Source organism: Cygnus olor, chromosome 9, assembly GCF_009769625.2.
Source record: "Cygnus olor isolate bCygOlo1 chromosome 9, bCygOlo1.pri.v2, whole genome shotgun sequence".
Lineage (NCBI taxonomy): Eukaryota > Metazoa > Chordata > Aves > Anseriformes > Anatidae > Cygnus > Cygnus olor.
This window is the reverse complement of record NC_049177.1, coordinates 4,715,457-4,825,160: the sequence shown is the minus strand read 5'-3', so window position 1 is coordinate 4,825,160 and position 109,704 is coordinate 4,715,457. Positions and strand designations below refer to the sequence as shown.

Below are 109,704 nucleotides of genomic sequence, written 5' to 3'. Positions count from 1 at the left end.
ACTTCTTTTGGCCGCATAGCAATGCAGCTGAAAAAATTGTCACAGAGTTCAACAAAGGGAAAGTGAGAGCCAGGGCTGAGTCATTGCCTGCATGAGAGCTGGGAGGAGAAGGAATTGGACTGTACTGACAAAGATTCAGAAAATGCTGAGGAAGAATCTATCCCAGAGGACGCTGGCAAGCTATCAAGAAACAGAACAAGAAACAAAATAAACCACAGCTCCACAAAGGGATGGAAACCACCCCCCACAAAGTCAGCCAAAGAACTTTCCATCACAACATCAGTCCCGCTCTCTCCCGTTTTCCCAAGATGAGGCAACCACAGCATTGAAACTCGGAGCAGATCCTCTAAAATACTGATCCAGCAGGTATTTAACATTGGGCCGTTTGCATGAGCTGCTACACAGATGCTGTTCACACCGCAGGGGACCAGGGGTGGCAGTGCGGCAAGCGAGCAGCCACCTCTGCAGCAAGGTTCCGGCCCCAGGGGACTATTTCTGCGCACCCTGTCAGTTCTGGTGCTCAGGAGCCGGTCCACGGCTGTCAGCGGGATCTGTGTTAGTCAGAAAACAGGACATGAACGATAGAACAGTTCATGGTCTCTTGTTTGTTTGTTTGTGTTTTAACCAAGAGCAGCCACAGGAAGAAATCTCAGCCAGCGTTGCCTGTGGCAACCAGCCGGTCTGCTCGAGGCAGTGCACCTGAGAGGGTTAACTGGGGCAGGCCCTTGCTCCCTACTGTTCTTTTAAAATCCTATTACATCACCTCTCTTAAAATGAGAGGGTAGTAAACATCTTTATTGCCACTTCATTTTCAGAGGCAGTTGACTATAGCTATGCTACATCTCGAGGCATCTGCATGCCTTGTAACCAACAGAAAGGGGTACTCTGCAGCCTTGAGAAATCTGTAACTTTATTCCTGTAACTTCTTCCATAAATTTTCAAGATGGGGTGGCCTTTGGGCCTCCTGCTGTCCTTGTAAGTATTCGTGCTAAAGGTACCTCTTCATGTCTACACACAGAGATGTATAATCACACTTAATTAGCTCCCTGTCTCAAATGGTAGGGACCATGTCAGCGTCTTCAGAGGAAGACGCAATAAATTCTCTAGTACATGGCTTTAATATGATTTTATTTATTGAGCAAGTTCCTTTCTTCTCTGTTACTTTTTTGCACAAAATTTACATTACTTTTAAAAAGACAAAACTCTTTTTATACTTCAGGCTATGTATTTCAAATCGCATGCATGGAATTCAGGTTCATAAACTCATTGATAATTGTCTTGTTTTTACATCCTTTTCACATTTGTGTATGCTGTAATGCATACCACTAGGCTATTCTTGGCTATGTCAGTAGATAACTGATAAAACTGAGCTCCACTCTATCATATCCAGGACAACTAAGATTAAAAATCAATGGAGATGTTAGGAGTCAGGACTTGACAGGATTAGGAGGAATTTCCTTTCTCATAATTATGTACTTCTGGATCAATGCCTGAGAGTCATGTGGAAGACTTTGGCCTCAAATATCAGTGAATTTAATCCAGGTTTCTATTTTATTTATGGTTACTGCTCAGCTGGGGTTGAATTTCTCTTTTCTAATGGATGCATTTTTGGTTCAAGCAGAACAAGAGCAATGTATTAGCAAAGCACATCAGTTTTTATATTTATGCCTCAGGGTGTCTTTAACAAAATAAAGCTTTGAAAAATATCCCTTTATTGGAGTCCAGTGTCAGTCTGCTACACTAAATGTTCCTTTGATTATTATTTTCTCCCCCTTCCTGGTTATTTTTCCCTCAAGGATTATTGCATTCAATTATATATGGCGGTAACTGTTCATTAGCAGCTCCACTAGAGTTGCTTCTTGAGCTGCACCAAGCCAAGCTCATGTATTTTCAGGACAGGGGTCAGAACATCCTCTCCCCTGTGTGCTCCAGAACGAGTTGTTCCAAGAAACGATTCTCTAAAGGTCAAACTTTCTGACATAAGACGAGTTTAGAAGCAAGCAGTGGAAATCCTACATTATAATCTTACTAGGTTTTTGTTGTCCCTTTTATCTCCCTGCCTGTTGCGCTCAATCATGTTCCTTGTAGAGACCACTGGCATGTCACTCTTGGAGGGCTTTGAGGTTTTCTGAAAACTAAATCTATAGATTTCATTGTAGGGTCCTGGCTGCACAAAATTCTGACAAGATTCCCTGAATCTTTGAAGTGTTCCTTATCTCTGTAATCTCCATTATCATTTTGGCTTCCGAAGAGCAGTTTCACAAAGGATAACTACAGCTGAGTGAACAGAAGGGTTCTCTAGTCAGTACGGGGAAAGAGAAGTTTCTTGAGAAGGAAGCTGCATGGTTGAGATGGATTCCTCTAAAAAAGGTGCCTTGTCTCTCTTTTGGATGTAGAGGGAGATGAGTATTTATTTGAAGGGATTCAGATCATTGTAGAAATGCTCTTCTTTGTTACAGTCAGGTTGTGGTTCTTTATGTAATAGTCATCCTGCGGATCTGTTGTTTCACAATGTCTTAAGAGCTCCAAAATATTTTTGTTCCAGCCTCTCCCTTATGGATATCTCAGAGCCATAAGGGAACGTTTTGGGGGTCTCTCAGGAGAGGCAAGGATCCAGAATACTGGAAAAGGACAAGCATGAAAATCTACTTCAAGCACAAGATAAAAAGAAATAGGATGAATTGTCAATTACATAATTTGGATGCCACATTAGAAGGTACAGGTTCTAACACTAGTGAGAAACTCAGTAAGTTTCTTGAGGCTGCATATGTCAATTTTCAGAATTATAATGGACGTAATTGCACTTCGTAGCCTCTCAGTTGCATGCTGAGAACTGAGCATTTGTGAGATGCTTTCCCAGGTACAGGCCAGTGGATAGTAACTATACTTAAGTCCATTACAGTAATTCTCATGATTACATCTTTTAGTGCATCTAAATGATAAAACATGATCTAATTGCCGAACAAAACAGAAACTGCAACTTCCAAGTCATTTAAGTCAATAGTATGCTGTCCTGGATACGTGAATTTTGCTGTTTTTGTTTTTGATTTGGACGACTAAACTTCCCCTGTCCAATTAAGGCTATCTGACAGTTGTTTTGAATTCTGGGGCACCACGTTCATATGCTCCCTGCAAGACGACTTGTTTAGTGAGTAGTGAGCTCCACTTTCCAAAAACTGCACTGAATTACTGTCTTACAGATATATCTAAAATCACCACCAATCTGAAAACACTTTTGCCTGTAATAACAATCCTGTTCCTGAAGGAGCTGATGTTGTCTCTGGTGAGCTTAGGTTGAGCGTCCGCCACTTTGCGCTTCTGTGGTCCCCTGGTGCTACTGGCTCCAGCTCTGAATAGCATCCTCCAAATTAAATAAAGTGGGAAGACAGAGTTGAATTTCTCAGCATGCAGGGAGTTGTTCAGCCCTTCCCTACGCTGTTAAAGGAGGGGGGAACAACAACTGAGTAGCAGTCAGTGATGGCCCTGGAAAGTGCCAATGCATCAGAAGAGCTAGTAAGGAAAAAGGGAATTTGCTCATAACGATGTGCTGAGCCATGAGCTCTCACCTGAGTACTGGCTGACAGATCTGTTCACAATAACACAGACACTGCGTCTGTGCTTATTACTGGGACAAGATCATCCTCTAGTGCAAGCTCTTTGCCATAGTGTTGGTATCTAGATTAATAATTAGCTAGATTTTGAGAGATGTCATGTGACCTTCCCTGTAAATTTTATTTTGCAAGTTATTGTTACCCAGGCTGCCAGCTCCGAGCAGTAATTTTGAGCCCTGTCTCATTCTGTCTTCTGTGGGTGTGAGTGCGTGCGCTGGCATTCACAGGGTGATAAGGGGGATAAGCAGAGTCATGAGATTTCCAGAACTGCACATTGCAAGTCTGAGAGCTGGTCCATTTCTGACCTGCAGCTCCCTGATGTGAGTTTTGTGGTTGTTTGATCTGTCCTTATCCACTGGAATGATCCTTTCAGTTAGCGTTAGTAAGTTTAATATTCAATAGAATTTTCCCCAAAACGGGGGAATAATGCCAAATTCTCTGGCAAGGGAAAAAGAGCTCTCTCTGGAACTTAAGCATTAATGGTGAAGGGAATGGGTCTGAGTGTCCCAATATGAACAGTGTCCATCCACGCTCCGAGCACCCCGAGCAGTCGCTCTGCTAGCCTAGCACTTTTCCAGGTTGGTTGTGTTGGATTAAAAAACTTAGGGAACGTTGGACGTTGGAAGCAGCAGCTAATGGGCTGTCCATGTTTTTATCTCTGTGTCAAGCCTTTTATCTTCAGTTTCACAATGATTTGGTTTCCCATCTGTGCAGCACAGAGACGTAGGCAAGCTGGCAGGAGCCTGGGCTCATTCCCAGTACAAGATAGGCTTCCACGGTAATTGGCTTTTTACAATTGCTAAATGCTTCGGTTTTGATGAATCAGCATTTTCCTATGGAAAAACATTCCTTTGGAGAATTTCCAGTGAGAAAGAAACCAACTTTCAACATACTGCAAAATCCCTCCAGAACAGGATTTATTGTGCAGCTGTACCTATAAGTAACTTTACTCTTTGTTACTATACAAAGAAAGCAGGAAAAAGAAACAAACGCAAATATTATTGCTATAGATATCCTCATTACAAATGCCTATTTTTGCCTCTGGAAAGATTATGCAGGGTATAGATATGTAAATACAGCACCTGGAAAGCAGGTAGAATTCTTCCAGGCTCCTATGTGGTGAAATGGTGAATTTTCAGACCTTATTTTACAGTGGGGCAACAGCAGACGTCATGGAACATAAAATTAGATTAAATAATTCAGTATTTGTTTTGTAATGCCCTTGTAAAACAGACATAGCACATCTGAATGGAAATCATAAATTTGATCAGACGTTTGTGAACATGTGTTTATATTCAGCTCTGTTTGATTTTGACTTCTTGTTTCTTCTGGCCATCTATCCTGGACCAAAACACAGCTAAGGCTGTTGGAAGAAATATAACTATAAATCAGTGTGTATGTGAGCAATGCTCAGAGTGATAAATGCAGCCCTTCTCTCTTGCACCTCTGAGAACACAGTAGATGTGAAGCCAGACATCATTTGGGGCTTGTAACTGTGGGATGGCAGCTAGGTGCTTGTCATGGAAATTCACATCCTTACTTTCACAAGTTGCTCGTTCTCTTAAAATGAGCTATTTCAAGTTTGATCACTTGTGCAATTGGTGTAGTCCCTTTCTCTTTATTGGATTACCCATTTAATGCTTTCGAAAACCTCTTGTTATACCACGTTTACACAGGTTCTTTTCCAGTCCGTGCCAGCTGCCTACCTAGAATTCAGTTAAACCACAGCTAATCGTGTTGCCTTAGGGTGAGGCAGTGAGTTAAGGTGACCCAGCAGAGTTGCACCAATGTGAACGCAGAATGCTTTTGCACTTTCTTAAGCAGCTGAAGTTGCTGCAAGACTGCTGAGTGCATCTTCCAGAGGTATGAGAAGACTTCATTCCCTCTCCAGTCAGCAGTCCCTTGAGACGAGATGTTTGTGGCATGTAAGACTTTATCCCTTCGCACGCTTAGAATAGCTAGTGGCTAAATGCTGTTTTATCCCTGCATATGCCTCCTGCTGGGCCTGCCCTGTCATTTGTGCTGATGTGGAGACAGAAGGGGAAAACTCAAGTTAATTGTAGTGGGATCAGCAACGTGTCCAAAACGAGCAGTAGCAACAGCAAGATAAAATCCCTTTATTTAATATGCCCCAAAAGGGGGGGGGGTGGAAAAAAATATTGCATTATACCTTTTATGGTTCTGAGCTGCGGTAGACAATTACAAACATACCACAGCTACTTGAAATTGTTTGAAGAAGCTGTTTGTTATGCTGCACATAGATCTGGAAAAAACAGCCCCAAGGAACTGTGAAATTTAATTAGTCTTACTTTAATTGGAAGTAAATCTGAGGCATTCATTTCTGATCAGAGCTACCCAAAGTCCAAGCATGCTTAGATTCAGAACGAAGATTCATATATTTCTTTAACTGGAAGGACATTACTTAGAAAATTATATGCTGGGAGAGCTGAAACTGACTTGTAGTGTGGAGTTCATCAAAGAAGCAGACTCAGCTCTGTTTAGTCCTGAGCCTGACAGTCATCTGAAAGTGGAATACGTGACCCTTAGGTGTCTTCTTTAGACTTCTTTAGCCATGCAGTCAATAAAACCTACTAGTAAGCAATGTACTAAAGGTACAGGAAAAGGCTGTGAATGTGAAGCCAAGGGAGTAAGAGAAGAACGTAGGGTCATAAAAACCTGGGATGTCTGAAAGTGCAACTGTTGAAAGGGGCTGTTCCAGTGTGCTGTACTCAACACTCTTTAAAAACACATCAAGTATTTTTGACTTCTTTTTTTCTCTGGGAGCAGAAGAAACCCAATATTACCTGAAATTTTCCAGGGACAGGACCGAGATTATTTTTCTGCTACTTAAAGAAAATGTTCCTTTTCAGTCTCTTTAAGAACATCTTGAGCTGGTCTGTGTGATGCAAGGGTCTTACAAAACCCTCTGATGCAGGGAAGGCCAGTGTGTTATAGGAATGAAGCTTTCCAATGAAGACTTTGGCTTGGAAAATAGATTTAGCATATCCGCTAGGGGCTGTGTAATTTGTAGGACATGTTTTAGTATCCTATAGTGGCATGAAGCATAACACAGCTGGAAGCACACCACTAACTTCTTCTGTAGAGCTTAAAAACGTGGCAGACTTCTTAAAGTGAATACTTTGTAATAAATGGATGTAGTCAGTCAGCTTAATTCTGCATGAATATAGACATTCCTAAAATTAAGCTGCCTAAAGAATCCAAGTCAGGTTCTTTTGATTTTCTGCAGACTGTGAAAACTGCAGGTAGCCCTCCTTTAAGTTAGTATCGTTTCCTGGCATCTGAAAGGAGCCACATTCACCCTAAGCAATTCACCTAAGCAATTGGTCAAATTGCTTTTCTGCAATAACTTTCAGTAAATTTACGTTTTGGTTTTATCCAGTTTCAATTAAACTTTGGCTCATGTTTTGAATGCAGCTGTTTTTATATAAAGCTTCAATGAATGCATTGAACCTGAGTCAGTTGAGTTGCTCTCAGATGATTTAATGCTGACATCTGCTGTTATCAGGATCACAACTTGTAACCAGCCACCAAAGTCTTCCTGTATTTCAGAAAAATTATACTTCGTGGTGGTGGTGGGGAATTAAGTTTATGTTTGGATAGTAGATATCTAAGTAGGGGAGAATGTTGTTTTTTCCCTCTTTCATACATACATACATATATATGAATGCATATATAGGTGTGTGTCTTTTATACATACAAACATTAAATGACTATTTTTTAGAAATTATCTTGGTTTGTGAAGCTAATTAAGCAGTTTATTAATAATAGAAATGGCTTAAAGTAATCCAGCTATTCTAGCAATGCACGCAGAAGGTCTGGAAAATTTTCTACAATTTATTCTTTTTCTGTGGAAAAACAAGCCCTATGAACAAGCTCCTGCATCCAGCACTATTCCAGGCCAAACTATTCTGAATTTGGCCCAAAATCAGCTGTCTTTTTTTGCTTCAGATCAGAATGGGTAAAGAATGAGCTTTGAATAGTAGCTAGAGCTTCTCAGCTGTTTGCGACTGCTTCGGTTTTATGCTTAAATTACTGATGATTAAAACCATTGGTGATTGCTCTTCCATGTGGCTGTTCAAAGTCACAGTGTCGCTGTGTGTGAAATGAGCTGGTCCACAGAGCAGCAAAAAATAATCATAGCCTTAATTCTCTGTTCTGTCCCTGATGCAATGGAAAAACCTAAGGCGAAGGTGAACGTCCTTTTAATACATTTTGCCTGGTTTTAATAATAGATTTGCATTTATAAAGTTAGTTTTCACTAAGAGTATTGACCTACGACCCAAGAAAAGCTATCTGGGTACACAAAGGGTGGTTCTGTAAGTGGAATGCAAATTCTGCTTACAGCGACGATTTGTCCTCATCTCGAACACTGTATCATATTAGCAAAACATTTATAGTGTGAGAGATGCATGAGTCAAAGTATTATACTAATGGTTTAAACTGAAGGCATGCCAGAATTTTTCCATGGTATTCTCTGACATATATATGGCAGAGTGAACAACTAAGAGGAGATTTTGGTGTTGTAAATCAAACTCTTGCTCAACCCACCTTCAGTATTCAGGAGAAAGTTTACACAGCTGCCTAATAATAGTTAGACAGCAGCTGCTAATAATAAATTATATTTCTACCTTCTATATGTCTGATAATGAGTTCTTAACTCTGAGCTGCTTTTTTTTTTTAATATAAAATAAGCAACTTTTTGAAAATCTTGGAATATATAGCCTTGCATGAGATTCATTATATTTTGGCCTGTTTCAACTGGGGAGAGATCTTTGGGGGGGGGGGGGGGGGCCGTGGAATCTGCACAGATGGAAAACTATTCAACCAGCCAAGGAGAACTGCAGATTAAAAAAAAAAAAAAAAAAAAGTCATCTGATTCTTCCACAGCATTGAAAAAGTTGTCACTTAATTGTTTCTAGTTTCCAAAAGGGTCATAACAAGAAGTTTTCATCTTATATCAAGTAAAAATTATATCATGTCATATTCAAGTACATATTTGCAAAATACATTGTTCACATGAGAATCAGTGTTGCTTTCAACTGCAATGCAGAATTCAACCCTTTTTAAGCTTTTAAAGAATCATTGTCACTTCCATGAATTCCCTTCTGTTTGTTGTTTAATCTTGTGTAACATGCAAGTAAATTAATTCATGGCAAGTCTATAATGTTTTTTGTTTGTGTCTATATTTAGCCTGCTTTACTTGTTGAGGGTGATTGTGATTCATTCAGCTACTGGCAAGAAGGCAGATTCCAATGTACTTTTCACAATGTGCTGAAACACTGAAAAGCAGAAAGAAAATCGAATGGTCAGGCTGAAACTGCCCAGGTGCTAACATTTCCACAATGAAGACCACTGACTGTCTTCTGCTCTTCGTTACTGCAAGGATAGAAATCTTGTCCAAACAAAATTTGATGTTGCATCACCCAACCCATGCACAAAGTCTGAAGGCAGCCTTGAAATGAAAATTGGTCTGGTTCTGACTATTTTAAACTTTTTTGGGGTAGAAAAGCCTGGTTTCTTTGGAAGATCACATCTACAAAGTCTCAAGTGAAATAAAACTCAAACCCACAGCTGTTGTCACCCAAGTTAGGCAGAAAAACTGGAAAAAAAAAATCTGAAAGCAGCTTTAAAGGCCGAAATGTCATTGTGGCAGCCTGTGAGTTGCAGTTCTTCCTGTCCCAGTTTTGTCTCCATGGCCAATTGACTTTGGGTTGTCTATCCCAGAATGGATCCTATTTGAGAGATTTGGGGTTCAGGAGTAGGGACTCTGCAAGGTAAGGGAGGTAGAGCTCTGGAGCCATCCCTCAGTGACCTAAGGATGCTCGTCGGACTGCAGGTACTAAATAAAAAGGTCTGTATTCCTGAATATGTGGAACTTTTCATCAACTCCAGAAATTTGTATATGTTTCAGCAGCGGGCTAAAAAACAGGGGGAACCTAGACCCTTTTTATTCTTTAAGGAGCAGGTAGTGGTGGTTATCAAGTCCTTGCTGCCATGTTATAAGTCGCCTGAATTTTGAGGCATCCCTTGGATGCTGGGCATTTCTTAGCAGGACTAGCTGTTGGCTGGTGAGAGTAACACAGGGAGCACGTAACCTGTAGTTTAGGTACCTTATCTCACACCTTCACTTGCTGCTTAACTATACGTAATTTTCCATGTCTCTCTTTTTTTGCTGTTTACCAAAAAATTTGGAGTTGATGCCATCTTCTAAAATTTTTCCACCATCTAAGCTGCTGCTGTACTTTGGTAACATACTTTGATAAATTTTTTCATGTTTCTTGTATGTTCATTTTGTTTCCTCCACTTCTGCCCTTTAGTTCCTCCGTGTCATTTGAGGACTCATCTCTTCCAAACATTTTCAGGGTTGTCTTCAGTTTCGTATCATTTTTCTCCTTCCTCTTATTAAAATGAAAGTTTGGTCTTGGCCCCTCTAAAGTCACTAAACTGCAGGAGTTGTGCAGTTTGGTCATGGTTATAGCTGGGCTGCTGTGGTATTTTCAGTAATTAAGTAATGAAATCACTTGACTGAAGGCTGTCCTTGCCAGAGCCAGATAAAATGCTAAGTCACTCTTCTGTTGAGCTGGAACTAGAACAAGTTATTTGATCTGGTGAATGGAAACAGTTGATTCTGATCATTCTTGACCTCCAGAGCTTTGATTTAGTGATGTGTCATGTGCACATTGAGCATGTATTTCTCCCATCAGCAACCAGATCAATTACTGCTGATTAAAATATAGTGTTGTCTTAGACTTGGCTGAATGTTGGCATGAGAGATTTAACAGTCTATAGTAAAATTGCTTATTTGCATGAATAAAAGGCTTTGCTTCCCTGTCTCCGTTCCTACAGAATGGACAACTGGGATAAGTACCTCATTGTAGCTGTTGGCTCATGACACTGGCTAATGGCCATGTGCCGCCTCTGCGTAACTCTGCCGGTAGGAACAAACAGCTAATCCCTTCTGTGGCAGCCAAAAATGGAATAGTCAGTATGGAAAAAGAAATGAAATTCTACACATTTTTTCTGTAAGTAAAGACAACTTGAAATAAAATCACATTGCACAGTTAGCCATGTTCATGTGCACATCTAGAAAGGGAACTGGGCCATCTGTCATATGGTTCATGCTGAGGATTTGCATAACAGGACTTGCTTTAATAGTGGCTTCCTTTTGAAATTAGGTGCAAGTTGTCTACAGATTAAAAAAAAAAAAGGTGGGTGTTTTTTGTTGTTTTTGTTTTTTAGATACTCATTTTTGGAGAGACGGGGCAAGTTTCTTCAGTTCTCAAAACACTGTATAACTCTGTATAAAACCCATTAGTTGAAAACGGACAACAAAGGTCTTTAGAAGCTCTTGGGAGGGAGCTTTAGCAGTGACTGGATTAATTTCTGTGGGCAAAATACATGCCAGAAACCAATTCATTCTCTAATTCATCCTACCACTTTTTTGCAACAAATAAACTCTCCAGAGGTCAGTCCGTTTAAGTGCTTTCCTGGATTTGTCAGGTTCAAGAGCCCAACCTTGCAAACAGTGAAGCCTCAAGTCTCTGTGCCGTTGAACCCTGTGCACTTACCAATACGAGTAAGTGTTGGTAGAAGGTCAGTGGAAGAGGGGTTTGAGCTGGCCTGTGGCTTGCTGGAGGAGCATGATTTTCTTGTCTGAGAGAGAAATCTCACTCTTTTTGTAGGCAAGTGTGCAGGAAAGCACAATGCCCCAGGAATTATATAAAGGACACAGAGAAGAGACTCTCCCCCTTCCCAGGGGTAACTGGACAGACACCATCCTTTAGAGGGAAAAACAAGAGAAACTGATTAAGCAGCTTTGAGTTCAGCTCCATCACCAAATAGTCTGCTGAAGAGTCCATCAGTCTTCAGCAACTTAGTGATACAAAGCTGCCTTTTGCTAGCGAATCTTTAGGATATATGGAATGTGTTTGGTAGGGGTCACGAAGTGTGTGATGAACAGACTTCAAATGTAGTTAAGGAGATGTGGTAACACACCGCTGAAGTATCCATTCAGAATTCAATTTCTCTTTCTACCCAGACCCAGCCTTACTAATTTCTCCTTGGGGATTTCACTAGCCAAGAATTCATATGAGCCTAATGAGAAACATTAGGCAGCCTTCACCGTGCTGTTGGGAACTTCCCAGCCTCCTGTGAGAACAGTGCCGTTTTCAGAGCAGGGGCATGTTTGTGCTCCTTTTGTTAAAAAAAGGAAGCAGCATTTTTAATTGCACTTGGAGTCTGCTTTCCATTTCCCTCTTTCCTTTGAGTTGCATTAAAAACTTTTAAGGCCCTGTTTGCTGTTTCCTCTGCTGGAAATCACTCAGCAGATCATTGAAGATACGAAACTATTTCCCTGAGAAGATGTGGTTTTGCCTGAAGCTGCTTCACCATTTCTAAACCTTTCCCTGTCCTTAATTGTGGTCGTGAACCTGCCTGGGTTGAGAGATTATCAGTGCTGGCATTATTCTGGTGGTTGTTTTTTTTTTTTTTTTTTTTTTTTTTTTCAATGGTGGTGTTTTTGTTTTAGTTTTCTCTGTTTTTGTTGCACCACTTCAGCTGCGTGACTTCTAGCATTGGGTTCAGAGCGAGTCCCGATATACTTTGCTGGTTTGAATGAAACAGGCAATAATAAAAACATGACACAAACCATTTTATCTAGACTTTATGTGGCAAGAGACACAGAAGACATATCCGAACTATTTCAAACTCAGGCATCAATTCCTGCCAAGATATACCGACCAGTATCAGTCAGGGAGCAGAAATGGCTTTTTGTAGTGACTGTCTCATTCCATTATCACAGAAACTTTTAAATCTCCTCTAAAATTCCCCTTTGACTGAGGATACTGAGGAGATGGACAAGTCTAGAGTTTGTCACCATCGTTCTGGTACAAAAGGAAGAGCAACAAAAAGAGGATAGAATGTAAATATGTGTAGGCTTACACATGTAAATTACTTACATGTAAGTAAATAAACACTTAAATTACTTACATTACTTATAGAATGTCAATGTGTGTAGGCTGTGTAAAGCTATTTTTCCCTTCACTGATAGGTAATTATTGTGTTACGAAAGGTACCATTCCCTCCGATGAGAGGTACATTCTTACTATAACCCTTAAGCTTTGTATTTTTGTCAGTCAAATGAGGTTTTCATCATGGCAAAATACTGTTTTGTTGTTTATGGGGTAGATTTAACCTGTGTCTTCTAGTAAGTGTACAAATACATAAAAATGTATATTTTATGTATAAATTTCCTTAATTTTATTGAGAATCTCATCTGACTAAGCTATTATATTGACTGGATAAAGATTTCAAATGACATCTTTCTTATCAATGACAACGTTCTTATTAATATTTTTAAACTATATTAAAATTATTTTGCTTTGTCTTCATCTTGATCGAATATTCTGGTAACATCTCTCATCTGAAAACTTGTTCTCCCTAAACTTGTGCCTGGTGATTTGGTTTTGTCTTTGGCTCTGCTATTAGTAGCCAACTATTGATGTCCAGCTTGTCTATTAGTAAGCTGTCTGCATACAAAGTTAGCTTTTTCTTTGTCAGGAGGAATGTAATTTAGGCCACCTCTGAACCTTCTCTCTGTCTCAGAGGTTGATTTGACTAATCTTTTACATGTTGTTTTACACATGACTTCATAAATGCAGCTAAACCTGATGCAAGAGTATTCCAGTTATCAGTTTTCTAAGTTATTCCTGCTTAAATTCAAACAGATTCAGAAGACTCAGTATCTGACCAACTGATCTTGCAATCATTTACACTATTACTTTGTCTTTTTTTTTTTGCCTTCAGTGTACAAGTGTTCACCGTGGTGATAACTACCTCCTACAAACATTATTTCTCACATGACAATGGCAAAGTTCCCATCAATCCTCACAGCAATTGTCACTTGATCAGTGCTGTATTTCTCTTATGTATTGCTTCACAAGTAGCTCGTCTTTGTTTCTGCTACAAAGCAGTTGGTTTTTCTCCAAGCGAAAGCTCCACTTCAGAAGCTGTGAGTTAAGTCGAATCCTGACTCAGTAAATTCTTGGAAATTCCTTCCTTGTCAGAGCGTTCTCTGCTTTGCTCTCTGACACAATAGTTTTTAAAGTGTTTTCAATGTGAAAGCACTGCAGCATCTCCTTCAAGTGTTTGGCAAACATCAAGAACTGGGAATCCAACTGCAGCCATGGAGTTGAGCTCTCACAGGAGTTTTCCATGAATTTAAACCCCAGATGATGTGAGATTGGCATTTGGATCCTCTGGAGTTGTGTGAATGATAAAGGTCTTTTCATTAGAAATCATGTCAACTGTCTTCATCTTCTTTGCTGCTTGACTTTATAGATATGAAAACTCTGCTTCAAAAATTATTTAAAGAGCTGAATAGTTTGGTATTTAACAGTAAAATAAAAATTATGATAATAATTAAAAAATCCAGTTTCATGTCTATGATAGCAGTAGTAGCTGATGTGCAAACTGCACTGCTGCTGTGACATTTCACTTCTCCTTTTGCTGGTCTTTGAGAAGATGCTTATGGTGAAGTGGTAACTTAACCAGTCATTCCAATGATCTGCATGCTGCTACTACTGTTCCCATTGATTAAAGTTGGGGTTGTAGAGGCAAGTGCAACTGGAATTCTTTCTCAAGATTGCAGATAACGCGCTGATTTTTACACAGATCCTCTCAGTCAAGACTGCTTGCTTGTTTGCTTTCATCTTCTAGCCAAATCCAGTTATAATAATTATAACTTGCCTATTTAAAACTCTTCTGCTGTTCAATTAGTTGCTATATTTTCCTCATGCTTATTCTTAAAGCGCAACACTGTGATTTCTTCAACAGCTGTCATGCTTCAGTGCAGACTGGCCTCTTTTGCTTAGCGAAGAGTGTGAGTGAGACTTTTCTTTTTCATACATGCTTTTTGTGGCAGCAATCACTTGCAAATTGCTTTAAGTTCTGTGGGAATAAAAGACAATACATAAATCTCTGGTTATGATTATTAGGACTAGGCTAACAAGAGCTGGCTGAGGAACAACGAACTCAGTCTTGCAACAGCCTTTAAGGTTTTGAAATTCCCCGTTGGAACAAGATCAAACCTTCCAGTGTCTGTGAAGCAGAGCTGTTGAGACATCCATTTTCATGTTCCCAAGGTCTGGTCTTTCTTTATTTAGGATTTTTCTCTGAGACTTCAGCTGAGACCTCAGAAACCTACCCTACCTAAATGCAAGATATCTTCACTAAGACTTGCAATTTTGATAACATTCTATTGAACGAAAAAGGTTTAGCCAAAAGCGTTTTGATGGGTGCTAACGTTCATTTCCAGAGTTCCCATATGAGGAGAAAATAACATCGTATATTCTTATGTTCTCCTTGGGTAAATATGAACTTACTGTATTTCTTCACTTTTAGTGCTTTTGAAACAGATTTAGTGTTTTTGAAACATCTCAAGTGGAGATGGAGTTAGTAAGCAGTTGATAAGAGTTTGCATTTTGGGTGTGTTCGTTACGACAGTCGGTACTGGGCCAGTCTGAAAGTTCTGTTCCCTTGGTTCTGTGCATCTTTCTTCAGTTGCTCATGTGACAGTTGCATATGAGACATATCTTCAGTAACCAGAGAAAGCTGCTCCTTAAGTGGTACGGAAAGATATGGTGGTGGTACGGTGATATGCTAAATATGTTGTGTTGTAATGGAATTATTAGGTGACCTCTGGAATAGTGGCGAGTAGATAATTCTCCTGAAAATTGAAATTCCTCACCACAGCCCCTTAAAAAAAAAAAAAAAAAAAAAAGACAATAAAACAGTAGTGAAAGATGCCAAATGTTTTTTAATAATTGGGGCTTTCAAATGTGTTAAGAAAGCAAAGTGTCCGCACAACTGTTACGCTGTCCACAGTGGGGACTTGAAGTGTGGTAAAAATACTGCCAGTGGGACTAGAAACATCAATGAATGCAATTCAGTTAGTTTGTAGGATTTGCAGATCGACTCCCCCCTGGGTTAATCACTCATCAGCCTCAAATAAGTGAACGCTGGTCCCTGAAATGCACTATGAAAACAGTAACAAAAAAGAAAAATATATTAAACCAATCATTATAGGAAGGAAAATAAACATGCATGTATATCATCACAGATTGAGAAACAGTCAACTACAAGGACATGTTTTTTGTTGTTTTTATAGTTCCCACTGAACTAAAAAGGAATTAAAAAGTTACTGATGTTGAAATGAAATTTCAGCTTTCAAAAGAATGTGATTAGAATATTTGTTTATCTCCCTACCTCCAACATGCTGCTTCTCTTGGGGATACAACTATTGCAATCATACCAACAATTTTAATTTACGTGGGAAATGCATCTTCATTTTGCCATGCTTATAATTGCTAGAGGGAGATGAGTCCCGTTGCTAACAAGTACCTTTATGGGAAGCTTCGCTTGATGGATTAGGGGGGAAAACACTTTAGTGTGATCTGTAGGAGATTAAATACACCTCCACTGCCAACAGTGGTGTTATAGCCATGAGGTAAATTCTTACTGCTGTATTCATATATATGATTGAAATCTTTGGAGTTGCTGATGCAAATGAAATGAGTGGGATTCTGTCAGCCTCCAATGTCTGTGATGAAGTGGTAAGTTTAGGGGAAGGTATCACTAACAGTCATCTTAATTGTTTTAATTCTTCATGTGCTCCCATTTAAAAAACTCTAAAACAAAACTTTCAAATCAGAAAAGCACTTGTTAGGAAAAGTCAAATGGAGAAAATAAACTTAGCTGACATGTCATCTTTCTATTTTACTTGATATTCTGTAGAACTAGTAATGAATAAGAATGCAGCTGAGTTCTTTTCTAAATTTTTTTCATTACAAAATATGTGTTCATAAAAAAATATTTTCTATGAAAAATGATAAAAACAAAGGAATGATAGCTAGAATAAGTGAGAGAAGGAATATAAAGATTGAAATGAAGAACCAGAATCAGTTTTTCTCAGGATTCTAGTTTGCTAAATTTTAGTTTGTGACATTTTATTTGGGTTGGCATGGGAATGAATATAATAAAACATCTGTTATAAAATGTTATGATGGGGAAAAATATTCCTGGTCAGCAATAAATCACCACCCCACAAGCACTATAGACCCTATGGGAAGTTGCCTGAGCTCTTCTCAGAACAGGCTGTGTAAATTCAGGACTCTGCCTTTCTGTCTACTCATCTGCTGTAGCGTCAGCCATAGTCCTGCACAGAAAGGTGTCTGCTGAGATGAACAGAGGCCACGCTCCAGAGCTGTCTGAGACTGGGGTGTTGATTCTGGTCTCTGTTTTTTGCAGTGTAGCTCCTCAGTCTATCTTGGTTTCTGGGGGAGTATCTTTGCTGCTTGCTGGTTCTGGGGCTGGTCCATCCTCACTGGTGATGGACCTGCTCTTGGTGTCCATCACCATGCTCATAAACACAGGGAGTGAGCTGCTCCAGAGGGAAGAACTGCGCCAAGGTGCGTCCCTTCCCACAGGGACCGTCCCAGGGCTTGCCATGGCTGGAGCCCAGAGCAGGTGGCCTGGTGGGATGGACGAATGGATATGTATATTGTGTTTATAAGCATACTGAAAGAGAGAATTTATTTGCAATTCTGTTTATTGTCTGTAGGTCTTGGCAGCAACCATTAAAATTTTCCCTTTATTTTTTTTTTAATGAAAGTTTTTGATCAACCTTGGCCTTTGTGTGCATTTTACTATAGGCTGGTCTCTGGCCTTGGCAAATACTTGTTCTCCAAAATCTGCCCTACTTCTGGATAGCAAAAGCCAGTGGTTATATTTCTGCAGTAGAAGTTCAGTTTCACAAAAAGCTGACGTTAGTTAGTATGAGCCACTTGAACAAGCACAAACACACTCGGTCGTCTTTTTTAAAAAGTGTTGGTCGTTTCAAACGATTGTAGCTGTGGAATTTGTGCAAGGGCAGAGCCATAGAGTTCACAGCAGAGTTCTTGTTTTGAATCACACATTTCACAGGCACAGCCTCTTGCCTTCTGCTATTTACAGCAGGGATTTTGCTTGAAATGCAGTTGCAGAACTGTAAAAACTGTTCTGATCCAATTCATGCAGAAATTGAGGGAAAGTCTCCTCAATATCAATGCCTTTTGCATTTGTCTGGTAGAGACCAAAAGAAAAAGCTTTAAGATCTGAATTTCAGTGCAGACAGTTCCCTGAGTGATTCATAGCAGGAACTTATATGATGATGTCTTACTTCTGTTTGATCCAGATCTATATTACCAATTTCTACTAGAAAACAATATAATTGTATCAGTAAACATTGTTCCACAGTGTGCTTGTGAGGGCATGTGAACACTGGGCTTTATACCAGAGAAATCTATATTGACATTTTCATGGTATTAGAATTTTTACGTTTCATCTTGAGGTTTAGATCCACGGAATATGTAGGTGAAAGCTTTGGCAGAGTGTCTGGTTAGTGTATGCATCTGCATTTTGATTGTAAAGACGAGGAGTATTGGCCTAAGCAGGATCTGGTCTTTGTCACTTGCTTTAAAGAACTGCAGAGCTTTACTCTGGCAATGATGCCTGATTCTTTTTCTTACACCTTGCTTGGGTTAATTACTTTGAGACTTTGGGATTTAAATTCTGTGCCAAACTCTAACCAGGTGTGGACAGTGTCAGAGACCACCCATTTAACAAAGCAAATATTGCTTTTTTATGTTCAAGGTGCCTTCTCCTATCAGCTGCGCTCAATTGAGCATCATAATTTTGGTAGTATCAGGAGCATCAGATTGAAATCTAACTTCTCCAGTTTTTCTTTTCCAGTCTTTAAAAAAGATATCTGTAATTGGTGGTGGGGATTCTCTGACTTAATCTTCCTGTTCTTGAGTGGCCTCCTGCACCACAAGTTCTTTCCATGGAGAAGGAAATGGATTTGCTGATGTTGCTAAGTGACATCTAGGAGCCTCTTTCTTGGTCGAGAACAAACAGTGACGCCCTGGGAAACCGGCTGGATTGGGAGGATGGAAACTTTCCGAGTGTCTTAGACTTCCGTTGGGGAACTGGAGTCTGGTGAATTTAGCAGCCAGATCTGCAAGCCTTCAAGCTGAAATCCAGATTATCTCAGCACTGGATAGGGAACCATTTCCCCCATCCATGTCGCATTACATGGCACGCACGCTTACCTGCACCCCACACAAGCGAGGGGTTTGATGCAGAAGCTATCGACGAGCTGTTACGGTGTGTGCTGCTCCACCCTGCATCCCTAGGTTGTGGCCTGCTCTGGAGGTGACAGCAAGGAGACGTAGGAACAGCCTTCTGAGCTGTAGAAGGCTGCTGAAAAGGGAAGGGAATGGACTGTGAGCAGAGTGAGGGATGACAGGCTTAGATGGGCTTAGATGATGTGTGTGGGGGTGACTTAGGTTTGATGTTAAGAAACCTTTCTAGCGGCTGGGTCTAGCAAAGCAAATAGACTGGGGGAGCTGTGACAGCTCTGCCAGGGAAGATTTTTAAGCAACAGTGGTTTAGGCATAGCTCATTCAGCTTTTGAGCAAAAGTATGAGCAAAGTGAGGACTTGGCAGCCCTCAAGAGGAGGTACATCAGCCTTTGTTTTTCCCAAACCAAAATTCCTTATAGAAACTCAATGAGACTTGGGAGATGCTGTCCTGCATCAAGGTGTGTGATCAGTTATTTGCCCATACCATACGGGATGGGACGAGGCTGTCCTGCTAAATGCAAAAGGCAAGAGATACTTCCTAAGATGTTTCCAACATGCTGCATCCTATCCAAGTCCAACCTGTGCCTTCTGTGGCAAACAGATTTGCAACGCTCTGTTATATGGATGCTAAAGGTTATTTTGGGCCCTGTTTTGGATTGTTCTAGTCTTGCAGCTTTCATATCTGTAGGTTGTCGTTGGCTTTTGCTGTGCACATAAAAGCATTACGCTGTTCCCTGCTCAAGAACAAGCTTGTGCTTTCTCTCTAAAGTTCATGAATTTAATTCTGTTCTTTCCTGTTGATGTTGGCAAGTATCTATCAGAGGGAGCACTCTGTGTGTTTTCATTGTGGCCATCTGTCCTGGTATTAGCAAAATGATTGCATAATCCAAACAACAGAATCCTTTGAGAGAGGAGGAGAAAGAAAGATACACACAAGTCATGTGGCTGACATGCACCACAGTGATCCAAATAATCATGGAATCAGAAATAATAATAACGTATTTACTCATTGGAAAACTGCTCGCTCTTCTAAGGAACAATTAAAAACACAATATAAAATAAAAGCACCCAACCGTAATACAAACGAGCGCCTCAGGCTACAGAGCACTTATAAAAACAAAGTCATCTTGGTGCCTCTTTAAACCAAGAAACATAATTAAAACACCCGTCTTGACAGGGAGATGAGCCACTCTTTTCTCACTGGAGTGACTTTCACCTTGTTCGCCTCTCAGCTGAGCACAGGAGAGAGCAGAGAGCTGCTCCAGCCCTGTGCTGGGAGGTCAGGGTGGCGGGCAGCTCCTCGTCCCTGGAATTGCTGCGCTGTGTCAAAGCAGCATCTGTAGGTGCTGGTTTTAAGTGGCCTTTACTTGCAGTGGCACAGATGGGAAATTTGGTTTATTTGTCGTGACTACTGAGCTAATGAGTCATGCATGTTGCTTGGAAAAAGGTAAAGTTTTAATGTGATGGGGAGCCTCAGCAAGCATTGAATCTCATCGATCTGTTGGGAAAGGGTGCAGAGACCTGAAAGCACAAATTCAGCTGCTCAGGGAAAAACTAGTTTAAAGCACAAACTGCAGCCATCCTCTGTTCTGTCGTGATGAGAAATAGACCATACAAGTTATGTCATGGATATTTTCAGGTTGCTTTACTTTCTCACTTCAGCCTAATTTGCACAAGCAAGCATTCTCATTTCTGAGATTGTCCTAGGGCTGGAGCAGGGTACAGCCATGGATGGCTTTGTGGTACTCTGGAAATTAAAACAGGTTTATGCGTTTGAATGGGACAAACACCTGGCAGTGATGTCTGTGACGCATTTTTCATGGTAAGAAAGAGTTGGATTCTCACGGTTTTGTGGTTAAGAAAGCAAAAAGTGCAGGTTTGTTCTAGAAGAATCCCTGCAGCTCAGTGGCTCAGTGCGAGTTGTCCTAGAGAGAGGCAAGCTCACTTCTGACAGCTGGGCCAAAAAAATTGTCTTGAAGTTGGATGATTTCACACTGACTAATATTTTCACATGCATGATAATCTTTTATTGTTTATAAATGAAATTTTGATGACATTCTCTCTGGTTTTGATCAACTGCAGAGGGTGATATAATATTCAAGTTTTTGAGAAATTTAAAAACTTTCATACGGCACGTATCATTTCCTTCAACTCTTTTTAAGCTCTGTTTAAGATTTTATCCCATAATTAGTTATTTTAGTGCCAAAATATTTAGTTATGATACTTATAACAAAGATAATTTATTGTCTTTGGTAGCAAGTGTTTTTCTTTTTTCTTTTTTCTTTTTTTTCCAAATTGTTTGTCTAATTCTGTTTCTTTTAACTCCGTAGTGAATCGGGGGAGATCAGTCTATTGTCAAAGGCAGAGACAGAGAACGGGCAGTTACGATAACTGCCTTCTTTGATGTTCGTGTTCCACGCTCCAAGAAGAGCACACAAAGACTATACCTTTGTGCTTTCAGTAATTTACAATAACCAACATAAGGTTTGGTATGCTGGCCAGCAAAATGTAATTTATTTTATTCGCTTGGGGAAAGACTCTCAGCATCTGATGTGTTATGGTTACTGGATAAGAGGATCAGTGGTTGGTGTGATTTATACGTACCCCACTAACACTTTGCCATTTTTTTCCCGTATATGGGAACTGTGAGGATAAAGAGGGAAGATTTGAAAACTAAAGAATATACTTTTGATCTCCAGGGAAACGTGCTTTCAGATAAAAGACTCTTTGCTGCCCCTTCACCAACACAAGTGAGACTGGCAAAAAGGGCTCCTCCCAAAGAAGATGGATGGATCCAATGGCAGTAAACATTTAGTCTTCAGATGATATGTTGTGCTAGCTTTGGTTCCCTGTGAAACGGCAGGGCAACATGCTCTTTCTTTTCCTTTCTAGGTAGAGCTGGTGCTCAAGACAGAAGTCAGCTCTTGCTGTGAGCACAGTGCTGGTGCGAGGGTCCCGGCGGGGAGCCAACAGCCCCCACACCACCCCAAGATTGGCATTGGGGCGGACAGGACGAGCTCCACGGGACGACGACTAGGTGGCTATTTGCTCTCTGCTTATTTTTCTTTTCGAGGTAGGGAAGTAGGGACAGGAACAGGAACTGTGGTGGGCTTTCTGCACCAGACCTCTTCCCTCTGGTTCAGAGATGGTTTGTCTGCACTGACTTCTTGTAAGCCTCGAGGTTCTGTACTGCACAGCCCTTACTGTTGTAATGACAAGAATAATCCCAGTGGTAAGGAGCCTTTGTGGAATAATAGAAGAGCTCAGTTTCTTCATCTTTTTGGCCATAAAGGCAAGGCAAAATTTCAGCTGTCAGTTGAATCACAGTTAAAATTTCTACTGAGCACACTGGGAGCTGTACCAATGGAGCACATTCAGTGGTCTGCAACGAGATAAATAATCTCTCAAGCCTGTCCAGCTTGACCTTGGATAACTGGAGATCAAAAGGAGATCCACAAAGAGTTGTTAACACTGCACAAGTTTTATTCTCTGAGGTTCTGGAAGTCCTTGTACAAACAAAATTGAGCTACAGCAGAGCAGATTTCAATAAGGAAGAGCTTGTCGTAGGGGTTGTGCCTGGAGCAGGGCTCCACAGCTCTACACAGCACGCTTTATTAACCACCTAGAGTGCAAAGCCAAGCCTTCTGACTTAATGAATGGCTGGTGTCATGGAAGGGTGGCGTGTGTCAGTGCAATGAGGGATGCTGCTGAGAGCACGGCGTGTGTGAAGGCTTGCTCTTCTGCCTCTCCCTTCTCTGCACTTCGTAGTCACTAGGGGCAGAAATGTTAATTATCGTTTTCATGTTATTGAAGAAATGGAAGCAGGCTCTGACTTGAGGCAAATCTTGCACAGGAGACAGAAGGACTGTCTTGTCTTTGCTTAGGTTTACAGATCCAAGAGGATCTCTGAGGACGAGAGCAAGTTGGGGGAGCGCGGTGGGAGACTTGTCCAGTGGTTCCTTGCCTTGAGCATGGCATTGGGCTGTGCTAGACACAAATCCAGAGCTTGATCAGGATAAAGGAAGCTTACAGCATGTCCTGCCTCTAAAACAGGAGCACCACCCTGCTCTCTTATCTCACCCTACCAGCACGGGATCAAAGCTTGCCCATAAATGCAGGGCTATCACAGCTGTATTACACAGCTCTTGTCACTGACACTTCTGCTTTTGCTATTCCACTCTGGCATTTTCACCTGGATGGCTGAGAGAGACAATGTTTTAAGAGCCTACGTTTTTCTTCCCATTGAAGTAATCTTGGAAATAGACTTGCTTTTTAGGCACACCCTTATGGGCACAGACACACGAGGGAGTCTCTCCTGTGTTGTGGTAATTCCTTTGGTGGTTATCTGAACTGCCACTTTGGCTTTATTTGCACAGCACACACTTGTTCCTGGTTTTCAGTAACAAAAATATGGGAAGAAGGATGAGTTCCCTTGATGTTAATGATGAGGGGATGACTCTTACAGTGGTGATTTTTTCTGTATCAGCCTGGGCTGGGGGGGTGAGCCTTTACCCAGAGTAAATGAGTAAATGCAATGATTTCATGGAACACCCTTTCAGCCAAACCCCATGCAGCTCGCTTCTGTAGAATTTACCCTGTCAGGCCCAGTTAAGCGTGTGCTGAAGTGACGGTGACCTGTCAGCTCTATTCACAGCCCCAGAATCACCTGTTCCGGGCACCAGAAAAGAGATGCCAGTCACATTTGGTTGCTGACCTTGTCAGCTCTCTCAGAAGCTGACTGTGAGCTTTAGAGCGATGTTTTACATCCCTTGAAAGCCAAGTGGCTACGAGACGCTTTTAATGTTTTCCTTACATTTCTGAATGTGGATGAAGCCTAAAATTTTGACCTCAGTATCCATGAGAGAATTGAAAATATGAAGGCATAGCACAATGCCTACAAGTATTTAATTTCATATTTTTTTACCTTGGTCTCTTGTATTTTTGGGGAACTGGAATTGATGTGGGACTTTTTTCAATATTAGAGATTGACAACGTGGTATTTTACAGATCACTGCAGTAATAGCCCTGTTCCCTTTTTAGGTCTTTGAGCACTGGAATAGTTGGTGTGGATACTTATTACAGAAGCAGAACTGGACAGTAGTTCATGCGTTATTGCTTCGAGCTCTTTGCCAACTCAGGTAGATGTTACTGCATAGGTTATATCTGACTCACATTTTGAAGGTTACTTTCACGTCCTATGAGCACCAGAGACCTTTCTTCTCATCTGTTTGTTTTATAAAAGGCTTTTAAAAAACTCTCAGGAACTCCAGAGTTGAAATGAGCTAACTTTTATTCTTTCTTTCTTTCCCTAAGGAATCCATCTCTTGTAGATATTTAAAACAATCAAAAAAGCTGATGGAAATAGATAATAAATCTGGTGCCAGACTGAATAAAAACAAGGTAGTATTACACAATGAATCTTGTTTATTAGTCAGAGATCTGTCGATAGCTTAAAAAAAAAAAAGGGGAATTATGGATCAAGGATGTCATGTTCCCTCCTTGGACATACCACAGAATAACCAACTGACATTAAACTCAATCTACAAACCTAACAACAGCCTTTCAACCTGCAGGCTGTGCACTTCGAATCCAGCGCGCTGTCTCTTTTTTCTGGCACTCATTTTTATGGCAGTAAGTGCTCCGCTGCCATCAGCAGAGAGCAAGGTGAAGGGAGGGACAAGCCTTTCAGCAGCAAGACTGTGCTGCTGCCTTCCGTTCCACCACCTCTGGTCTCTTGGCCCCTGTAAGGTGAGCTCTGCTGATGGGCTGAGAATTGCATAAGCTAGTCACTGGCTGATGTTTTCGCGGATCTTGCCCAAGCCACTTGGATACAACTGCTAAACAGGACATCCTGAAGTTAAATCTGTGCATCCACGTGACAGGCGGCAAAAGAGCTACTTGGGTTTGCTGCTGTAGTTATACTTAGGCACTCCGTTAGCACAGATGAAATCAGTAGTAGCACAAACGAGTGCTTGGGACTGAATCATTTCTGTTCTGAGATAAAATGAACTATCCAGAAAAAAAATGCCAGTATGACTTAATCTGTACTTTTTTTTTTTTTTTTAACTGACATAGCTTTGTGTCTGTAGCAAAACACCCAGTAAAGCATCAGACATCAGCAGTCTAGGAAAAGTATTACAACATGCAGAAGAAAAAATGTATGAATCTATATCAGTGAAGAAGGTATATCTTACGCATCAATGAGACCTGGTCATGTGCAGAGGTGCTGGTTACAGACTGCTTTGGTTTGAAATCGGAGGCTGTCTGTTTTGAATATAAATATGAGAACTGTGGAGCATTCCCACAAGTGTATTTTTGAGAGGAAATGACATGGGTGGTGTGTATTGAAAACAAAAACTTGAGCATCTTTTGAAATGTTTACAGGTTTATTTATCTAAAGGGAAACAGAATACATCAGGAAATATCTTAGCTCTCCCTTGTCCTTTTATACTTATTAAAAGAGAAGGAATAGTAATAACAAGAAGATCTGACATGCAGATATTAAAAATAATAAGCGCTCATTAAAGCATTTGGAGCATTTCTAACCAGCTCTGAATGTTTTCCTGGTGGAATGCCTGATGTGCTGACTCCGTCCCTCCCAGGCAGCCGTGCTGTGAATGCTTTGGGTTTTGTCACCCCAGAGCCCACAGCAGCAGTACCTCAGTGCTCTGAGCACCCTGCGTGTGGCAGTGCTGGTGTGCCTCCTGGCACATGCACAGCTCGTCCTTCTTCCTCACCGTCCCTACGAGGGCCAGCAGCTTCAGCTCCTGGTTCCCAATTCGGTCTGGATCCACGTCCTCTCCACTGCTCTCCACATCTGGACCCATCTGTTGCTTGTACGCAGCTGTGCTGTGATACCTGCACCAAAAAGAGCAGAGGTGCTCACCCTATGGGTGCCCTGTGGAGTTGACAAGAGCTGGGACAGGGTTGCAGGGATTTTTCTTTTTTCCACTCATGTTAAGGAGATGTGGCTCTGAACTCGTAGTCACTTGAAACTGTGGCTCTAAATTGCAGGCTACTTGGTAGGTTAGCAGCCATTGCCCTTAGGTTCTTGGTGGTCTCTGTGCATTGCTGTCGACGGATGACAGCAAATGGGACCAGCTTTGTTCTTGCTGCATATTGGAGGGATTGTGAATAGGGTCCCAAGGTGCTGCTCAGCCTGCCCAGAGTCAGGAGCAGGGCTGCAGAGCAGCCAGAAATAGGCTTTTACCTTAGCCAAGGGGAACGGTCCGTAATGCTAGTAGTGTCGTCAGGGTAGCAAAAGAGCTGTGTCCCCAATGTCTGCAGTAATTATCTGAAACTGTCTGGAAGCCCTGCTGGCTGCTGCTGGGGAAGGACAGGATGCATGGGGGGGGGGTTGCAGCTGCTGCGAGGACAATGGGATGGGCGGCAGATCTGGTGCTCAGGTGTCGCCCCATGGGTTTCTGTTCTTCTTCATTCCCTATTGCTCCCTATCTGAGACTTTGGTAAGATTCAGTCTTGCAGGATCACGTTTTTGTGCTCGTAACAGCTGGGGCAAGTACTCACTTGTGTTCTCTCTTGTGGCACTGCGTTTTCTCTGCCCATCATTGCTGGCTATCCTAATTATTGCTGCTTCCAGCAGCCAGCCACAGCCCTGCCCAGCACTTCTTCGTGAGTTATGTCAGGTGAAGAGCCAAACATGAAGCAGTTATGTGTTTAAAAGTTACTGAAATATGGTATCAGTATGGAGGAGAGAATCGTCCACCACTTAAATAGTCTCTTGTCTTTTTAATTCACCCATCAGGGGGAATGATTGGTGTGATTTACACTGGAAGCAAAGGGCTCTAGTGTGGCTGAAAGCCACGACCTCTCTAGCTGTCCATTTTTCAAAGGCCGTCTCCCCTTTCCCTAATGTCTTTGGCATTATGGAGTTCTGCAGTGCTCCACTTGGATGTTTTTCGTGCAGTTACTTACACACACGCTTAAATGATTTAATGAAACGTATACAAAGTTTTATTGAGACAATCTCTGATTTATTGATTACCTACACTGTGCTTGGTAAGATATAAACATGGGGGAGAGCTGGTCTCTTTCCCCGGCGAGCTGTAAGCTGCTTTAGCAGAACACAGCAGACTGAAATGTAGCCTGCAAAAGCTGGAGCTTTGCGAAGCAACAAAATAAAAGATGACAAGCCCCGCTACACTTTGATCTGAAGATCTAATAGAACTTGAAGGATGGAAAATGGAACGTGTCCGGCAGTCAGAGCCAGCTTTTGTTTCCTGGGGCAGGTGTGAGGAGGAGGAGGATCAGTATTGCCTCCCCGGATGTTCCACAGGTGCTCGGGCCCCTTTACTGTGGTTTAACAAATTGCATAAAGAAAACTTCAGTACATGTTCTGTGGGTATGTCCTTAGTTCACAGGAAATACAGGCCATTTTAAGCTTTGGTAAAAGACTTTAAAACGATTGTGTCGAGGTGCTTTTGCTGCAAGTGAAAGCAGGTTCGCAGGCAGCTATGAGGTCTCCGCTGGTTCCTGGTGGTTTCTGATTTATGAATCTGAACTCTGGCCCTCATCTACAGCTCTGCTGGGATCTGCCTCTGCTTAAGGGATTTGCCAGCATAGCTGTACTAACAAAACGGGCCTTGTGTAGACTGTTCTTTTACAGATGAAAAAGTGCCTTTGCTAATGCAGTTTACCAGATTTGTTGAGCGAAATAAGCCAGACCAGCAAAAGAAGTTTGAAACTCTGTGCTCTAGTGCTTTGGCTGCCAGGGTAACGTCAGTTGTATGTAATCAGTTTAACTATACCAGCAAGGGCTGATGCTGGACAGTTAGCCTTATTTTCCTTTAGATTTTTGCAAATGTCCCATATGTCATTGAACCTGTGAATAAAAATGTTAGAGATGGGGACATGCAGAGTGTGTGCACCACGGTCCTGCCATCAACAGCATTTCAGCAAATTAAGCATCCTTCTGTAGTGATTTTTCTACCTGCGAGTAACTCCATTGATTTCAAGGGTATCCCTAACAAAGAGATATCTTCACCAGGTTCAAACCTAAAAGTGGGCTAACATAGCAAGAAAACAGAGGTTAGGGCTCAGGTTTGGCTAAATTTAAGCAAATACCCTCCCTGCACATACATGCAAGAAATGCTGTGGTATAATGTGACTTGTCCATCATATGTGCTGATGACAGGTCAGGGTGCTTAGTCAGAAGCTTGTAAGAAGGTTTAAGAACAGAAACCTCTGTTCTTTAAGATCTGTGGGCTTAGGTTATAGAAATTTAGTCAATTAATTGTTACATACAACTTAGGCGGAGCTAATGCTAACTAGGGATCTCTTTCTCAGATTAATTATTACTCTGATTCTGATTCCCCTGCCTTCATTACCAGTCTGAATGCTGCAGAATCACTCAAAGATGTTGCAAATGCAACAATACAAATAACTTGCTTACAACACATAATGGATTATGAAAAAAGACTGCCCAGGTACAGCTCCAGTTGCTCCTCCAGTTGCCATGAGGATGAAGCAGCATACCCCAGCCTTTTCAGAAACCTGTCATATTCTTGTCTTATAAAGGTTATATGCATTTTACACAGCAAGGTAAAATCTGTCTTTGCTCATACCCAGGTGGCTTTTGCTCACCTTCAGAAGAAGCTGGATTGTGAAATCTGTGTGAGTTTAGAGAAGCGAGAACTGAGCACGCCCAAGGAAGCTCCAGCTTTGCAGCCTGGGGTGTAGGATCCCTTCTGAAGGCAACCCTCAGAATTGTGTTCTAGGAGCAATCCGATTAGATGCTGTTAATGTATTTACAGCTTGGAAAACGTTTGGGAAAGGTTCTCACAAATTCTAAATACTGGTGTGGGTTCAGGTAGAAAGGGATGGCAAGAGCCTGGCATCAGACCCTGCTCTGCCTTTAGCTCTACTGAATGCAAAGTAATTCCTGCCGTGGTGAATTATGTTTTATGTGTTTAAAATATAAATATAGAGAGATATTTATGACTGCATAATATATGTTTAGTATAGATTTACTAACTTAATAGACTAAGATGGAGCACTTATAATAGGGCTGATTTATTTTATTGCTATCATTAACCTTCATATGGAGTTTAAATCTAGTTTGAAAGATGTGGCAACTGGAGTCTGAAGAACACAGAATACATTTCCATGCACTCTGCTCTTCCCCGCATTAGCACATGTGCTTGTGCTGTGACTCGAGGCTGTTGCCTTGTGTGCTATTGCTTGCTGCCTAACTTAAGAGACCAATGGCCTCCTTCCTACAACCTCCTTTCAGGTAGTTACAGAGTGTGTTGAGGTCTACACTCAGTCTATTCTCTAGACTTAGAGCCCCGGTTTCCTCAGCTGCTCCTCTTATGTCTTGTTTTCTAGTTCCTTTACCAGCTTTGTTGCTCTACTCTGAATGCATTCCAGCAACTCAATTTTTCTTGTAGTGTGAGGCCCAAAACTGAATGAAATACTATTCTGGGTAAATAAGCAGAGGAACGTCCTCTCCACAGGGAAAATGTGGCTGCAGAATTTACTAACTAAGCTTTTTAATAACTTCCTCCATAGCACATCAGTGGTGAGATTGCATTCAAGGAATTTCCCCTATAGAAGGGGAAAAAATGCTCTAACAGTCTTTAATGAGGTAAAGGTTTCATCCTGCTTCTGGCACCATTCCATGAAAAGAGTGATGAACCAGGAGAAGTCTATGGATTCTGGAGGCCACTAGAAAATCAGCAGATGGAGCTTTTTCAGCCTTCTGATTTTATAGAGGCCTCTGAAATCAGGAGGCTGGAAAAGCTCCATCTGCTGAGGCAGTGTCTTGGGCAGAATACCCTTATGATCAAAGTAACTCTAAATAAAATCGGAGTAATTTTGCCACACTCTTATTTTAGTTGAAATGGGCTGGAATGGTTGGTGCCTACTCATTCAAGACAGCTGTGCAGTATGAGAGCGAAGGCTGAAATCACTAAATTGGTGGGAGTTTGGGGCTTTGCACAGGGCTTAAGCAAGTATCATTTGCTTCATCAAAAATATTTCATTTAAGCTTGATTTGGCAGCTGTACAGTAAGTTGGATTTTTTTTGTCAATATGCTGGAAGCTGCCTCCCCCACATGCCATCGTGGTCCACAGAGGCAATGAAGACTGTATTCCTCTCTTTAACTCTTACTCTCTTTTCTTTCCACGTATGTTTTCAGTTAAGCAGTGGTCTGGCTTTCAGGCAACTGAACTGAAGGGTTCCCCATGCTGGTTAAATAAAAAGTTCTTTCATAGTCGTAGGATAAAAGGGAAGGGCTGGGAAGAAGTGGGTCACGTCCAGGGACGCACAGACTCTGGAACCCCCATCCCTCAAAGACTCACACTGAGCTTCCCAGCTGAGTGGGGCAGTATGTGGAGCTCTGTTTGTCATTTGTTTGATGTCCTCTTTATTTCCTGTTTGTTAAGCGATCTGAAAGTAAAACAGCCAGCCGAGCAAACAAGAAAAAAGAAAAAATCCTTTCAGAATTGTAAACGGGGCCCAGCTGTGTAAGCTGGGCTGCGCAGACACTGACAGAGGCTGCCAAGGGACCTGTGTGTCTCGCGTCCTTCACTCCACGGGTGCCCAGCCCTTGCAGAGTGCCACCCTCTTCTTCTGAGTGCCTGGATGCTTGGGAGCATTCCTTGGGAGGGACTGAGTTACCCCTGGCACAGCCCGTTCAGCCTCAGGGAGTATCCGGACTAATGGTGCTGGCGATAAGGCCAGGTAGCAGAAGCACGCAATGGGAAGGTCACCTCAATCGTCTGCATGAGTATCCTGTGGGTGGTCAACGGAAAAGGGCTTACAGAAAAGATTAGTGCTGGAGGATAAATGACCTGCAAGGGCGTGAGCTGACTAGTCACAGTATGACTTGCGGCTGGGTACGTAATAGCCATAATGAATAGCACAGCGTGGGTCTGTAGTGGCGAAAAGAAAAATCCCTGATGCTGCAGGAATACAGGTTGTGCAGGGTGCTGTCCTGGGAGCATTTGCTTTGCTTGGGAGCAGAGAAAAAACTAGGGAGAGAAATCCATGCACACTGCTGCGATCAATATAGAAGTTGGACTACATAAAAATAGGTATCTGCAGACCACAGGTGGGTAAATAACTGCCCACCTCAACACTAAGATAAAGGTGATAATACTCAAAGATAAATAGAAGTTATTTTCTGAAGCCTGAGTGTATTGACAATGCTTTGCTTTTTTCCAAGAGACTAAATAGTACTGGGTGAAGGGGGAAAATATCTCAGCGTGTTTGAACATTAATTTTTTTAAAGAAAACAGTAGGAAAAATATTCAGTGAATTAATCTTAGCAAAACTTTATGAAGGTCAGCATGGGTGAGGGAAAAGTATGTTTTGCCTTCTGAAAGAAAAATGTCACCCTGACACCTACCATTCATAATCTCCTAAGTACTTGATTGCTGTGTCTATAGATAGAGGGTTTGAAAACATAGAATCATTTCTAGGCTCTGTTACCAATGTGTTCAGTGACTTCTGTAAAGTCACTTCTTCCTTTGCCATCTGCAGGAGATTTTCTGGTGGAAAACACTATTTAAGAGCTATTTTCTTCATTTACTTGCAGAAGGTGTTCCAGGCAGCAGACAACCAGTTTTCCCTTCCTGACCTGCTCCCCGGCTTGGGGCAGAGCACGTAGGAAGGAGCTCAGACAGGTCCGGCAGCCCCAGCGAGGGCCTGCACCAGCGCTGCGTGGCCTTCTTTCTTGTACAGTTTTTGCCTCCTGCCTCAGCATGCCAGCGGTCATGTCCCACAGGCCCATGGGAGAGAGGAAGGAGGGGGAGAGGAGGACAAATGAGCCTGAAGTGAAACACAAAACATCCCATCCCTGTAAGGAACAATTTCCTGGCCTATGCCAGGTGGGCAGGCGGGAGCAAGGCCACAGCCAGGCTGGCAGCCCGCTGCTGCCTGCCTCACCCACGGCCCTCGGCTGTGTGGAAATGCTGTGGTACTGAGGATCCCGGTGGCAGCACATGAGTAGGCCATCATATTGGCAAACTGGAAGGAGAACACAACTGCAGAACGTTTCGGGACAAGCTTAGTTATGTCCTTCCTGCTCTTTGCAGCTCAGCTCTTGCCCCTCCCCGCGTCTATGCTGGTGGAGAAGGAAAATGTGTCCTATTGAAGCTTACTTTCTGGTCTGAAACATAAATATTTACATGGTGCTCAGTTGTGAGAAGCTGTAAGCTTCTCATACAAGATGGGAAAAAGAATGTTTTTAAAAGCAAGGGGGGTGCAGCAGTTAGTGACTGGATAAATACCAAGGACTGTAGGTGAAAGTGTGGTGATGGATTATTCTTTGCTCCAGAGAGTACATGAAATGGTATATGAGAGTAAGTACAAAATCTGTTGAACTGTATCAAAAATCAAGATTTGAGAAAAAAGCTCCTGAGCTCATTGCAAGACTGAAGTGTATGTGGACTGTTTATAACACTTAAGTGTGGGGGGACTACTTAAAGTAAAGGGTAGGATATTTCTAAGATAACGTATGTCTAAAGCCCCATACCAGTCAGATGACAACTTCCTAATGGTTATCAATAGGTCCTCTTGGCCTTGAGCATCAGCTCCGAAATGCTCATTGCACAAGATCAGTCAGGACTCAGTTCTCTTCCAAGCCTCTCCTGCTATCTGCAGCCAGTGGCATCTATAGTCTGTCCTTTTGCAATTTAAGGCACTGAAGGTGTTTGTAATATTGGCTTTCAGACCAAGTTGCACCAGAAGATGCCCACCATTCTAGGTGGTTTTCAGAAAGCCCCCGCAGCCACCCCTGCCAGCTACTGCCTCCTTGTTTCACCATCACGGCTGGCAATTCCCATAACAACACTGTTTCTGACCCTTATTTGCTGCCTGTGCTCCTTCTTCTAATCTCAGGCCTGCTTGCTTTTGGATTGCAAGCCAGGCGTCTCTGTGTCATTTTGCACCAATGCTTTTTCCACCTCAGCTGCCTGGCCTTCCTCTGCTTTGTCCCCAGGATCTTCTCTCTGCTGACAGGGCCATATCTGTTGCAAATCAAGCTTCAAGTTTCCCTGTTCTTCCTTCCTCTCTCTCCCTCACTCAATCTTTTTAACTAGTTCTCTTGCCAGCTAATCTTTCCCCACCTTTCCTCTACCTTCCAGCTGATGCTTCTCCCATAGGACATCCTTCTTTTCCACCCATCTTTTCTATTAGTCTTACAGTAATAGCTGATGTAGCTGATGTGCTGAGGTATCAGATATGGTTTTCTAACATCACAACACAGTTATTTAAAAACAAGTAAGCAAGCAAAAAAAAAAATAGAAAACCTGTATTTACTGGTCTCTCTACAGAGAAAGTTCACTCCATCATAGTTAGGGAAATGTTAATGTTTTGGCTTTCTGAAAGCTTAGCTCTCTTTGAAGCAGGGATATAAAGCACTAGGTGTTTGTTCTCCCAAGAAGCTTCATAAAAAATAGATTATAGGACATGTTCCCTTTGTATCTAGAAACGTCCATCTTACCTATGCACTGCCAGGCAGAAATAGTCACATAGGGTTCTGGTGTGAAGCGCAGATAGCATGGAAAGTTGATCCATACGTGGTGAGTCTGACAAATCAGTGACTGCTGTAAGCAGTAGGCTTTTGGAGATCACAGGGGGCTGGTGGGTTTTGGTTTAAAGCAGTCTGATTAGGTGATTGCACCCTGCAGCTTTCTCTGCATTTAACTCTGCCAGAAAATAGCTGTTGCCACATGAGGATTTCGTAGGCTCCCTTATAGGTCTTATTCTTGTATAGATGGGCTGGCTGTAGGCAGACCTACATGAACAAAACACTCGATAGAAGAAACTCACTTCAGGGCAAAATACCTGCCCACTTATCCTGAGGAACACACCGGCTAAGTGATGAGATGATATAACAGCCTTGCTGGTCACACTGCAGAGTCACTTGCTCTCCTGCAGGGACAAAAGCAGATGTGGAGAGGACATGGCAGGACGATGTCAGTCACCCCAGAGTGCCTCTCCTTGCTTTCTCCCAGGCTCCCATCTTTTGTGACTTGTGGTCTGCTCCCTGGGCATGCAGTGCCCTCGGACCAGGTCTGAGCACCCATCATGTGCTGGCCCAGATCAATGTGGTAACTGGTTAAGACACGGAGACTCATCCCCGACTGAGCCCGTTCCCTTTCCTTAGTTCCCATAGGGAACTCATTTAATGGCACCGTGGGGTTACTCTTGTTTCATTGCACCAGAAGTTTTCTTTCAGTTTAAAAATGTGCAGTTAACTGTTTCATTTTGTTCACACAGCCTCATTATTAGGAAGTCCATGGGCTTGTTTGTTTGTTTTTAAGGCAGACACTGTATCTGTCTGCAGTCTCAACCTTCACACCTTTTTCTCAGAATCCTTCGAAATAGGGCAGCTCTACCACTGTGTTCGGGGTCTTTCTTGCCATTCTCCCCTGCTTCATCTTTTATTTAAAATATTTAAACTAATTCTGGGAAGTTCAGATGAGATGAAAGCTTTCAGCTCTAATATTCTAGATGCAAATCCTACTAAATTCCAAACCCTACACCAAGCAACACTGAACACTGGGAATAAAACTGAAATGAAGACAATCAATCACTCTCAAGTCAGTCTAGCAATCCATACAGACACACTGTGTGGTCTCATCGCATTCATATTAATGGACAAATATGCCTCTTGCATTATATTCCATACATTACTGTGTAATTAGAAGCTTATTGGAAGCAGTAGGCAGTGTGCCAATATTTGTGGTGTTCAGAAATCACTCAGAAATCACTCAGGACTCTGGTATGTGAGGAAAAAACTGTTTATTTCAGAAAGGCACTTCCAGCTGCCTCCAACAGCAACAAAATGTGGTTCTGGAGGCTCCTTCCCCCACCTTCTGGGAAGTTGAACTACTTGCAGGTGAAATCCTTAGGGTTTAGAGTTATAACAAAATAAATCCTTAGGGGTCACAAATCTAACCACAAAGGTGGTTGTTATTCCCGCACTGCACGTGTGGAGTTATCCTAGCTGCTCTGGTAGGGAGCTTTGTGGAAAGGCTTAGGGATGGCAGCTGGAAAAGACAGCATGAAAGTAAGCACGAGCGTGCCAAGGCTGCAGGTGTCGTGCATGCAGGTATAGGCTGTACAGCAAATCACAGGTAACATTAAATTCTTAAAGTTTGGCTGGAATATCTGAACATGGCATTTAAATATAAATAAAATAGGGAGGGGATTTGAGTCTGCTTTTCACCTATTGGTCAGAAGTTCGTTCCTTCAGAGGGGTAAGCATTCACCAGAGCAGCTGATGGAGAACATTTGCCTCACGTTTAAAGCCACGACAAGCCACTCCTAGCTCTGTCCTCACAGTTCGCCCCATAAAGGAAGGCCTCATCCTAAAATGAAAATATTTTCTCTCCAGATATATTAATGAGTGTGATTCTGAATGTGAGACAGACTCTTCAGAAAACAGAGCCTGGACATTGGTTATGAACTCTATTTCTTTTGCTCCTTTTTCAATTTAGCATACTTTTCATGATCTGAGCCCCTTGTTCTCTGGATATATTTCTACATATTCCTGCCAAAAGCCTTGTGGCTTTATATTCCTGCTTTCATTGATAAGCAATGGTTAATCACCTGCAGTCGTCCCTCATTATTCCCTGTGATATTGTTCCCAATTCTCACGGGAGTTGCAGAAGTGCTATATAGAGTACTTCCCAGCTTCAAAGGCATGAAAACGTTTGAACTGCAGAGATTTCTGTAAAAATGAGATGAGTATTTGTGACTGGCAATTGTTACCGTGCCAGAAATTTGTCTACCAAATTCAATGGTCTTGTTTGGAAATAGGAAGTTCTTATCTTCAACAAGTTTCTAAATAGGTCCATGGCAATGGAGAAGAGTATCCATTCCAGACTGCAAGGCAACCTCCCTCTTCCAAAATGCAAAAAGAGAAGAAAAGAAATGATGTTCTCACTTAAAACTCTTTCAGACATAGGCAAAGACTTGTCCATTTTTCTTTTTAGTCATTGGATACTTTCATTGGCTTAATAAACTTTAAATGTTGGAGTCAATAAAAGTCTAGACTTTGCCATGGGGTCAGTAGTTGAAAAAGACTGTTTTCTCTCCTGACCTCTGACTTTCAATTTTCTCCCTGCTTATGGCCAACTAAGAAAAGCTGCCAAAGTTTATAGGCCAGGTTGGCTCATTTAACCAGAAGCGAATCTCACCCCCACACTAAAGCACTGGGGGTTTCCTCTAATACAGTCAATGTCAGCTATAACAAGTCCCTGTTAATAATTAACTGAATTTCTGTTGGAACTGCCTGAAAATTTCTTTTGCTTCTTGTCAGGTACCATCACTGTGCAGTAGCGTGCTCTAGTCTAATTGGCTGTGTAATGGGCAAGTGCATCTGTCTTGTATGGCTTGACCATTCTTTCACCATTTTCTCTATGGCACAGCATTTCAAAGAAATGCATACAAGGGCAAATTTGTCATGTTGCCTTGATGTAGTAAAGGCTCGGCAATGGGCGTGGCACTGTGTTGTATAGTAAGTATATTTTTTGGTGTGTTCTGGCTAATGCAAGGTGTAACACAATGTAATATCTCTGATCACTTTGCTCTGGTAGCACACCTTATTTCAAATGAGTTTGCTACAGCTCTTGTATTTTTCCTAGGGCTCAGGACTTAGGTCTTTTCTCCCCAGTACAGTCTATCATCCTGACACGGCATATTTAGACCAAACAGACCCCTGCTCCTTGGCTGACTTCTGACTCTCCAGATCGCTCCAGGATACTGTTTATGGCTGTTTTCTAAGCCCATGGCCAGGCATGCGTGGGCTGACAGAGCTACTGAAAAGAACCAAGATGTTCCAAGACTTAGACTTAGCTGGAGGGGTTTTATCAGCATAAACATGGCAAATCCAAACAGAGTCCAGCACTTGTCCCTGTCAGCCCTGCTGGAAATAATAGCGTGTTAGGCTGGTAGTAAGTGGGCTATACAGAGTACATCAGCAAAGGGAATCTTGATGTGACTCATTTCTTACACTTGCTCTTAGTCACAGCTGTACTCCTGAGTCTCGACACTCCTCAGGAAAGACCTAAATCCATACTAGAAGGAGCAGAGGAGGAGAGCATTTCGTTCTCAGATCAGCCATTCTGTTTGCCAACCACTATTTTCTTTTGTACGGAGTTATGCCGGAAATAATAATCTGTTTAAAAAAAATAATACAGAGGGTCATTATTATTATTTAGTTTATTTGTTATATGTCACTAATGTGGAGCAAGATTTATTTTTTGTTTGGGTTCCAAAGGAGAAAGGTCATTTGTTTTGCCTGAAGGCTCAAGATTTAGTCATTGGTGTAGTTATTTTCCTGGTTCCAGCACTGTCCTTTCCAGGATATGTGTCCTGCTATTTTAACTATCCCCTCAGTTGAATAGGCTTAACTCTGTTGGAGTTCATGTCCTGACCTGCACCCAGCAGCACATGAGATTGGATTTTAAAAAACAAAGCCTTGAGGATATGAGCAGCTTTAGTCTCCTGGAAGAGACGAGGAATACATGGGATCTCTGAACTGATAGGCTTTATTCCTAGACCTAACTAGGTTTTGCCTTTTCATTCTAATGTGACAGAAAATAAAGTACGGTCTCAGTATTTCCCAGCTTATGAGGGCTCTCAGCTACTGAAAACCCCATACACTGCACATCGACAGCTCTCCAAAATTCTGTGGAAGCAGACTGTGCCTGGTCTGTAAATGCTGAACCAGGCAGGGCAGCAGGCTGGGACAGGGCTCACACAGACTTTCTTTGCTGAGAAAAGCTGCTAGTTCTTATGAGGTACCTTGGAGAAGCCTTAAGATAGTCTTCTTTCACGTGAGAGCATCCACTGAGCTGACCCCCACTTTGCATTTGTTGGACTGTAAACCTCTTTTACATGGTACAAAATCGGGAGCGTGTTTAAAAAAAAAAAAAAAAAAAAAAAGAGTATGCAGGTATTTTTGCCATCTCGTGTGCCTTTGTATTGTGTGAGTGATTTTAGAAATCTGCTGTTTCAAAACCTAAAATTTTGCCGTGTAGTTGCACAATGCTGAGGTGCTGTCATGGAGCTCGCTTTCCCTTCAGGAATGTGGTATCTCACTGCCACATTTGTGTTCGGAGCTCTGTGCGTTGTTATAATGTCTTTCTAGTTTCAAGCTCAGCTGAAAACTGCCTCTCAACTTTTGCAGTCTCTACTCAAGTTTTGTGAGGAAGAGGGTCTTAAATGGAGATGCAGGCTTTGAACATGGGGTTGTATTCTAGTTCTCACCCTGACTTCCAAGGCAGAGACCTGTTTTAATTGCTTGATATTTTAGTGCTTGGTCAGCATCATAAATTCTCATATTGAAGTGGGTCTTCGACTCTGTTATCAAATGGATCTGCAAATGCAGACCAGCATTTTTAAGGAACAGCACCTGGAGGTGATCCCTGAGGTCTGTATGTGCAGGTGTGTGACTTGTGGTCAGATTTGAAAAAGAAGGGAGCATTTGCACTGTTAGGGCTGTTGAGGTTCTGGATTGGGAGGACTGTGCTACATGATGAACCCTCTTCTTTCCAACAGGCCCTCTTGATAGACCTTGACCCTCTCTGTCCCAGAGCTGAGCATGGCTGTGACCTGTCATTGCTGCTCTGCAATCCCCTGTGAAAGGCAGTACCAAAGGTAACTCCTGCTGCTGGAAGGAAGGACTACTGCAGGACCAACCTATGCTGCTTCCTTTTCCTGAGTGAGAATTGCCCACTTCAGGTATTAATTATTAAAAGCTGATATTCTTCCATTTAGGAAGAATCTGGTGGCCCAAATGGCTCCAAGAATAGCTTCCCTTCATTATTTTTTAATGTGAACATTTCAGTTTATTTCATCATCCACGGATGTTCTTGCTAAAATGATATATGTCGCCCTGCTGGACACAGATGAAGCATTAAACACCCTACACTAGTGTTTTTACCTGAATGTTCACTTGACAGAGAGCGAAAAGTCCTGTCTCTCAAGACCATGTTATCTCTATCTGCCTCTCCAGAGGTATAGATATAGTATGGTGAGATCTTGATATTGTTGTTGCAAACAAGTGGCCTGCAAGCTGTCCTGTGCACTGCATCGGTTACGTGCTTGATGAATGTAAGCCTTCCTGACAGATCTCAGGGAGGCTGTAGCTGCTGCAAGATCTCACTGTACTACAGAGCACTCCCAAACAGCAAGGAGTCTTTTGCTGTGAATGTTTCCTTGAGGTCATTGCAACAATACTCCTATCAATCACACAAGCAAACCTCTGCGGTAGCATCACTTGTCTGTCATGTTTAATTTGAAACACAGCTGCGAGGCAGGCTGTCGGTATAAGGAAGAAACATCAAACTGCTGGGGGAAACTGTCTTTAAACCTGCTGCTTGTTACATCCTCACTACCCCCAAAAACAACACATGTGGAGAGGAACCCTTCCTCACTGTGTTCATTTTTGTTGTTGTCATTGTTGGTTTTGGTTTTTTACAACAGGCTGTATTCTGAGGACAAGTAGCTGGACTCTTTCCTCAGGATAGCCGTTCTATTATTCTTTTTTTTTTTTTCAATCATACTGACGATCCAGCTGGAGCCCAGCCTGAGAGACAGGCATATGAGCAAGTATATAGAAGAGGACTGTTGCTCCATACGCAGTCTCAATACGATGTAGAAAACAGCAGGTGGCTATGACAAGCTGAGCACAAGGTAAGAGTGAGAGAGCTGCAATTGGTGTATGAAGCATTACTCAGAGCAGAGCAGCTCCCGAGCCATTCTGTGCAGCTTGTAAGAAGAGAGGCTGGGGGAAATTTTAATTTTACTTTAAATGAAACTCTGTTAGCCTATCACACAACAAAATCAGGTGGTGGGGACACTGGCAAATATTTATTGGCTGAAATACTATGCCAGTATTTCCTGCCTTTGTTCCTCTCCAGACTACCAAAAATTTGTGCCTAAACTATTAGATGAATAGTTATAATAAAGCTGTAGGTTGCTCTTGGATGCATCAGTTTCCAGTCCCATGTCCCCCCCAGCCCTCCCACCCCTGGGAAATGTGTTTCTCAGTCCATGCTATTTCCCAGTAGGGTAGGTAGGGCACTGCCTGGTGGCTCAGCATGGCAGAAAAATGTTGGCGGTCCAGTGGGGAAGGTGTTTCTCCACCTCTTCCATCTCCACCTTCCCCACGCCAGCCATGTCTCCCCTACTGTTTTGCCTCTGGTTCATTTGGTGCTCGCTTGGACACGTAGGAAGCAATTTAACTAACAGAACAAAAAGCTTCACAAGTTTTCTGGTCAGCTAAATCCAACCAGCTGCTGAGGCTGGTGCCTGGCAGACAGGAAGAGGTCGGGCTGCCCAGCTAGGGGCAGGAACAGGAAGAAGAAGAAACGCACAAGAAGAGGGAGGGTCTTTTGTCTTGGCTGTGAGCAAACGCTGATACCAGTGAAACTACAGGAATGGTCTGAGCAGGGGGGGATCCAGGATAGAGCCTTGGTTCCTGGATGGTTTGGTGATGGTGGAATGCTAGACATCCAAATCCTACTCTTCACAAAGATAACGTGCTGCACGCCATCACAAATCAACCCCAGTTGTCTGAGAACCCTTATTTCTACACAGACAGATTAAAAATGGAAAGTAGTCTCCTCAAGATGTTTTTAGGATTTGCTTATGAACTACCAAGTGTTGCTTGGTTACATCTCCACACATCTGTAGAACAGAAGTTGTATTTACATTTCAGAAGATGGGAAAAATTTCCCTCTGTAATATTTAACGTATTACAATGGCCATGACCATCATTTGTTTGGTTGTCACAGGCCTGTCACTGGACTGGCTGATTTGGTCCACCCACAACGACAGACCTAAGTGAGTTGCATTTAGGTGATGCACATTTTTTATTTTATTTTTTAATATTCTCTAAATACAGGTGTGTTGGAAAAAAATATATTTATTTAGGAAAGTGCCAACTCTGCTCCTAAGTTAGACGTGTAAATGCATAAAGCTCTTATTTTATATGAAGCTGTGAAATATGGAGTTTTGCTGAAATTATAAACAAACAAAAGTCACACATCCGATTAATATTTTTAATTATTATCACTATGGTTATGTTCCTGGTATGGACTGCTTGAACTGTCTCTGATGTGATGAAATTTGCTCACCAATGTGCTTTCCCTTCCTATGATCTGAGACATCAGCCTTTATCTAAGCAGCAGTCTTTGTGGCGTCAGGGGGAATTTTGCCTGCTTTAGAGTATCTTTGTGGAAGCTCTTTGACCCATTTTTCAATGATACAGCTTGCCAGGACTGTGTGAGCGTTCTGATATACCTTCCCATCCATACACACAACTATGACTGCTGTCTTTCAGAGCCACAACTTTTTAAAATGCATTTCTCCAAGCATTCGGTATCTGTCTGCAGACAGAAGTGAAGAGCCAGCAGAATTTAAAACAAACAAACAAAAAACTTAAAGCATTGTTTGTTTTCTTGTTTTTCCTTTTTCCCCAGATGTGTTATAATTGGTTATTCTAGTTCATCCTACCTTCAGAACCTAATGACTGAAAACCTAGGGTAGGAAGAGGCCTGGAGAGATTTGTGAAGCCACTGTTTTCTTTCTGTAAATTACTAAAATCTTACAGGTAGAAGAATGAATTTAACCTTATAGGAACTCACCAGTGCATTTAGCACTGTCTTCCTTGAGGATTTTCAGTTACCAAATAAATCAGTACACACAACAGTAAAAAAGCAAAGTGAAACTTAATCTTTACCTGTTCATTCAAATCACTGGAAGCCTGATGTACTGCTGATGAGCTGCAGCCATGCAGTCACGTCCGCCAAGGCTGTGCAGATAACACATGTTTATTTGATAGCTGAACCACATCTTACTCTCATTAGTTGGGAATGATTCATGAGGTCTGAGAAGGCTTTTCCAACTCTTTTTTTTCTTTTTTTTTTTTAAACTTTGGAGTGACTAAAGTCATGTCTGAAATACATGAGAACCCTGGCCTGATGTAGGAAGCAGCCTTCCTCGTTTCATGCCCTGTGCCTCTTCTTGCTGAAGTTGCATTTGTTATTTTCACCGTCTTTCCCAGCACTGGAAACGGGGAGTCTCTCAACAGGGAGAAATGATAGGAAAGCATCTGGGGACTGTGAGTGACATAGTGCGTCACCTGGGGAACTACTGTGGGTACCAGTGAGGGACAGCAGCAGGAGACTGGGTGGGCAGGAAGATCCCACCAGGGAGAAAAAGTCCCGTCCATGTTCGTAGCCCAGGATCCCCTTCTAGATTCTGTCCTCTAGGGAAGGCTGAGGAAGGAGGGCAGTGATGGAGCTCAGAACTCCCTCGTTGCTGCTGAGGCCAGCAATAAATATTTGGCCAGCAGTAAATAGTTGGCCACCTCGCTGCCCCAGGAGCCTCTGCATCCTTGGTGCACAGCAGGCGAGCTTCAGCAGGAAGGGTGGGCAACATTCGCTCGCCAAAAGCACGTTGTGGGGGTGTCTGTTGGGTCTGTTCTTAGCATTTGGGAAAGAGTTCAGAAAGTCTAAAGTCTTTTAAAGACTTTCTAAACTAATACCTATTTCTTGAGCATTTCTTTAGCTGTAGGAGGTTATTTTCTAGAAAACAACGTGTACTTCTGCTGTGGTCTCTTAAGAATCATATTCCTAGTTTGTTCTGTTTTTTTTTTTTTTTTTTTTTTCCAACAACAAAAACTGCAGAATAGTACAAGAAAAAGTCAAAAGATGAGGATATGTTTTACTGATGAAGAGAATAATTTTAAATTTGCAATCTCTTCTAAATAGGCACAGAATACCAAGGACCTTATAAAATTTCTAATAATTAAGTGCAATTACTGTCCTAAATTTCCAGACGTGAAAATTGAATATGGATTCTGGTTTCTGGAAGCAGTGTGAGATAGCAAGTTATTAAAGCTATGAAGCAGTTTGCAGTGTGTAATAAATACATATAATTACTTGCAGAAAATGGAATTACTGTTGTAAAAAGAAATTGAAAAGCTATTACCATCACCATATGTCACAGTTTGTGTTCTACAGTCAGTCACAATTCTGATAGTTCATTTATAATGCTGGCACGTCAGTAAGGAGAAAACTAAGGCTTATAATAATATTTGCATTTAGTATAGAGGTTTTCATAAGACAGCAACAACTTGAATCTGCTGTTACCTTAACTTTAAATCTCTATTTATCGAGAAAAACCTGTTGAGGAATTGTTCTTTTCTAGCAGTGGAGGCTGAACCAGCACCTTCCACCTCCTGCATTGCTCAAGGCTATACAGGAAGGTGACAAAATTAATTGGGGGCATTGGAAATGGTTGTTGATAGTGCTAGAAGGTTAGGCAGATGTTATTGTGCATTTGTGTTGGAAAAAGACTGGTGAAATGGGTAACTTCAGCAGCACACTATGAAAAATAAACATTCAGATTGGGAGGAAATTATCAAGTTGCAGCAGTAAAACTGTGGATATGACAGACATCAGTTCATAACAGTGTTCAGTTGTGTTAGGCTTGCCATAAAATATCTGTTTCTTGGGGGCTATTGAATGTTTGGAGAGCTGTTTTCCACTGAACCAGCCTGTCTACCCACTAATTTCTTGGAATCAGAACTGCTGGATTGTTACACAGGGTCCAAGGGCAGATTAAAAAAATAATAATAATAATAATAAAAGCATGCCTGCACTGAAATAAGAACTGGTTACCGTCTCTGGAATTCATGGAGAATCTGAATAACACATGAAGCGTTCTGCATAAAAGCAGGTACGGATTTCCTGAGGTTGTATTTCAGTCTGAGCAGATCATCAGCCACAGTTCAGAAGAGCATCATGATTCCTCACCCACTAACGAGCTCTGTGTGTCATCCTGTTTGCTCTCCAGGTGCCTGCGTCCCCTGATTTTCTGCAGGCTGGATGAGGCCTACTTGGCTCCAGGGTGGCTGTGGGGCTGCTCCGGGCTGGGGCTGCGCAGCCCCTGGCAATGCCTCCAGCTTTCCACGAGGAGTGCAGGACCCTCTCCCGGGGGCCAGCAGTGCCCCTAACCCAGCTCATCAACCCATGGCCACAAGTGCCAGGCGTGGGACCCGTCACGGCCTGGTGCTCCTGCACCAGCTGGAGCTGGGGTGCTGTGAAGTGTGTGCTTGGGTTGACCTCTAGTGGCTGTAGGGAAGAGAGGGCCAGACCTTCAGGTGGGCGAAGCATGAATGGCTGTGCTGACCTCTTGGAGCTCCCTCAGCCGGGCTAACCTGCCATGGATATACGCATTACCTTCTGTATGCTGATCCCTGTATGTAAATGAACATTCTGCGCTTGATCTATTTTCCTGTGGGCCTTTCTTCCAGAAAGGATGTGTTCCATATGAAATCCATATGAAAGGTTGCAGCTCTGTGCTAGGGCAGCATACTATGAAGGCCATAATTCACGACTTCACGTCCATGCCCTTCATGAGATAGCTTTTGTGATCTCCTACGATGTGCTTGGTCATTTCACATTCTTGATACACAGTCTTCTACCTCCACGAGCACCTTGAGCAAGACTGCTCAGGAAACCATCTTCACAGGGCAGAATGGGAGCAGGGCATGCCTGAGCTAGGCTTTCATGAGCCATTGTGTTAGAAACAGGGATTTAAAGATCTGTGGGTTGTGTACTTCGGGTATGTACTTCTCTTCCAGTCCAGGCATTGACATTTTGGTTGGGATAGGAAAGATTTCTGGACATTTCAGAAGATTCTGTGAAATAACTCTTTATTTTGCCTTCTCATTGAGAAGCAAGAACCACTTAGTGGTGTTGCTGATGGTACAGGCAAACTGAAAGGATCATTGTGATCCTGTATGGTGGAGGCCCTGAGGCAGCCCTTGGCATCGCATTGCTGGGCTGGAGCTCAGCCCTGTCCTTATGCCTTGCAGGTGGATGGTCAGCCTCACTAGAGTCTGTCTGAGGAAGGCAACATTTATCCCAACTTTATCTCATAACTTAGCTGTAATTGAATCCAGTACTGAAAGCCTTGGTTTGGAAACTGTTGAAAAAAAAAAAAAATCAAAACAACAACAACAACAAAAATCTCACATCTGTAACCAAAATTGGGCATAAATAATTGATAATAGATAAAATTTGCTGAAATATCTCAAGGATGCTACCTGTCTTCTTGCCAGTTTTTATACTGAATAACCAAAAGGTTTTAGTGAAGATAGATGACATATTTAACATCAAGCACTTTGTGCACACTGTTCTCACAGTTGCCTGTAATTTTAAAATTGCACTGGGGACTAAAGGAGACTAGCAATAGGAAAATGAACACCAGGGTAATCAATACAGCACTCCAAAAGGGAAGCAAGTGGAATAACGTGTCTAGCACACATCACGATAATACTGAGGAAGCTTCACCACTTGCCCTCCAGCTGGGACCCTGCTCATGCAGGGTCTGGCAGGGACCTGAAGGCTTCTGTGCTCTGGTGTGTGTCTCGGCTGGGTCTAAGCTTTTCTTGTAGAGAAACTGCAGTGCAAGCATGATTGCTCTTCTGAAGCTCTTCACTGGTCTCAAGACGCTTGAGGCTACAAAATAACTGAACTAGAGATGATATTCCTGATAGCTTTTTTTTTTTTTTTCAGATATATCACCTGGTTTAAATAAAAGATTACTGTTTCTCATACACCTTTCTTGTTAAGAAGAAAAGAGTGTGGTATAGAAGATGATTGCTGTAACCTAGATACAGGTGTGAGTGTGTTGCCTGTTAATATCAGTGAAATGATGAGGCAATTTCTTCCCTTTTTGTCAGTCTTTTCCTGTAATTAGACAGAAGCTAATTAGTAACCTGATTTATATGTTTAGTTTAGGTTTTTGTGAGCTTTAGATGATAGAAATCAAGCAGAGTGCACAAGTTTTAACTTGGTTGCATTGGATCCTGTAAATAAAGACCATAGATTTAGATTTCCTGATCTTCATCTCACTTTTTTAACGTATTTTTGAGTAAACAGCTGAGAGTTTAGGGCTTCTGTTTACTGTCATTAGCATCACTTCTTCTACACATTACCAGCTTCTTCTACTTCCACATTATGCCTGTGAGTTAACACATCAGGTCAGTGGGTGGAATCTCATCTCCTTTGAAATCAGGGGGCAAACCCCCCTTTCACGTGGGCTGGTTAGGAGTTCAGCCTGACTCTGACCGCTGCAGTAACACATTTTGTCATACAGTTAACCTTCCCCGCTCCTCCTGTTAGTCCTCCAAATTGGAAGAGTCGAGTATGTCTGGTAATTGATAAGCAGATTGCTTAAAGGGCCCGAAAGCCTCTGAAGTTAAAAATGGGTATTAGAGGCTGATTGCAAATTCATCCAGCCAAAAAGCACGTCATAGGGATGGGGCTGGTTATGTTTAAGCAGGAGGCCTGCAACTTGCATTTTTTCATTATTGATGGCATAATATTCTTACTGCCTTCTGCTGTAAACAATTTTAGTCTAACAGACATCAGAGTTTGTGTTTACACTCAAAAAAAAAAAAAAAAAAGTAATTTTTATTGTTAAACCTCTTTCTGTGGTCTGTCTTTGGCAGACTGCCTTACTGCTTATATGGTGTGTGTTCAAACCAGAAACCTTGAACAATGTAAAAGTTACCAACTTCTGCTTCCAGTGCTCTTCTTTCTTTAAAGGATGTGCAGTCAAATGAAAACAATAACATAAATTCAGTGCCACAGCAGCTATTTTCAAGAGGAAGGTAAAAGACAGCTGTAGAGAAACCTGTGTTTTCTGCTTATTATTAACAAAGTCGCTGTTCTGGAAAGCTTTGTGAAACTTGTTCTGAATTTAATCTTGCTTCTGAAGGCTGTCTTCCTAGAATATGTAAATATTGAAATCCAAGAAACTGAGGAGGAGGAGGGAATGGAGTGAGTCAAAGTCATTTGTGTTTATTGTTGGAGCCGTATTGTTTGAGGTGCGCTGATCAGAGAAATAGCGTACAGAAATGTCAAGTCATTTGTAAATCAGAGGTGTACATGCACTCATCTCTCCACTGGTGTTTTTCATGACTGGCAATGCGAAGAACAGATTTAACTAGGAGGAAGCTATATATTCATCCCTTTATACGAATTAATATGATTATCGACCACCCTAAGCAATATTATTATGCATTTGGAACTTTCTTTGTGAATACTTATGCCAAAGATCATTATTTCCTAAACTAGGTCCAAATAGCTTTTGGTCTTTCTAGCTGTGGGATATTTGAAGGCTGAACTGAAGTCTCCTCATGTGATGGAAATAATCACTGTGTAGTGGAAAATAAACACTGTCCTTTGTAGTGTCGCTCTTTAGAGCAGGAAAATGGCTGAAAGTATTATGCAAAAGTTTTTATTCTCCTTACTCTCCATTTTGAGGTAACAATCTTAGCACCCCAATCAGTGGCTTTTACTGTGTACCAGTCCTTTGTGCGTTCTTGCTTTCAAGTAGAGCAACTTCCTTAGTCTGTAAAAATTCTTCATACTTACTGAGAGCATCACAAACCGTCTACCGTTCTTGAACTCCCCTGAAAACTCAGCTCTGCTGGTCTCAGCTTGACTTATAGGAGTTTTTATTCTCTCTCTCCCCCTTTTTAATTGTATTATTCTATACCTTCTATCCTTCTGTTGTGGGCAGCTAAAAAATATCTAAGATGGAAAAAGGTGTGCCAAATGACTACTTGATTTGTTAATAAATATATAAATAATCTACCAATTCCTTGCCTGACTTGCTATGTTATGTTAAGCATTCATTTCTGTTCTTCCTTCTCAGTTTTGTGGACAAAGGTTGGAAGAATGCATATATTTTGAGCATGGCACAATGTGCATCAAAAGCAATGTTACCACCCAGTTAAGTGGAAACAGCCAGATGCCTAAATGTCTGCTTGACTGAGGTGGGAATACTGAGGTTGTATTCCTTTCTTTGGAGGTGAAACATTTAGAGACAAATTCAAAATTAAATAGCAAATTTCTCTTGGAGAGACTTGGAGTTTAAAGACCAGACTCTCTTGACAGTAACAAAAGACCCCCCTGCTCCCCCCCCCTCCTTTTTTTTTTTTTTCTTTTGAACAAATTTAATTGGTTCTTTTGCCAGGTAAAGTTCAATTGTAATGAGACATTTTGTTAATGCGGATGTTGTTGTGTGTGTGTTGTATATCCATGTCCTTGAAATGTGGTTGTTATAGCAACAGGCTTAACTATTAAACAGGTTTTTGTCTTATATCTGCTTCATAGCATGTAATGTAATTAGGATTTGCAGCATCTTTAAATATCATGCTAGCTAATCAAGGATACGAATATCACTTACTTTCCTAAGTAAATTAGCTACAAAGTATTGTTTTTCCCCAAAGGCATTATCTCTACAATGTGTGTATTCTTAGTCTGCCTAGTTCCTTCTGCCTTGATGTGAAGAAAAAAAAAAAATGAATCTACATATGCAGAGTTAAAATGTGCCAAAACAGTTAGATTTCTGGAAAATCAGATTCCAAGTGTAGCCTTTCAGCATTTGAAAGTCTTATCCAAACTCTGCATCTGCAGTTCATAATTCACAGTGCAATGCTAGCTATCACTGCGATCGCGTTGCTCCGAGCCTGTTCTGCAGTGTTCCCAGCACAGGATTGGGTTAGACAAGCAGTCTGGTGAAATGGGTACTTTTGAGATGTCATTTTGGATCTGCTTTTCACTTAAAATTTTCTCGAAATTAAACTCTTCTCTGCTGCTTGTGTTTTCAGCTCAAAATTAAACTATTTGCAGAATTACGTGTGTTAGGATCTGACGGTGGGAGTGACCTCTAAAATTCATTTTCCCTCCCAGCCCCTAACCTATAGGGGGGTGAGGGTGGGAAGCGAAGGGAGAAACCTTTAATTTCTATTTGCATCACCAGGTGTGCCCTAGGCAGGAACAACACAGCTGTGGAAAACGTTCTGCAGTCCCCAACCATGGGGAGCTGAGTGCAACAGCACAGCAGTGAAATGCCACCATAAACACCAGAAAACAGGCAATATGAGGTCGCCCACAGATCAGACTGGTGCTGTGGTCATTCTTGCAGGCAGCAGCTCCTCGTGGCCATGGAGCACTTGACATAATGTTGTTCTCCTTCCATCTGAAGTCTGCCTTTTGGAGCCCTTGGCTTTCTTCTGGGCTGTCAGTTTGGGTTGCTTTGTTTTCCTTTGAGACCTCTGAAAAAGGAAAATGCTGCTTAATGTGAAATAATTGCTTGCAGGAAGAACTGAGCTTGCGCTGCAGTTTGTACAGCAGCTTGATGGGTTGAGGGGCCTTTCGAGGCAGCTTTGTTGTCGCTTGCTCTTTACCGCTGAAGTATTTAACTCCCCTGGCTGACAACACGTCTTGTGACTAAGGATTTGTGTCTTGGAGCTTGGATCCAAAGTCTGATGACTGCGATGAGAGAAAGCCTTAAAAGTCCTGAGGAAGGAGGGGGCGGGGAGGTGTACTGTATTTAAAAATAAGCCTGAGGTCTAATCATTACAATGAGTATTTGCACAATCAGGTAAGCGTGCTTAGAGAAAGCAGGTCTGCACTGCAGCCAGGTAGCAACTGGTGCAACAAGAGACTTTTAGCCATTTGTGCATTTTAAGCATCATCTTCGCATATGTCATTGTAGCAAATGAGCATATACAAATGGTTTGAAATTAATTTTTGCACGAACTAAATGCTTCTTTCTGGGACCTCTGGTCGGAAACTTCACACAATATTGATAGTCTTGTTAGTGGGTAGTATTGTTCTGCAAGAAAAAGTGCTACTGATGAATTTTAATTAATTATTTTTAATAAGTGAACTTTTCTTCAGCAAACTTCCTGGGTTTAAAATGAGTAATAGGGGATCTGTTACTCTGAAGGCTGCAGGACTGTATGGTTATTCTTATGGTGTGGAGCCTCCAATACGTTTCAGTAAGTAGGTTTCCAAAATTAGCAGATATGCAGGATTTGCTCATTTGTTGCCATGTGTACAAAACCAAATTTGTCTAGGGTTAACTTGCTAAGCCTCCAGACCAACTTTTAATGGCAAGATGACAAATGGTCTCTGGAGACAGTGCGTTTGGTTTGAGGGAAAGATGAATCTAGGATGAAAGAAACAGCATTTTTGCTCTTTCCATTTTGCTTGTGTTAAAAATAGATGGGAAATCTTAGTCATGCCTTTAATGGCTGTCTTCAAATTGGTACCATAAGTTTGTAAATCGTCTTCTGTCAGCGTAAAAAACAGCTATTGCCAGAACTCATATGATACGCTTGCACAATATGACCTTTTATTTTTAAAAATGCAGTTTTCAACTCAGCCTCCAAACTCTGAAATCCCTGGTTTCAGAAACGTTTAATTTGCTTTGCAAATCTCTCTGCTGTTCTCTCAGTCTGTGCTCTCCCCGTAGCTCATCCTACATGAGGGTGTGGATGTTTCTTCTGGATGCTTCTTCTCCTGCTCATTAATTGATCCCTGGACTGACGCTGGCAGAGGTGTTGGCTCCTGCGGGAGGACAGGCACCGGTGGGAGCAAACCAGCCTGGATTCCCTTCTGGAAACGAAGCAGTGGCAGGACCCACAGAGGGAGAAGTGCTCCCCTGGGGCTGCTGGGACCCAGAAGTTCCTGCCTGAGATGTGCTCCATGGTGTGTAGGAGCATCACCTCTGCCGTAGGCTGGTGGCATGCTGCACAACTTCACAGGACCAGCCTTGAGATATAGCTGGAGGTGCAGGATCCCACCAGCACCAACTCACCCTGCCTCCTTCTGGCACTGCGTATGGATACTGCCAGTCTTCCTACACATCCTGAGGCAGCAAAGAAACATCTACCAGAGGTTGTGACAGGTGATTCAGCAGGAGCTCTGGTGACTCATCTAGCTGCTGAGGAGATTAAAATCAATTCCTGCTTCAGAAAATGACAAACTGCCCTTTGGTGTCACCCATTAATCTACAGCAACTGCTGGGCTGGAAAAAAACAGTCCCTATTTGTTAACATAGCCACGAGAGGGAGCTCATAAATCCCATGACTGCAACAAAGACATGGAAATGGACCAATGTAGAGATTTTAAATTCAATGATTAGAAAACAGCTGGTTGTTTCTTAATTCAAATAAACTTTTTTACACTTTCTGAAAATTTTTTAGAAGCTTTCTTGAAGGTGTTAGTATATTTAGAAGACAAGTTGATGCAACACCATTTAGGTCTTGTTTGTGATTATTCTGTTTGTTGTATTTTGGTTGAAACTTAATCAAATTCTTCTCTTAGTTAAATTATATATATATATATATATATATATATATATATATATATATAAAACTCCTGCTTCTCATGTTCAGCACTATCAGCACAGAAACCTCAGCTACAGACAGTATTATTCCACAGCATTAACTGAGTTTGAATATGCATATAAAATGAGGGCTTCCTTTCCCTAGAATTTAACTTTACGTATGTGTAAAATGAATATATACATATATATATATATATATGTGTGCATGTGTATATGTATATATGGTCAGAGCTGACCAGTGGTCTTTAGAAGAGTGGTGCAGGCTTTTGTGGCTCTACTTCAATTCCTTTAAATTTGTATGAAGTTCCAGAGGAAGGTCAAAAAACAAAGGGGACCCAGAATTTCTGTCTTCAATAGCACTTTGCAAAACAACTGTTTGGAGAGCACGTGAGAGGATGGCACTTTTCAGCAAAACCATCCGCTAACTGATGGACGTTACAGAGGGGCTTTTTGGGCAAGCCAGCAGGCCTTTGTCTTCTTGAGTTGCCCATGGGGAGATGATACACCGTCCTCAGGGGCACATGATAGTGCTGAACATCAGAAGCAGGACAGTGAAGTGTGTCCCATGTTTCATTCCCCAAAGACCTACAGGCTAACATACTTTCCATAAGTTATAGTCAAAAATTTAATCACAAGTTAATCAATTGGAGAAAGAATTCACAAATCTTTCTGAACAGCAGAAACTGTGCAGTTGGTATGCTGAAGGGAATAATATCTGGTAATTAATCATCAGTTTAAAATTTTTCTTCTTTTCTACTTTTTTTCTTTTCTCTGTTTAATGTGCTGGCGATGCAGGTGTTAGCTGGATATTTTTTCAATATCATCTACATTCCTTAGGGTATCTTGGAAAGGAAAAATAGTCTTGAAGCAAAAAGTGCAGTAGTCCTCAACTTTTCATATATCTATGTAACTCTGGAGTAATTTCAAGTTTTCTTTTTTCCACTTTTTTCCACTTAAGTTTCTAAAATGAGTAATCAGCTTCATCTTGAGATTATTCTCATTTATATGTCTGATTTATTTCCCTGACTGGCCCTTTAGCTGCATCCCTGAGTTCATCCCCTCCAGATTCCCACAGTTTCCCCAATCAGATCTGAAGTTTGCATTGGAGGGGACCCTGGATTGTTCTCCTGATGTATAATCCGTAACTCCCATTTGTGTGAACATAGAATGGATGACACAATACAGAGCATCCAGGTGGCTGTCATTTTTTCTTCTTCTTTCAGCGTTGGCTTCTGCTGGTTGATGCCTGAGAAGTTACGTGAACTTTTTTTGCTGAGAAAAATGTGCCATATTGATGGAATTTTCAATCTTATTCAAATGTCAGGCAATCTGCTGGCAGAAATTAACGTTTTCATCTCTTGACTCCTCGACTTTAATAACCAACAGAAATATCAAACCAACCTTTTAAAACTGAGATTACTCATTTAAATCCAATTGGAAAAGATGGTGATGGTAAGGAGACAAATGTCAAGGAATTTGGGCAGCTAAGTTATATTCGTCAGACACAGGCTTTTAAGTCTGGTCATTTCCCTATTGATTACAAGTTTGGGGCTGTTCGTAGAGATCAGTTCATTGGCCTAGACGTTACAGATTGGTGTGAGCTTTTCTATTTCCTTGCAAAATGTGCCACTAGGATGGAACATCTTGTGCTCCTCTGTTTCTTGTTGCTAAGTACCCATTCTTCACAGTTGCACCTTAAGGTATAAATTTAATAATCCTGTGCTGTTTACTCTCTTTCGTACAGAGCCACAAGATTTCCAGTAATATGAAGGAATATATATATATATATTAAGGTCAAATTGTACATTAATCCATCTAAGTTGGATAGAAGCATATTATTGAACTGGTTTCCCAGCTGGTCTAGATTTCTGTGCATGTATTGAAATTAACTGATGTTTGCCAGTTAAGATGTTGGCCTAATATTAATTTGATGCTTTGGAAAGTGCATTTTTTCTGATAAATGATTGGAAAGAAAACGAATGACAGAGAAAGAAAAACAGGATTTCAAATTATAAATCACTATTTTTTCTGGAATATTAGCTTGCTTCTCTGAAGATAGCTTGCCTTGAAGCTTAAGACCTGGGCAAATATCAACATTGTTATGTTGTAACAGTGCAAATAAAACCCAACCAAGCAACAATAAAAAAAAAAAAAAAAAAAAAAAAAGTTATACCATTTCTATTGTGATGAATGTCAGGGATCCATACTTATGGGTCTGTGGAAAGCCTAAAATCCTGACACAATTTATATTCTGTTTCCTTATATTAAGAGCTTTAACAGTGGACCACAGCTGTATTGTTGTGGTGTTTAACACTCTTGCTTTGATAGGGATTTGGTACCTAAGAGCAAAACTTATCTGCCATTTTGACTTCTCAGGTACTTAAAGGGTTATGGAGAATACCTGTGTTGTAGAAAAATGGGAGTGTGTTATATACGGTTCCTATTTGTTGCATGACATCTTTGCCCTGCTGAATAAGTTAAGATGTTGACTTAGACACCTTGCATGTCTAGAGAATTTTAAGAAGTTTGCCTTTCTCTGAACCTTCTTGCCTTGCACTTATTTTTCCAGTGAGTTTAAGCAAGAATCCCACTTTAAAAATATGTTTGAATTCTAGTTATATTCACATCTGGAGCTGGCCAAGAACATTCAGGTTTGGGACCACCTTTCCTTGTTTTCTTGTGAATCAAAAAGGTGCACTGTATTTCTCCACTACATATTTGCAGAAACAGTTATTGCCAGTTCTCCAAATTAAATCAGAGCAAGTCAGCATTTTTTGATTTGCTTCAAAGTATGCTTAACAAAATAGCTCCCTAAAGCACACAACGATTTTTGGTTTTGTTTCTCAAGATGAAATGATGGGAAAAGGGCCATCGTTTGGGATCCACAATGGGACCTTCAATGGCAGAACCACGCATTGTCAGACAATTGTGTTTGATGAGCTGTGCATCTAAACATGACCGTCTCCAAACACATTCAAATACTATGTGAGATATCTGAATTTTAGCAGAGTACTCTTCTTTTTTCCTGTGTGTTTCTTTTTTTGCTCACAGTTTCTCTTTGCTCTTTCAAGAATTGGGGTTTTTTTAGAAAGCTGCCAATGAGTTCCCATTACAGTTTGTTACTGAACACCTCAGAGCTATGGGAAAGTACACAGGAACACTCTGCTCTTTCACTTCAAGTGGGTAATTAACTGCCTAAACTACTTTTGGACTTCTTTCAAATTACAGAATTGTTTAAGATATGAGAGATGACCAGGTATTTTCAGAGAAAGGTTAATAATAACGTAATGTACATCTTCTGGTAGCAATGAAATTTTTATTTTCTGGCTAACTTCATTCCAGAGCAAGGCTGTGGTTTTGCTATCTAAGGAAGGATATTACGGTAGGCATGCTGTGTGCCACCAGCCCTCCATGAAGATGCTATGTTCAACTCAGTATAATTTCTAAGAACCCCTTCTTAGGGAATGCTGTCAAAGTCTTTTGCAGGGCTGTCTCACATCCCATAGGAAAGGAAATTCATGATGTGTTTCCTCTTGCCAAGCAAGTTCTTCAGCCTGGGAAATCTTGGCAATAATTCATGATAGCCTGAGCTGATCACCCACTTTGGGTGATTTGGCGAGGTAGAATAGGTTGGGCACTATCCTCTTGAAGGCTAAGCTTTAGTTGGCAAAGAGGTAATAGTTAAAGTGATCTTTTCCAGTCCAGCAGCCAAAGCACTTTTTTAAAGTGGTCTCTATAAAGCAGTTAAAAGCTTGTAAACACAGCAAGTAGTTAAAAATAACCATTGTTATTTCTTTGTTTTTGTTTTTGTTTTTGTTTTTCTAAATGCCTTGAACTGTACATTCTAATCTAAGAAGATTAAGAAATATCTCCTCATAACCCTTCCCACAAATGTCCTTTATACACTACTGAAAGAACTGTCTACTGCTTTAGCATAATACCCTCACAACTTGCTGTATATTGGCTCATCTCCATTATGACATCCTTAACTGTAATCTGCAGCTGATCTTTTAGGCTTCCCAGTAGGATCAAAGACTATTTCCTAACTATCAAAATGGTTTCCCAAGTGTTTCCTTCCCTTCCTGTGGATTCTGTGCCACCACAGAGTGATTTATTAATTCCTTTACTTACTGTTCTGCCATTCTGGTGTTTGGTTTTGTTTGGTTGGTCTTGTTTTGTTTGGTTCTTTTGTTTTGTTTTGTTCTCCTCAAGGTTATCTATGTAGCTTAACTTAAAGATGCAAATGGCAAGTAGTGTGGACCTGTGCTTTGCTTACTACATCGGTCTGTACCTGGGACGAGAAGCAAATGCGTTAGTCCTCAGGAGCTCATAGGTCTGGACCAAAGGCTGACCTGTAAGTTAAACACATGCTGTCATGGGGAAAATGCATGTTTATGATGGGGAGAAAGGAGAAATATGCCATTTCAGGTGAATAGCTCATTTCTATTTTCTGTGTTTACCTAACTGCTGTGCCAAAAACAGGCAAGGCTATGATCTATTCCTCTATTAAGAGAGATGCACAGAATAAAGACAGGCATCAGGCTGCAAAGAAAAAGCAGAGTGAGTTGGATCAATCCAAAAGCACTTACCCACTCCAAAGAGCAGAAATAAGAACAAAAGGGATAAACAAAGAAACCTAAATCCCACATCAGCAGCCCAATATTAGAAGGATGATTAAGATTATGGGCCTAAGGGAATGTGTACGTTGCAATACTGAACATGGAGTACCTAACTTTTAGGCTACCTAGAAAAGCTGGCAGGCCTGACTGACCTGTGCAGGCTGTGTGTAAGATATTGCATTGGTGAACTGAAGGCGTGGGGATGCTGTGCAGGTAACTGTCTCCAGAAGCCAGTAGGAAATGCATGTAAGCAAGTTACAACTGCAGAGGAAATAAGGTGCTTGGTGTTGAACTTTGTGTGTCTACACTGATACTAGAAGGGAAAAGGAAGCATAGCTCTACTATATGGGGGAAAAATGCCAACGAAATAATTTATGTCATGAGCGTGGATCTCCCTGGCTACATCCTTTCTGTTGTACTACTGGTCTGCATTGAATGGGTGGGTGCTGGAGCCATGTCAAGGTTACTTGGTTCTTCATGTGAGATTTACTGACTGGCAATAATTCTGAAATTATCCTGGACAAGAACAGGAGCTAGCAAAGCATGTCTGTGATGTGTCCATAGTAGTCCTTCTGCTTCTGAGGTGGGTGCTGAGAGCCCCTCTAGGTGTTTTTCCTACTGTGACAACAGCCCTTGGAGCACTGCCCCAGCATAACCTGGCAGAGACACAGTGAGGTGTCCCAGTCCCTCTGATGGACTTCGTTTGTTACGACACACGTCCTCTGCCCTCCAAAGGTTGCTCACTGAAATGCTGAATTGCACAGAGATGAAGTCTACTCAACAGAAGGGTGTTCTTAATGCAATTGTTTTCGATTCTTAATGTTAATTAAATCCTTACTTGATGTTTGTTGCAGCATCTACTGAAACCAGAGAGACAAATTTCTTTAACTGCAGCAGGTCTCAGATTAAGACCTTTAGCAACACAGAAATCATCCCTTATCAGGCCAACACAATAGAGTTCTCACGGGTCCAAAAAATACTGCCATTTCCATTCCTGTGCTGGGCTCTGTTTCCCACCTCCAGCCTAAAACACATTCAAGCTCGATGCTGTTGCAGTGCTGTCCATGCACAAAGCTCCCATTCATACAGGCAGAGGAACTAACCTGTCATTTAATCAGGTGGCTTCTTGTTGTGTTTGGTGGGTGACAGCCCTGCCTCGTGCTCGAGGAAGGGCTGCACGGTGTGGCTGTTGGGCAGGCTGCTCTTCTCTGGTCTGAGTAAAGATTGATGTGTGATGGATGACATGGTGGTGCCCATGCTGTCTGTACACCGTGCGGCATGCAATCAACCATTGGCAGCTCTTTCCTTTGATATGGATGAAGTTCTGTGAAAATATTTTTGACTCCTTTCATATCTTGAAAATCTAGTGTAATGAAACAATGCTGCTTTGCTGGGAAGTGAATTTGGATTTGCGTTTTGACTCTTGGTTGTGCTCTTTGTGGTTAACTTAGCCCTCAAATTAATATGAGTCCGCATGGTGTTTTTTTCAATATTCTACCCTAAATTTGCACAAAAGTTTGCTCTTAACGAACCCGAGCAAATTCCAGTGCCAGTTACTACTCATCAGCCTTTCAGATCCTTTATGCAAATGTGCACATGCCATACCCTGCTGGACTCTATTTATAACTGAATGCTGCTGCTTTGTGCTGAAATGCTTGGTTATGGCAACCAATGCAATCAGCTAATTCATTAATTAGCCAAAGACTTTTTAACTCTGGTGTTGCACTTCAGCCTTACTGTTCAGAAGAGCAACTGAAAGTTGTTTAGATTTCTAATGAGGCTGGAGTAAAGCTGTTCTGGTAATCAACCCACAAGGTTTTTTCCAACATTTACTATACCATTGCATAATGACTTGAGGCATATTTTTCTCAAAAGAGATGAGAAAACAGATAAAATTTTATAAGCTCCCAGTCTGTATTTCTCTTTCTTACAATTGCTTTTAGAATGAAGATATTTTAATGAGTGCTAATTATACCATTAAAATGTCAAGTATTTGTGTCTCTTCTATGAGAAATGCTATAATCTATGCAAACTCACCAGTATCTCTTTGGATCCCAACAACATGTTGGTGGGCAGCTGTGACCCCCACTGAAAGCATGCTTGCAAATCTACCTAAATTAAGGAGAGCAGATGTTAACTAAAGAAAAGAGGATGCAACATGCCCGGCACACTCTCTCTTCCCTCCTTTGATTGACCAGGCATGAGTATGCTCCCTGTGTCAGGTCACGTAGCCTGCACAGGGGCAGCACAGGAACCAAGAGAACATTCCCTGGAAGCCCTGCAGTGTGCTGTGACAGTGAGGTCTCTGTGGTGGCAGAGGGAATGAGTACAGGATAGGGCCATGGCTTGAATGGAGAGACTGGTTTTGCTCTTTCCTTTGTTCTGGATGAAATTCTGCAGACAAATTTCTCATTCCTTGCACCGCCTCTAAAATCTGGTGCAAAATACCATGCCAGTACCATCAGAATTGTGGCATGCGCCTACAAATCTTGAGTGTCTCAGGTAAACCCAGAGATTTGGTATCTGTAACCTAAATGCTGTTAGGTCTTGAATCTGAGACTATTTTCTTGTAGTCCTCTGCTCTTCGGTCTCTGACCTAAGCTTTACTGTTAAGAATTAAAGATTATTTGTCCAGACCTGACAAGTGAAATGAGTCATGAAATAACGCTAGCTAGGTAATTTAACATGGGACTGTAAGATGTTTCAACTATTTTGGTAGCCCATGATTTACAGTCCTGTTTGTGAGACAAATACCCTCTTCGGTTCCTGATTTTCTTGTTTCTTATAAAACTGCCCTGTTCTTACTGTATTTGCAAATACGGTATCCCTTATTTGTGTAGGTGGAAACACATGTGCAATGAGACTACTCGAAGATATCACCGTCACAAGCCTGGAAGACTATTGGAATTGAGCAGATGGACCCAGATGGCTATGAGCTCCATGTTTTAAACCACGGGGATGAGCAAGGTGTCAGAAGCAAAGAGCTGGGTCAGAAAGGTAATCCCATCGTTCAGTGACTGCTGGTGGGCCACAGGGCACAGTGAGGGGCAGGGAGGGACAAGTTAATGGCAGTATCTGTGTCTCTCGGAAGTGTTCATGCTCTCTATTATTGCAGTGATACACAGGCTTGATTTCTTGAAAGTATGAAGCATGAAAAGTGATGACTTGATCTGTTAGAGACGCCTGTGTAATGGTTACCTATACTTTATGGCCAGCCCTGTCCTCCCACCTCAGACTGAGAGAAAACAGCAGGTCACCGTTTGGCTTGGGGTGGCGTGGGGAACCAGTGTGTGGCCATTTGCTGCACAAAGGTGGCAGCCAGGCTGTCCTGCCCTCCCAAACCTGCTGCTGCATCACACTTAGCCTTCTTTATGGCTCTGCTGCACTTCAAGCTGCTGCCAACAGCACACAGCGTCTTGCGTCATTGGCACTGAACAGAGCATCTGCGACAAGAGAAAGATCAGGAAAGAACAGCGTTTCGAAACTCTGCTGTTACAGACAGTTCAGCTGCTGTCTGAAAAGGTGCAAAGGGGCCCTGCTCTGCAGGATGAAAAACAAGCACAAGGGCTGCATGGAGAGAAGAAACTTCGTCCTGTGCTGACGCTGCTGGCTGCGTCACTCCCCTTGGCCTGACTCAGCACTGCCACGCTCCCCACACCACCTCCCAGCGGGCACCAGCCGCTGCCCAAGCCGAATCGTGCAGGATTCTGCACCTTGCTGGTGGTCCCAAACAGCAATCTAGATCTTTCGCTCTTACTGACCATGGCTGTGTCTTGCTTCAAGCTGCTGTCAAGGGAGGATGCGCGACTGCTGCAGCAGGAGATGCTCTCGTGCTTCAGCAGTGCTGTTGCCATGGCTTTGTCCTGGTGTACATGAGATCAGAGGCTGGCTCCCTGCCACCGAGCATGGCATTTGCAAGAACTGGACGGAATTATGCTCGTCATTGTTTGCTTTTTGTTTTTCCCGAACAAGAGTAACGATAGTACTGCTGACCAAACCCTCACCTTGAGAAAGATGTGGTGTTGGTGTTTTCTTAGGGAAGCCCAACAGAACTAAAACAAACCTGAGGACCAGTCCCTAAATCTGAACGCTGTGGCTGTGGGTATGTTTTCAGTGCTTTCTTCTTCAGTGGCACATTTAACAACTCTTGTTGTTGCTTGGCTAAGTGAGGACTGGGAGGCAGGAGACCCAACACCAACTCTCCAGCTCTGCCACAGAGATTCTCGGTAGATCAGGGTAAATTACTGGATCTCTTGATGCTATTTGTCCCCTTCCAAAAAGGAGAAGTAACTGTATGTAACTTCTGCATTTTGAGTCTTTAGATGATATTGATGAGATCCTGGAGTGGCTCTGCAACAGCCCTCTACTAGGAGCGTATGGGGCAAGAATCAGATTTTTAAATTGCTAAGTATATGAGTGGAGGAAGGTGATGCAGGTGTAGGTAAGGTAGTAAGGAGACAAACCTGGTGAACAAAGAAGTTTCTCTGATGCCCTTCCCTTAAGTGGTTGGAAATATTTTTTGGAACAGGGAGTTTCCTTTCCTTTATGCATGTATATCATGCGTATACTGAATTCAGCTGTGCATTGTATATGCACAGCATTCAGAACTTGGGGCTGTGGTATGAATAATTGGGTAGGTTGAACAAAATTTCCTCCATTTAAAATGTAGCAAAGTTTTCCGAAAAATGTTAAAATTAAAATACATTCATAAATGTTGTGCCTCTAGCATTCTGTATATGAGGAGACAGCTTCCTGTAAAAGAGTTATTTTTTTATTTTCATTATCCTTTTATGAAGGCTTAAATTATCTTGAGTTATTCAATAAAACCCACAAAATTGCTCTTTACGCAATTACTCAGAGAGAGTGTTCCATTATGTGACAGTCACACAACCACATAATATCCCTTTCATCTATAACTTTCTGCTACTTTTGCCCACTAAGTGTCTGAGAAAGTAAGGCAGGATTAAAATATTCCAATGGACACATGCTGGCCTGGGTGTTGATCATGCCCAGGGAAAAAATCAACAGATTACCACATGGTCCAAAGAGGCCTATTTGTGAGGAGAAATAGTGTGGATGTGCCAGATTGCCCTAAACAGGATTGTGTGATTTGACTTGCTTTCATAACTTCAGAGCATCTGATTTCTTTCTTATCCTAAGCCCTGATCTTCTGGTGGGTGAGTTTTCCTGCAGTCTAGTATCCAGAAAGTACCCAGAAAGGAAGATGATAGCACCAAGCATCAAGACAATTAAACTTTTGACTAGGGACTCGGTGGGTTTTCAGGAGCACTTAAAGGCATGAGTTTGAGAGTCTTATTTTTGGAGCCTGGTCCTTTTGGATTCCAACCTGTAAAAGAAAGAAAACATCACTTCTCCATCCCAGTGAGGCACTGTGAGCATAAGTATGTTAAAAATCATGAAGCACTTCAATACTGTGGTAATGGAGGCTATATAACAAGGATGGGCAGAAAACCAAGAAAGCTTTTTATATATTTCAATTTAGTTTTTGAAATCTAATGACACTGAGCCAAGTCCTTGGTGGGTATAAGCAGTTTCACTGAATCATTGAGAACCAGGCTGGTTGAAAATTTTGCAGACGTTTCTATGATGTGAGCTTCTTAGCCTTACAGCCACATGAGAAGGCTTTCCAGTGAGACCCTGGGCACGGTGCTGCAGCCGTAGATTGCCAGAGCCACACTATGCACCAGTGAGATGCTCCGAGATGTGCACCTGCTGTGCTTGGTCAATGGGAACTCATGGATTTATTAAGTCTTGAAAAGCCCCCCAGGAAGGGATAAAAGGCTGGATAATAAACCACCTCCGAAAATATGGCATTTTAAGGTATATCAAAGCTTCCTTTAAGAAAGACAAATTACATTTTTACTTTTGATGTCTGCAGGCTGAATCTTCCCGTACAGGGCTGGCTGAGTGAATGGTTTAATGATAAACAGTCAAACAGCGCCAAAGCCTGAAAAGCTGCAGGCGCAGGTCCCCCAGCAGGGCTCTTTGAAGTCATACTCAACTTTGAAGTGCTCATCAGGTTTTACCTTCGCCTTCCAGCAAGCCTCCTGGCTAGCCAGAAAGATTTCCCATCTGTAGCCTTGTTGAGGGCCAGTGGGTAGGTGCTGAGGGCATCTTTGCTTCCTCGGTGCTCGGGGGAGGCTGCAGAAGAGCCACGTTGAAATCTCAGCTCTTTAGGAACAGTTTGGAGTTGGGTGACTTTTGAAGTTTTTCCTGTCTTTATTAGAGCTTCTGGGGGAAATATATATATAAATAAAAAGTAGGTTCTCCCCAGTGCACTTAATAGATCAGCTTCATTTGGGGGGAACTGGGGGGTTTTGTTTTAAATTTCCAAAGCAAACTGCTCAGTTGAATTACCTGATTAGCAACTGATTAAAATACAGAGGCTCATGGCCACATTCTGTTGCAGGCTTGTGCATCTTATCCTTGTGAGAAAAATCTCAATAATTTTCTTCAGGCAGGACCATCTTTGTTTCTCACATCCTTATTGCCTGTTTCTTAGGCACAAATAGTCACTTTCAACTTCATGTCCAGAATATGCTAAATGTTGAAATTTTCTCTCTTTGATGGTGAAAGATACATTACAGTTTAACCTTTAGCATGTTTGATTCTTCCGTGAACTTTGTTATGTGCAGTTACTCATAGATCTGTGTGAGAATATTCTGTGTATAGTAAAAGCTGATTCCTTTATTTAATTCAGTAAGTATTCACCTAAAAATGCAGATTCATGTCTTTATATTAGGAGAAAACAGACTTCATAAATTGCAGCCTTTTATAAAACCAAGTTTCCAAATGTCTTCAAGATCAAACATAAGGAATGAATCATTTAGTCAAGCCTGTGGTTCTTCGATTGGGTGTTGAATGAATGTGCTTTAATTTGAACCCTCTCAGGGCCGAGTTTCAGTCAGAGCATTATAACAAATGCTTGCTCATCTTGGAGCAGAAATGTTCGTCACTGGGCAAAAGTTAGAAAACTTTAAAATGTAAAACTAAAATAGCAAACTAGTGAATAAACAAAACCAGGGAAGTATTTTCTTGCCCAATTGTGTTTTTATATATAATAAAAATTCTGCAGATTCTGGACAGGCTGGGTGAGGTGGTTGTTCCCTATTCCCTACAAGCCAGGTTTGTAAATTCGGGTCAGATGCTAGCAGTTAATGATGCCCTGATGCTGATAGGTGAGCAGAGGAGAGGCATTTGGAGATGCAGGCCACCGGGGCTCTTCCTCTGGATGATTATCCCAGAGGCAGCAGAGCAGTTGATGAAAGACCTGGCAGGGAAGGATTTAAAGTGAGGGAGGTGTAGGTTCACGTGTGAGTCATGGTGTGAGGCTGGAAGCAGTGTGCAAGGTGTGCTTGTGATGGGATGAGTCAGAGTGGAAAGATACAGGATGCTCAGGCCGGCAATGGCAGCATGTGCCCATCCCAGTGCCGGGATGTGCAGGTCGTCCTGCTGGCTCTCCAGAGGGGATGCAGCTGTGGAGATGTCTTGTCAGGAGACCTGAACTCCAAGCTGGTAGGACACGAGCAGGCTCTGCAAGGGAAGCATGGTTTTGGCTTGGCTCTGGACTCAGGCTGCTCAGACATGGTCTGGTCAGGGTGTTCTTTCCCCACAAAGCTCATGGGGTTGTTTTCAGGGTCTTGAGTCAATCTTTTTGTTTATCTCTCGCTTGTGCAGAGCAACTCTGGAGCCCATGCTGAGATGCTTCAGATCCCATCCTTTCCTCTTGGCTCCTCCAGTGCCCATGTTGTGCCCATGGTAACAAACACCAGAAATCACCCTGGGCATGCCAGGGCACTACAGCTGCAAGAATTTCCCTTGGGTGTGCTGCGTAGGTAAGCCAGGCCGCCTGCACTTACATTGAAGGGCCGTTTCAAAGTGGTGCCAAACAGTTTTCCAATGCAGCTGCCGCACAGCCTGATTCTGCTAGAAATGCTCATGTATTAGTGATGCCCTGCTGGAAAAAAAAAGGAAAGCAGGGAGGCAGGGCACAAGCTGATGCTGCGGGCAGAGTGGCTGGGGCTGCCTCATTAACGCCTCTGGCTTGAGCCGCTGCCTCCCTGTTGCTACGGCAGGTTTCTATGGCAAAGGCCCACCAAGAAAGTGAGAATTACAGAGAGTTAATGTTCCAAACAGATGAGCCTGATGTTGACAGCTGGCTTCTTCAGGGGAAAAATGAGCTGTCAGAAAGGGAGACTGGCCATCAATACATAAAAGACATCCAAAAATTATTGCGTTACCAAGACCTACCGATACCTAAGACTGATACCCAAGGAGCACCTCCTTCAGCAGCCTAGAGTGGTCCCACAGTGTAACTGGTCTATTTTCTGTGTGCTGCAGAAACCCAGAGGCACTTATGTCTTGTCCTAGTGCTCTGAGGTACCAGTGGTACCAGCAGCAGTGCCTTTGGGCATGCCAGCCTAGTGCTTCCTGCAGGAGGCCACTAACCAGGCCCCGGATCTCCCACACCTTCACAGGACTGAACACCTCGTACTCCTTCTCAAGAAAGCGCTTTAACCTTGTTCCAGATTAATGTGTTCTGGGAGGGACAGAGCTCCTGCTCATGAGAAAGCAGTGGCAGGTTCCTGGGACCAGATAACAGAGAACAAAAGGAGACTTGGCTCTCCGGGTGGTGAGCAGGACGTTTGCCTGGGGTTCAGTCCTGCTCTGGAGGAGCCCTGTGGCCCATCAGAAGCTGGTCTCCTGTCCTCACAGCTCATTGCAAGGACTACCTGGTGGTCGGCTGCATTGTGGATGGGATTATATGAAATGGCTGCCTGGGGAGTGGGCTCAGAGCAGGAGGGAGCCTCCAGTGCTACAGCCTTGGAAAATGTGGTGTGCCTCACTGGCATCAGTATGCTGAACCCCTCAGTCTGTTGTTACGCTATTGGACATTGGTGCACACGGAAAATGGGCAGGTCTGGGTGCAGCTTTCAAAGCCAGCTTTCTCGCAGCTGGACAGCCCTTCCAGGCAAGAGCCAGGCCCGTACAAATCGGACTGCCAACTGCAGCACCCACATCGAATGCAGCACAGATTCCTGATAAAGGTGTGTGAAATCTCATAAAGTCTGTTTCTGCTAATGGTCTTCACTTTGCTCCTTTATTTATATATATCCACTCTTTCTGAGGCAGTCAGAAAACGAAACTCCTGAGGTTAAATAAGCGGCTGGTTGCAACTTGGCACTTCTGCTCAGCTTTTCCATCTTGCTCTGTGGTGCACAGGTCATGGTTGGCCTTTATGCAGCTGATTAGAAGAAAAGTGGTTAGAGTAAAAGCCTGCATTAAGGCCGGCTGCTGCCTTCAGTTGGTGCGATCAGAGAAACACTGGGGTCGTGGCCGTGCCTGCCCTCCAGCCCCCTGGGGCCAGCGGTTGGAGGCAGACGGGGGGAGCAGGGCTCCAGGAGCCCTCTGTGAGAGGTACCGCCATGGCCGTGCCATGGTCCTGCCCCACTATGCCGGGTGTCCCTGCCCCAGAGCGCCCAGGGACTGGTGGCACTGGCTGAGGAAGCTCACCCACCTAGGGGGGCTTCTCACACAGGCGGTGATGGTGGATATTTGGTTCAAAGCTTACCAGCCTGTGTGCGTGAAGCAAGCTGAGGCCCATGGCTAGACTTCTGTGTTTCCAGAGGGTGGATTTCTGGATTGCACTTTTGGGTTTAGAAGCTTGATGTCCTCCAGGATGTCACCCAAAAGGGTCTCACCGTACGGTGGATGCAGCTCAGACCTCACCTAGAGCTTCCTTGTGACTATGGGGACAGAAAGGAGATGTCACGCTCATCTCATGTTATCTGAAAGTAAGCTACCTGAGCCAAGATAAGCCAATCTTTGCCTAGATAAAATCATTTTCTCAAATTTACAGAGGGCTTTGTTAAAATTTGCATTCCCCTCGCTTCTCATGCTCTCAAATGCTCAGTTGTAGGCTTGGAAGGAACTTAACTTGCTTCCTAAGCAGGAAGATCATTGCTGGGAAGCACTTTTCAGCCTGCTGGTTTTAAGAGGTGCAGTAAGCTGTTGTAATGGGTATGCCGATGCTACAAACTGTACCACGGGATGTGGACAGATACTGCATTTACGAAATAGGCTCTGATTATTCTGACAGCGTCTTTGCTCAGAGATGCTTACCACAAATAAGAGTTATGATTTTTTAATAGGTATTATTCATAATTTAAAGATGTAGCTTAAAGACATTACAGACTGTTGCCAGAGTAGTGATGTATGGTCTGCAGAGGCTTACTCCGTGTTAGATGATATTGTAGAAGTGACTTAAATCTCCACCCTCTGTTAAACAAAACTCCAAATGCCATTGCTGTTTACACTGCTAGCAAAGCACTCAGTAGCGATGATCTGAGCTCTGATTGTTCACCAGCCCCAGCAAGCAGCAGGCAGATTTACATGTTGGTGAAAACGGGCTCATTATCTCCAGCTGTAAATTCCCCTCGTAAAGACTCTTGTGTGCTCAAGCTGCAAATGGAGTTTGCATATACTGTAATGAAACATATTTCCTAAATACTCTCCTAAGTGTTTTAACATCCCTGATTCTTTCTCGTTCCTAAATGCCTGATAACTTTCCTCCAAGCCCCGCAAAGGCTCACTTTCTCCAGAAATGCCGCCAAAACAGCAGAGCTCTTGTGATCCCCTGTTTGCAGTCTCCTAGAGAGCTGGCTGAGGCTGAACACATCCGGATGAGAGCAAGGGACACAAATGCCTCTTGCAAGGTCCTTTGGTGGCCGGCTCATGTCCGTGCAGGCGCAGTCTCTGGCTCGGGAGCACGCAGGGTGCCCCGGGGTCTGGCACCCCACACATGGGTGCCCTCAGGTGCTGGTGGCAGCCCGAGGCACCGGTGAGCCTTCCTTACATTAGCTTTGTGTTTGCTGCTTTTGAATGTCATGGATTGCACATGTGCTTTGAGACAGGAAGGGAAGCAGGTCCCGGTCTGCCTCTTCCCTGCTGCTCACTGTTTGCTGCCATTCTTCCTCCGCCTGGGTGCAAGGGACAAGGCAGACAGTGCCGTGGTGGCCAGGCACAGTGTTGCAGGTGGCAGTGAACACACGCAGCTGAGTACCACAGTCTGTGTGGAGCCCGAGGTGGGAAACCCATCGCCTGACGGCTGCGAGCCGCTGAGGCAGCCCCAGAAACCTGGGGTGCTCTGGAGAGCTCGGGGAGCGTGAAGCACAGCGTCAACTTGCACCAGAGACTACCTGCAGGGAACGGTTCAGGCAGCAACAGCACCACCTATGTAGAGAAGAAACACAGCACGTGTGACCAGGAGCTTGGATTTTGCTTCTTGTCCACCGGTGTGCAAAGCTGCGAAGCAGAGCTCACCCCTCTCTGCCTCGGGCCCGCAGGGACAGCAGCAGGCCCGAGCCCTCCTTCCCTGGGCAAAGCAGTGCCCCGGGGGGGGGGGGGGGGGGGGGGGGGGGGCGGTGCACGCAGCTCGGTGCCGTGCGTGTTGGAGGCCTCTTACCTGCCACAAAAATCCTTTTTTCTGCGTGCAAGTGAGTGTATGGCAACAGAAACCTGTAGAAGATGGCACCACATCTGTTTGCTGGTAAATAGCTGTCTGACAGGGCCCCAGCAGGCTGAGCTCCCGGAAACCCACGAGCCCCTCGCTCTGTCATTTGTAGAGTGATTCTTTGCATTCAGGCACACAGGGAAGGCACAACACAGTTGCAGCTCAGCTAATCTCACTAATCTTCTTTTAATGAATCTGTTTCAGCAGAATTTCATTTCCACTTGCACAGTCAACCCGAGAAAGGCAGATAGTCCTGCAGAAAGAAATCACCCCAGCAGAAAATCTCTCTGGAGATCAGGCCTGGGAGGCAGCAGACGGGCAGCAAAACAGATGAATGATGGTAACAGGAATGGAAATCGAATAACAGTTTACACTGCCATCTCTCCTAAGTCGCTTGCTCGTTCTGCATGTGCCCATGTGAATGAGCAATGGTGCAGAGGCTGCTGCTGCCGCCAACGGGAGCTGGCGTCCTCTCAGGGCTGGTGGGGCACTGGTCTGTGCCTGTGCATACCCTGGAGAGCATCAGGAGGTCGAAGCAGCTGCCTTAGGTCTCTGAATGTGACTGCAGCTCTCACTTATGCTGGGTGCTTTGGGTTCTGTTCTTTTCTAATAACCCCCCTTTAGACGCACCTCCCTGCCTCCAGGCACAGAGCTGGTCCTGGGGCTGTGTCACCAAACTCCCACATGGTAGCTATAAGCATCCTGTTACAGCTATGTTGTTTTCACTAAAATCTTGAGTAATTTTTCTATTTTAAGCATAGGAACATACTGAAATATTTTCCAGGAACTGTGGAAAGGCTTAGGAGCTTAGTGCCCGGTTAAGGCAGATTTTAACACAAGATTAAAAAGACGCATTAGAAACAGGAGGGAACTTGCAGACCTTTCTTTAAGGACAGGCCCTATTTCACAGACATGGGCCCTGAAGATTAGAACAAAGTCTGGGAGATGCCGGTGGTTGTGGTGGACGCCTACCGAGCTCAGTGCAATCAGATTTTCGCCATAAATTTGTTTCTATGCATTTATTAGCAGAGCATGGTTAGGCAAGTGATAACAAACTTTGCTACAGCTCTGCCAAGAGTGAGACCAGAATGTAATAAAATCAAAATATTTTCCTTGTAACAGCTAGCGCTCTGAACCCCACTCAGAAATGACTTGTGAGGTGCTCAATAGCAGGGGAGAGGAGCCAGTGCTCCTCGGGGAGAGGTGGACCTGGGGGAACCTCGCCTCGTGCCAGTGCTCCCCGGGGAGAGGTGGACCTGGGGGAACGTTGCCTCGTGCTGCAGGCAGCTGGCCACATGGGCTGGGCTCTAGAGGAGACATGCAGATGTTTCACCAAGAAGTCCCTCATGCATTGCTCCATCTGACAGATATGTGCAGTCATCGGTCTCCTACGAGCACCGTAACGTCAGGTGGGACTCGAGAGCATGGAAGTGTTTGTGGGAGCAGTTCTCCGGCACTGTGATTCATGTCTCATGACTTGGTGCTAGCATCAGAGCGATGGCAATTGCAGGTCTGGGGAAGAATCACCCTGCAAATGAAAAGAATAATTTTCATTAAAGTGAAGTAGATAATTGGCATCTCAATGCTTTAATACGTCCCCTTAGAGTCACATCTCATGCTTAGAGGGTATTGCCTGGGGTGACTGGTGCTGCTCTCCGCCTTGCTGCTCTCTTCATGCTCTCAGAAATGGACAGAAAAACAGACTGCAATCAGGGGAACGCTCTCGGCAAATTACTTGCTAAATTGGCCTGTATTCTGGAAATGAACTTTAAAAGTCAGCTGAACTGCTCTGCCAGCATTACTAAATTGAAAATCATTCCAAATTTCAAATCACAGGTGGAGGAAGCCAAGTGGGTCATTGTGGGGACCAGCCTGCGGCTGCTACGTGCTGCAACATGCTCGTGATCCCTGCCAGACTTGATAGGATTCATTGTGCTTTCCTAGTGATGGGAATGCTTGATTTTTAATTTAGAATAGTTTGCATTGAACTGTAGTGCTGTCTTAGTACGTTTGTATTACATTTAATTCTTCAGTAATTCTCTTGCACGAAGAAAGGCAGAAACCCTGTTACAGATGCTGTCAGCTACAGAAACACCTAGAAATGAGATTGTTTTCTGCTTTCTGGGCTAAAAGAAGTGGGTGATCTTCTCTTTTCTTAAAACGATATTATTTTCCTCAAAAATGAAACTCTTTTGAATAAAGCAGACTGCAGATTCCTGAAAAGGGAGAAAAACAAACAAACAAACAAACAAAACTCCAGAAGCTAAACAGAAAGGAAAATTTCAAAAGTTATTACAGTTTATTTCATCTAGGGATGGTGCTTACCTTCAGCTTGTACTTCATTTTTATGTAAGACCTTTAAAAACAACTTCAAAATACGTATGAAAAAAATGTGTTGAGGGTTGTTTTCTTTTTCCAGTTGAAGAAAAATTTTATTTTTTGATTCATATAACATATGAATATAATGATAAATGTACTATGGGTCAGCGATAAGCAAATCTGTTCTTGTGTGGCCCCAGCTACTGCCTTCAGTTTTCCCTACTTGTAAGGAAAGCCTTGGAAAGTTCTAAGGAATGAAAGTTACTCTATTTCTATGGAAAAGGCAGTGCAAAGCCCAATGTTTTCAACATTTTCATTAACTTTGAAAGATGAGTTAGCTTCATGTAGATGCCTCGTTTTAGGCAGCCAAATATTTTAGCAGTTCCAAATATTTTTAGGACACTGGCATCCCTTGGCCTTCTCTGCAGCTTCTTTCACCAGAAACCTGCGTTAGCAGTGACAGCACTGAGAGGCCAGGGCTGCAGCCTTCCTCGTGAGACAGCCAAGCTGGAGCCCCACTGCTGGTCCCGCTGCCCACATCAGATGTGGTGGCAGAACAGGTCCCTGCATGGCTCAGTCTTAATCCATGAAGGTCGAACAGGTTTAACCCACCAACAGCTTAACTGTAGGACCTGCTGTTCTGTACATCCCGACAGCCTTCGTTATGAGGTACGCTGCCATTCTTGTGCTCACCTACCAAGAATTGATAAGGCAATGTGTTCCCTGTTCCTTGGTTTTTGAACGATGTAAAGTAGCAAGCTATAAATCCGACTTTGTACTTGGAGGGTATGTAGGAGGACAAATAATCATCTTGTCAGTCAAATGACTGCTTAAATTGGTTTTCCAACTTAACACATAGCAAAATGCAGCCACTAAAATGTATGGCTCAATAGGTAAAATATGCAATGGGCCTAGAAAAATAGTACATCTATTTTCAGGTGCCACAAAACACATGTTCATCAAGAAGAATATTAAAAAACTCATTTCCTAGGAACATCAGCCTTGGACTGTTTAGGAGATCGACTACTGAATAATGAATTGCACAGGCAGAAAAGCGTGCACTGTAAAAGGTGAGCTACAAGGCAATGTCGTTTCCTTAGGAGTAAGGCAAATGTGCCAACAATCTTGGTGTATAACAGCTAAATTCTGCTCTATTTCTGCAGCATGATATGTGAAGGATGTCTTTCTAGAAGGCCGCATCTTTTACATATTTATAAAACAGTCCTCTGCTGCTTTTGGCTGCTTCTTTGGAAAGGTGCTGTAACATGGGAATTAATTCTAAAAAATGCCTACAATCTAAAGACTCATTTTATTTTATTTTATTTTATTTTATTTTATTTTATTTTATTTATTTCATTTCATTTCATTTTTCCCCATTCTGGATGCTTTAGCTGCAGGAGCTGGTCAGCAAGAAGTTTTTCAGCAGTGAAGCAGACTCAGAATTTGTTATGAAGATGATTAATCCAGCTTACTGAATCATGCACTGAGCTGAGCCAGAAGGAAGGAAAACGGCAGAAAAGGAAATTGTGCAACCTGATTAGCAAACAAGTTAGCCAAGAAAGAAACCACTGAGGTGTCAGCTCAAAGACACAAGGCTTCCCAGTGCCTAATGCTGCACAGGAGTCCGCAGGCCTGGCAGTGGACATTTTGCTCTTGCTGATCTGCAGGGAGTCACCTGTCCAGTCTCCCCAAACAACTCCATCAATCTGCCACATGGCCAGGCTGCCAATTACCACTTATTTTCTCCATGGCAGGTGGCGGTAGCCAGGTGACAGGGATGGGAGGCCTCCGCAACATCGTTCATCACCTGTCTTAGGAGAGCATTTCAGTGAGCACACTGCGTTAGGTTAAAAATGTAAATGTTGCCTTGAGCTGGGTTAATGAAATAAAGCTAATCTGATTTTCCAGCAGTCGATGCAGATCGGATGGATGGGCAAAGGTGTCTAAGAAGAGTATTGATTACATTGATTGCACTTCAGAATTTTCTTGGAAGACTGCTGTCAAAATATTGTTCCTCAGGGACTTGATCCACCTGCCACAATTTGTCTTAGCATATTTTTTATGTTCAAACTACCTACATCTCTCCGTTCTTGCCTTGAGGATGATATCCACACACACACCAATAATAGCATTTAGTTGTGCTGATGGATATGTTCCTGTACTTGAACAGTTTTGTGTTTGGGGGGTTACTACTGCAGCCTGGTCGGGAAGGAGACCGGGAGGGCGGAGGGGGTGCTACAAACAGCGTCTTGGTGTGGAGCCGAGAGATCTGGAGTCTGACGTGGCCGTCTGTTTGTCAAACAGGGATCGGCTCTGCAGAGCACACAAGGTTAGTCTCCAAGAACTTCACGGCCAAAGCAACGGTGAGGAAACCCAGCCTGGCTTGGTGGCTCCCCACGTGGGGTGACTGCCAGAGGTGGAGGCTGTGCCCTGAGTCCTGCCCCCAGCCTTCTTCCCAGTGGCTAAAGAAGGCCACAGAACAAAATGACCCCTCTGTTGCAGGGGAAGGCCCAGGCGTGCACCAGGCAGAGCCCTGTGACACCACAGTGGCCCCCACACATCGTCCATCCCTAAGGGTCTGTGTGGCTGCGGTGGCACTAGCTGCAGCCTGTGCATCCCAGCACCCAGCGAGGAGAGAGTGGGGGCTGACAGCTTTCAAGTAGAAATTAGAGAACCAAAAAATATGTGTAAGCAAACTTCAACCTGACCACTGCTTCTAGAGGAAGGTCCAGTGGCATGTATAAGATTGAAGGACTTAAGAGTTCATATAGTACCAACATTTCTGTTGTCTAAATTAACTGGTGGACTAAAATGGTATTTGCAGGCTTACATACAGAATAAAATTTTCAGATTTTTTTTGTTTTTTCTTATTCACCTTGTATGTGCTAGTCACTGGTCACTGGTGTGAAGCTCCTGCTTTTTTGCACTTCTTTTGCAGGAAGAAAATCAATTGAGTGTATGTTGGCTCTGAGCGAATATAACTTTGTGGAAAACAGTTTTCCTGTCAGACTGTGTTTGCATCCCAAAACCCACTTACAGGGTTTCAACACATCTCTCCTTGTTATGTCACGTAAATGACAAGTGAGGCACGTTGGTTTTATGCCCTTTAATGATTTATCTTTATTTTCATCTTTGCAGTGTCTGTACATGGTGTTCCTGGCCTGGCTCTTACATCCCCCATGTGGGAGCATAAGTACTGGTAGCATGTAAGTGCTTTGTTTCTCTGCTCTGACATTTACTAGCAGGTGGCAAAACACACAGCTGCAGCAGAAAACAGGTTCCTTGCAGAAGTGAGGCGTTGTGCCTCCAAACAGCACCATGCTTTCCTTTGGGTCAGAGAGGAGAGGGAGGAAAGCATGCACGGGAGGCTTCCTTTTGAATTTAGGGGCGATGGATTTACAATGTCAACCTAAATGGAATCTATCTTTTGAGCTGGAAACAGACGCACATAAGGGAATCACGATTCTGGAAAGGGTTTTAATAGACAATGAGAAACGAGCATGGAGGCAGTAGCTGCAATGTGCTGCACCTGGAGGACGGACCCAGCAAGCGCAGCGTGCCTGCCCTGCTGTGTGCTGCGGTGCCCGGCTTGGTGCCAGCGTGTGCTTGGGGCAGGAGGAAAACAACCCACAGAGGCTTCACCCAGGTGACCCCAGCCGAGGCTCTGGCAGGGATCAGTCCCACTGCCTCCTGTGGGTGGGATGCCTACTGCTCTGCAGCCACTGCTGCACGTGACCCACCAGACTGCCCTGCTGGGGCCACCCTCTTTAAATACACATGGCCAGGTTGGCATAAAAGCTGTGTTCCCGCTTAGATGGAACACCCCACAGCTACACCCAGTGAGATTTAGTCCAACCTAAGCACAAAGCAAAACAAATCTGCTGGGCCAATTTTGGTGACATAGGGAGCCACAAAGGTGGCACGAAGCTCATTACTTCTCCTAGCTCCTGCTCATCTGACCCACCAGCCTCAGCTGTGCGGCACCCCGCCGAGGCTGCCTCTTCTGCCAGGATGCAGCCAGGGGCTCTGTGTTTAGGCAGACACCAGGAAGGTTTTGGGAAGCACATCACAGGGCTGCAGTTGTAGGAGCTGGGGAGTTGCCAAACAACAATTTTCCAGCTTGTCTCCTCTGTCAAGGTGGGCTTGCGGAGCTCAGTGTCCGCAGCACATCTCAGCAGAGGAAGGCAGAGCTCTCTGCACCCGACCACTGGTCATTGCTCAGTAGTTCTGCTGAATGGCTGGTGTGAATTTCAAACCCCTGCAATACAGGCATTCACCAGAGTACCTTACATTTCAAAGCAGAGGTTGCTTTTCTTCCTTTGCAAGGGGAAAACATTGTGAGCCCATAATTTTGAGTACGCTAATTCCAAGACATTTGCAGAGAGTGAGTGGTTTCCTGGAATAACGGCCTCTCTCAAGAGAAACGTCAAGTGCATTTAATCAGTCACATTTAGAGCTCTGCAACATCTGCAAATGAATTATTAATGATCTCAAATGTTTTCAAATGATCCAAAAGTCAGGAATAGTGTGGCTGTTCAGATAATCAGCTCTGATTCAGGGCTTCTCCTTCCCACTTTATGCGCTAGAGACCCTGCACCTGCCTGCTGCTGCTAGCCGGAGTCCTTGCGGCTCGGAGAGACCTCTGCGGAGGCACCGGGGAAGCTGAACAAATGCAAAGTACGGCTGGCACCCGGCTGTGCCTGCCTGGATTTATACATCATTTAGCAAATAGGCACGGGCCAGTGGTGTGTGTCCTGGGGGGAGGTGAGGGTGCTCCAGGGAATGCCGTCCCTGCGTGGTGCTCACCGTGTCTGCTGCCCACAGCAGTGCTCCATGCCCACGGTGCGACGTTTGCACTGCAGTGGTGGAAGGCTGGTCTGGGTAGGGTTTACCTGGAGAAGCAGGGTTTGAAACATTGGGTTTCTCATCAGCTAGCAATAGCTAAAATACCAAAGTAAAGCTGGGAATTAAAGCACTGCTCAGGATGCCTGTGTCCCAGCCTTGCTTCACCCACCAGTGTGTGAAGAAAGTCATGGCTGCCTCATGTCGCTTTGGGAGCAAAACAGGGGATGCTGTAAAGTGCTTTGAGAAACAATAACAACTGCCATAGTGTATGTGAGTCAATCCCCTTTCACTGCAATGTAGAAATACCCTTTAAAAAATAATTGCAACAATCTAATTTCTTCAAATGATGTAATGTGGTTACATTAATTTTTGAATCAACAAATGTTGTCATTTCATCACCCCCAGCTGACAAAATAATGGAGCCATCAAGAAGCAGATATAAACAAAACACTTGAAGTAACATGTGAAGTAGTGGGGAAAAAAATGGTATTAACTCTCATGGATAGTAATACAGTGAATTCTGGTGTGTGTACAAAGGAGAATTCCCTCAGGTCTTCAGAAATGTGTTGAGCAGCTTGTTAGATTCAGACCAAATACAGAATTTCTGTTCAATCTTCTTGTTGGAGAGGAGTTGAACCGTGAGAACACTATGAAAGTTACTGCAGCCTTTAAGAATAAGATCTGAGCAGAAAGGTTTTTATCTTCTAGACAAAAGCCACTGATAAACAGAGCGTGCAAACCAGCTGCATCCACGATGCTGTGAAATTGTAGCACAAAAGGGGAATTAAAACTCTACTCCTTACTTTGGCTGAGTAAAGCTTGCAGGGTGGTCACTTTATTTTGTACATAATTGTAAGTCTATAACTTGGCGGTGTGTCTGCTGTGGCTTATGCAGTCTGTGTGCATTACTAACAGCATGTCTTTGTCCCACTACACTCGTAAGGAAAACAAGCGCAGCAAATCAAAGCCCAGCGGCTGTGGGCACTGGAGCAGTTGGGCCCCTGCAGTGTGGCTCTGCAGGGGGCGGCTCTGCGCTGGCTTAACGGAGCAGCTCTCATCCGACGGTGTGTGTTTGGATTGTGATGCCTTGCAAAGTCGCGTGTAACTAGCTGCTCGTCTGCCGGAGCTTTGGTTAGGTACCAAGAGACAGCTACAGCTACCAAGAGGGTGCTGCCTATATGATATTTGCTCATTTCATTTGAAAAAGGAATTGGAGATTCATTTTTTTTTTAGAAGTAAAGTACTTCGCAAGGAGATTAGCTATCTATTTTCTACATCTAGAAGAGGAAAGGATACTAATGTTGCTTCTCAACTTAAAATCAGCTTGAAACCTCCATGTAGTTCTATTGCATAACGTGACTTATTTCAAGTTCAACAACTCTTCCCTTTTTATGAAGACAAACCGCAAACAACAAAGCCCCTAATGGCTTGCACACTTTGTACATGAGATGTTCTTATAAACTGGTGCAGTTACTTATGCCAAAGCTTGGCTTTTCTGAAGCTTGGTACTTCAACAAAGAGCTGAAGTGAATGGCCTGCCCTTTCTCATCCTTGCATGCCAAACTGCTGCTGGCCCACCTGTGCGAGAGGCCAGGAGCATCGCTGCAGAGGGGGTCCTCTAGACAACAAGCAGCTCATACGGCTGACTCGGTGCTCAGAAAGTATGAACAAGGGAAAAACCTGAAGAGGGAGAAGATTGTAGGAAATCTCCCATAGCTCCCTTTGCAAAGGGGCTACAGGACTCCCACATCCCCATGCAATGAAGAAGGCAGATTATGGCAAGGTGAGGAATTGGGGGGTCACATCCCTTCTGCTTTGAGGTACAGCTTTGTTTTATTCTTCTGCACAGTCTCTGTACGAATCTGCCCCATAATGCACATATTTGTATGAGACTTAAAGGTGCTTCAGTTCCTTAGACCCCCCAAATCATTCTTGTATCCACATTTTTCACTGCGCTCTCCTTGAATAGGAGCCAGGAGGCAGCACTTGTGCCAAACAACTGTTGGGGCTTTGGGGAGCCCAGGGGAAGGGAGTGCTATGAGCTGTGATGGAAGGGAAATGAGACTGGTGGGCTTAGAACTACCATCAGTCAGGCTCGACCATGTTTCCTTTGTGTGGCAGCTCGTCTGGGCCCTCCGCACACCTTGTAACTGGAAATACATCATTGCCTGGTATGGCCAAGTAGTAACGGCTGGGACGGGACCCGTGAGCCTCATCCCTTCTCTGCAATGTCTTTCCAAGACAGGGAGATAGCTAAGCAGTAGGAATAACGCTAAGTTAACATCTGGTGCCAAACATCATAGTTTTGACACAAACTCAAACATCGGCTTTAAAAACAAAACAAACAAACATAAACATAAACCATGAACCCTACAGCCTACAGGCTTTGTTCTCTACTTGAAGAAAACATTAAGCACTCTGAGCCAAGTCCCTCAGGAAGACGCTGAGCTCTTGGGAGCTTCCTTGGCATTAGGGGCCCTGCAGTGCTGCAGTGCTGCAGGCAGGGGCACCAGGGAAAGCGGCGCTCCGAGCCTGTGCACTACAGTGCTGACACCCATGGTGGGGCCAGCAGGGCTGTGGCAGAGGACGTCTGAGTGCCATCTTAGCACAAAGCAGAAACAAAGGTTGAGACTGCAAAGCAGTTTTTATGACTGTGTCCTTGGTGTGATGCTCAGCCTGAGCGCTGCTGGGCTGCCATAGCAACTTGTACAGCTCTGGGTGCTGCTCCTCGGGGCTCACTTTGGCTGCCACTGGCGCAGGTGGAGATGCTTCTTTTTAAAACCACCCTTGTATATCCCCATTGAAAGAAATTAAGGCAGCAAAAGAAAAAAAAAAAAAAGGAAAAAAGTAGTTTTGATTTTCAAACTGTGGGGAAAAAAAAAAAAGGATGAACTTTTATCTAGTTTAGCCATGAGGACTTATACAAGAACCATGGCCAAGATTAGTGTTATTCTTGCTGAACTTTGACCAAGCCCTGCTAAAGACATTTTGTAATCGTTTAGCCTGGTGTCCCAGTGGTGCTCGTCACTTGTGTCGAACAGCACATCTGTAACACCTGTATGGCTCCAACTGAGGCTACGAGTGCCGAATCGATGCACAAGCTCCTGCAGCTCTGCCTCCTGCTGCGTGGTCCTGCCCCAGCACAGCCCCAGCTTCAGCAAGGCGTCCGTCCCCACCGAGGGGTTTGCCCAGCCCTGCCCGGAGCAGTATTGGGATCAAGCAGAATGACATTAGGAAGCAAAGTGATAAAAGTGATACAGGTATATTTTTAAAGCACATTTTTGTTTTGAGTAAAATACAGTGATTCCACATTGCCAGTGTCACAAGCAAGTACTGCTGGAATGGCAACAGGTTTGTCCCTCCTTAGAGTACGGATGCAAAATTAACTGTTGCATGTTTTCAACTCTATACTTAATGTTTTGACTCATTCAAGTAAGAGGGAAGAGAAGAATTTTAATGTGGCCCAAAGCAAGAGTTCTGGCTGAACTCCTATCATCTACAATTGCTCCGGGTAATGGTGACACTGGAAATGAAGTGTTATTTCTGCAGCCTTTGTACTTTGCTTCATTAGACATTACCTCGCCAAAAATCATCCCCACCCCACTTAGCAGAGATGAGATGCTGAAGAACACCGCAGGGAGAACCACTTTTAAACTATAATCCTGCAAATGCTTATGGCTGAGATACCCCAGTGAAAAACATGTATGACTCACAGAGTTACACAAGCACATTTAGTTCTGGAAAAGAGCTGTAGCTTTTCCAGAACATCCACTACAGGTCTTAACAGGCACTCAAGAGACCTTTCATGTGTCCAGAATATCACGTAATGTCGTGAATAATAAAGGTGCTGTGTATGCTTCTAAGTATATTTAGAAACCGTTTTGTTAGACAAGAAAGTGATGTTAGCAACAGTCTTAGTTCTCTGCTTCCCTTGGGGATTGTTTCTTTCTGCATGGTAGCCATCATTAAAGGTGGCAAGGAATGTATCTGCAGAACCTCCTGTCTCCTGCTCAGATATGAAGGTTCAATTTTATACTTTTAGGGCTTCACAATAGAGTCTGTCTTAGTTAGACAGATCATTTTTCTTCCCCCCTTCCCGCTCCTCTCCCCCCCCAAGAGATACAAAACCATTAATAATTTGGGGACCAATTTTCAAAAAATCTAATGCAGTTACTGCCCTGGTTGACCTCAGCAAGCTCTTCAGGTATTCAATACCCTTGATGATAATGCCAGTCGGTGGTATTACAGCATAGAAAAACATAATTATTCAACCAAATTAATTCACAGTAAAATAATAGACCTAAAAAAATTGTCCGTAGAAGTAAAAATATGTTTTGATTTCTAATTATCATGACTTGATTAAGTGCCAGAAAGAAACACAATCTATTGTCCAGAAATAATTTATTCATCAACAATAAAACACTGAATAGAAAAAAGCCTTGTAAATAAAACTATATATATAATGCTTTATTTTTTATTCAATACTCCACAAAAAACACTACAGACAGTAACAAAATAATCCAATTAATCTTAAAAATTTCAAATGATAATTGTCACTTTTCATTTATCATGTTTTATTAACAATGCAAAGGTCAGTTGTTTACATATTATAGTTTTACTTGATTTCATTAAATTGTTTCTTAAAACACTTGAAGCAATTTTGTTATTTGCCCCATCATTTATAACATACATAAGTATATCAATAAACAAGATAACAGCTCTGAGAAAGATATGCAGACTGTTCAATGGTAAGTAGTCTACCATAAGTTGTTTAGTGGGAGAGTGGGAGTAAATCACAACTGAATTGGGATTGAAGTCAACACATCAGGGAGAGAAATCATATTTGGGGAACAATTACATGTTTTCCATTGCCCGTTTAGTAATGTGATCTCTTTCAAGATCTGATTTCTCCTGTTTTAGATACTCTAGCACCTTTGCTAGCATATCCTCATCCAGATACTGCCTGTTTTGCGTGTCATCGGTGTCCCCTGTCATGGAGAGCCTTTTGCTGAGTGATGCCAGCTTCGCGGTCTCCTGTGGTCCCACCTGGCCTAGGTGCTCTCTGATGGCCTGCTCCAGCCGGTCGTCTTCCTGCAGGTCGCTTTCAGAAGCTGGAACGGGAAGTCGCTTCATCTGGTTCGTATTGATAACTTCAGGATATTTTGCCAGCATCTTTGCCAAGTAATCAGCCAGCTCTTCATCCTTCTCATTCAGTTTCTCATACTCCATTTGTCGCCTTTCCAAGTCGTTAATCCACGCAGCTTTAGGAAATGGGCGTCCTTTCAATCTTCTGGGAATGTAAGGCAGTCTTGGTAAATCATTTTCTTGATTAAGATGATTTAGTAAGTAGGAGGGATTCTGGTTACCTAAATTGTCAGTTCCCAGAAGACTGACTATGTCTTCAATATTGAGGTCTTCAGGTAAATTTTCGGGAATTGCATTAAGGGGCTGCTTCATGTACCCATTTTTAGAGTTTCCATTACTTTTAAATATGTCACTCTGTCCTAGAGTAGTTTCAGCGATCTCATCAAGGTCTTCTGGGAACTCTGCTTCCTGCTCAGCTTCCAACCTTTCACTCTGAAGCTGCTTTTTTTCCCCAGCTTTCAACATGTCTATCAAATCCTCAGGAGGAACTTGTAAATTCCTTGAGATTTCTATTAACTGAGCTATAGACTGAGGATCAAGTTGCTTATCCAAAAATGTGGTTGCTCTTTTCTCCTCAAGTTCTCCTCCAGTCCTTAATTTCCTATTTCCAGCACTGCCCACCAGCCTCTTCAGGTAATAATTCATTAGCTTTGAAACGTCCTCTGACATTTGATCTTTATTCTCTCTTCTCATTTCATCCTCAGGGAAGCTGAGTTTCCCTGATCTCTTCATTTCATCATCAATCTCCTCTTCATGTTTATCAATTTCTTCTTTGCTGTCTTTTATCTCTTCCTGGGTTTGGCTTTCCACTTTTTCCTCTATGGGATTCCAATCTTCTCCTCCAACCACATCTTCGTAGGCAATGTTATTCACTTTATACACATCATCTTCATCGTCTGCATACAATTTCTGGTCCTCATCCAGCCTCTCTTTCTTGTGATTACTAGGTCCTGCCATCTTCCCCAACTCCTGAAACACTGACTCCAGTGTAGCAAGACTTTGGGGTGTGTATTGCTCTTCCACTATTTCATTAGTACGCTTGAAAGGACTGTCTCTTGAACTGTCTTCATAGAGGCCAATAGGCATTTTGAGATATTTTTGCCACCTCTCAGGCCACTTGTAAGCCTCGTAATCATCTGTTACTCCAGCTGGAAAACTATTATCGGAACTCAGACCATAAGGTTTATTCTGCTTTGGGGCAACTTTTGACTCCTTCTCAGCTTGTCGCAAGGCTTCCAACATAACCTTAACCCACTGAGACTCATCTTCAGTCAAAGAATCCCTCAAATTTTCTGGGAGGTGAACCTGATCTTTGCTTTCTTTCTGTTGCAGGAGGTATGGGACACTTTGATAGGAGTTGTAATCAGGGCTGCTTTCTCCCTTGTTAGTTTGCTTGCGAAGATCTTCTATGTATTCCAAAGCTTTGATCATGTCAGGATTTGGGAACCTTTGTAAGTTTTTCATTACATAGTCTGGGTCCTTCTGAAGCAGCTGATATTGCTGGAAGGAAGCTGCATCAACCCAACAGATTAGGGCAAAGAAAAAGGTGACAGCGCAGGCTGCTCCAAGCTGGAAGGTTTTAGTTTCTGCCATATTTAGTATATTTCCTTGAAATAAAGAAGAAGAAAAAAAGAGATAGTTAATATATGGAGACAAACTTAGCAAACTGAGAGGTTAAAAAAGAGATTGTTATTTTAAACAGGAACTCATTGTGAAGAATAATAGTACTACATGTTTTTATTCTTCATGAAATGTTAATAGAGCTCATATATGAAAGATTTTTTTTAATGGAAATTTATTTTGAGATTTTCTGAACATTTCCTTTGTCTCCTCAGTTTAGTGTAAATGATTGGTTTGCAAAGCTAGAAATGTCTTATCTTTATGCTCAATTTACTTTATGAACATCAGTTTTCCAATGGCAGTGCCAAAGTAAAAAATAAAAATCCTATATAGCTAAAGAAATGCCAATAGAGGATTCCAGTTGTCATTTGAATTATTAAAATGAAGGCTTCAAATGGTAAAGACAGTATGTCCATATATTTAAATGCAGCTCAACATATATTAAAACTGCATACAGTATTATTTTGTGAGATTGTTCCATAGGGCATCTCATTTACTGTCAGGGTAATACCTCTGAATGGTGCTAGACTGCAGTAAAATTAATGTAATGAAGTGGAGAACATGGCATATGAAATGACTTGCAGGTTTATTTCGGTCATTACCGTTAGTGTTATTACTTCCTTTTTTGCTATTTCATAAAAAACAAAACAAAACAAAACAAAACATTATTTGTATTGCAGCTGAATTTTAGTTAAGGGGCTCTATGAGTGATGCATTTCCCCATGGGCAGTAATACCCTATATGAAGGACAAATTATAATTTATCATACAGGTACAATACAATTATTTTACTGATATTTTCCAAGACAGTTTTGGAAATAGGCTCAAGTAAATTGATTCTGAGTGGTGATTTCATTCATTCTTTCACTTCAGCAGAAATTGAATCAGGTCCCAGGACAAGCAGAAGCTTGACTATTGGTATAAATGAGATAAATTCAGTTAAAATCAAAAGAAACCCATGTCTAATCAGTGTGTCCAGTTTAAGCCAGCCAATAATAAACTCTGTTTAAAGGAACATAAGTGGGAAAAATATGTATTAGACTGAATTAACAAAATGACAGCACTGCTGCGTATGAGGCTACAGCTGCACAAGCCCAGTCCTGCAGCGAGCCGAGCACCCTCCACTCTGTGAAGTGAAAAACTGCAGTCACTTATTTCCTAGGAGATGCTTGGGAGCTCATATCCTGGGGCTGTATGACAGATTAGTCTCTTTTCTGATCCATTTACATTAATGAATAAAGTACAATAATGAGAAAGAAACGGTAAAGATAGAAACCACTTTGCTTAATTGACCTGGTTTGGCTCCTTTGTTTTTGGCTTGGTAAAACCATCCTGTCGAGAAGTTGGTGATTCATGACAGGCTGAAAGAGTTACGTATGCTGCTGTTTGCCCACTGCTGTACATAGAAAGTGAGCATCGGTATGCTCATTTCAGCTCAATTGTACATTTTTCCGCTGTTTTTGTTCCTAACGTAATGTGACTTAATAATTAAAAGAGTATTAGTTGAGAGCCGTTTTTTTTTAACCTCAGTATGCCTGAGCAAGCTAACAGCCATAACAGAAAACAATTTCCCCAGACATTTTTGAATACTCAAGTCTGCATACATTTGGGAATTGATTTCAGAAAGCATTACTTCAGAACAGCTGATTAGAAGGTCCCACCCTCTAGGTCTGTGTTTGCCCTAAAACAAAGCCAACGCATCCCTTCATTTTCTATCACAGAAAAGGAACTAGTCCTATATGTAAATGTATATATATCTTGAGGCAGAAAAAAAATAAAAAAAAGAAAAAAAAAACTTTGCTACCTATTGCAGCAAATAGATGGAATTAAGCTTTTTCTAGCAGAGAAACTGGTTATTAATAGTCAGTTTGATAAGAGGAGAAACTCTGTTGTTTTTGAGAAAGGGAGAAGGGAGAGTTGTTCCATAATTATCTGCCAGGCACATCCCACTAACAGAGACCAGGAACTCAGCCTCCTCCACAGCACACAATTATGTATTGCTGTATCCTTTGTAAGAGTCAGCATCATTCAATTAATATCAAAATGCGTGTAGCCCCGCAAAGTTTTGTTTAGTGTTCCATAAGGATGTTGCTCAATGGAATATTTCCTTTGCGGGAATAACAGCTTAGTGGTTCCTCTCTAGACATTTGAAGTACATTTGTCTCTAGATCAATTTTCAATTCTAATTTATTAGTAGATGATTCTCAAAAGCCTTTGTCAAATGGAGCTGGAAATGATTTATTTCAAAAGTTTGAGTCCAGGTCACAAAATCTTGTCATTAAATATACTGCTTTATTCAGGGTGAGGGGAGTCCTCTCCCCGGTCTCCCAGACATAAATTCACATTTTTTGAAAAAACAGAGGACGTTTTAGACTACCTATCTTTAGGATCTATAGTAAAATATTCTCTTTTGTGCCTCTCAAAGGACAATATGCTAAAATGGTTGTTTTTAATCTACATATGTATAATCGTGAAGCTAGCCTGGAAGGGGAGTGCATTTTTTTTTCTCCGCTACTAGAACCTAACAGACAGTAAGATCATTTTTTGGCCAACAAATATACAAGTTTCTATTTATAAAATGAGAGGATTGACTTCACAATTTAACATGCACAAAGGCAATGCAGACTGACAGAAGTTCCCTGGAAAAGAGACAAAACAATAACTCTCCGTACAGGGATGTTTCCATGGTAGCAGTAATTTTCTCCCTCTCTCTTTCTCTCTCTCTCCCAGCAGTCTTTTTTGATGTGGATGTAACGTTTTCAGTGAAAATTTGCTATGAAAACTCATAAGCTTTCCTACAGACAAGTCCTTAAGAGTCTGAGCGGGGATCCAAAAGCAGTTTTCCATGAAAATAAGGAAATACATCATGCACTCTTCATCCCATTTACTTTTGCAATAAATAGTGTGACTGCAGCAAAGTTGCCGTTATAAAAGCCTCTCTAACCCTTTACGCTGCGCAAGGGACTCAAAACAGGAACAAAATCGGAACGGGGTGAGGAGGAGGAGGGGAAAAGCAAACAAACCGCCAGCAGTTCTGAACGAGCATAACGACAGTTTGTATCTGTGGACACACAGGGCTAACCAGACTGCGTTTGCCTCCAAGGTAACCTCGCATCCTGTACTCAGGCACAGCCCAAGTGCCATGCCGAGCCGGCGCGACTCAACGCGGCCATAAGCAGCGGCAGCACGCTCCGCAGCATCAGCCAGCAACGCAACCCCTGCCAAACCAACGAAGGCATCCAGGAAGGCTTCGATAACCCCCACCAGACCGACTAACGCAGCCGGGAACGGCGCCACAGCACCCAACAGCCCGACGACCGGGTCCGCGTCCCCCGAACCACGCGCATCGGCCACCACCCCGCCAACTCCCCTCCGTCCCTCCTGTCCCTGTTTCCTCTCGCTTTTCCCCGGCTCCCACCCCAGCGGTGCCCGAGGAGCGAGGCAGGGGCGCTGCCGGCCCCGGCCGCCCCCCGGCGCCCCCCGCCGCAGCCCCCACCTGGCCGCGCCGCCGCCGCCGCCGCCGCCTTCAGCACCCGGACAGCGCCCGCTTATACCGCCCTGCCGCCTGACGTCACCGCGCCGGGACACGCCCCCCGCGGGGCCCCGCCCACCGCCGAGAAGGGACCCCCCCCCTCCCCCCAACCCCCCCCAATGGTGGGACGGGGGGGGATAAAAACAGGGGGGTGCTGGCATAAAGCGGGGGGAGGGGAAAGAAGGACCATAGAGGGGAAAATAAAAGGAGGAGGAAGAAAACGGAAGAAAAAAGTCCAAAAGTCAAAAAAATATGAAAAAAGGAAAAAGGAAAAGGGGGGATAAAAAATAGGAGGAAAAAAGGGAACTGTAGACTGGGGGCAGGCAGCGCCTTTTGCTTCTCGGCTCCAGAAAGCAGGGGAGGATGCGGCAGTGGGGCAACGTTGGGCACAACCCGCTGCTGAGGCCCCCCCCCGGGTGCAGCGGGGTGAAAGGGGCTGCCAGGGGTCTGTGGTGTCAGAGCGTGTGGGGCAGCCCCGTGCTCGCACCTGGCGCCTGGCCTTCGCATGGCACAGGGTGGCCTTTTAATGGCTGCGTGCTGGGGGAGTCGCTTAATGGCAGCTGGGTGAGACCTTGGGTGGCTGTTGAGTGAGTCGTTGGGTGACCGTTGGGTGAGACGTTGTTGGGCAAGACCTTGGGTGAACCCTTGGGTGAGCCCTTGTCACACAGTGACAGCTCTGCCACAGTGCAAGGACAACTCGGGATGTCCATGCCCTCCCCATCCAGCACCACAGGCCCACGAGCTCCAGACCAGGCAAGGGCTGGGTGTAGTGGAGGAACGGCAGCCTTCAGACAGAGCGACTGAAGCATGTCAGGGAGGCACAAGACACAAGGAACCCCACTGCTGGTGCGGGGGGGACACCTTTGCTCCTCCCTGGGGCAGGCACCGGCACAGGAGGAGTACCCAGGCACCACACCACGGCCCGGCCGTGCCAGCAGCACCCCTTGGGTGTAAGTGTATTCGCGGCACCCACAGTGCCAAAAGGCCAGTACTTGGTCGCATAGATGAGTAGGGTGAGTAAGTACCACTCTGCCATCAGTCAGGAAACATGGAATGTAACACATTGCTTCAGATGCTGCTCTGGGTTTTAGCTCACTCCTGCTTCCCTTCTCTTCCAGAAAGGTTCTTTTACTTTGGCTTTTAAATAAGGACTCCTTTTCCCCCAAAATAAATCTTTCCTGACAATTTTGACCTTTTACAGCACAAGATTTAAAAAAAAAAAAAAAGGATGAATAGGATGAATATACCTTCCAAGGCAATAAATGTTACAAAATTAAATTGTCATAAGAACAACAAGGTAGAAATAATTGCAGCTGTGAGCACAGACAAAAGGACTGGCCATGCTGCATTTTGGGGGGCTGAAATGGAGATCAGGAAGCCTCTCATTTCACCTCATATGGCGTTATTAGTAAACTACAGGACCCATCTTTGTCGGTGCTGAAACTCAGCAGCAGCAGTTTTGTTCAGGACCCAGGCACAACCTGAAACGCCTGCTTTGATAGCTGGGCCCGGAAAGAAATGAGTTAAACCAGAAGTTCTGCTAGGACCCATGGTGGCATCCTTGAAGATGGAGACAGAGGTGCATCAGCCACAGTAGGCAGAGAGCAGGGTCCACGTGAGCCATGCACTACCCTGACCACCTGGGAAGGGTCCTGCTGAGCAGCACGTGTCCCGTCAGCAGGGCTCCAAACGCCCACAAAATGCGTGGTTAGACATAACTACAGCTATAATACCTTAGTCCATTGCGAAAATAGTCATCGTGATCAAAACAAACAAAAAAAAAGAAGAAAAAATGTTCAGATTTTTCAAGAATTTTGTTGTACCTCTGCATGTGCTTCCAACAGACTCTTGTGCAGTCCATGACCAAACACCCAACATTTGTCTAGCAAATTCTTTCACATGAAGTCATCCTACTGCCCCCATCCACCTATCCCTGATCCTCAGCATCAGTGTGTATTTCAGACAACTCAAATTAATTGGCACATCAGCACGATGCTTTCCTCTGTTCCTTAGCCTCTCACTTGAGATTCACAGCGTGTGAAGTCAGGCACTTGGCTTAGTGCTCTGCTGTGGCTATTTTAGGTTCAGTGGATAAAATTTACAGAAGGCTAGCCACAACTGAGCTGTCAATTTTACTCCACATCAAAATGTTTGTTTTGCATGGGCTTTGTGCTAATGATTGTATTCACATGGTCCTGTAAGGAGGCCCTTAATTAATGTGCTCTGTGTGTGTGTGTTGCACTCTTTTCTTTGGAATGAGTCATGAAACAGAAAATTTGATCTGTGCTGTCATTAGAAGTTCCATGGCATTTTATACAAGAGTAGGATCACAACACAGCATCTCTGAAATTTAGGTAATTGCATTAGAACTAGCTCAATATCAACTGCTTAACCATAGGAGGATGGTAATCTTGTTTCTCTGAATGTATTTTGACCATATTGCATCCTCTTGTGTACGCTGGGAACAGAACAGCAATAAATGTGATATTTTCTCTGAATGGTTTCCCCTGTCTCATGCTCTGCCTTACACAGTTATGCATCGTGAGAGGCTAGAAGTGAATCAAACCTGCATCTTGCATGTTAACTTAAGAGTAAGCAAAGCTTCAGGGAGGTGAGGGAACTTCACTGCAGCAAACAGAGGCAAGAGGACTGAGCCCATCGTGGTTTGTCACACCCATCGAGTTCATCATCACTGAAGTCAGTGGAGAAAGAAAAGCCGGACCACTTGGAAAAGCAGCATCAGGAGCATGCCCGGGAGGTAGCCTTTTCTGAGATGGGGCTTGGTGTCGTGCCCGTGGCCAGCCCCAGCACTGTGGGGGTGATGGTGGCAAGGACCTCCAGCTGCCACCACCACCACCCATGGACCATGGGGTCCCGGTGAGACCTGCCTCCTGCCCCAGCTCACACAGGACAAAGCAACCATCTCGATGGTTACGGCCACACAGAAGTAACGCGCAGCAGCAGGCAGCACATTTGTTTGGCTCCTGTGCCTCTGTTGTCTAAAACCCAAAATAGTCTGCAGGCTGTACCCTTCACTTCAGCTCTATCTCTCTCCTCATCTAATTGGTGTCACCAAAAGATCAGTGCTGCTTAAAAATAAAGCGGGGTTGTGTCAATATTGATGGTTCTTTCCCCTTCCTCCGTTTCCAGGGGCAACTAAAAATAATTTACAATTCATTACAGACATGGCATTTCCTACAGAGTAAGTGCCATTGTCACATTTAGAATTCATTCCTCATCTGATTTGAGTATCTGCATTTATTCTGTATGTAATGAGAAGGGGGAGGTTTGCTTTCGTCAGAAAAAAAGTTCACCTGTCACCACAGATATAGATTAATTTAAATGATTTTGATTTTAAAATACTTGACCTCTGCTTTGGCCCAACATTATATTTGTTATTTTGTGCTCATTTCACATTCTTGGGAACTCAAACACATTTGCATGCAAATATTTTTGGCCTCCCTAAATTTAGTACACAATAAATGGCTCAAATTCCATTACCAAAGCTGTAAGGGACAGGGAAAACGTAACATTGTAAGGAAATCAGGGACTTTGTGGTTTGCACACGCAGTTCTTTAACAGCATGGATGCCAAGGCAGGGGTCCGTGGTGGCTGCAGGCCGCTGGGTGTTACTCCACACTGCAGTAAGGTTTTGTAGGCCCACAGGGAGCCTGACCAACACGGTTCCCTGCAGTGGTACTGCACGCTCCATAGGGATGCTTCAAAAACAGATTTTGCTAAGGACAACAAGAAAATAGACTTTGACTTTCACCCCAAAGTTAACATGTTCAGGATTTCATACTGCCTGCACTTAAAAAAATAAATGAACAAAAAGAGGAGCACGGAGGCAGCGCTGGTCCCACAGCTCTGCTCTGCTGGCACAGCTTGGTCCATGGAAAGCCGTGCCCAAGGCACATCCACGGCACAGCTCCAGGCACAGCCAGTGCCCCGTGCCTCCTGCTGGGCCTCGTTCAGCACAGTGCTGGGTCCTACCCTGCTCCTGGGCAGTCTGGAGCCCGTCGCCATGACCCAGCCTCTGATGTCCTGCCAGACCTGGCCCTGGGTCCCAAAATGCAGCCCGCAAAGTTGGGGGAGCTGGGGTCAGCCATTGCCTCCGACAGGAGAGGAGGCAAGAAGCCACGGCTGGCAGGAGGGTGTAAAAGCAGCAGATGAATCAAGAGAGAACGAATTTACTGTTGTACTTGTTCCAGTGCAGCCTCCACTTTGATCACCATGAACAAGAATAGCAAAACACCAACAGATTAAGGAATATATGTCTTCTCCCATAACCACCAAAGTATTTTTATCTGCAGGCCTCCCCCATGTACATACACGCATATTTCCTCCCGTGGAGTTTCAAAGATCTTCACCAGCCTGTGACATCTGCTTACCAACATTTGGTGTAAAAATATCAATATCTGCTTTGCATAGCTGTGACGGGTGTTACGTTTACCAGGCAGTAAAGATCAAGAGTCTCCGGGGAGCTGGCTGGATCAAACTGTCATGATTTCAGCACTGCTGTGCGTCAGACAGCAGAATTTAAAGTCAAAACACATATAGTTTAGGGAGGAAGACAATGAGAAGCTCTGAGTCATACCCTGCTGAGGGTGAAGAGAACAGATTAATAGACAGCAATCATGAATGAAACTGAACGGCTCATTTCAGTCATGCGGCTCCTTCTTAAACACAAAATAGGATTTATTTTTAGTCATTAAGGATGAAAAGAGGATTTCTTTGCACCTTCCCAAGGAGCACTGAGAAAGGAGTTTTAATTAGTGTGGCCAGGCTCTCTGTCCCTTGCCGCTCGCAGAACAGAAGCAGCGGGGCGCAGGGAAGTGGCACGCTGGTGAGGCATCGCCCGCGGGGCCCTGCACAGCCCGTCCTCCCAGCAGCACAACACGGCCGTGCTCCATCCCAGCCACGTGCCCTTCACCAAAACTGACTCAGAAAAAAACAAGGGTGACCACTTATAGCCAGGTCGCCTCTTTTCAAGGAACTGCACCGCACCCTGCTGCTGGCTCGGCGGGGAAGGGCACAAAGCACTTTACTGTCTTTCTTTTATTTTCTCTTTCCTGTGCTACGTACTACTTTGTCTTTCCCTTTGCATCATTTTCCCATAATACTCTCCCTCCTAAGCCCTTCCCTCTGCTGTAGTCACTCATCAGACACCAGCCCTGGATGAGAGCCAGGGCTCTGTGCAGGTCTTGCTCCCTTTCCCCATCCCCAAGCAGAGCCTGGCGACTGCAGGAGCACCAGGCACTGGCTCTCACTCCAAAAGGAAAAGTAAATGGAAAGAAGGAGCTGTGCTTCTGTTTTGCCCCATCAGTAGGGGTGTGGGCGAGACAGGAGAAGCTGGTCAGAACTCTTGGTTTATAGATAAGCTGTGGATTTAATTCATACTTTTCTAGACGAGGCATAACCCTCACAGGCAAAGCTAGCCTGGCAAAAGAGAATGGGAGCAGAGAGCAGGCCGAGGCCGGCATATTTAGGTGGCAGAAGGAACAAACGGCAGCCTGCAGGCCCCAAGGCTGCAGCACCTCACTGCCAGGGGCACCCCAGGGCCCAGGGGACAAACCAGACCCAGCTCATGGGGGTTTCTGTGAGGAGAATGTGGTGTTTCTGCAGTATGTGTCCTCCAGAAGTGACCTGCAGCGACGCTTTCACGAGAGCACAAAGGTTTTATGTGGGAGTGAATGATGCTACCACAAGAGAAGTATGTTCACACGTTTATGTGATGCTTCATTTTAAATAAATGGATAGAAGTGATTTCACTGTTGGACATAGGATTAGTTACATTATTTAGTCGCTTGTTAAATTATTCCTGTGATTCTGCTCTGCAGAAACTTCATGATTTTGGGGCTAAGCCATTTCTATCCCTTAATTAGAATCATAGAATCATTAGGGTTGGAAAAAGCCCTTCAAGATCATCTGGTCCAACCATCTCCCTACCACCAATATCACCTACTAAACCATGTCCCTAAGCACCAAGTCCAAAATTACATCAAAGCCTCAATAATTTTCATATTTATTACTCACAAACACAGAAAAGTTCAGTGATTTTGGATCCCCCTCTCTTTGGCAGCAAAACCTCTGCTTTGTTACCTGCTCACTTGCCTGACAATGCAGGATAGGGGTTAGAGTAGCAAAATTGACACCTATTAATTAACACTCCTTTTCTTATTCATTTGTTGAGGCTCCAGCCATTCTCGAAGCATGAAATCACACGCCTGCACACTTAATAGGGGTAAATGCTCTTCCCAAGCCATTAGGACAACGGGTGCTTTAGCTACACAGCATGCGAGGATCTATCTGCCAAGGCTACAGGGGCAATAAGCCATGCTCTGCTTCCTTGTCATAAAAAGTTATCACCATTTCCTCTTGCATTGTCTTTGCTAGCATCATTACCTTCACCGGTGCCATTACAGCATTTTTTGTGGTCATAGGCTTGCCCTTCATTGCCTAGTATATAACTTCATAGGTTCCAGCCCTATTGCTACAGTAATTTATATAGAGCTGGGTCAAAACCAAATTTAGCATTTGGTCACGAATGTGATAAAAATAGAAAAAAAAAATGAGACTGACTGCAAAGCACAGCACAGAGCCAGCGGTGTAGAATTTCTCCCCAAATAAAACTTTTACCAAGAAGAGGGCAAACAGATCTGGAACCACCAAATTAGCTCCTGTGGACAAGGCGGAAACGTCTCACGTTGTGTCCATTTATTTACAGTTTAAAGGTTAATTCAAAATAAGCCTGAATCATCAGAAGGAGAGCACAAATTCATATTGTCCCATGTGGTTATAGCTAGTAACATTTGCCACATCAGCATTAAAGTTGAGGGCTTGCTTTTTTAGGGTTGAACCATACTGACGTTGCCTTTCAGGCTATACAGCCTGGGAGAGCTGGCCAGCTTCACGGCAGCTTCCCTGGGACAGTGACAGGAGGATCAAGCAAGGCCTGAACTTCAGTGCAAAAAGCAGAAGAGGTACAGGGTTAAGCATTTCCCCCAGCCTTGCAACAGTCATGCCTGACCAGGCTAGGGGTGAAACTTCAGCATGGCAAATTTGTCACCTTGTGGTTCCCTGACCCATGAGGATTTAATGCCACCACCCAGGTGTGCAGGAAGCATGTTCTGAACGGCAAGAGGCACAGAAACAAAGCACCGCTGTCGCCTCCTGTACATGCATGTGGGCTCCTGTGCTCCCCCAGCATGGAACGGGTGGGAGCCAGAGGGTGCATAGAGCTGGGCACAACGCATCCCACAATGCCTCAGAAACAACTACTTAAAACTATATATATATATATATATATATATATATATATATATATATATATATATCTCACAACCAGGAACATACAGCATCCATCTCTCGAAGTAAACCAGAAACATTTTTCTCTGAGACTCTGTCTCCCCATATTAACATCTGGAAAGTGCTTTTATGACTGCTTGGTCCTGAACGGCTCTCGTGGGGCAGGGAAAAAGTCCTAGGCGGGTTGCTCCCTTCTCCAGCAAATACAAAAAAGTAAGCAGTGCCCTCATTCCCCCAAAGAGGCTGAAAACTAAATGACACCTAGCAACACCTCTGCAAGCTGCAAAAAACGTTTGTCTTGGACCTCCGCGTGGTTTTAGATAGCAGCCTTGCTTCCCTCTCTCAGCTATCAGAGCCTTGACTGGCAAGTAAAACCCATATAATTAGGAGGAAATGCCACAATTTTCCACTAAGGCAAAAACTCCCTGTGTGCTACACAAGGCTGGTAAGTGGCAGAGAAGCAGCGTGCCCTTCCCAGCACCAGGCTGCCGCTGAGATAGCATGACTGGACGGGAAAGCTACTCTGGCCTGGGCGAGAGTCCCATGGGGAGCCCCAGGGAGGGCAGGAAGATGATGCAGGTTTTCCTTGCAAGGCCTTAAAGAGGGGCAGTGGGTGGAGGGACTGCCGTGCTTCCCCAACATTGGTGTCTCAGAGCTTGTTATAATTCAGGTAGGAAAAGGATACCACAGCAAATCAGTTCAGGAAGGGACAAACGCCCCCTGAGAAAGCAGCCTGTCCACTGTCTTGTCTGAAGATCAGTGCAAATGGCTTTTGATTATGAGCGACTTGCTGGGCGCTCCTAGTTTAAGCATAAGATAGCCCTGTGTGATGTAAGATATTTTTTCTTGCCTCAGAACAGAAGAGTTGCATAAAAGAATGGGTACACATGGAAGATGGACAGCATAGATCCTGTACTAGCAGAGATAAAACACACAGCCTATTTTATGAAATATTAAACATAAGCTATTTTTCCAATTGAATGAAATGTACTCAAAACAAACCGTTTGTATCCAGGGATCCCTGCAGGCGACAGAAGGCTTGTCATGAAAATAGCTGTTTCAGTGCTGGGCTAATAATTCAGATCCAGTAGGGTTCATATCTGAAATTAAACAGACACGTTATTGCATCTCACCCCAAATCTGCAGCATCCTTACTCCGGAAATTTGGTGCCAGATATATTTAAAAGCCAACCATAAACTCCATAGATGCTGTTTACTCCTGTTTCTTCAGCCAGAATCTGCCGGCATGGCTTTGGCTGCAGGAAATGCACTTTTCCAGCAGGGTGGGACTGATTTTTTGGCTCCCATTTGCACGAGCTCCAGCTGAGACTGCTTTACACTGAAAAAGCCCCCACATTCACACATGGCTTTTCAACCGAGTGGGGCAAACTGACTTTTGCTGCCACATGCATCAAATGAGCATAGCAATAACTAAGGTAATGTTATTTTGCCTTTGCCTGCTGCTAGCAGCATTGATGGTGGCAATAGCTTCCCCAGCACTATCCTCATTCCACATCTCACAGCTTTCAAACCAAGCAGACTTCCCAGATGTGGGGACACTGTGCAGGGACAGAGCCAGAGCTGCTCACAAGAGTCAGGCCCTCTCCCTTTCTGCAGTTAATGCTGCAATTCCTCTACCTCTTCTAATTTCACCACCCTTGGAAATTGCCTAGTTTGCCCATTCCTAAAACCAACCCAGTTTTCAGTGATCTTCTCTTCTGTGCAATGCAATGTGGTGCGGAAGGGTCTGGGTCAGCACATGATATGTTTTCCACCAGACCTGTAGCTCTTAACGTGATTGTGGTGCAGTCCTGCTGCTGCAGTGCCATCACCTGGGGTCCTCCCACCAGCAGGAGCTGCTCACAAATGTGAGCTGCCCCCCTCCCCCCCCAAGGACTCGGTGGTCATCTTCCAAAACATGGCAGGCATCCTGTCATCTATCTACCACATTTGGCATGATGCTGGATCCCATGGAAGTGGCCTGGTTTGCCCCAAATAAATTGTTTGTAATTCAAGGCAAAAGCAATTCATTGCAGCTGTTTAAAATCAGGTCGCAAAGCACCACAATGAATTACTGTCAGCCTTACCTAGAGCATGGCTTGCGTATGCTCCTGCGTAGATATGTAGTCAACAGGGATTTGTTTGGCTGCCTGTGGTTTTCCACTAGTGAATCTCAAAGCTGAATCAAAAGGCCAGATACTGCATCTGGCACTGGAGATCTTGCGGGATGAACTAAATGGATTATTGTCCATGCAGGGAGGCTTTCATCGTCTGTTGCAGATGTAATATTGATGAGGTACTCAATTTTACATAACTGTTTCAGGATATTTTACATTCAACAACAACCACCAGACAAAATGACAACCCTTCTGGGTTGGTGTCACTTGCTTGTAATCAGGAAGTCATCGCCACAGATGTCTGTGGAAGTAGTATCTCCTTCAGCTTCTCCTGATGGGCTGTTTCATGTTGCAGTGGAAGTACATCATGCTCCGTGCAGCATTACACTCCTGCTAGGCTCCTCTCTCAGACCAGGGCTGCAGAAGCTGTCCCAGCTCACCGACTCTTTGTATAAGCCTCCACTGGGTGTTTTTACCCAGGCACATGAAAGTGCTTTTCTCATTCCCCCAGACTCTGCTCTGGAGGAGGCAGCAGCAGTTGGTGGGTACAGATTCAGCCCCGTGCAGCAGCAGTTCTCCGTGAGCAATTTTGGAAGGATTTCCTTTCTCACTGCTAAGCATTGTGAAGGGCATCAAATCCTGCTATATTGTTATTATTGTTAGTAGTAGTAATAGCAGTAGTAGTGGCCGTAGTAGAACAGAGGTATTTTTTTTTTTTTTTACAAGACAGGAAGAAATGGGAAGGAAGAACTGTAACACGAGGAGACGGAGTAGAAACCAGGAAGAGAACAAAACATTTCAGTTCTCAGCAATGCAGCTGCAGTACCTGAGCCCGGGCAGCTGAGAAGACAGATGCTCCTCTGGAGACCACGTCCAGAGCCTCTGAACTGGAAAAAGCAGATGGGCCGGCGGCTGAGGCAGGAATCATGAGTCTCACTTCCAGGGTCTGTGCCAAAGAGGTGGGACCAAGGGGTAATTAGGCTGATGAACAGTGATATTAAATGTATGAAATGAGGCTTACAATAGAAGAGAAATCTTAGGAAAAATCAGTCAAAGTGAGAAGCATAACAGAGCAAATCCCAGCACAACTAACCTGTAGGGAAGCAGAAGTACAGAACCTGCTCCTAAGATTAAATTTGGGCACACAGCTGCAGTTGTGTTCCCTGATTTTTATCCATCAAGCACGTATCTGAATCATAGCTATTTATTTGCTTTAAAAAAGCAGTATAACAAGAGAATTGAAAGTACATGCTTCGGTTATATTAAGACCAAACTCATTCGGAATATGCACAAAATTAAATACATGCCTAAGAGTTTTGAGAAGCAGTCAGTGTTTGGTGAACGAGAACCTTTAGCCGTAATTTTTAATTATTATTGAAAATTCTTAATTCTAAGTTTATGTTGTTATTTTTCACAGCTGCTTAGACAGCCATGGCTAAAAGACTGCATTGATAGTCAGCAGCATCGAGACAGCATTAACTTGGAAACCGAAAAGAACTGCAGAGGCTTTTCTGTGCCAGTGCTATCAGACAAAACAAAACAAAACCCTTTTATAATTATTAAAACCAAGTTCAATCACTGCTCTTAACAAGAATGACTCTTTAAGGGAAAAAATCCTAAAGAAAAACAAACAAACCAGACAATGACTTTCAGGCACTCAATTTGTAAAGCAAGCATGCAAATTTGATTGACACAAAGATCATCATCTATGACGGTACCTACAATCCACTGATAAATACAGTATCTTCCCATGGCAATATTGCTTATTATCTGAAGACTGCTGTGACCTACCGAGTATCTGTTGCATTCATAGTTTGCATTGTGCTGATGTAACTCTTAAATTCATAAAGCAATATGAATTTTAATAATGCTGAGCAAATCTTGCCTGACATATCAGCTGCACTAGCCTGAAAAGATTGAACATTGAATAAACACAGTATATGCCCACATCTACAGAAAAATACACACACCTCAAGGGGGTTATTTTATCAGTATTTTTTTATTATTATTATTTTTTTTTAAGACAGAAAATGAAAGCAAATTCAGCTATGTAATTTTCTAAATCCCTGAATCCTCAGATACTGAAAATAAAAGTTCTGGGATGACACTGTCACAACAAGGTCACAAAGAATTTCAAGTGTGGCAAACTATTTCTCTCCAAAACTTACTTCCAAGCATCGTATGAATGCAGAACTGTCTTGTATTCCTACACACTCCTTTCTGCCTTACATAGAGTCTATAGACAGCCCTTATAGACCTGGAACAGCTGGGTTATAAAACAAATTCCAACTTTTAAATAGCATCCTGGAAAGAATCAGAAGTCTTTGTTTTGCTTGGTATAAGTATGTCCACTCCATTGTATAGATTGAGCTGGTAGACATGAATGTGACCAAGAACATGTGTAGTACATGCATGGGAGTAGAAGGGAGAGTAAAATTAACATTTCACAGACCACCTTAATGATGACATTTCCTAACATCTGTTTTCTCTGCAGTCTTAGCTCTCCTTCATCATGTTTTTGTAGTATTCTCTACGGTGTCTAACAGAATGGAACCCTGATTGGGACCAGAAGAATCTGCTGTGAATTATTTATATTCCAGTATTGCTGTTTGCACAAGGATTAAGCCATTATAATAGTCTGAGGGAACATACATCATCTTTTAGTCTCATTTTCTTCTGGTCTGACTGAATTCAGATTAATGAATGGAACCCATACACCTAAGTAGGAATCTGTCCCTCAGTTTCTTTCATCCTGATTTACGGCACTTAACAGCACCCTGCTACATTATGGCTAAGCCTTTCTTTAAAACTGTCTGGAATATTTTAAGGACGTTTGCTCATGACTCAAGAAAAGGAAAAATAAATAAGAAAAAAAAAAAGGAACAACTTTCAGCAGAATCAAAGATGTTGCAACTGATGGAATCAGTTAACATTCATGACCTCATAGAACTGCCTTGCATTATTCCTTTTGTAAAACCTAGATCAAAGGTGCACAACACAGAGGGAGAGTGAGAAACAGCTAACTTGGGAGACTGGAGAATGAAACAGAAGTTTCCAAAACTTAAGTGCTCACTTTTGTACTGACGTATTGGCAGCAGAGCATTAGTCAGACAGCCAGAGAGGTCTCATTTAATATAAGTATATTAGCATGCAGTGCCTGACTACATTTAGAAAGCTAAGCAAGGCAGAATCATTCTCTACAGCGAGTCAGACTGATGCATTCTCCACAGAATCATGCCTTACAGAAAAATAATCATGAAATATTAATCATTTCCTATTTAGAGCTACAACTGTCACAAATGATGCTGCCTTCCCCTGCACAACGCCTTGCTGAAGATGCAGATAAACAACACAACGAAAGCTGATTGCTTCTTGGGCATAGAGAGAGCCTCACTTCGTGTGGCCGTACCACTGCTGCCAGCAGGACCAGGGACACCTCCTGGAGCCCACCAGTGCCTGTGCCATGTCCCTCACCAAGCACCGTGCCAAGGCTGGCCACACCTTACCGCGCCGATGGGTCCGTGTTTGCCATCAAGGAGATGCTGCCGGAAAGTACTCACAAGGCGTTGAAGACAAACAGTGTGCTGCCCTACAGGTTAGGCAGCACTCCTGTTCCTTGCCAGCGATAAACAAACACCGACGAGAACAAAGAGGAGAGCATGGGAAATGTGTTTTCGTGAGGGTTTGTGTGGGCAACATGCGTGCATGGATCACTGGATGCTCCACGTGCATTTGGGAGCTATTCAGTCAGGGATCAGACTCAACGCCCTGTGGCTTGCAAGGCCTGTCATTCAGCTGAAATAGCAAATAATGAGAAATAATTTCCCTCAATCGCTTGTAGGCAATCCAGAGCATGAAACCCATTTGCATAAAACAGTCATTCTCATTTCACACACGCAGATCTCCAGCAGTCAAAACCTCACAGTAGATCATTCAGGGACTGAGGGAAAGAAACTAAATCAGTTGTTTGCTACAAATAACCCAGCCGGTTGTGTCTGACATGGCACTGCCTCATGACTGGGAGCTGTCGGTGCTCCAGGCTGTGACCTATAGCCAGGATCCCAGGACATGAACACCTTGAAATACTAGCTAGAACAAATAGCAATTGCTCTTTAGTTAACTAAGACCAAAAAAAAAAAAAAAAGTTCTTCTCCATCAACACTCACTCATCTCCTGGCCAAGGGTCTCAAACTTTGAACAAACTAAGTAGTGATTATAACCTTTTTGCCTGTATACTACATCTGTGAATTTAAGGTCCAACAGAGAGTCTTGAACACCTACGACCATCCTTTTCCTGTTATTTCCGTCCCGCATTCAGATGCTGGCAGTGAGCTTGAAGAAACAGAAGTCAAAGGAAAAAGAAAAAGGGGCCGTCCTGGCAGGCCTCCAGTATGTGTAATTTAGTTTTGTTTTGTTATGCATCTATTTAAAATTGACTGCAAACTGTTTTTCATCTAATCATCCTTGTGTTAGGAGTTGCTTTTGTTTGGTCTCTGCTAACACTTGACAGTCCACAAGAGGAAGACCCTAGACAGAAAGCAGGTTCTCCTCCATAACACAAAATACAGCAATATGTTTACCCAGTCACTGAAAATAAAACAGCTGAAGAAGATTTCCAGACGCAACAACCATTTTTCTATTTCTGAAGTGAAGTGATGGCGAGGCTCAAGGCTGTGAGCGCACAGCAGCGGCATGTCAGGAGGTCGCCCTGCTGGCTGCAGAGCCTGCCTGGGCACCCAGGGACATCTCTAGCCCGGTGGAGAAGACAGCACCCTGTCACTGTGGCACTGTATCTGGAGGCACATCTGTCCTAAGTCGTGGGTTTTCTCTTTCTAGCGTTTGTTGTCTTTTGTTTGGGCATAGGGCTCATTCCTAGCAAGAGCCCTGCGTTCAGCATGAGGGACAATGAACACTCGAGTCCAAGCAGCAAGCGGGAGAGCAGGGCTGCCACGCGGATCAGCAACCAAGAACATGTCTTCCCCAGTCTGCTGTGTATTTCCTGCAGGAACTTCTGTGGGTCACTAGGCTGCTCTGAGCCTGGTTCCCTTCTCTGCACAAGAGTTAAGTTTCCCTGCCCATCACAGGGTTAAGCATTGAAAACCGGGAGGTCTGTTTACTATCAAAAAACGGCATAAAATTTTCATTAGGTTCTGAGGGGGTGGGAGGGAAAACAGCTCACAGGGTGGAAGACTGCTGAAAATAAAGCATAAAAATTGAGAAATGCGGCAGAATAGCCCCTCTATACCGTGCCTGAAGACAGTTAAGTTTTCTGTGGTTTTGTACAGAAGTTATCTGCAAAAATTGCTGTGTTCTGCTGCATCATGGCATTAAGGCTAATTCTAGCTCTGAAACATGACAAATTCAAAATACAGCTGTTTCGATTTTAATTAAATAATCTCATATCACAGGTTTTTACATTTAAAAGCTATCCCTTTAAGCTAAAATGTTGGGAACAAAAAGGCCAGGTTCAGCTATTCAGAACAGTGAATCTTTTTCTCCTGATGCGCCCTACAGTTAAAAAGCATCAAAACTGTAACAAATATTAAGAAATCTGTCACTGGCTGTCATCCGGTTTGAAAGAGCAAACTCCCCAGGGCTCGCTGTTGACAGCACTGAAAGGAACAGCTCCACCTGCACTCACATGTTAGTGCATCCCCGCGAACGCTTCAGTGGGCAGCCCTTCCACTCCAGACGTGGTCGACAGGCTACCTTCTGCACTAATTAAAGGAGGTTAAAATGAGATCAGCCTCTCCTTTCTGCCTGCCTCACATTTTGTGTTTGTGAGTGTGCTCAAGCCCAGCAAGGGATAGCTAAATACTACCCAACAACAAGTAAAAAATAATAATAATAAATCTAGCATTTCTTGAGTGGTTGCCTTTTAGTTCACCATACTCATGACTAGAATTTGATGTGCTGGGTTTTTATTGACAATTCATTTGGCTGAAGGCAGGTGCAGCCGTGTGTTTGCCAAGGAGCAGATCCAGCATGGGGCTAACACAGCTCTGTGGATGCTGGACCGGAGCTGACTCAGGTCCTGGGGCCTACAGGGATGGATCAGACATCTCATGCACTTATATTCCCTCACACATCAGTGGGTTACGTGAGCTTTCTCTCTCCCCCAGCCCTGCTGCACAGTGTGGGAGAGGAGAGGACAGCAGGCGACAAACAGCTGTGGCTCCACACAGGCCCCAGGCCCACAGGCCCCAAAGCCGCATCCCAGCCCCTTCACCTCGAACCCTACCTGCCTCCCAGGGCGCACCTTTCACTGCAATGTTTCGGCAAAGGACTTTGCAACCTCTCAGAAGTGCAGACTGTCCCACAGAGACAAAACCTACACAGCTCCTTGGAAATGGAGGCCTTCAGCTACCCACAAAATCTGAATCAGAAAGCTATAAAAAAAAATCCTAGCTATTTCCCCAGTAGCAACAAGACTCATCCATACATATTACTTTGCCATGGCCCTAGTGACCACAAAAATCCTCTTAGGTCTGTTTCCCTTCAAAGCATATTATTAAGTCCCAGGGTCTCAACTTTATGAAAATTCCCCCTACGACGACACGTCAGAGGACACGCAAGCTGAGACTCTAGCCGAGGAAGAGCTTGTGGTCTGAGCACCTGTTGCCTCCCAGCGTGCCCATCAGCATGGAGCAGTGCCACTGACCAACTTCCAGCCCCAGTGAGCAAGCAGAGAGAAAGCAGCGGAGGGGCAGGTGCTGTCCTCCCTCACCATGGCTCACCAGAGAGTCTGGGGCATCAGCCTTTCCCTCCCCGATCCCCAGGAACCGTATCTTACTTCTTGTCTCTCCTTTGCAACACAAAGTGCATTGCTGGACTTTTTTGCACATGGACATTTATTTTACATTTTCCCAGGTTGTTCTCCGGGCAGAAATGAAACTGCATGCACAAGCAGAGGATTGCTTGCTAATAACCAAGCCACCACAACTCGCATGATTGACTCATGCGAGGAATGGTACAAGGCTGGGCTAATGAAACATGCTGTCCTCAGTGCGTGACACAGCAGCCAGCACGAAGGGAAGATAAATGGATATTTCCTCTTGATAGGCTCTGATAGAAATTGTATTTCAGACAAGCTGAATCCATCCATTCTAGTGAAATGCCAAAACATCCCAATTTGCAAGCTATATCTCCTAACAATAGCTAAAAGAAAACAGCTCAGAGATCAGAGGCAAAAGTTTCTTTTTGCTGTTGGTGAGTTAAGAAACCACGTTCAAAACAGCAGTAAACAATCTGCCTAACAACTCAGAGCTATCTGCATTAGTTTGTGCCTCTGTTACGGTGCTAATCTCCCTCGGGATCCTGCGATGGCATGGAGATTCATAGGAAAAGCAGTAGTGCAAAACACCACGTGGCCTGCAGTCAGCTTGTTTACCGCACTGGCTGCTCTCTGGAGCTGAAAGTCTTAAATGCATCAGGCAAACACATCTGTGAAACAAGATCTCCAGCAGTTTCTGTATTTGTCTGATAGGACCGTACATAATCATGCTGAACAAGGACAGATTAAGGAACACGGGGACTGCATTCAGATATGCAACAGGAAAGGTTGCATTCACAGCAATTTGTCATCTGGATTGATCCTACCTCTCTGTGAAGGTCACAGTTAACCCGCCAGCCAACAAGAGAAACGTGCAATCTGAACACTACCAAATACACATTATTTCTAGCTAAGATAATTTTCTCTATTAATGGCAGCAAATACACAAAGGTACTTGGGATGATGATGTGCAAAGTCCATTGGCCACGTGTATGTGCAATATGTATGCAGCAGCTGTTCGCAGCAGCCAGCAGTCCCAATCTACTCTGGAGCCACCATAATTGGGGGCCAATATTTACAGAAATTAATTGCTACTGCTGCAAAACTACAAGGGGGAGAGAGGTGAAACTCAGTGTTTCTTGCTTCAGGGCAATTCTCAACTTTATTACTAACTAATTTCACAAAGAGAGGCCATTTCAATTTAAAATCCTCCATCTATGCCTTAACCTCTGTTCCCATGTGAGTTTTTTCCACAGCTGCAGTTGAAAACCCTGTTTTTCTTTCACTGTTATTAAGCAGCATACTGAACACCAGAAATTCATCTTAGTGGAAATAGTGCAATACAAATAATGCAATACAAGTCACTGCTAAAATCAGAGGCTTGGATTCCTCTCACCCAACACTCACCGCAGGCCACAGTGCTGGTCTTTGTAGAATGCTTTCAAAGGGGGGCAAGCAAGGGCAGTGCAGCCCACCCAGAGATGTGTTTAAAAGAGGTGCAATGAATCACCCACCAGGACTGCTCCTCTCGCTCTGACTGTTGTTGTCTAGACTCCACACCTCATTTTTAACACAGCTTAAGGTGAATGAGATGAATACTGCACCGAGTGATTATATTTGAAAAAGATATCTACTTAAGTGCTGGAACAAATTAACAACACCAGATAGAAAATTACTGCACTGTAGTGTCTGCAGAAAGGTGGCATCAGATAGAACGAAACGCAACCACCACACCCACACATCCCTGCTTATCAATTCTTGCTGGATTCCAGGCACCCTTCAAAGAAGAAAATTGAAATTTTGCAGCCCATCAGCCTCAGTGAGTAGTTCCATTTTTAATTAAAAGGAGTGTTTTCAAATTGAAATAGCCTTCAGAATCTCCCTATTGCACTGGAAGGAAATGAGAGGTGAGGAACTTCCCTAACTACCGTTGCTACCAATCTCTGCTTCGAGGCTCCCTGTGCAGGAGCAATGTCAATACACATTATCAGTCTTTCCATCAACCAGAAGTTTTAGAAATATTTGAGTTCATATGAAAAATATTGACAGTACTGTTTAACACCATCAACTCAAATTATTTTAATAACTTTTTGCTTCACCTTTACTGTAACTATATGATCCTACCTTTGCAATAATTGCACGTCATACTACGGGGTGGATGACTTTTCATTAAGTGATCTCTTTCAGTAACTAATGGCAACTTAAAGACAGTCCTTCATTTAACATTAATGATGAATAAATCAATAACAGCTAGTAGGTAAAAATATCGGAGTAGTTTCTTCATATTCAATTATTGTCCACAAAGATGCCTCAAGAGGGCTTCTGTACAAATATTGTGCAGCCCAGGAAAGGGTTAATCTCTCACACAAGTCGCTAAGCAACTGGATTCTGCTCTTATGGCATGTTTTGCCAGCCAGAGCTGTGCCAACGATGCAACCTCTCTGCATCTTACCCAGAGAGTTGTCTGAAAACTTGTCTGCAGCAACAGCAGCCCTCCAGGCTGCTCACAAGCTTAGGTTTAGCTCCTCAAAGCCTTTAGTTTTCAAATTGCTTTGATACTTCTAACTTCCTGTTCCCAAGCATACATTGTATTAATGTATTGTAATAGGAGTTACATGATGAAAAAGAGGACTAACTGAAGCGTAGCTTAAAAAAACAAAACAAAACAAAACAACAACAACAAAAAAAAAACACAGGAAGAAGCCCCAGTATTCAGCAACATTCAGTGTCCCACTACTAAGTCACTTCAGTAAGGTGTCTCAAATACAACCAATAAAAACAAACTTAGAAGAGTGCAGAAATTCAAAAGCCAGGTTCAGACTTCTGGGCTGGTCCCTTCTCATTCCCCGAGGGGAAGGGGAACCTTAAGGGGGCGCAGACAGCTCCAGGCAGCAGCACTGGAAAGCCAGCCCACCTACACCAGGACTGCATCAGCCACCAGCACTGGTGGCTGGCAGCACATGAACCAATCTCAGCTATTTTGGATTATCTGACGGTACATATTTCATAAACGTCTGAACTGGGAGAGAACGATCCATCCTATAATGAGCAAATCCAAACAACATGAGCTCTGGGGAAATTCATCTCCAAACAGTTCCTTTGAAAGTTAAGTTTCAGAGACTTGCCTCTGCAAAGACTTAGAAACCTTTAAACTCGTGCAGGAAAACCAAGATCGTTTCAGACAGAACACATGTAAATCAGGCATATACATCAGTCCTTGCTCAGCGTCAGTCACTTAGTGTCAGCCAACCTCCATGAAACAACAAAAACAAAATCTTTGTGTTGCCAGCGTTTTCCAGCTAAAACTACTAATCAGATTTTATGGAGCCAGGTTTTGCTTGTTTTCCCCTAATTTCTTAGCTGTCTCACATAATGGGCCTACTTACAGTATTAAATACTCTGGTCTGTATGTTTATTATGGGGGGATGTGTCAACTTACCGAGCTCCTGGCTGCTGTTACTGTTGGCCACAGCTGTGCAGGAGGTCAGACATGAGCACCAGCAGCACAGGACTGTGAAGCCACCAGCTCTACATTGGGTCCTTCTTGCTGAGGAGTCCAGATAGGGCAAGGCTGCTTTCTGCCATGACACCAGTCACTGCAACGCAGGACTAGATCCTGAGTAGCCCAAGTTTTAGGCCAGGAAATGTGTCCCCTGGGGTCAAACTGACCCCACTTGGAGCATTGACTGAATTCACCATGCAAGAGCTGTGGGATGAGCGGGCTCAAAGCAGCCTCTGGGTCAGTCGTTTATTGCAAGTCCTCATGGCTTCGTCTCTTTCCTCACAATTTCTTTTTATTCCTTTTTTTTGTTTTGTCCACTCGGATAACAGAACTGGCCACACTAACCTGGAGCAGTGATCTCTGGTCACTCCGAACATTCACTGGATCTCAACAAAGTCAAAAGAAACTTTGAAAAGAAAGCCTAGCAGTTGAGTTGGTGAATGCCGCCAAGGACATGGGGTGCTCCAACAACTCTCACGACTAGGACCACTTTCACTTGGAAGCAAGAAGGATGTCTGCATAAAAGCAGGTCTGTCTATAATGTTTGCCATCATGCGGTTGCTCTAAGCAAACTGGGAGCTCTCCTGGGGAACGACTGGCATAATACAAGGGTTGAGTGAAGGAATATTACATCGCCACATAAGGATGGCATTAGACAACCAAATCACAGGAAAACAAATGAAAATATACAACTTTTGGGGGTTGGCTATCCTAAAGTTATTGAAAAATGAATGACGCCTCTAGCTTCACTTTGGTCTGGCAATGCTTATTCTGGTATCTGCTCCCTGGCTGAAGGGCTTTAACCAAGTGAGCCATTTTGGTCAGAATAGTGGGATTTACTCGGTCAAATTACTTTTCATCTCAAGAGAGAAAAATCTAGATTTCTTACAAGGGGATGACTTTAATACTGAAAAAGGTTAAGTCCCTCCTTCCACACCTAAAGTTAGATAAAACACCTCGTACCCAGGAATCCACTCAGACTTTTTCACACAGTTGTGAACAACAGACACGGACAATGACTCAGTGACGGGCTGCAGGAAATGACTCACGGATCAGCATCTCTCATTACTGAGCCGGAGTGTCCTACTCCGAGCCAGTTCCTCCCAACGCCCAAGTGATTGGATTATACTTCTGCTGCATTCCCTGAAAGGAGCTAATGAAATAAAGCTGGAGGGGAGAGCTCTGAACTCCATCCTTGGAGAGGCAGGGCTCCCTGCGGCGTGCCAAGGCTACAGTTTCTCTCCATTATCAGAAGGGTAAATACCCTGTATCAGTCATATTCCCAGATCATGCAACCCACTTTCTTTCTGAGAAATGAAAGAAATAGACCTGGAATGGGTCTCTGATGGTCAAATTGTCCTCCTCCCTCCTACACAACACTATTCGAAATCATTAATTAATGCAATCTGAATTATTTCTTTGGGACCTGGAAAAGTATGCAGACATCCTGAGAAACACAGGAAATCTCATATAACCTTCTACTGCTTAAGGGATGTAGGTCACTCCCTACTTCTCCCCAGGCATGTTGTAATACAGAGAGATAAGAATTTGGGGCACCATCATTTCCTCTTACAACCATTAAAGACATCATAAGCCAAGGCTATAATTTCTTTTGGAAAAAAAAAAAAAAAGGCAAAACTGACAAGAGCATGCAGTTACTCAGGAACAGTAAGCTAATCTTTGTGTCCAGTTAATCCACCTGTATTCTTTCTAGCCTCATTATCCATGCTCCACAATCATTCTCTTGTTGTGGTATCCAGATTAGATCTGCTTTAGCTCACATTGCCGTAGACTCCAATAAAGCCTGTCTCCGCTGGGGAAGATGGCTCAGAATATATCAAGATCTTCTTGCACAGTTGCTTCCAGCCATCTCCCACTGAAGCCCTCTCCCAGGAGAGACTGGGATAACCTGTCACCTGCCACGTTAGCTTAATTTAAAAGATGCCTACTGAAGATAAAGAAAACTAGTAACTTTAAGTGATGACTGAATTAAAAAAAAAAAAGTCATTTTTTTCTGCAGCTCTAAATTCTCCTAACCTTGTAATTTTCTAGTATGCTTATAAATCCACATATAGCTGCGTTTGATATTTATGTATAGCCAGAGTCAGACTCCATTTAGCCAGGGAAATGCCACTACATGGAAGAAAGCCATCTGTTCTAAAAACAGTCAAGTTGACCTTGCTTTCCAGGCGGTTCGGATCTAAAGGAGAGACACGTCCTTGCCTCTCCTTGGAGACATAGTGCCATACTCTCAAAATGCAGAACAGCTTCATGGGCACATGCAGAGATCCTGTAATAAAGCACGGAGAAACGGGGCTTGAAGCATGCAAAGATCAGGCTGCCAAAGCAGGGGGTGCTCAAGAAAAGCTAATTTTAGTCTTGTTAGATAAATGCTCGAGGCATGCTCTATATTCAAGAGAGAGATTCCTGGTACAAGGCTCAGAGCAGGACCCGGGCCCACACCACCACCCCCTGGAACAGCCTCCCCTGGCCGCAGACACCAGCCCTGCCTCTGCCAGCACCACGTACACGAGCCCCTGGCACCCCAGCCCGTGCTCTGCAACAGGGCGTCCCCACCTTCACGAGCACAGAGATGGGACTTGAGCCACCACGGGTTCTGAGGATGGCCTGTAGCCTCTTTTGGGAAACAGATGAGGTGGTGACTGCACCAAAGTCAGAATTGCTCAAAATTTTGCCTTTGGTACCTTGCCTGTGAGGCTGGTTTATGGCTGATGTGTCGGAGCAGCCTAATGTCCTGGCTGACACGTGGCATACAGCTCCTGCAGATCTTGTGGTGTCAGACCGGGGATGGGAGCTGGAGGATAAACTCACCCCTGACCTTAGGAGAAAGCACACCTATCCTCAGGCATGGGAGAACAAGCGTCTCTTCTAAGATCTAAACTTGTTTAATTTAACTTTAGAAACTACTCTTTTCTTATGAAAGAAAGAATAGAAATGTCACACTCTGATCTTTGAGTACTCCATCAATAATTAATAATGACAAATATAACATCATAGGCTACAGCATTGCAAGAACTCCCTGTTGGCTCGCTTTGTAAGGCATTGACTGCAGCCTCAGAGAGCCAGGAGGTTCAAGGAGTCTCAACAAACCCCCCTGAGCAAAAATCAAGAGGCCAAAAGCGAGGGAAGAAATCTGATTATTTGACTGGTTGTGCTTTTTCCTGCTGCACCACGCTTTGATCGGTAAGGAGGACTACAGCAGGCGGACTCACGCTGCGATGATGGAGCAGGAGCAGCACCAGGGTGGCGAGGAGCCAGCACCGCCCTCAGCATTACCGGCAGGACCGCACGCAGGTGGCGACGGTGCCGTCAGCCTCACATGTCTGCTTAAACCCTGAGCAATTTGTGGCTGCTGCTGACCTAGACTGGTGAGAGCCCATCGCTTAATCACAGATGGCTTTGGTCTCTCCTGTTAATCTTTCTCCAGTTATTATTTTTCTAGACAAACTCAAACCTTTTTTTTTTTTTTTTTCTGGGTACAGAGAGCAAGGGATTGAACGGCTGGCTGAATCGCTTGTTTTTAAAAGAAACCATACTTGCTTTACAAGTAGGAGAGAAAAATGGGGCTGCAGAATATGGAAAATTTTCAAGCTTGGTTTTAAACCTGCCCGTTCTTCCTGCAGAGAAGGCTGCAGCCTCAGAAATGCCAGAGCAAAGGCCTTCAGGTGCTGTCCCCGCACGGAGAGGCCTCCAGGAGAAGATCAGAGGCTCCCAGGAGCTCAGGGTTGCAAGCAGCCTTAGGCTTTGGTGCCTCGGAAGATTTCTTGCTGCTAATGGCTGCTCAGTTTGTAATATACCTCACACGGGCAATTTCTCTGGGTGGCATTTAATAACCTCTTCAGACTTTATTGCTTTCTTGCTTCTATATCTTTACCAAGCTACTCTTATTTCTTAACATGCTATTTGACTACACAGCGCATCTGATTTCTCAGGGAACAATAACTCTTCAGTAGGACCCTTTTTTATGAGCAAATCAAAAGCATGTTTTGTACAATCAACTGCCTCACGACATTTGACTTGAGGCCTCAGAAAGTGTTCTTTTTAGATTTCAACTGATTTTTTTTTTTCCTTTTCATTCTGTTTTATTCACATGCTTCATGAGTTCCTGTTTGATTTCTTCTATTTTCAGTATTCCCCAGCATTTCAATGCCAACTTTGCTCTGAAAGATGACTCTCATTATTATCGTATGCTGTACAAAACATGTTCCATCAGCAAGCAACAAGATTTGATTTGCTGATATGTTTTCCCCTGCAAGCGTAAATAAGCACCCTACTCAAGTTGGGCTCTATCCCACATCCCAGGCTCACTGCCTTGTGATGCTAAGAATTCACATCTCACAATATCTTCAGTTATTCATAAAGCTAGATATAATGACATTATTAGAATCACAGCCTTCACTATTTAAGTTTTTCCAGAACTTAGAATGAGTAGAAACTTGAAAATAGGAATTTCAGAGGCTCATAAGGCAGAAGTCAAGCAAGAAGAACTCCAGCAGGGATGTGCCACAGGGCCAAAGATAAAAATGAACCATCCCTGGGCATCCTTTGTCTCAGGCTATGGTTCTACGGGACAGAGAGACTTGGTTCAAGATCTCTGATTGCTTGGGACAGGGGTATACAGAACCTCTTGCTCCCAATATCTGGGAATCGAGCTCTACTGCTGCCAAAATAAATGCAAACCCCCCTTCCTTCTGATCACACCTTCCAGAGGTTTGCATAGAAAGCACTATGCACTACAGCATGGTCATGATCCGAAAAGCTAGGTACAGCCCAATCACTTTCAATTTCTTCAGTGCCTGCTCTGCTGTGAAGTCTCAAGTCCTCCCTCCCATCTGCCTGGCAGACACCAGGTCACCCTTCTGAAAGGCACCATCCTGCTCTCCCACTTTGGTCCATTTCTGCCGATACGCGACAGCCTCTCCAATAGCTCGTCTCCTGTGTTGTGTGACGATCCAGAGACACCCACTGCCTCTGATGGACTTACAGACAGCACACAAACCTTAACAATCCCAAGCTCATCACGTGGACACAACAGCTACCCTGGTACCAGCACCTCCTATTTGTCAGGCTCACTGCTGTTCCTCTTGCTAAAGAACCAGTGCAGCCCTCTGAACGCCTCAGCAGGGCCCTCCTGCTCTCTCCACCAATGCAGATCCCTACGTCAGGGCTCCGCAGCTTCCTTGGGATGTTTATTCTCAACCAGGTTTGCAGACGAGCCTTGCCACTGCTCCTCCATCATTTATCTCTTCTGCTGCCTTTCAGAAGAGTTAAAGCTGAGCTTCCTATTTACCGAGCTTTCAACCTATGCCAAGGAAACCCCTCACTATGCCCTGTAAGAGTTCACATAACTCTGCT

General features: G+C 43.4%; 1 protein-coding gene and 2 long non-coding RNA genes across 4 annotated transcripts; 1 reads left to right on the top strand and 2 right to left on the bottom strand.

The window, feature by feature from the left end:
* The first annotated feature begins 21,707 nt into the window (after positions 1 to 21,707).
* On the top strand, positions 21,708 to 60,857 carry LOC121075146. Its single transcript, XR_005822749.1, has 3 exons — positions 21,708 to 21,848; positions 38,349 to 38,531; positions 58,477 to 60,857. It is a non-coding gene; the product is annotated as an uncharacterized LOC121075146 (long non-coding RNA).
* On the bottom strand, positions 22,993 to 38,467 carry LOC121075148. The gene is made up of 5 exons (XR_005822751.1): positions 38,347 to 38,467; positions 36,815 to 36,821; positions 29,093 to 29,097; positions 25,808 to 25,814; positions 22,993 to 23,003 (listed from the first exon to the last, which is right to left on the bottom strand). It is a non-coding gene; the product is annotated as an uncharacterized LOC121075148 (long non-coding RNA).
* Positions 60,858 to 78,796: 17,939 nt separating the features above from the next.
* On the bottom strand, positions 78,797 to 93,031 carry SCG2 (secretogranin II). 2 transcript variants are annotated; one of them, XM_040568108.1, is made up of 2 exons: positions 92,940 to 93,031; positions 78,797 to 81,085 (listed from the first exon to the last, which is right to left on the bottom strand). In XM_040568108.1, the coding sequence occupies exon 2, from the start codon at positions 81,069 to 81,071 to the stop codon at positions 79,188 to 79,190; it is 1,884 nt and encodes a 627-aa protein (XP_040424042.1). In that variant the 5' UTR covers positions 81,072 to 81,085; positions 92,940 to 93,031; the 3' UTR covers positions 78,797 to 79,187. The 2 variants fall into 2 exon arrangements, with proteins under 2 accessions (XP_040424042.1, XP_040424041.1); XM_040568107.1 differs by lacking the exon at positions 92,940 to 93,031 and adding an exon at positions 84,594 to 84,661.
* Positions 93,032 to 109,704: the final 16,673 nt, after the last annotated feature.

Bases quoted from the DNA above. Each gene is read 5' to 3' on its own strand.
- SCG2 (XM_040568108.1), bottom strand. From the start codon at position 81,071: ATGGCAGAAACTAAAACCTTCCAGCTTGGAGCAGCCTGCGCTGTCACC.